This window comes from Setaria viridis, chromosome 4 (assembly GCF_005286985.2).
Source record: "Setaria viridis chromosome 4, Setaria_viridis_v4.0, whole genome shotgun sequence".
Classification (NCBI taxonomy): Eukaryota; Viridiplantae; Streptophyta; class Magnoliopsida; order Poales; family Poaceae; genus Setaria; species Setaria viridis.
This window is the reverse complement of record NC_048266.2, coordinates 39,274,775-39,390,704: the sequence shown is the minus strand read 5'-3', so window position 1 is coordinate 39,390,704 and position 115,930 is coordinate 39,274,775. Positions and strand designations below refer to the sequence as shown.

Sequence of the window (115,930 nt, the reverse complement as noted above, 5' to 3'; positions counted from 1 at the left end):
GCGAAAAACTGCCTCCAACCTTTCAGTTTTTTGCTACTTCTTCCGATCATAAGTAAATAAACAACTATATTTATGTTTGTCCTAAGTCAGACATTTCTACTTTCGATCTTCAATATAAAAAACTCATATAGATTCACAAGATGTTGATATTAATATGATGCCCCACACTTCACAATATATGATTATTTTTATTCGATAATTATTGAAACAGATGTCTCCCTCGATCGCACATGTCTGCATCAAACAAAAGAAACGTTGTGAGTTTCATGACAGTGTCAACTTGTATAATAGTGTGGTAATTAATAGTCTTCATAAAATTTAGCTTACCAGACCGTTGCTTGTGAAACAGTAATCTCTCTCTCACACAAACCTCCTTTCTTGTCCACATCCTTAAAAATCTTATGTTGACCTATGAGAATAGTTGACATGTACCAATGTATTTTCCTTCATTCACCTTAAATTGAGAGGCACATTCAGTAAATACACGCATGAAAGACTAAACTACTCTATCCCGTCGACAGTAAGGATGGGGAAATACACACATTGAGAGGCAGCCATGGATGGGGAAATAGGCCCCCTTCTTTTCAAGTACGGGATCCACCACTAATTGTACCTCCTACCCACCTAGGATCAACTGCTATAGGTTTGTCACCTTGTGAGTGGTAGTAAACGATGGATGTCTTTAATGACGGCATCTATGACAATGCATCCTTGTGTAGTGTTCCTATGGGTATGGTGTGCTTTGTGTTGCGTTCGTAGGGGTGACCACCCATAGATACGAGCGCGCCTGCATTTTATTTTGAAAAAAACTCAGTATTTTTTCTAAGATCCTAGTAAAAAGATTTCCTATTAAATACTACCCAGCTAGACACATTCATAGTTTCACTTTCGTACATATATAAATTAAAAAACCAGAGATCGATTAGTCCCATTTCGTTCCGGGGGATGGCGATGGGTGCCGTAGCTGAGAGACCTGCCGTGCTGCTCCGGTTCCTTCAGCTGGGCGTGTTCTTGGTCCTTGGAGTTGCTGCACTTAGCCCGGCCGCGCACGGCTCCAGGGTTCGTCGCTACCATTTCCTCGTAAGTCCATCTAAGTTCCAAACCTACATTTCTGCTGGTGTTTTCGGCCGTCAGTTCCTGCTCCGTGTCCTCCTCGGAAATTATTCGATGGTTTCGGCAATTCGGCTGTTGTGTCTTAGATTATGAAAACCTCTATGAAATCCAACTAAATATTAGTCAAATTGTTTGCATTCTTATCGAGTTATTGTGCAAAAGTTATATCATAGCTTCGTATTGTGGGAGCGATGTCGATGTTCGAAATGCTGTTCATTTGTTCTCTCTCCATCTCGCTGTGCATAGTTTCATCATGCATGAACACCCTGTAATGCAAGCTAAGTCATTAATTAGGAAATAAAATGGTATTTAATCCGCTACATTTTCTGCCAAGGAAGACGCGTGCTTTTGCTGTACTGACAGTATACTTTTAGCTGTGGTGCAGTGTAGCAATGATGTCGTGGTGCTGTATTTTGTTTGGCAGGTAAAGAAGGTTGTCGTCACCAGGCTGTGCCGGCAGAAGAGCATCCTCACCGTGAACGGCCAGTTCCCCGGCCCGACCATCCGGGCGCGCAGCGGCGACGTCGTCGTCGTCAACGTCCGCAACCATGGCGACAAGAACATCACCATCCACTGGTATTACTTACATAGTTACACATATATATTATATATATAAAAGCAGTCGATAATCCTTCATGCACCTGGTCGATGCTCATGCAGGCACGGCGTGGACCAGCCGCGGAACCCGTGGTCCGACGGGCCGGAGTACATCACGCAGTGCCCCATCCAGCCCGGCGCCGCCTTCGCCTACCGCGTCATCCTCTCCCAGGAAGAGGGCACGCTCTGGTGGCACGCGCACACCGGCTTCGACCGCGCCACCGTGCACGGCGCCATCGTCATCCTCCCCAAGCACGGCGCCGCCTTCCCCTTCGATCATCCTCGGCGCGTCGAGGAGATGCCGCCGATCATCCTCAACGAATGGTGGCGGGACGACGACGCGAACCATCTCCTGGAGGAGGCCGTGCGGACGGGCCGCGACGTCAAGCCGTCGGACGCCGCCACCATCAACGGCGAGCCCGGCGACATGTTCCCGTGCTCCGAGGCCGGCACCTTCAGGGCGCGCGTGGAGCGCGGCGGGACGTACCTGCTCCGCGTGATCAACGCCGGGCTCACCAACGACGTGTTCTTTGCCGTCGCCGGCCACCGCCTCACCGTGGTCGCCACCGACGCCCGCTACACCAAGCCGTTCGCCGCCGACCACCTCATGGTCGCGTCGGGCCAGACCGTCGACGCGCTCCTCCACGCCAACTGTGCCGCCGGCGGTAGGTACTACATGGCCGCGCGGACGTTCGCTTCCAACACCAACGTCGTCGAGTTCAACAACAGCACCGCCACGGCCATCCTGGAGTACGCGGACGCCGCGCGGGGAAGGGCGGCGGCGCCGGTGTTCCCTGCTACCCTGCCCGCCGTCGAAGACATGGCAGCGGCTACGACGTACACGAAGCGGCTAAGGTCCCTGGCCAGCGAGGCCCACCCGGTGGACGTGCCGGCGCGCGCCGACGAGCGCCTGCTCGTGACGATGGCCGTGAACCTGATCCCCTGCGCGCCGGACGCGGCGTGCACCGGCCCCCGCGGCGACCGCCTCGCGGCGAGCCTCAACAACGTGAGCTTCCAGAACCCCGGAGCCGTCGATATCCTCAGCGCCTACTACTACCGCGACGGCAGCTCCGCCGGCGGCGTGTACGACGCGGGGTTCCCTGACGGCCCGCCGTCCCGGTTCAACTTCACCGACCCGGGGCTCCCGGAGGCGGGGCTCGTCGGCCCGTTCACGGTGCGGGGCACGAGGGTGAAGGTGCTGGAGCACGGCGCCGCCGTGGAGGTGGTGTTCCAGGACACGGCGGTGCTAGGCATGGAGAGCCACCCCATGCACCTGCACGGGTACAGCTTCTACGTGGTGGGGCGAGGGATCGGCAACTTCGACGATGGCAGGGACCCCGCCGGCTACAACCTGGTCGACCCGCCGCGGCAGAACACGGTGGCCGTGCCCAAAGGCGGGTGGGCGGCGATCCGCTTCCGCGCGACAAATCCCGGTGAGTAACCATTTCTCTGAACCGATATGGTCTCGTCGTCGGCTGTTATGGACTTACACTGTGAAACGGAGGAAGTGATTTCTGTGCTGTTTTTGCTTGCTCAGGGGTGTGGTTTATGCATTGTCACTTCGATCGCCATGTTGTGTGGGGAATGGACACTGTGTTCATTGTGAAAAATGGCAAGAACCCTGAGGCCAAAATGTTGCGGCCTCCTCCAAACATGCCAAAGTGCTGATGGAACAGGGGCGTGAATGACAGTGTTGTTTGCATGACAAGTTCCTCAATCTTTCAGTACAATCACAATAAAGCAAGATTGTTATTTTTTCATTTTAAAAAACACAGGTTTTGTGGTTCCAGTTGCAGACTAAACACATGTCAACTCTAACATGTCAGAGTGAATTTAGATCGCAGTATTCATGGATTCAGAGCATCATGATTCCTTGAACGGACAGGTTGTCTTTGAACCCTCCTCGATGCAGTTGGAACAGAACATCACAAGAAGATATCACCTATACGACCTATACGTTTATTTCAAGTATGAATATGAATGGCATGATCACGAAATGGCCCTCATCAGTCACCACCACCCAATTTCTTCTCCAATATAGTACAGTACAACATGTCAACCAGCAAAACAACGATCTCTACACCTCAACTCTGAATCGAAATCGAGCAGTATCTATGTACGTGTGTGCACAACCATACAGCTACACCAACAGGTCTGAAGTCTGAAGAAAACTGCATGCTGACGGGCGTCAGACAAGCGCTGCGCCCACCAGCAGAGGAAGCAGAAGCGAGAGGCCGCCTCCCAGCGCGCGTGCAGCGTCGAGCGAGCCGGCCGACCTCGGCACCGGCGCCGCGCCGGGGTTCCTGTTGCTGGCGTCGCTCTGCTGCGGCGTGAGCTTCGTCGGGTTCGGGCCCCCCGGGGCCGGGCTGGGGCTCGCGTCCGGGGCGTCTGCCACTACCGCGTTCTTGTAACCTGCAGGCAGGACAGAGGTTGCTGCGTCAGGTCGCTTGCATCATCAGATCAGACATTCAGAAGATGCAGCTAAGAACAGTTGGTGATTCTGTTTGGAACGCAAGGATTTTTTCTTACAGTCGAACTTCTGCCAGCCCAGGACGGATCTCTCCCGGTTGAAGACGACCTTGAGCCCAGTCATGAAGTTCTCTGCAAATGCATATCGATCCATCAGGTCGATCATTCACTGACAGTCCACTCCACATACTGAAATGGCAGGGGAGCTGCTTACGGCCGATGATGTTGATGGTGATGTCGTTCTTGAGGATCGCCAGGCAGTAACTGCTGGGACGACGGGTGATCCTGTCGTACAAGACGATGATCGGGTTGGTGACCGGGAACTGGGCTCCCCCCGCGGTCGTCAGGCTCACGATCGGGATCAGCACCTCCGTCTGGTTAGGGCTCAGCTTATAGCAGTAGTCGAAGAGGGAACGGCCTGAAGAGCCGCTGCTGAAGTTGGTTCTCCTCTCGCGAATCTGGGAGTTAAACTGCACAAAGATGCCATGCTCTTCCAGTGATGCCAATCGAAAAACATTCGATGAACAGAATGGACTCTGAAAAAATCAACTTACGCTGGTGGCGAGCGCCGTGTACTCCGGGTCGTTGAGGTACGTGAAGGACGTGCCGGAGTCCATGACGGCGGCGAACTCCACCGCCACCGACTCGCTGCCGACGTTCGCCGACGTGAAGCTCACGTTGTACGTCGGGCTGCGCAACATTTTAGTTCCACGGATCAATCAGCAAGTAATGGATGATCGTTGAGCTAGAGCTAGACATGGACGTCGACGACAGAGCGTCTTAGTTACTTTGTGCTCCTGGGGATAAAGCGCGTCTCGGACTGGCCGGGGCTGCCGGCGTCGCCGAAGTTGATCCGGCCGACGCCGTCGTCGCTGAAGCACATGGAGAAGCTGTTGGACGCGACGAGGCCGCGGGCGGCGAGCACGCTGGGCACGGACACCCGGTCCATGCCCAGGCCCAGCAGACCGTCGAAGCCGGCGCCGTCCAGGAACGCGCCCGTCTGCACCTGCCCGCACCCGAACACGATGGGCGCCTGCAGGGCCTCCGTGGCGGCGCCGGGGCCGGGGCCCTCCCTGGTGAGGTGGAGGACGTCCTGGACGAGCACGCCGGAGGAGGAGGTGTTGGCGGACACGTAGCGGACGCCGTACGGGCAGCTGCCGTTGGTGGCGGCGCTGCAGGCGTTGGGCCGGTCGCAGAACGCGCTGTCGCAGGTCACCTGCTTGCTCGTCGACGACAGCCGCGGGCTGTAGGGGCGGAGCTCCGCCGTGGCGTTGCCGCCGCCGGAGAGCGGCGCGCACTGCTTGCAGTCGCAGGGCACCCAGAAGAGGTCGCTGCCGGTGTCCAGCGCCACCAGGAACGTCGCGTTCGGAGTGCCCAGCGCCACCTGCGCGTAGTACAACCTGCAAATCGATCGATCGATTGGTTCATGCATGTTCTTGATTTCCACTCTCTCTGTGATGAACTGTGGCATTCGATTCAGAAGAAACTCACAATCCGAGGCTTTGGATGGTCGCGTTGCCTTCCGCGAAGGTCAGGAAGCCATCGGCGCCGGCGGCGCCGGCGAGATTACGGCGGGCGAGGAGGCCGCGGTCATGGCGTGAGAGCTCAAAGTAGTACTCCGGCGAGCCTTTAGCTGGCCACTCCGCGGCGAGGGCGGGGTGGCCCCGCGCCTCCGCCCACCGCCGGACCACCGGGGAGGACCGGTGGTGGAGGTCGAAGCCGACGCAGGACGCCTCCCCGACGGCCACAAGCGCCGCGACGGCGACGGCGACGGCGACGAAGAGTTCCTGGCGGTAGTGGTTGGACTGAGCCATGAGGTGGAGGACGCGGAGACGTGCGGAGGCGGCAAGATGGTGAGGTGGTGGAGAGGTTGGTGGGTTGAAGCATACCACCCAACATCTTGTTTAGATCGGGCGGGAAGAGGCCGGCGGAGGAGGACCGGAGGGAGGGCGAAGTCAAAGTCTCCCCTCCCCCCTGCCGTGTGTTGCTTTCGTCAACGGTGAGGAGAGCGGAGATGGAGAGAAGCGGTGGTCTGTGGCCGGCGTGTGGAGGAGGAGGACGACGAATAGAGGGTGTGGCAAGGAGAGAATGACTGGTCGTGGCCGCGTATATGACTCCGTCGTGCTAGTCATAGTCAGTGGTAAATGTTTTATTGTTAGGTCCTTACCTGTTTCTATAATTCCACGACACGCTCTTCTTTGCTTTTTTTCTTTGGTTGTTTTTTATTTCTCTTCCAATTTTTTGGACGTAAACTTTTCTCTTCCACTTTTGTTTTGTTGCTTCTAGCGTTGGTGGCCAAAATTTGCGTCAACACACCTAAAATAAACTTTGATCGATCAGCGCACATCAAAGGAAATGAATTGATTTCAAACGTATGAACTGAAATATAGTTTTTCTTAAAGAAGAAATGAAATATAATAACACACTTTTATTTTCGCTAACCATGTTTCAATCGCCGCCATGCATTTACAACTGCAGGAACGGGGAGATCGTACATGGGCGGCAAACCTGTTGTAAATGAAGGGACCTTTTATGCTTCTCTTCTGTACATCCGGTACAATTTTGCTAGGAGTGAGGGTGACATGTTTGCAAGCAGCTTCAGTACAAGATAATTTGAAATGGGAAGGGCTTGTATGCGAACTTGGGAATTGGACTTTTCACTCTTTCGTCAGTTCGCATCTTTAGATCATTCGTGGTCGTTGGGAGCGGCCCTACGCACATCAGCACATGTGACAGTCCTCAACAGCTCAAATCCTGAAATCCAATCCAAATATCCAATCCAATCCATAGGTTGTTCAACGAACCATTTGGCCTTATAGATTGCTCTCCATGCACAATAAACAAATGAATTGTTTTGTTTTGTTCGTCTGCACTAAGGATACATGCAATCTAGCATAGTTCGGAAAGAATATAAGTACGGAATAGTATACTACTAGTTGAACTTGGCACTTGATAACTTTGTCAACTCTTTTATTAATCTCTGTCCCAGCGATCGCTAGGTGCCGATGATGATCTATCGCTCTGTTGCAACTACTGCATCCTGGTCGCCTCAACAAAGCAAAAGAAGAAATCGTCTCACTATCCATCATTTGAGAAAAAATTGTCTCAACAAAGCCCAAAGCGATAGACGATTAAGAAGAATATGCAATAATTCACTCTAACCGTCTCAAGACAATTATTTCACTTAAATTTAATAACATGGTTCTCTCACAAAATCTCTGAAGAAAATAAACAAAATAACTATAACAATAACTCCCTCCGTTCTTGAATATATGACACCGTTCACTTTTTACTCCAACTTTGACCACCAATATTTATTGAACGAGTTAGTTAACTAAAGGAAAATGTGTATCATTATGTCTATTGTCAAATGTACTTTAGATTTTACTTGTAAGTTTATCTATTTGCAAAAATATTTGTAGAAAAATGAATAGTCCAATAATGGAAAAAATCAATGGCGTCGTATATCTAAGAACGGAGGGAGTACCACCCTCTTCTCCATGGTGAAAGGACGCGGAAGATGGAGAAAGCTTGGCACATCTCACGACCATGACCATACGAGCTCGAGTCATGCATGATGTTAACATGTATTGGTACGTATTTGGACTATGTGTAAATGTTTCTTGGGTCCAAAACAAAAGTGAACATGCAAGGTATCTCTTCCCCTAAGCAGAAAATATCTTTTTTGGCATCTCTTAATTGTGCTAGTTATATGTAAATACTAGTCAATCAAATGATTTCAAAATTCAGACTTGCGCTATTTTTTTTATTTATTTTGGGATTGTTTCTAAAAAGATGAATATGATTGTACTGCAACTACTGGACTCTTTTTTTTTGGAATTCCTAACGTCGTCAATCGATTTTTTTTGTGGATGTGGTGGCCACGCTCCTACAGCCTTGCTGCCCGGGCCTGCTAGTGCTGCTGGGCTCCTGGCCTGACCAAGAAAGCCGAGCTCGAGCGGCCCGTAGGCCGTAGCTAGTTGATGGTTTCAGAGAATTTTTTAGTCCGGCCCAGCAGAGCGTGCGCTCCTCGAGCACGAGTGGCGGCACGTCTGGATTCGTTTCTGATTACATAAAAGGATCATACCATTTTTGTGCGCCTAGTTTTAGATGAAATACCTATATTTTTTAAAAGAACAAACTCATCACCAAGCAAAATCTCTTGGGGGCGCCTGCGTTTCCTGGCGAGCACAGTATTAATTATTTTCCAGTTCAAAATCAAATTAGTGGAAGAATTTGTAATGTTTTGTAAATCCAGGTTATGTTTGATTTTCTTTGTTTTCTGCGTTTGCGTGTGCATGTGCGTGCGTGCGTGTGTCATGTATTTCATGTGGTGTCTCTTAATTTTTTAGGGTGCATGCTCTTCTATTTTTTTTGTCATGTATGTTGTCCTTAATTTTTTTTTGTTCATACCATTCTAGTTTTCCAACCAAATTTCATGTGGCCTTCATTAATATTTTTTTCCCTGCTCAATCAGTTTTTGTTATTTGGCAGATGCTATAGGGTTTGATTGTATTTGTAAAATTAGCTGACCGAATATGTTATTTTGATTAGGATTTTTGCTACCTACCCAAGCGTACAAAGTATGCGTGGTCCCATTCTCCTAGATTTATTCTAGAAAATAACAGTTCTACTTGTATTTGTGGTAGGTGATGTGTCATGTGTTTGTCAACATGTGGCGGCCTAGTATCTCAGACATATACATACTAGGATGATCGGCGCGCTAATGCTAAGTCAATTGACGACATGGCCAAACTTCTAAGTGCGCGGGAGAGACTGAAGAAAGATGTGTCGATTAAGTAAGGGATCATAGGATTTGCAAAGCATGTACATAGACACAAAACGTAGTACAGAAAATGAAACAGTAGCACGCAAGAGGTTTTAACATTTTACAGCACTTTCTTTCGGTACAGTTCCTGCATAATGAAAAGATGACATCTTTAACCTCTTAAAAATCTACTCATATGAATAAGGTAGATATGAATAAGTTTCAGTGGACAATTGTTTCATGCTGCTTTTGGAGGTGCCTTCATACTCTTGTAACTACCCAGCAAATACCCTTTACGAAAAACAGTACACAATCTCGTAAATGAGATACGTGCACATAGACAACATCGATTCCATGGTTAGGGTAATTACGGCTTTCTGTCATTCTGGACAGCATTGTAATAGGTGAAGTTACTACAGGTGGCAGTTTTCACTTCTCAGTATTTGCTTGGCATTACCTACTGCTGTCTGACAAACCACATATCAACCATGCTTAGGCATAATTTGCTGGAGCAATGGCAGTATATTGCCGGCCCCTGATGTAGCATGCTTGCATAATCAGCAGGTAGCCCAACAGAAGCCCATTACTGTTATGAAACGTGGAATTAGCAAATGTCACATGATATGCGGCATTGTTCAGATTGAAGGAGCAATTGGCCAGTCCCTGAAACACTTGAATTAGACCAAGAAAGGTGCTTTCTGCCTGTGTTGGGATCAATGTGATACACAGACTGTTAAGGTGTACCTGTGGCCATAACACCTTGCTATTTGTGATAGAATGTAAGCTTGAGCGCTCCTGTCGCCTGAATCAACAAAATTAGCTCTTTGATGACATAACCAAAGAGGATAAAGTTAACTGTAGCATCTTTTCCCAAAACCCTGGGACCTGGTTCTTAGACAGTCATGTGATATTTGTAAAGAGGAGCCATATGAATACATTAGGCATGGAAACTAAATCAGCAAAGTCTTGTGAGAAGTGTTATCAATTTATTATGAATGCCAAGGTACCCTGGCTCAGCAGCTTATGCAGGACATGAAGCATCTGTAGTCGTCGTACCTCCTTGTAAAGCAGTATCTGAAAATTAAGTTACCTATTCAATTTTTTTACATTTCAGCACATTACGGTTCATTTAGATTCATACATTAACCCTGAAAACTGAATTTCGTCATAATTCTGCTCTTTGGAATACCAATCCATGGAGGAAGATGCAGTAGCATATGCTCGAAGAGAAGAAAAACTGTAACTGGTAGGTAGATTTATACCATGGTGGGAATAATGTTGTAATAATAATGCATAAAAGAATTAATTTTAGGTGGTGACCCCTTAGCACAAATGGTTGAGAAAAATGTAACCACCTATAGCGCTAAATGTGGTGGTGAGTTCAGAACACTAACTCCTCATGAACACAGGTCACATAATCAGCATCAATGAACATAAATCTTAATAAAAAATGAAATCAAGGAGCAGATGCAGGAAAATCGGTGGCACCTTTCTTAATGCTGAATAATCCACCCAAATTAAATAATTGATCAAACAATGTGAACCTGTGCTTACCTGCTGGAACTCTCATCACAGCAGCTAGGGGAAAGCACAGGAGAGCAGAAGCTGAAGAAGACATCAGGCACCTGCTGAGGTGGATCGTGTGCTTTAGGAACAGCATTGGTGTTTTGCTCTTGTGGAAATGGTTTACTGCTCCTTGGATGTACTGGAAGTTATCTTGGATGCTGCGCCCCTTGATGAATGCACTTAGACTGTGTGACACTAGTGTACTTAGGTGAGGTTGCAGTCTATTTGCTAGGATTTCGCCCATCAATTTAGCCACGCTATGCATCAGACTTATTGGCCTATATTCATTTGCCATGTTTGCCACCTCTTTTTTTGGTAGTAACATTATATTGGCACTGTTTAATAAATTCCAGTGTGCCCCTCGCAGATTATAGAGTTGCTGTATTGCTGCCACCAGGTCAACTTTGATGATCTCCCAACACTGCTTGTAGAACAAACCAATGAAACCATCGGGCCCTGGTGCTTTTTCTGCAGGTGTGTCAAGGACTGCCCTTTTGATTTCTTCCTCACCGATCGGATTCTCCAACTGGCCCAGCTCATGTGTTTGTGTGTTTAAGTAGTCCCAGTTCAGAGTTTGACTCCTTGGTGTGTTTGTGCCCAAGAGAGCGCGAAAATGACGGAGGAGCTCCTGTGCCTTGTCACTGTGAGCAGTCACTGTTGTTGTCGGTGTTTGCAGAGAAGGTATGGAGTTCTTTCGCCTTCTAGCATTTGCTCTCAGGTGGAAAAGTTTTGTATTTGCATCACCAAGCTTGATCCAAGTTAGGCGCGATCGCTGGCGAATCTTTATTCTTCGTACTGCTGCAAGTCCTAATACCTTCAGTTTTGCTCTTTTGCGTAGTGCTATCTCCACTGTAGGTAGCTGACGCAACTCTTGTGGCTGGTCCAGGAGCAAGATGATCTCATTTGCAATGTCAGCTTGCAATTTTAAAGCTCCAGTCTGCTGTCTTCCCCATCTTTTCAGTGTTTTTCCAAGTCTAGAGAGTTTGATGTGCAAGGTTCTGATGCTATCGCTGGATTGAATTGGTTTGCTCCAGCTGCGTTGAACTGTCTCCATGAAGCCAGGCAATCTGACCCAGAAGGATTCAAACCGAAATCCTCTATGTGTTGTCGGGAGCGGTGGACAAGTGAGCAGCATGGGACAATGGTCTGATACTGAACTCGAGATTGCTTGCAAGTGGCATGTTGGATGAGCCAATTCCCATTCCTGTGTGCAAAATATGTGGTCGATCTTTGTGAGTGTCGGGTTTTCTGTTTCACTGGAGCATGTGAACTGCCTCCCATGAAGATGGAGCTCTCTCCCATGAAGATGGAGCTCTTTCAGATCAAGGGCATCCAAGGTGGTTCTGAAGCTGTTCAGCATTCTTCTATTGATTCGGCCATTGTTCTTGTCGGCAGCTCGATAGATTAAATTGAAATCTCCCATTATTGTCCACTTGGGAAACATTCTAGTATGGATAAGCTGCATTTCAGTTAGGAAATCTAGCTTTTCAGGGTCTGCTTGCGGGCCATAAACTCCTGTTAGGCTCCATTCCATATTGTTGGCTCTGCATTGTACTGTTGCTGAGACTGAAAATCTTTGCACTTCTATGTCTTTCATGTAGTAGATACAGGGAGCTGGCTATAATAATCTGTATCTGCTTTGTCTTACTTCAGTACTAGCTCAACTTCAGTCTGAAAGGATAAAACGAGCCAATAGGTAGAGAGGATGGTGTGATAGAGAGATTTTGGTTGGTAGGGCGCTTCAGTTTGCTCTGTTAAGGTTGGGTAGAAGTGTAGCACATGCACTCCAAGCATGCACATCATATGCATGCACCTGGCTTACTTCCTGTGCGTGGTATGCAATGCAAGTGGGCCGCTCAAAGATTGTGCAGGGGACATGCGGTCATCCCCATCCCATCACCAATCTGTCTATTCTAATCCATCTCTGCATCCGTACATCGCCGTGCGCAGCGAACCTGCCTACTGAATGCTCGCTCTACCACACATGTCTGGTGCTGAATGGCTACGAGTCAGCTTCCACAACTTTTGTGTACCTTCCACAGCTTTCGAAAAGGAAAAAAGAAATAATCAGCGAGAAACAAATTAAAATAACCCAGTATGCATACGTGTTTCGGATAACTTAGCTCATCTCTAGTACTACGAATTGAATTATTACTTGTCATTTCGCCAGTAACTAATGCACACAGGACGAGCTGAGATGGTGACAGAGATTCACTGACTGCAACGGTGTTGGCTTAACGAAAGCTTTGTTCGTAATCACTCAATTTTTTTCTTACTTGATATCACGACTTTGATGACAAGATTGATCGATGGTGTTCCTCATGCCTATGCCAAAATGGTGACGTTTTCACCGATCGATACCATGCGTAAACAAGTTCCAGGGCACCAATTTTCTGTACTTGGAGAGATTCAACAAGCCAAACTAATTAGCTTGTCCTAAACATCTATCGTAGCTCACAAGCTTCCACTTTTAACATAGGCATGCATGATGTTCCTCAATTAAGGGGTGTACCACAAGTACGTACACACTCCAAGCAGAAAACAGTTTGGTACAGTGATGTGTGTTAATTTTCTTCTCCTTTCCCTTCAATGCTGATGACCATTCACCTTGAAATTTCGCCAGAGTGACAACTTGGACTGGATCGTAAAAAGGCTGGTCTCCCAACAGGAAGAGATGCCACATGGTTACTCCCCTTAAATTTTACCTAACACTTGTTTATGTAAAACGCTCACATTATAGATTGGCCATAAAAATCTTGCATACTTTTTTAAGGGGTGCAAAATCACATGAACGAAGGCAGCAAAGCACGACCTTTTATGAACAAAGACACCACACAAGAGGCCCTGATGAAACCACCAAGGAGGAGCTGAAGCTGAGTGTGAAAAGGATATGCAGATGCAGGCAGAGCTACCTAATCCTATTGACCTCTAGCCAAAGCAGAGGTGAAGGCAAGTGACTCAGCAACGATCGGACAAAGATCAGATGATCTTTAACTCCCAAGTTCATCACAACCATGTTCATCTGCATATTAATCGGACATGTACTAGGCCATTATTAATCGTACTAACAACACCCTCTCCCACTAATTAATCGGTCAATGTTCATCTGCATTTGACATGATGCAGTCATGGTCAGTGTGAACGCCCGCCTGAATCAAAGCCATGCAGTGCAGTGAAGAACTGTCTATTATGCATCATGGCTACAGTGGATGCAGAGGCCAAAGGTACCGGGTTGGTGTCATCCGATTGGGCGTTTGCTGGTGCAGGCTCTCACCACATTTGATGATCTTGTTGTTATCTACGCTTAACACCGGCTTAAAAACATTGGATGTGGACGTGCTTGTGTTTGGTATGGCGGATAAAGAGACGAAATCCACACTGTGCTGCTGATGCCGGTCGTCGTCTTCCCATTCCAGCTGCTGAATATTCAGAGTTCAGACGCAAAGATTCAGAATTCTAGCCGGTTGAGAACTGAACAATTGATTTTTTTTTTCAGTTGGATTAGGAGTCGGAAAGTTGAGGCCTGATTAGATTTTGTCAAAAATAGGGCTGCGATCCCGTAAAGTTTGTGGCTTTTCGATTGAGCCGTAGAAGCCGGTGATGACCTTGGACGACAGGTAGGTGAAGCTGCCAGGCCGAGTCATCGTCGACATGTGAACGCATTTACAAATCAGATCAGATGGCCAGATAACAAATTTCTTTTTCCTCTTTTGTAATTGAAGAAGAGATAACACCGAGACTTTGAGAGAGGAATCTTCTGGATTCGACACCGAGTCTAACGAATTTTGTGTTGTTTTGAGAGAGAAGAAAATCCAAGCTGAATGAAGAACAGTCAGGCCCCGTTTGGGTCCTTTCATTTTGAAGGAATTGGAATCTATTTAATAGAGTAAGCTAATTTATGTTGGAATGTGGCATTCCACAACTTTCCAAAGTTTAGAAATAAGCCTATCTTAAATTCATGAGGTGGGAGATGGAAATTGATTCTATAGATTATGGTTATTAGAATGGAATTCAATTCTTATAGCACGCTCTTAGACTCGCTTCTCTATAGTAGAAGTGCAGCATATAAGTATCTCTCCCATATCCCCAACTATAATATACAACTATATTCCACATACAATTATATTAGCTTAATTAATTTATGTCTAAATTATGATTATTAGGATGGAATTCAATTCCAATGATCCAAACGGGGCCTCAGTGAATTCGGTCAGATATTTTCAGTAGGTAGGTTTCCGTAGTAGGGACTAATCCGCAATTAGAATTTCACCAGGGTTGTTAGCCTCAAATCCATCTCCACTTTTCTTTTTTATCTGCTCATCATCACACGTCATCTAGTCTAGCGTGTCTGTTGCAACGGGCCACACATCGCACCACGCCTTCGCGCCACTCCCCCACCGCTCCGCCGCCACCTCCTCCTGCATCGATCGCCCGCCGCCGCCGCCGCCGCCGCCAGTGATCCGCGGCTGCGCCGTCCGGTAGCCCTCGCCGCCCGTCGTCCCCGGCTCCGGTCGGCCGCGCTGCGGAGGCGGCAACCCCAACCACACCCCCGCGTGGGCGTGGCCTCGTGAGTCGGGTCGGGTTGGAGCCACCCGAGACCCGTTTGGGCGGCTGCTCCAGTTCCTTTTCCCCTTTTGTCTCTCGCGACTGCTATTTTCTCTCTCCCCTTCGTCCAGACCGAGAGGAGGGTGAGAAGACAGGGAGGAGGGGCGACGAGCAGCAGCGTGGCCACGCCCAAATCCAGCCATTCGATCGAGGCCCCTCGCCCCCTACTCGCTGAATCACAGCCCGAGCCCGCCAATTGGGCGCGCCGCCCACGCTGAGGTGCGGATTTTTTCCCTCCCGGTCACCTTTTTTTTTTTTTCCTTCCCCGCGCCCCCTCTTGGCCCGTCGGGTGCCCCTGGATTGGGGAGCTTGCTTGATCCGCATCAGCGAGTTTAGCCTGTTAGTTTTCTGTGTTGGAGTGTTGTGGTGTCGTTCGATTCTTGTATTTCTCTCTCCGGGCTAGGAAATTGCGCTTGGTTCCTCGAATTGACGGGCTGCCTGCCATATGTGGGAAGCGCCTGCGCGATTGAACGGAGGGGGATAGAGGATTTTCGGGGGAATTAATGTGTGAATTATGGTGTCTCCGTTACCTCCCTGTTTGATGGTACCGTTGATCTGCGTGTTGGTATAAATGAGGCCCGAGGGAGCTTTGCAATTTACCCGAGGGGATGGGGCTTTGTACAATTACATTTACTGGGTATTGGTTTTGATTGCCATTTACATGCCTATCATTTGTTTGGTTTTATCCGATAGAAGAAATACTTCAAAGTTCTGCATTTGTTGTTAGATTTTCAGTATTTATAAGCCAAATATTAGCTTTGAACAGTCGTTCAAAGGGCATGTGTTGTTTATTCCCACTTCTAGTCTAGTCATACGAAGGAGATTTCAAGCCTAAGAGTTGTAGTTGAGCAGCTTTGCCAACATTGATATGATACCTGTAACGTTATTGCTAACTGACATGAAAGAAAGAAAATAATGACCGAAAGGCGTTGTTATCATTGAACATACGGAGAGGTTTCGAATCAATGGGCTTCTGAGAATTGTCCATAAGCTGTAGCTATGTTTGGCTCATTTCTATCTGATTTTGTTTCAGGACAAAGGAAGAAAAACATTGGCGTGCTGAGAAGCCCAGCCGCGCTTTTCTTGGACCACAGATGAAGCGAACTCGAAGGCGTACGTGGGAGAGGGATGACTGATGAGGGATGCTAGTGACATTGATGAACTTGTTACGGGCGTGCTGGCGACCGTCATCGAACCGGCATGCCCGAACAGGCTCAGACGTTGCTGGTAGGCAGGATGGACTTTTATGGTACAAGGATACCGGACAGCATGTCAATGGGGAATTCTCCATGGCTGTTGTCCAGGCCAATAACTTACTTGAGGACCAGTGTCAGATTGAGTCAGGCCCATTGAGCTTCCTAGATTCTGGACCATATGGCACTTTCGTTGGTGTTTACGATGGACATGGTGGTCCAGAGACGGCTTGCTACATCAACGATCATCTCTTCCAGAATCTGAAAAGTAACTTGCTAACCTTGTAGTACCATGATTTAGCATTATTTTCATTCAGTTCCACTTAAAGGGAGAAAATCCAGTGGTTTAATCCATTATTTCATGGATCGTAGGGTTTGCATCTGAGCAGAATTCAATGTCTGCTGATGTACTGAAGAAAGCGTATGAAGCTACAGAAGATGGATTCTTCTCTGTTGTTACCAAACAGTGGCCTGTAAAGCCTCAGATAGCGGCTGTTGGCTCATGCTGCCTGGTCGGTGTAATCTGCGGTGGCATGCTTTATGTTGCCAATGTTGGGGATTCCCGTGTTGTTTTAGGAAGGCATGTTAAGGCCACTGGAGAAGTTTTGGCTGTCCAACTGTCAGCAGAGCATAACGTAAGTATTGAGTCAGTGAGAAAGGAACTGCAGTCAATGCACCCGGAAGATAGGCATATTGTTGTTCTCAAGCACAATGTTTGGCGTGTAAAAGGACTAATTCAGGTGTGTCTTCTGTAACTGAGAAACATTCATAGCTTTCAGGTTTTGTTAGGCTATCATCTTATATTGCTCATTTCCATACTGGCAATAGATGCACCTGTTTTGTTGCATAGTGAATGAGTGTTAGCTTGTTTGGTCAGTGCACTAGCTGTGCCCACTCCAACCAGCCGCGGCAGAGCCCAGCTCAGACTCAGTGCAGGCTCACACCCCCTTCCCTCTTAATTGATTATATGGCTTCGGTGCCATATATCTAGAGTTACATTGCCTTGAACTATTGTTATTCTCCTTATCAGTTAATGCTGTTTACTAAATGACACCATTCATGTATGCCTTTGGATGACAAAACCAAGTAGTTGTAGGTGGCAACAACTAAAATAACCTTATATTCATTTATGCAAGATACTCCTTTGTGTTGTGAATGATTATGGCACCCGTCCTATTCTCTTATGCAGGGAGCTTAGGAATTGGATTGTTATGCATTGTTAGTGCCTGAAGTATGTAGTAGCATTAACATCATTAAGTTCTTCCTCATTAGTTACTACTACTATGGAAGTTTTTGGTGAACATGTTCATTTAGGTTTATTCATTGGTTAATGTAATTTTTTATTAGTGTAAAAATATTTTGATCTTTAGTCCTCCTTAACCTCTGCTCTCCGTGCTTGTTTGGATTTGCGTTTAATGTCTTGCCAATCTGCTCCATGGAGGGATCGAATCTAATCCCCACCTATCCTGTGACATGCCCATATTATGATAACATGCTCAGATATGTGATAAGCTTTTCTTGTATGTTTAACAACTAACAGATTTGAAAATATCAGTATTATAAAAAACAGATTTGAAAATACCTCCTAAACTGCCATATTCTTTAATTGTTGAGTTTCTCTTGTATGTTACAGGTTTGCAGATCAATCGGTGATGCTTACCTGAAAAAGCAAGAGTTCAACAAGGAACCTCTATATGCAAAATTTCGCCTCCGTGAACCTTTTAGCAAGCCTATACTAAGTTCAGAGCCATCAATCAGTGTGCAACCACTACAACCACATGATCAGTTTCTCATATTTGCATCTGATGGACTTTGGGAGCACTTAACCAACCAAGAGGCTGTTGATATTGTTCAAAGTAGCCCTCGCAATGTAAGTTACTCTTTGCATGTGTGTATTAAGCTAACATGATAACATACAATACTTGACATTCTACTGCTATCTTGTGCAACCTCATGGGTCTGCTATTTCAGATTAGTTCTTCTGTTCATGAATAAAAAAAATATAAACCTGTCTTCAAATTATTGTATTCATATTCCAACAAACTCAAGAATTAACTTGCTACTACCTTGTGTTGTTGGGACATGGACTACGTGCTCAAGATACATGGGGAATTTGCCAAGTGCAGAATTGGCTTACACTAGTATGACTTGCATCCTTGAAGAATAATGAGGAAATAACTTGCAGATATCATTGATTGGTTTACAATAGTAAAAAGGAACATGGTTCTTGGGCACTTAGCATTTGTTTAGAAATGTGTATAAACAAAACATAGGGATTGCATTACTGGCAAAATAATGATCGACTACCTTTGCATGCAAGGTAGAAAATAGAAACAGTGGTTTGAAGTTCTGGTTCCTATCCTGGAAGCATAGCATCATTTTTTCCCTTCACCTTGATTACCCAATGGAAAATGTATGTGTGCTGAAATCTTCGTAGAAAGGCTCTGCAAATCCTGATGCAGCAAATTCTGTTTTTCCTTAACTCCTTAGTGAATAAATCCAACTTATGAGAGGTTCTTTAGGAAGGTTTTTGTAAGAAAGTTTGAGTGCATTACGGTTGTTCTTAGCTAACAGAAGATATAATTGCAGCACCTGATGATTCATTTGATCTTTCATCTTTCAGGGCTGCGCTAGGAAGCTGATAAGAGCGGCACTGCAAGAAGCAGCCAAGAAAAGAGAGATGAGGTACTCGGACCTCAAGAAGATCGAGCGGGGTGTCCGCCGCCACTTCCACGATGACATAACAGTCATAGTAGTGTTCCTTGACTCGAGCCTCGTAAGTAGGGCGAGCACTCACCGAGGTCCCGCTCTTTCCCTGCGAGGTGGCGGCGCCAGCATGCGCAGCAACACGCTCACACCAACGTGACTAGAGGAGTGCCTGCCTCACCGAGACGACACGCCTGACTGAAGGAGGTTATTTTTCCTTGTGTCTAATGTGTTATATAATGATGTGTCGGCCAAGACCACCCCACCCATCCACTCAACGCTGTAAAGAAATAGGAGAGGCAGAGAAGCTCCTCTCCCGTTCCGGTGTCCTTTAATCCCATCACAGTAATGTACGTGTCAAGGTTGGCTCGAGTCAATAGGTTGGTTCTCTGTTGTCTAAATTGATGATGCTCCGCGGTCACCTGGAAAGGCAAGCATGTGTCCGTTCCGATTGCTGGAATTAACCCTAGTGCATATATATATTATGTATATGGAATAATAATAAGCAGCCAAAAGGAGGAGTAACTTATTTAACTGATGGTGTCAAGTGTATGTATAATGTTTTGACTCGGTACTGCATCTAAAGCTGTTGTTTTATTGACCACTGGCGAAGTGGAATTGCTGTTCCTGGTAAATGCTGTTTGGACTGGTACATCTGAAGGTTACTTACTGCTAGTGTGCGCGCGCGCTTCTGCTAGTAAAGTAAAACTGAAACTGGATCCTATTGGTTACTTACTGCAAGTACACAGTTTATTTGGTTCACATGTATATATCTTTATGTAGGCAAAGGATGCAATCATATATCTGTATGCATGTGATATGTGAGCTTGAACAAAGAACTTGCGAAACTGAAAGCTGGATCTCATTGGTGGCGTGCATAGTGTATTGATCTTTTAACAGCGTGTTTGGCCCATTCAGGCATCGCGTTGTACATGTACATAGTGCGGCAGCGTCACCTAATACTGAGATGATGAAATAGCCGGTTCGCTCCAACCAACGATGGCGCGGCAAAGCCCGCTCTCCCTGACGCCTCCCCTCGCCTGGCTCCCGGCGTCCACCCACATCGATCCAATCGCTCATAGGAAGCGAGGAGAGGTATACACGGGAGAGGATCAAGGAAGCGGGAAGAGGACCAAGCGGGAGAGTATCAAGCGGGGGTGTTTGGGAGACAGGGGCTAAACTTTAGTCCTATCATATCGGATGTTGGGATGCTAATTAGGACGACTAAATATGAGCTAATTACAAAACTAATAGCAGAACTCCTAGGCTAAATCGCGAGACGAATCTATTAAGCTTAATTAATCCATCATTAGCGAATGGTTACTGTAGCACCACATTGTCAAATCATGGACTAATTAGGCTTAATAGATTCGTCTCGCGATTTAATCTAGGGGTTGTGCAATTAGTTTTGTAATTAACCCATGTTTAATACTCCTAATTAGTATCAAACATCCGATGTGATAGGGACTAAATTTTAACCCCCGCGTGCCAATACACCGGAGTGGGTCGGAGTAGCCCAGCCCTTTTAATAGTACTGAATTACTGATCAATTCATTGCCCGCTGCTTGTGGATGGATAAGCAAATTAATCATGTCACGTTTGCACCTGTTTATGTGCAATAAAATGCATGGTCTCTGCAACTGCAGACAGACATCATGTACCCACGGTCTCCAAGATACTAGCGATCGATATCTTTTATTTCCATCCTATTTTGCTATTAATTACTTGCTTTAATTCTGCACAAGATCATCTGCTATTGTTGGTGCTGCCCACCATATGACGATAGCTTTAATTCTGGAATGGTCAGAATTACTAATGTTTAAATAAATGTAACATTCACCTGCTTCCGACTTGGGGTGCTCCATTTACTAACCACAATAAGGTGCTACATGATGTAATATTCATGCCTCCACTTTTTTGTCCCATACAGATTTGAGTTTGAGGATGCTAACTGCTTAGGTTCCAGTACCACGTCAATCTCAGGAACCAACCCCTGTTCAGAAAAAAGGGGTTGGAACCAATATAGTCTTACTGAAAAATTCTCAATGCAATTTGAAATTACTGGGTACTAAATGTTAGCCTTCAAGCAACATCGTAGCAACAATTTCACTGTACAAAAAGTTCTGATTTTGCAGCAAAAGAATCAGCAGTACTAGGGAATTGTTGCTAAACACTTGGTGAACCTATTTATAAGCCTGTGGGACGAACTGTGAATTGCATTTGCTTATAAGCAAAGGAGAGTACAACTCTGCTGTGCTAAAATCTAGGCTACACCATTTTGACAACATCAGTATGAATTGAGTAGTCCATTACGGCCAGTATTGTTTGTTGTTGCTATAGGACTAACAGTTAGTTCTTTTTGGATGTTTTGCTGGCATGCCGCTTGTATCAAGTCCAGGATTGGTAAAGCAACTTTCCCCTGACCTTTCTTGACGCCTTTTTTCATTACCAGGGTGGAAGAAGGATCAACAAGATGATATTGTGTCGCTGTTTGGTGATAAGGTGAAATTGCTACAAAGGGCTCTTGCTGTAGATGAGATTGCCAATGTGCAGTCCTTGCCAAAGCAATTCACTGGTGAACAAGAAGGAAAATATATTTTCAAGGGGTAAGCTTTCTTGCTTCCATATCACTATCGTTTGCTTGCAAAAGGCAAGTTGAAGCTCAGAACACATACATACATTCACTACCATTCACCTCACATTTCTTTTCCTGTTCATCTTTGAATTCGCAAAACTTAACCCTGACGAGTGACAAAGCTGAAACGACGAGACGAGATTTCAAGAAGACAATAAGCACGGCAAGATGATAAGCATGTCCAAGTGCCATGATGTGACTACAAGTCGGTAATATATTACACCAGATCACAGTCCAGAGACGATGGATCGAAGCACAAGCCGACCGGTCGTCCAAGGGTTTTCAGAAGCAGAAGCAGCAGCAGTAGTATATTACATGATCAGGAGAGAACGAACGAGCGAGGAAGATATTATAGATCAAAAAAGATGCAAAAAGAAAAGTAGAAGAAGAACACGTACAAGCAGCAGCAGCAAAAAAAAGAAAAAGAAGCAAAAAATCTATAAATTAAGGGTTCTATAGATGTCAGTCTCTTCCTCCTCCTCCAGCTCCTCTCCTCATCCTAGGAAGCAGTGTGGCACAGGGCACATCGATCAACTCGCAGCGAGCAAGCAAGCATGCATCCATGGCGTCGGGGGGCGTCTAGAGCTTCCTCCTGCAGAGCGGGCAGGACCCGTGCTTGATCAGCCAGCCGTCGATGCACGGCACGTGGAACACGTGCCAGCAGTCTGGCAAGCTCCGCACCTTCTCCCCGACCTGGAAATCCTGCACGAATGAATGGCAACATCCAAGACGGATGGAAGAAATTTTCAGCACACTTGCATATCAAATCCATGCAGCATTCTTTTGTCTGAATGTGATCGATCTTAAGGCAATGAGGAATGAGCTAGAGCAGAGATGTTCAGAGTTTCTCCGGACCTGGAGGCAGACCGAGCAGCCGGAGAGGTCGCCGACGCCGTCGCGCTTGTACTCCTCGGTGATCCAGGACTCGGGGAGCTTGTCGATGGAGGCCCGCGGCATGCCGTTGGTGGCCTCCACCTCGAACAGGTCCGGCGGCTCCCTGAACGGCGACGAGTCCACCGCGTTCATCTGCAATGCCAGCCACTGTCAGGGATGGAACACGAAGCATTGCACAATCGCATTGATTCAGAGAAGCACATGATCTATGGACCAACAGACCTGGCTCCGGACCACTCGCTGCACCGCCGGGTCGACCTTCTCGCGGACGAGCCTGCCGGTCAGGAGGCTGTAGATCACGTTCAGCTGCATCGCGCATTTGCACGTGTTAGGCTCGTCAGAGAAAATTAAGGCAGGATACCAATTCAATGGCACAAGAGATGTTCAGTTCAGAGATGCTGCATCAAGACCACGTTCATGCAATAATATATAGAGTGCCCTTTTCATGAGCTACTGCAAATCACATAAGGCTATTGCCATGATCAAGATGAGTATAGATCATGTGTTGTGTAGGCTACAAATATCCTACTAGCTGGTAAGGTAGGAAAAACTCAGTCTGACTGTGAGTAGCAAGCCAGCAACACAGTAGTAATTCCACAAGAATTGTGCAGGCAGGAATTGTTCAGAAAGAAAAAAAAAATCCAGCTGGATCTTGAGCTGCAGTCTTGAAGACGTCATTAGCCACCTAAAGAAACACCGGCAATACAATCCATGCATATAAACTAACAACAAATCAGCAACGCATGCCGACATGCACACAGGAACAAGCAAGCGCACGCAAGCAAGCAGGTATGCAGTTACGAGTTGCTGTCCTACTCCCAGCTACTACATGCTTCTTGTGCTTGGCTAGCTACCTGCTTGCTAGTGCCTTCAGATCAGACTGTCGTCAACTAACTAATCATCCATCCATACTATCCATCCTGAGTGATTAGCAAGTGATGAGTGCTTACCACATAGAGGATGCTCCAGATCCCGGAGCGGCGGGCCTGCCAGAGGCGGATGGAGGAGTCGACGACCTCGATGGAGACGAGGGCGCCGGTGATGGCGCCGATGCCGGTGCCGCGGAACAGCCCGCTCTCGGTGGCCAGCCCGATGAGGCCGCCGGTCACCGCGCCCAGGAACAGACCAGCTGCATGCACGCATCGAATGAGTTAGATTACTTACTTCTTCAGTGCTTTCAGATGAATCAATTCGCAGCGTCAACGTGCAGGCATAGACTTGTGCAGCAAAAAAAAAAGTAGATAAAAGATTGTATCCTAGAATCACTGCGCCAAATTAAGCTGAAACCAAAGCCATCGATCCTTATGCTGTAACAATGTAACCTAAAAATCTGCTAGTTTCAGTGGTGGGGAAGAAGTAATAGTTTGTTGTTTCAGGGATCAGAGATTCTATGCGCAGTGGTGCGAGGAAAAGGACGGTGGTTTACAAGTTTGGGCAATTTTTAACAAATCCTAGTATGATCTAGTTTTGAAACCGAGTTAATAATATCATGAAGAAGAGATTTGGGTGAAATCGGCCACCGAATTTGGCTGGCAAGATATATCAGAGGAGGGCCGGCGTGAAATCGAGCAGAATTTGTTCAGGAAGGAGTAATTAACGGAGTGAAGAGGAGGGGAAGGGAAGAGAGGAGGAGCAAGTTGCAAGTAGTAGGAAGGAAAGCGCGTGGGAGGGGGGCCGTACCGATGGCAAAGATGAAGGTGATGACGCCGCGGCAGACCCTGCGCATCATCCTCCTGCCCCTGGTGGCGCCCCTCCCGCGGGCGGCGCTCCCGCCGCCGCTGCCGGTCCTGGCGAGCGACGACAGCGACACGTTGCTGGAGCTCCGCTGCGGCTGGTGCTGCAGGAACGCGGCCGACGAATCCATGCCTGCTTGCGCCTGGAGAGAGAGCACGCGGCAGCTCAAACCTCCAGCCGGCCCTGAATCCTTGCGATCGCGGGTGCGGCGGTGCGGTTGGGGAGGCCGGTGACGAGGAGCGAATTAATTGGCGGCGACGCAGGGGGTGGTGAGAGGAGAAGCGGTAGCAATGCTGCAATGCAAAGGGGATGGATGGGCTGGACTAGTAGGTAGAGGAGAGGGTGGAGGAGTAGAGGAGGGGGGTGGTGGCTTTTATGGCGCCAACCAACCCGTCGCCGCTGCATTTATGCCGCGACGAGACGGGACGCGAGAGCGGCAGCCAAGCCAACGCTGCCTGCGTTGCGCTCCCCTGATCTGATCCCTTCCCTTCCGATGTCCTCCTCCTGGGCTCCCGGCCGTCGCCTACCTCTCGTCTGATCTGATTGATCTCCGCCGATCGCCGGCCGGCTACTGCAGCAGCTGACACAGCTGCTGTGCTGTGCGGCGAAGCAGACTCTCGCTCGCTCATGCTACGTACGGTCTGGTCCGGTCCGGTCGGTGGACCTCAGGCCTCAGCTCGCCTGCCGCGTGCGTCGCCGCCGTGTAGGCCGTAGCGCGGCGGCGGGGCTCTGCCGCCTGCTACGTAGAGTACGTGCGCGCGGCGAGGGAGATATTTTTGGCCGGGCGCGTGCACATGCATGCGTGTGCCGTGCAGCGTGCGCGGGGCCCACCCGCAGTTACCTCTTCGTCTTGCCAGCTAGGCAGGCTGTTCCTCACCGGGGGCCCCACCTCAGCTGCATTTGCATACGAGATACGGTAATCCAATCTGAATCCGTCAATTGCGCTCTGCTGCTGCTACACATCCGCGTGCGAGATGATGATGATGCACCAATTTATGGCGCCAACCAGCCTGAGTTTCCTGACTTCCCACCTTTGGACAAATTTGAATTCGACGACTGTTCAGCTGGACGAATCGCGAATTGTCGAGGCCGGTTGTTTTCCTTAATTAAAAAAAAAATCAGCTGGACGAAGCTGCCACTGATGGATGGATACACAAAAACAGATGATAGGCTATTCTTTCGAGAGAGAAAAAATGATCAACCTAGTGTATCCGCGTGTGAGAAAGGCAGACGGGAATCTCATACACGTTACTATGTTCGACAAGAAGAACAACAATAACTACCCGGCGTAACCTTTACATATGAACAAAGCCAAACTCAATTTTCAGCATGTTAACCTTAACGAACCGAGCTGAACTAGCTCGATATCAAACAAGCTATAATGAACCAAAACCGGCTCATCATCCACCCTTACGTAATAACTCGAGCCAAAATAGTCGAGTGGAACCACAAAATTGCGCATTTTTCTAAATTTATCTGAGGATTTCACCAGCGCTATCTTTTCAACGGTAGGAGACATGCTCGTTGATAGTAAGACGCTAGCAATGACTTCATCAATCTAGAGTATTTATTATCGACTCAGTCTTTCGAATGTGCTCGTAAAAGTAGAGTTGTGTGCAAATGTTCGCAGGGACGAATGTATGTACACTGCGTCTGTAACGTGTGATTCGAAAAAAAAAATGACGTAAGTTGGCTCGAAAAAGGGAAAGGGCGGGTCCGGGTCAAAGATGGATCCATGGATGGGTACCCGTAACTGAAAGTTAGCACGGCGCCAATTGAATTTCAATTTTCGTTACCAAGAGGCTAATCCCAATCAATTTTCTGAAAGTTAGCCGTGACGCCTCTACGATTTCACGCCGATCGACGAACTCCGTATCGCCAGCCTGCTTCGAAAACGACGTGGCCAAGATTCCAAATAAATTCAGGTATTCGGCGGCGAATTATTACAAACACCAAAAAGAAAAGAAAAAGAAAAAGAGAGAAGAAATGCAGTACGTATTTGGTTGAGGATGTGTCGCTGTCGTCGCCCTAGCCCCTAGCTAGCTGTGACCAGGGATTAGCCAGTTAATCGGCGAGAACGATGCCTCATCGCCAACTGCTGCGATCAGTAACCAATGGATGACCCAGAGGGAACACGTGTAATCGTGTACGCAAAAAGGGGCACGTACGGGCATCTGCACATTGCGGATAGGTACCTGTGGGCCAGTGAGGTGATGACTTGTACGTCCAAGGTCCTCTTTGAAAGAACAACTTGTGTTAAATCAACTAAGACCAAAATAGGAAAACAGCGTTGCAGACGCGACAGAGCGAGTAACACCAAGGGCTTAAACGCAAACAACCACGCGTCCTGCGTCGTAGTATTTCATGGACCGGAATTTTACAAGAGGAAGGTGATGAAAATAGGAATAAGGGTGCACACGTACGGATGTTAGCTTGCGAGCAATCCGTACGTGTGCATCAAGATGTCATGAACAAATCCTATAATAACCAAAATGTATGACTTTGCCTAATAATGTAATCAATATATTTTAACTTTTATAATACATTAGATATCTTATGTTTATAACCACAAATAATATAATAAGATAAACGAATAGTTAAAATGTAAGTTGGAAGATCTTATTCTAGCTCATTTTTTTCTCTGGCTTCTTCACGTAAAACAGTTCCGGCTCCTCTCTAATGCTCCAGGCGTGGAGTTATTTTTGACCAAACTGTTTGACAGAGCTTCAGCTGGAGCCGCATGAGAAGCGAGAGGTGTAGCCCTGGGCCCTAATACTGCTCCACATTGATAGAAATGATAAATTAATTTATATATCCTGGGTTTCTGGATGGAAAGAAAATAAAATAGAAAGAGCAGATGGTATTGGAAACTGTCTGAGCAGTGTGCACGAGTCGTGGAGGTCCAGGAGACACGAGTACGTGAAGTCCATGCAAAATGCACACCTGCAGAGCGCTGGATCTACCACACCCCACAGGCCACAGGGTCGTGGTGTGTGGGCCTTTCAAGATTTTCTTTCGCATGGCTGGCTCGTCAGTCGTCAGAGCTACCATGCCATGCATTATTATTCCGGTTAATTCATTCACTGCTCCAGCGTCAATGGCCATGCACGGATGCACCTAACAAGTCAGTACTCCCAAGATCACACAGTACACATGCAATGCATGCACATGCCGTCTACTATTCACCATGCTTTGCTTATCTCTAGTTATAAGAAAACTCTAGAAACATCTGGCAGCTAGTAGAAGCCAGAGCCCAATAACAAGTTGTCTCATTAGCACGCAAAGTCCTCAAATCATAGATCATTTTAATTATTATAGATACGTATATTTTAGTATGTATTTTGAAAAATAAGTGTATATCTAGATGCGTAGCAGAAGTTATGAATTTAGAAATACCAAAACGATCTATAATTTAGGATGGAAGGAGTACATGGTATGAGATCATAATAGTTAGAGAGAGGACCACGCCTACCTCGATCTCACTTGTTTGTCCTTACAATAGGGGAGGCAAAAGGGAAAAAAAAACCGAAAGATTTCTACTCCTCCTGAAAATATCTCCATAGCCAATTACTCTCCGCTGGCGGGGAAGCTCATATAATAATTACATGGCTAGCATTGCAGTTCAAACTCACTTATTGTAAATGTATTTAGGGTAGTACAAAACAAACTTACATATGCAAATTATATCGCCCTTTTTATCTTTTTAGGCTCTTTAACAATGGCAGTGGTAAGTAATTTATCAATATGTATACGTGCACTTTGTTTTTTTCCCCTCTAATGAATGTATTAATTTCTATACATGGGTTTAATTTGCTGGACAATTACTAAAGATAATATAATAGATGTTCGCAACGAATACTAACTCCAGTGTCAAATATCTAAGTTAATTTCAGCTTCGCGATAATTAAGAAAAACATTGTAGATTGATAGTACTCCCGGGACACCCAAAGCAACTCTATACGTTCTCTATTTTTAAGAATTTTTTGTGGCATTCAAAAAGAAATGTAATGAAGTCACCTAACACATGTCTGTCCTTTGATAAGCCTACCTGACTTTATGAATAAATGCTTCTCTTTTGTTGGATCAATGAGAAGCTTGACTACAACAGCCCATCCACCCGTGAGCCGAAATAAAGAACTCGAGTGTACGAGTGATGCGTGAGCAGGTCACGTAGACGTAGGAAAGAAAATCACATGCTATCTGCTCGTGCAAAAGATAGAAACAAGAAATATCACGTGCGATCTTTTTTTCACCTGGAGACCATCTTTAAAATAAAAAAAAGCAGATGATTTTTTTAGAAGAATATCTCCATCTCAAAAATTATTATAACGTTTGTTAACGAATTAAGTTGCTCAATTGACTCCCAAGGATTAATTTTTTTTTTACCGTTTTCTCGTGGGACACAGTAGGAAAGAAGGCAAAAAAAAAACACAGAAACGGAGAGGTCAAAATGGGGGAGGGAGGAGAAGATCTTTTGTTTGGGCGACATGTTCACTGTTGTCTGTGGGAAAAGGAAGAAAAAAGCGCGGGCCAGGCCACAGTGCCAAATCCAAAATTTTCCAAGTACAAACTGCGGCAGCGAGTTAATGGTGATGGGCCGCGGTCGTGACGCCGGAGGGCCCACCGCATTCAATCGGGCCTTTCAAGATTGGCTGCCCCCCGGCGAGGGAGATGGGGACGACCGATCCCTCCCTACCATCGCAACCGAATTGAATGCCTCCCCGTGATCGATCATGAGATCGGCTGTCTGCCCTGCAAACTTTCAATTCCTAGCCCGATGATCGCCGTGGAAATCGGAGTCAGGCCTCGTGTTTTGATCGCTTCCACGATGCTTGCGTTTCAACAGTTTTGGTCGGCATTTTGATGAGATGCTAAAACTACGTTTAAAAATAAGCCAAATCCAGCACGAAATTGAGCAAATGCCCTCCCCCAACTTTTGCGAAAGAAACGGGTGCTGCTTGGAGCCATCATCCACCAACACGAGATTACACGTGTTGGGGCCTTGGGGGTGGCGGAAGGACGTGGCGAGTGACGTGGCGGATCTGGAAATTCTGATGATCTTTTTTTTTTTTGACAATTAATTGTGATGATCTTCATCTGCAGTTAACAATGTTTTTTTTTTAAGGGATGCGCATCAATATTGGTATGCCATGCTCGCTTTTCCATGTAACTTCGGCCCATCTGCGATCATTGTCAGCCCAATTATAGGCCCAGCTACCCAAACGTTATCCCTTCTTTCTCCAGTGCTCACCGATTCACCTCTCCACGCCAGCCCAATGGCAGCTGCGACGGCGCCGCCGCCGGCGGCAGCGATCGCCGCCACCTTCTCGGCGCTCCTACGCCGCCGTACCGTCCGTCCTTGCTACGCGAGATGCGTCTCCTCCAACGCGAGAGCCGAGGCGGCGGAGCCAGAGAGGCGGAGTGGAGGCCTCACTGGGACGCGCCTGGAGGAGGCCGTTCCCGCGGGGGAGGGGCGCTCGCGGGTCGACGCCTGGATATCGGCGCGGTTGGGCGGCGGGGGCGTCAGCCGTGCCCGCGTGCAGGCCAGTATCCGCGCGGGACTCGTCGCCGTCAATGGCCGCCCGGTCTCCAAGGTGTCATGGTTCTCCTCTCTCTGACCTTGCTAAATTCCTGCAAAGTTTGATCGTTGTGTTAGTACAACAATGAGATAATACTGCTAATTAAACAGTGGATGTGTAGCTTAAAGTAGAATTTCTTTCTCTTTTGTGTGGACGAAAAGTATATAACTTCTTATTTTGAGAGAAGATTGGCATGCTGAAAAATTCAAAAGTCATATGAGTTCGTGCAGCACCAGCTGTATTAGCTTACACTTGTTAGTTTGTTATATGGGTCTTTGTTTGTCTATCTCTATCGTACTTTAGTGTTTTAGCTGTGCCTTACGTTGTTGTGCTTCTCTTTGTGCATAGTAGGTTTCGCATATGGTGAAGGGAGGGGATCTGGTCAGTTGCACAGTGTCCGAGCTACAGCCGCTGAGGGCAGAGGCGGAGGATATCCCGCTAGACATTGTTTATGAAGATGACCATGTTCTTGTTGTGAACAAACCAGCTCATATGGTTGTTCACCCAGCGCCTGGAAATGCAAATGGCACCTTGGTCAATGCTATACTTCACCACTGCAGGATTTCTACATTTACATGTTTGGCGCGCAATTCAACTGGCGATGAATGCCCGGATTCTTCAGATGACGATGTTGATGTATTTGATGTCGATCAATTTACTACTGAAGACGTTAGTTCGGAAGTGCGGAATGCTCTTGTGCGCCCTGGTATTGTGCACAGACTTGATAAGGGGACAAGTGGACTTCTTGTTGTTGCCAAGGTATTGAATCATCAATCCTGACAGCAAAATGAGGGAAAAAAATAACCTGGCACTTCAAAAAGTTTGACGAAATTTGCACATGCTCGTAATTGCTACATGTTACTATGTTAGATTATTGTTTTTCGTTATGGATATAGTCCAGACTTATACTGAACTCTTCCCTTTTTTGGACAGGATGAGCATTCCCATGCTCAATTAGCTGAACAGTTCAAGCTGCACACAATTCGTAGAGTATACATCAGTCTTACTTGTGGGGTACCTCATCCAAATTCTGGCAGGATTGAAGCGTCTATCGCACGTGATCCTAACAATAGGATTCGTATGATTGCTATAGCTGGATCAGGCCAGAGATATGCACGGCATGCTGCTAGTAGGTGATTCATGCTTGTTACTTGTGCCCTTTTATTTTGGTTCCATATATGATGTTGCCTCCCCAATGTTATTTCACTTGGGTAAAAATAAATCCCACTCTGGTATAATGATACTTTTGTACCATAAAGCTATTTGCTTCTTAGGATATGCGCAATCACTGCAACCAGTCTGTTTCAACTTCTTAATGATGACCGCTATGCAGTTACTGCTAGCAGGCAACAATGATGGCCTGGAAGTGCCCAGATCAAAATAGTCAAAGGCTCTACTAGTTAGTTGAATCCAATCATGACAAATGAATTTACATTTGCGCTGGTTGGTTCTCATGGCTGTGTGAAAGTTAATAAAAACCTTCATCTGCACAAATCAATATGTTAAGCAAAAAACCACAAATATAAAGTATTTTTCCAGAACTTTCTACCTGTTTAAGGTTCATGGCTTCATATAATTTGGCTCACTTGGGAATGTCAAAAAATCCTACAGGTACAAAGTAAGAGAGGTCTTTGCTGGTGGTGGATTCGCACTAGTAGAATGGAGACTGGAGACAGGACGCACTCACCAGGTAATAATGTGTGGATATCATTTGGATGGGCAAATAACAGCTAGGGAATACTCTCTTAAACATGGGGGTTTCACTTATTTTCATTGCTGATCTTGCACCTGCTGATTATCAGATCCGTGCGCATGCGAAGTATCTAGGGATCCCACTTCTTGGTGATGAAACATATGGAGGTACCAAAAGCATGGCACTGTCTCTTTTGAGACCAAGAACTCCTTCAAAATATCATAGTGGGCTTTCGGGTCTGATATCTAAAGTAGACAGGCCATGTCTTCATGCTGCATTGCTTGGGTAGGTATTCTACAATATGTTTCTTGTCTTTTGCACAGTTTCGAATGTGATTGTTGTTGTTTCCCCAGATTCAAGCATCCGCACTCAGGAAAGATCCTTGAATTCTCATGCCCCCCGCCAGATGATTTTACTGAGGTACTTGATGAATTGCGACGTGTTACATCAGCTGATGGACAAAATGGTGATGATGTTGTCCAATAACAATTTTGTGCCAAGGCAAAGTGAGCCAGGCAGTGATGTTTAGCGTATAGTGTGTCTGGTCCAAGGTCTGTCTTCAGGGCTATGTGGGCAGTGAGGCTGTCAATGGAAAGTAATTGATACGAACAACATCGTTGACAAAGCTACGCAGCAAGTTGCAACAATAATCTGGTCATAAGCAGTGCAAGTGCAGACACAAAAGACGACATACAACAGCATTTTCTATCTTCAGCAGCGCAAGTGTGCGATTGCAGATAGACTACAAGAAGCACGCACGGTAAATCTGATCAAATCAGGATGGTCACATCTGCTTCATAGATTTCAAGTCTCAACAGACTCATCAGAGACAGACATTCACATCATTTGGAGCATTCTGCTTGCAGCAGGTCTTGCATTCACCCTAGGAATAGGATTAAGTTTCATGGACAGTCTATATGCAGTTTGGTTTGCTGGTCTTATCTTGAGTTGTACTTTTACACATCATACAGCAGTTCCCCAAACATAAGTGCATACATGAAGGGGTGGGGGTATAGAGACTAGGCATAGAAGCAAAGTGGCAAGGCCAGCACAATGAGTTTGGATGGGACTAGGAGGTGTCATGAAATTTAGGTGGACGCGATGAGAGTGATTGCAATCCACCCCAAAACACGATCGATCTGTTGGCGATCCTGTTGTCCCAAGCAAGATGATCGAGTCATCTACCGCGCTGGGGTGTGTGCGGGCGACAGGGAGGGAGGCGGCTGCAGCGTCCGTGGGCGGCCGTGCTGACCGCATCGCCCGGCGGTGAGCAGACTCTTGGGATTGGGCGGCAATGGGAATAGCTTCCTGCAGCGAAGGAGACAATGTCGTGTCAAGTTTTGGTAAGGTCGCGCTGGGATCCAGACTCTGCTTGTGCATCTGCGATCAAGGTCGATGTCGGTCGTCCCAGGCCGTCGCGTGTCGAGCAAATCATAGCTTGTTATTATTCATCCATTTATTTGCTCTCGATCAATGAAAAAGGTTGCAGCACCACTGTTTTCGCGTTGCGTTTGATGAATTCGTGGCCAAATTTAACTTGAGATGATGATGCCAAATGACGACGACGACACACAGAGCGTTGCAGGTGATGAGGTTACTTCTAAAATGGGCAATAAATCGGTTGATGTCGCAGCTTAATCTGCTAGATGAAGTATCGGTCGATGAGCGTATCTTGGGTTGTTGCAGTGCGTGATGCAACTGTTACTCACGTTAACGCAACGCTTAGGATGGGTGTACATGGAACAGCATGCATGCAGGATAGTAAGCAGCTTCGATTGCATAGAGTCCGTACGCATGGACACGACTCTACCCCCTGGTTTGTTGCGTGTTTTGATCGGTGTACCATGTGACAGGCAGGGACGGCAGTGTACCATATTACTTGCAGGCAGTTTGTGATTTTGTTCTTTTCCAGCACAATGATGAGGCCTTACAAATACAACGCCGTAGCGGCCTTATAGTGATGCATGGTTGAATGGATCCAAAGAATATGGGGGCTGCACTACTGATATATGCATCATGATCGAATTGATCGATTTAATAAGTAGATACTCCCTCCGTTCCTTTTTATAATAAGTAGATACTCCCTCCGTTCCTTTTTATCCGTCGTCCACAGAGGACGCTTCCCAAGCGACACATGTTAAGGGGCAGAGGCATCACTCGTGACTATGGAAATCAAGAATGTGCTTGGATGGGCTTGGGATTAGGAGTCGTCGGAAATTCTAGTTGGATGGACGAAGCAGCTATGATTACCAAGCGCCATCCAACTAGCACCGTTCGGCCTCCCTGTGCTGTTCGTCGCGTGGAAGATGATGAGAGCTCCGTCGCCACACAAGGGACGAGTGAGATCACTGGATCCAGCACTTTGCTGTGCTGATGTCAAGAACACAAATGTGGAATGGGCGAATCCAGTACTTTGCAGTGTTGAATGCTGATTAGCTTTCCGTTTTCTTTTTGAGCAGTTCAGCAAACTCATCGCCTTATATATATACTGCTGATCATTCATTGCCAGCTTTTGAGTTTCTTTGTTTTCCTTGAGAAAGTTTAGCTGTTTCAGTGAGTATTCTTGGCTAGTCAATTTTCGTGACATGAATCAGAAAACAAGTTTCAGTTTCTAGCAAGAAATAAGAGAGGTATGGATTAGCTTACTGTTTCAGTTCATATGAGCTTCATCAAGCTGTTGTAAATGCAACCATACATTTGGCGGTTACAATCAGGCATGGGCTGGAGTCTGGGCAGGGGGAAAAAAAGTAAATTTTAGTACCTAGTACCTAGGACTAGGAGCTATTCTTACAAGCCCAAAGTAAAGTTTTCATTACGTCCATTGCAAATTTCAATTGTCCCTCTGTATGCTGTCCTCTGCTGTATCACCATTGCTGTGGGTGGCGTTTGTTTCAGTTCCTCCATTATTTTCGAATCGATTCCGATTCTAGTTCCATGATCAGAAACCTCGTGATCAGAAATCTCATCACCTATATGGAACATCAGAAATCTCATCACCTATATGGAACATTACATTTTCTTTAGAAGTATATGTAGTTGATTAGGAGGTCTCGGGAACCTGCCGCGGTTTTGTTTTGGAAATGCTCAATGAAGCAAGCATACTGCTGTTCTGAAAAGTGCAGGTAGGCTACAACTGACGAATCTTCCAGAATATAATCGGGATAATTTGCCGCGGCGCATCGATGTATGGACATATACTCCACATGGATAGCGAAAACATCTCAAAGTTGTTCAATTCCTTGTTGCCACGCATCAAGCAAATGAACAAATGGAACGAAAATAATTGACATTAGCAACATTATTGGCAAAGCTGCAGCATGTATCTAACTCCCAGTTGGATGTGCCTCACAATAGTTTTTTTTTTACGAACCAGACAGGGAACTGCCGAAAAAGAAAAATAAACCTTGACTAGACAAACAACAGAAAACAACACCGGTCGGTTGGATTGGAACATCAACCTACATCATACTACGCCAACGCACAACTCAAACTCAACTCAACCACACAACATCGGCCGGTTGGATTGAGACACCAACCGAATCTCTCTCAACTCTGCCCGATCGGATTGGGACATCGACACGAGCCACGACGAAAAACTCCACTCGATCGGATTGGGACATCATCCCGAGCCTCCACGAACTCTGCCCGGTCGGATTGGGACGTCGACGGGAGCCACCACACAACCAACGCCACATACTGAATCCTCTTTTGTTTTTAAGGAAAGAGAAGGAAAGGAAAAGAAAGAAAGCACCCGCTTGGAAGCAACCATCGCCGAAGCAAGTCACCTTGCCGGAATTGCCTGACATCGCGTTGAAGAAGGTCATGACGTTGAAGATGTCGCCGATGGCAGTCCAAACTGGTTTGAGTTTTCACCCGCCTCATCTGACAGCCTGGTCAAATTGGGACGTCGACAGGAGCCACCACACAACTAACGCCACGTACTGGATCCTCATTTTTTTAAGGAAGAGAAAGAAAGAAAAAGAAAGAAAGCTCCCGACTTGGAAGCAACCATCGCTGAAGCAAGCCACCTTGTCGGAATTGCCTGACATCGCGTTCAAGAAGGTCATGACGCTGAAGACGTCGTCGATGGCAGCCCAAACTGGTTTGGGTTTTCACCCGCCTCATCCGACAGGGAAGACCGACATCCTGGTCGTTTAGCCCTGGCCCTAGACAGGAGCCAAGGTCTGCGCTAGAGATACCTGACGTCGCCTTCAGGAAAGACATGACGCCAATGGCACCATCGACGCCGTCCCAAAGACAGATGGGTTTTCACTTGCATCATCACCGTAGTGCAAAGAGACAGCCGGCGCCACCAGCCCCACCACCATAGTACTGTTGGTGAGCCTCCGCACAGCCGCAGCCAACAACACCACCACAGCGACGCTGGCATACGCCCGAGCAAACCGTTGTCGGCCACGCCACCGTGGTGCCGCTGACTCATCACTGCACAGCACCTTGGAGCCCACCCGCCGCGCTAGATAGAACAGACGTCGGCACCTAGGAGCCCGTCCGTCGCAGGGGCAAGCCGCGACGCCATTGGAGCGACTAGCTGCCGCAGGGCCTGGTCGCAGCGCTAGCCGCATCGCCATGAAGCCGCTGGGTGATGCCGCGTGCGTGCCGGCCGCGAACACCGCCGCAGCCGAGGCACCTCGCACCGGTTGCCGTAGCCGAGCCACACCACCCGAGCTGCAGTCGCTGCCGTAGCCGAGCCAAGCGTGCACCCGACACACACGCCGCCGAAGTTGGGCCACGCCTTCGCCGCCACAAGAAGCAGCCGCCACCGTAAATCCCGACACGCCAAGGCCTCGGGGAAGCAGATCTAGTGGCCAAGGGTGCGGATCCGGCCAGACCCTCTGGGCGGATCCGGTTGCGGACGGCCAGCGGCAACCACCGCAGCCATGGACGCCGCCGCCATGGTCACCACCAAAGAGAGCGCGAGGGGGAGGAAAGGAGATGGGGAGGGTGGTGGAGGAGCGGGCTTCCGGCGGCCACTCGGGCGCCGGTGAGGAGGGGAGGCAGCGCTTGAAGGGGCGGCGGCGCCGGGCGTTGGCGTTCCGTCCGAGCCACCCCGAGGAGGAGCGACGTGGGGACAAAACTAGGTGCGGAAGGAATTCACAATAGTCTTCTGATTTTTCACCATAATCGTGATCAATAATCGTGATCCAAAATAAAGGGTTTTATGAAAAAATTATTTTCATACAACCTCTAATTTGGACCGTGATCGACAGTCGCGATCCAGGGAGTTTTATGTAAAACATTTTTCAAAGTGCCCTCCTGATTTAGATCCGATATTTTGCAAATAAGCCCAGCGCCATGAGATCTCTGCTCCTCCCCTCCTCCGACCACCCCGCCGGCGTCGACGACCGCCGCACCTCCCATTCGGCGCAATCGCAAGGCCCGTCCAACTGTTCAGCTTCCCTCCGCCAACCCTAGCACCAGCTTTTGGCTCTTCCCGTCCGGTGCAAAGGAGATTCGCCGGCTACGATGTACGGCTCCGTCGCCAACCCGCTCTCCCGGCGGAATGAAGATGGAATTGCGTCGAGCTGGTGCCAAGGCAATTGGAGATATGGGAAGCAGAAGCATGGAGTGCCCACGACAATTGCATCTGATATTAGGTGCCGCTGCCGTCGACGGTGCTCGTCTGCTCGAAGATGCTACCAGTCCGGCGAGAAGGTCGTCAGGCAGCAGCTCTGATGAAAAGAAGCAGTAGCAGCAGCATGTTCAAAAAAGAAGATGAAGAGGCAGAACAAGCTAGTCGAGAAGAAATATACGCTCCTTTTTATAGTGATCAGCTTGAATTTTTAACGGGGTGAAAACAAACGCTGCAAAAGAAAAAAAAGCTTTAGTTGGCAGGGCTTTCTAAAAACATCGAGTCTGCGTCTGGATGTCGGCACATTCCTGAGTCGAGACTATACAGACAGTCAGAAATCTGCTACTCCTATATCCTGTCTTAGAACTTTGAAGAGTTCACACCCTAAAAATGCAGATGTCATAGTTATGCTTGTGACTGAATTCACACTTCAAAGTTGAGAATAGTAGGGAGCTTTTAGTGACACAACATTCTTGTGCTTCAGTTGTGGCACATCTATGCAGCACACGGACAAAGGAGAAGGTGGTACTGTCGCCATTGTCCAGAGCAAGAAAATATGAAAAGATAACAGAACGAGGCAGAACTGCTGTAGAATTGCATGACACGAGCACCAAGTTCTTACACCTGCAGGTTGTGCTGTGGCTCACAACTATCTAGTCTTAATGCGACTGACAAATATCTAGTCTTACAATTTTACACAAGCAAGATGTGCCAAACAGTGATCTGGTCTTTCTGTGTCAAAAGCATAGCTGAGGATACAGTAGCCGTGCCTAGCAATGAATCAGATGAATTCAGGATGGTCACTTCTGCTTCTTCGATTTCTTCGGTGGGTTCTTGACTAATGCTTCACCCTCGTCATCAGACACACCCTCAATTGACTCGTCAGGGACATCGTTTGGAGCATTGTGCTTGGTGATGTATTCCTTGAGAATCACCATGCTCTTCTCCTTCATCGTGGCCAGCTGCTCGGATAGGATACCGCACTCGGAGCTGATGGCAAACGATTCTGCTCCAAGAACCAGGTTAGCCTTCACTCTTGGACCAAGACTAGCCTGCGCAGCGTTTGCTTGGCCTTCCATCACTGCAGTTCTGCAGGCAAAAATTGGACAGCAAAGAGGTCAAAAAACAATGTTGGCTATGCCAATGAACCATTAATGACAGGAGTCGTCATATGAAGCAGGAACAAAGCATAAAAGTATCCTGCTGCATAAATTAGATGTCTTAACGAGTAAACAGGAACTATACACTAAGGTGAAATTAAATCATCAAGGCCAAATAGTAGTGCTTGGAGACTTCTCCAGGTTCTCTGCGTAGATGAAACTTAACAATTGTATATGCTCGCCTTATTGATAACTGAACACTGCTGATGCAGATAAATAAATTACTATCCTTTTTTTTAAGCAGCCAGCAGCATTACACTGCTCAGCATTTATTGATAGAGAATGCAATCAAAATTGTACAAACGAGACAAAGAAATAAATAAACTACTACATCCACTGAATTGGTTAAAACGTGGCAGATATTTCATATTTGCAGCTACAGCTAAATCTCCTCACTATCCGTTTAAAACTGCACGGAATCATGAACCTCAGCACAATCCCAGCTATTAGTTTGATGCCATGTTCATCTAAAGCATGATTCCGAATTCCCATCACCGTCCACATGGCACCATCTAGCAGACGGAGGATGGATACTACTCTTACAAGGCAAATGAACCTTGCATCAAGAGCCAAGCACTGCACAGTGCACACAGGTAAAGCTTCGGTCGCCAAACTTTCCCTTGTAGCTAAAGACATCTATCCGAAATTTCACTACCATCTACCAAAAATCCAAGCAAAAACCGCACCATCCAATCGGTTACTCGTGCAGAATCTCAGCCTAATTTTTACTGCACGAAGGAGGACCACTGTTGGGAGCAGGAGTTACAAACCGTGGGCGCCGGGCGCCGGCAGTTGCAGGAGGGGGATCCACGGAGGGTCAAGCCACCGGAGCGCCCGCGACGGAGGCACGGGCCGAGCGGGCGCCAGCGGCCGGCGTCTCGGCGGGAGCCGGGAGTTACTGGCGGCCGGCGGTGGGGAGGAGGGTTTGGGGGAACGGGGAGGAGAGGAGCCAAGCAGACAGCTGCGGTGGAACGTGGAGGAGAGCAGGGTGGATGGGCCTTCCAATTATTTGGGCCGAGTGCTGTTAACAGGCCGACAATTACTGGATGGGCTATCTACTGTAGACGAATGGGCCTAATCCTTCCTTCACACAACAACCCTTTTCTTCTAGAGAATAACGATGGGCCGAAAAAGCTCGCTAAGGTAGGTATTCTCTGTTCTGTCTAGTTCAGTTTCTTTTTTCTTCCTTTTGCTGTTGTATAAAAATGGTTTCCAGAAGATTTGAAAAGAAGCCGAGTTGACAATGAGACGACCGCACTTGCTTATTTTACCCTCCCGCCATGATTCGGTCCTCCGCTTGCTTTGGAACATGTTCAGAGCACTGCACAAACGCACTCCTGAGACCTGATCAGTCTTAGCTAGCTCCCACAATGGATTCAGAGGCTGCCTTTTTTTTATTTCTTTGTTCTGAAAGAACATTCAGGAGCAGCCTAACAAAAGTGAAAGTGGTGACCAGCCACTGCCTGCTCAATCACTCGTCACTTCACTGAGTTTTAGCTGCATCTATTCTCTCTCAGCTCACTCATGGACTTTCCCCTGCTCTGTGCCTCTGGCAGCACTGCACTGCTAATCTGCTAATGCAACGGATGGACACCATTTTCCTGGGATTGTTAAGTAGGCTTTGAGGCCATTAGTGCGATTCGATTCTACCAGAACTGCACTTGTTTAGTGATTGACTTGTCCGGCTTACTGGCTGATCCAAGAGGCTTTATCAGCTGCAAACAAAGCTGCCTTTGCCCCTGCAGGCAGCAGCACATGGATAGGATAGGGGTAGCAACGCAATGAGCAGCAGGGAGATAGCCTTTCTCTCCATCGATCGATCGTGCGCACCATCGACACATGCGTTCATTAGATGCTACGGAAAGAACAGGAACTGGTTGTTAATTGGAGTACTGACAAATTAAAGGAGAGAGGTAATGGAGAACAGGAAGCAGTGGTAGAGGAATGTTCTCCAGAAAGAGAGAATTTTCTATTTGACACTCATAATTAAAAAATTTTCCTTCCTTATTGACCCTGACTTGAACTTTAGTTCCTCATTTGACACTCCCATTTATTTCGTCAATGAACTCGGGTGACCAGTAACCAAAACAACATCCAAATCACCTCTAAAATTCATGACATTTTTTGCAGTGATATAAAAAATATAAAGATACATATCATTTAAAATCTTTAAACTAAAATTCACCAAAATATATTACTTTTAAAGATTATGTGAATTTTTAGAGCATAAAAATACTTTATAAAAACACTAGAGTCATCAGTGTCGCAGGTTACTGATACACGCAGTAGCACACTTGTGTTCGGCTGCCAGGTCAGGTCAACCGGCGCAAAAGCGATGCCCCGGCCTTACCTGCTTTGCTTTGGCTTTACGCGACGACCAAGCAGAGAGGAGAGCAGTTGATGAGGCCGGCCACGCCTTCAGTTCAGGCCTTCAGGGCCAACGCAGCTAGGGCCATGGGCCATAGCAGGCTGCTGCCTCAGGTCAGGCAGGCCAGGCCAGGCCTAGAGATGGTGTAGGGCCAGCGGCAGTAGAGCCCTGCCGCCCGTAGCACACATGCATGCAACACCAACGCAACAAGCATTGCAGGCAGCCAGGCAGCAGTGCCCTCTGGCCTGCAGGAAGATCGGAAAAGAAAACTTTTTCAAACTTTCCTTCCACCCGGGCCGGGCACGGCTATCTGCGGAGATCTGGATGGAGCATGGAAGCGATGGGGCAATGGAAGGCAGGGACCGAGAGAGAAAGGGCTACAGCTCCGGCATCCTCTGCGTGGGCGAGCTCTGCAGACACACCTGTGTGTGTGGGTAACGAATGTCCTTGGCAACAACGGAACGGAGCACAATCCTGCATTCTGCAGCGTTGCGCTTTTCTTCATCAGTCTGAAGGTGAAGCATGCCGGATGTGTTGCTGAACTCGTGAGCCTGAATGTGCAGATCAAATGTTTTTGGGTTTAATTCATGAGCTGAATTTGGACGATCCATCACCGATGCTGCAGCACTACTACAGCAGAGATGGACAAACCATGTGTTGTTCAGTCTGAAGCTGAAGCATACCTGGACAGCCAAATCAAATGTTTTTGCATTTTTGAGCTGAATTTGGATCCACTCCATCACAGATCTCCACTGCATGATGAGGAGGGAGTGCATGCACATGCTGACATGCAGGTGCAGCATCACTGCATCAGGAGGTCAGGGAGGAGCTTGGTCACCGTGAGTTCAGACTCGAAGAGGAGCAGAGCAGATGTACTGTCAGGGAGCGGGACCAGGAGGATCGTCCTTGCTGGCTCGCAAGCCACAAAACACACACACACACACACAGCTTTCTGTCCTACTCCACGCGACACAACAGAAAGGAGGAGGAGGCCTCGCAAAGTAGCCGAATCCAAAAGGCCCCGTTGAAACTTCCCCGGCTTCCCATGGGCCTACAGGAGCCCAGATCCTTTCTGAAAATGCCCAGAAATGCTAAAAAGCTCTTCTGGGAATGAGCCTTTTGCCAATATAGGAAGCTCTTCTGGGCGAAGCAAAAGCTGGAGCCTGCGATAGGCTGCCGCAGCTGCTAGCCAAGCTGAGGCTCGGTTGGGCGTCGCCACGTCCAGCATCGCGAGTGTCAGCGGGCAAAGGAAGAGGCCGACTTAGGTGGAGAAGAAGAATCTGACAGGTGGGACCAGGGGTAAAACAGTCGCCGTGGTTGGTATAGCGAAGTAGCAGCGTTTCAAATGGCAAATAGGCGAAGGCAATCTTTGGAGTGGTAAATGAACGAAGCCAGTTCTTTGACTGGCAAATCGGCAAAAAGCTATCTGGGAATTCACCTTCTTCTATTTCCAGACGTGAACCGCTGTTCGCGTCGTAAACATGCTTTGGATACGAATTCTTGTGCAAATCCTGTTCACGAAAATGCAAAGGATGCGGAATGGCGCGTGTTGAAACTGCCTGGCAGCCTCTGCAATCTGATGATCCAGTGGAGCCAGAGCACAGAGCACAGAGCCCAGAGCCCAGAGCCCAGAGCCGGAGCCTCTGGATCTACTGCGCTACGACGTTGATGCAGCAGAGAGCGGCAGCAATGGCGAATTGATGCGGCGCGTCCCGTCACGTCCCCTCCGGCTCCGGCTCCGGCCCCGTCCCGTCCCGTCCGCCCACAAAACCAGAAGCCGTCACCCTCGGACACCGCACACCGTCAGCCTTCCTCTCCCTCCTGTCCCGGCCTTTGACCCGGCATCGGCAACGTATCCTGAACAGAACAGGCCGGCCTTGCCAACATTTTGGTAGGCAACCAGGGAAGCCAACCCAAGAGCAAGAGATCACTTGCCATTGCCTAAACCCATAGAGCATGGCCGCTGGATTCGCCGGCTGAGCTCGGCCGCCGGTGGAGACAGTGGAGAGGGGATTCCATATGCTCATTCCCTCCTCCACCACCGCCTCCCACCTTTTATCCCCACGTCCCGCTCGCCACCGCGCCGCACCCGCAGCCACGATGCCTCCCCCACTCCCGCTTCCCGTCCTCCTCCTCTTCCTCCTCCTTCCCGCCTCCGCCTCCGCCTCGCCGGAGCGGGACGCCTACGCGCTAGCCAGGCTCAAGGCGGCGCTCGTCCCTTCCACCACCTCATCTCTCCCAACCCCCCGCGCGCTCGCCGACTGGGACCCGGCCGCGTCCCCGCCCGCGCACTGCGCCTTCTCGGGCGTCACCTGCGACCCCGCCACGTCCCGCGTCGTCGCCATCAACCTCACCGCCGTCCCGCTCCACGGCGGCACGCTCCCGCCCGAGGTCGCGCTGCTCGACGCGCTCGCCAACCTCACCGTCGCCGCATGCTCCCTCCCCGGCCGCGTCCCGCCGTCGCTCGCCTCCATGCCCGCGCTCCGCCACCTCAACCTCTCAAACAACAACCTCACCGGCACGTTCCCGGCGCCTGCTGCCCCCTCCTCCTCCGACGAGCAGCCCTACTTCCCCGTCCTCGAGCTCATCGACATGTACAACAACAACCTCTCCGGCCCGCTCCCACCGTTCGGCCCGCGCCACGCCGGACTCCGCTACCTCCACCTCGGCGGCAACTACTTCAACGGCTCCATCCCGGACTCATTCGGCGACCTCGCCGCGCTCCAGTACCTGGGTCTCAACGGCAACTGGCTCACCGGCCGGGTGCCCCCCTCGCTCGGCCGCCTGACGCGGCTCCGGGAGATGTACATCGGCTACTACAACCAGTACACCGGCGGCGTCCCGCCCGAGTTCGGTGACCTCCGCTCGCTCGTACGCCTCGACATCAGCAGCTGCAACCTCACGGGCCCCGTCCCGCCGGAGCTCGCGCGGCTCACCCAGCTCGACACGCTCTTCCTCTCCATCAACCAGCTCACCGGCGAGATACCGCCGGAGCTCGGCGACCTCACCAGCCTCCAGTCGCTAGACCTCTCCATCAACGAGCTGTCCGGTGAGATACCCAGCAGCTTCGCCAACCTCGCCGGCAGCCTCAAGCTCCTCAACCTCTTCCGGAACCACCTCCGCGGCGAGATACCGGAGTTCCTCGGCGGCTTCCTGCATCTCGAGGTGCTGCAGGTGTGGGACAACAACCTCACCGGACACCTCCCGGCCGCGCTCGGCAGGAACGGCCGCCTCAAGAACCTCGACGTCACCGGCAACCACCTCACCGGCACCATACCGCCGGACCTCTGCGCGGGGCGGAAGCTCGAGATGCTCGTGCTCATGGAGAACGGCTTCTTCGGCAACATCCCCGACTCCCTCGGCGACTGCAAGACGCTCAAGCGCGTTCGCCTGGGCAAGAACTTCCTCACCGGCCCCGTGCCGGCTGGGCTCTTCTACCTCCCCAAGGCGGACATGGTGGAGCTCACCGATAACCTGCTCACCGGCGAGCTCCCGGACCTGATCGGCGGCGACAAGATGACCATGCTGATGCTAGGGAACAACGGGATCGGCGGCCGCATTCCGCCGTCTATCGGCAACCTCCCTGCGCTGCAGACGCTGTCCCTCGAGTCGAACAACTTCTCCGGGCCCTTGCCGCCGGAGATCGGCAAGCTCAGGAACCTCACCAGGCTCAACGTCAGCGGCAACGCGCTCACCGGAGGCATCCCGCTGGAGCTCATGGGGTGCGGCTCCATCGGCGCCATCGACCTCAGCCGGAACGACCTCACCGGCGAGATACCGGACGCCATCACGTCGCTCAAGATCCTGTGCACGCTGAACGTGTCCAGGAACAGGCTGTCCGGCGAGCTCCCGCCGGCGATGCCCAACATGACGAGCCTCACCACGCTGGACGTCTCCTACAACCTGCTGTCGGGCCCCGTGCCGATGCAGGGCCAGTTCTTGGTGTTCAACGAGAGCTCGTTCGCCGGCAACCCCGGCCTGTGCGGCGCCCCCTTCGCCGACGCCTGCCCTCCTTCCGCCGGCGGCTCGGGCTCGCCGTTCTCCCTGCGGCGGTGGGACTCGAAGAAGATGCTGGTGTGGCTCGTCGTCGTGTTCGCCTTCCTGATCATGGCGTTCCTCGGCGCGAGGAAGGGGTGCGAGGCGTGGCGGGAGGCGGCGCGGCGGCGGTCGGGGGCCTGGAAGATGACCGCGTTTCAGAAGCTGGACTTCTCGGCGGACGACGTGGTGGAGTGCCTTCGGGAGGACAACATCATCGGCAAGGGTGGCGCCGGGATCGTGTACCACGGCGTGACGCACGGCGGGACGGAGCTGGCGATCAAGCGGCTCGTCGGGCGGGGCTGCGGCGACCACGACCGCGGGTTCACGGCGGAGGTGACGACGCTGGGGCGCATCCGGCACCGCAACATCGTGCGGCTGCTGGGCTTCGTCTCCAACAGGGAGGCCAACCTGCTGCTCTACGAGTACATGCCCAACGGGTCCCTCGGCGAGATGCTGCACGGCGGCAAGGGCGGCCACCTCGGGTGGGAGGCCAGGGCGCGCGTCGCAGCGGAGGCGGCGTGCGGGCTCTGCTACCTCCACCACGACTGCGCGCCCAGGATCATCCACCGCGATGTCAAGTCCAACAACATCCTGCTCGACTCCGCCTTCGAGGCGCACGTCGCCGACTTCGGCCTAGCCAAGTTCCTCGGCGGCGGAGGCGGCGGCGCAACCTCCGAGTGCATGTCTGCCATCGCCGGATCCTACGGCTACATCGCGCCAGGTGAACCAGCCTTCTCTGGAACTTGCTGCAGAGCCATGCACTTGCACTGCACAAAGGGATACAAAAACACTAAAAAATCAATCTTTGATGTTCGATAGTCTGCTTTACCCGATGAAAAATTGCAATCTTTTCTGTGCTCGAGTAGTGAATGGGACAAATTTTAGGAGTACGTAATAAAAACTGCAACTCTTGCTTTACCACTGGAGGGGCCTGTACTGCTTGCACGCTGTTTGTACTAGCATTCTGGCATTCTGCATAGTCAACTGGAGAGATGACAAAAGCTGCGTGCCTCGGATCAAAAATGAAACGGAAACTTTTCCAGAGTCACATCATAGTACACTGTACACTACCACATCTTGCTGTTGCACCTTGCATTCTTGCAATACATGACTGTAGTAGACTGTAGCACTGCTGATAAACAGACAGCGATTAATATAATCAGTGTCATGTTCCACCTCTGTTTCTTGGATTCTAGCGTGGATTTGGCATGTCCTAGAAGCAGATCTTGTTGCCATCTGAGAGGTCAATGGGGGGACACTAGCTGTAAGACAAACCCTGCCTTTGGATTAGAGGATTCAGGATTGGGCATTCTGGTGCAGTGCTTGTGCTGTTCATTTGTTTTGTTGTTTATAGCCTTGTGGGCCTTTGGGCAAATTGATCCGACAGAGATGAAGAGCTTCTCTCCATTGCTGCTCCATGCCTGGAGCAGATCTGCCCATGTCTTGACTTTGTCAGATCCCCTCATAAATCTGTCGGCTTTTGTTCATTGTTGCTCCTGCAGTAATTTTGTTCCCTTATCTTTGGAGTGATTCAGTCTGATCTCCATGGATGGGTAGGGAGATTTGGAGTGTTGGACAATAGTAAATTGAAATCAGCACCTGCTCATAGGAATTTGTACTAATTTCTTCAGATGATGAAGTGTTATTGATCCATCACCCTTATCCTCCTCTTGCTTTGCAGAGTATGCCTACACCCTCCGCGTGGACGAGAAGAGCGACGTGTACAGCTTCGGCGTGGTGCTGCTGGAGCTCATCACGGGTCGGCGCCCCGTCGGCAGCTTCGGCGACGGCGTGGACATCGTGCACTGGGTCCGGAAGGTGACGGCGGAGCTCCCGGACACGTCGGACGCGGCGGCGGTGCTGGCGGTGGCCGACCGCCGGCTGGCCCCGGAGCCGGTGGCGCTGATCGTGGACCTGTACAAGGTGGCCATGGCGTGCGTGGAGGAGGCCAGCACGGCCCGGCCCACCATGCGCGAGGTCGTGCACATGCTCTCCAACTCCACCGCGGCCCAGCTACAGCCCGGCGACGAGCTCCACGCCTTCTGACTGCTGAACCCGGCTTTAGCCCTCCGATCAACGAACGGTATGGATGGTTTGGGGTTGGTTAATGTACGCGCTTAGCCGCTAATTTTGGGTTTTTGCCTGGTGCTTGCGATGGATTATGTGTAGAATAACAACCAGCAGGTGGATGATGGCTACTCCTAGGCCTGGAAGGTGCAGGTTAGCTAGCGTTCTTGTCGCAACAATGCCATTGGCTATCCTATCCCAATGGCTGAATTGGATGAATATGTGCATATAGTAAAGTTGAAGTTGAAATATCTCCATGATCATTTAAAGCAATCACAATTTCTTGTCATGTTCTATCTTTTCGTTTCGAAACTTGAGGACGGAATCCCAAAAGACAAACGAATCGAATTTTTGTACCAAAGGTGGTGGTCAGTATCGTGGCGCGCATGCATCCATCAGTGGATGGCTGCAGAACCGCATCTGAGCCTGAGCTACCAAAGTCTTTTTCGATCGTCTTTATTCTGCTTTCGCTTATCTGACCTGACTCGGGCCTGTAATGGATGATCTGTTTCGGTGCGTCGTTGCTCATTGCCCATGCAACTGAGACGGCATATATTCCCTGCCTGCCGCCGCTTTGGTTATTCGAGATGGCTTCTTGTAAAAGTTCTTCCGTTTTCTTCAGTTTTTGAGACAGATGTTTGATTTTCTTTTTCTTTTTTTCCAAGCGAAAGGAGGTGATGTTGTGATGAAAGTTTAAAGGCATGATAGATGCAAGGTGTAAAAGAAGTAGGAATCAGAATGTTATCGTGGGAGACGAAATGGGCTGGGCATCTCCATGGCCTGCCGAAAATAAGTCCAGATCATAGTAAAATACAGTAACTTTGTAGACAAGCTGACCTGACAGTAGACCAACGAAAAAGAAAGAAAAACAAATACTATAACCCTGTTTGGCATGGCTTCAACTCCGGGTGGAGCTGTTCCACTCCAGAACTCCACATGGAGCTCAGCTTTAGGCGTCAACGTGCGACAAGCGTGGTAAATATTTTTTATTAGGATATATATTTTTGCAACACTAAAATAAAAAATAAAAAAATAAAAAAATTCCTAGGGAGGACACTTCCGCTTGGGCTTTGGCCTCGCGCAAGGAAAAGAAAGATGCTATCGGCCTCTTGGGCCTTGGCCTCAAAGTTGCTTCCTCCAGGAGGAAAAAACCTCCATGACCTGGCGCCGACCAGAGTCACGCTCACGCGTACGTTAGACTGCATCCATGGCCCACTCGTCAGAAAGATAGAAACAGTCCACTGCTGCTATTGGAGATCGAGTCTCCACGTGGGGCGGTCCTGCCTTGCACGCCTCCCAACCCTCAACGAAACTTACCGGTAACCACTCACCGACAGGTAGGCCCACAGCAAGGCTGGAACCCCAGGGACAAGCACATTCGGCCCCACAAGTCATCGACAGCGGAGCGCGTCCCCTTCAAGTAGCTAACCACCCCAACCGCAGCACGGGGGCCCACCCTCCTCAACCGCGTGGACCCCACCCTTCCCTTCCATCGACCCCGTCGCCACGTACGCGGCCGGAGCGCCCCTATACAAGCGCCACGTCGCCGGAGCGCCGTCGCCGCGTTCCCCACGGCTCTTCCTCCTCCGGCGAGCTATAAATCCCTCCCGCCGACGCAATCCCCATGGCATCACCGCACGGTTACTCATGTTCCTCCTCCTCCGCGAACCCTAACAACCCTTGGCCCGCCCCCTCCGCGCCGCCGCTGTACCCGACACTCACCATGGCCGACCTCGCGCCCGTCGAGATAGGGCCCGTCTCGTCGCCGACCGCGGGCGAGGACACCGGGCCCCCGCCGTCCGAGGACGTCCTCCTCCGGATCCCCGGCGCGCAGCTCCACCTCATCGACCGCAGCCGGAGTCACCCGCTCGCCGCCGGCGACCTCTCCCTCCTCCGCATCCGCTCCGGCGACACCAATCTCGCCGCCATCGCGCTCCTGGACCCGGTACAGTGGCCGCTCGCGCGGGACGTCGCCGCGGTCAAGCTCGACCCCTGCCACTACTCATTCTCTCTCACCGTGCCGGTCTCCGCCGACGACCCCAACCCTGACCCGCTCCACTACGGCCTCACGCTCTCCCACCCCGACGCGCGCCTCGACGGCCTCCTCGCCACGTACACCAGCTTCTCCGTCCACTCCGTGGTTGGGACCAAGGAGTTGGAGAGCAGGGTGCGCGACGAGGTCGAGGCCGCGGCGTACTGGACGGCGGTGGCGCCAAATGTGGAGGAGTACGGCGGGAAGGTGGCGAGGGCCATCGCCACGGGCGCCGAGCACCTGGCCAAGGGGATACTCTGGTGCGGGGAGGTGACGGTGGACAGGCTCCGTTGGGGAAATGAGGTCCTCAGGAAGAGGATGCAGCCTGGCGACGCCAACGCCGAGGTCAGCCCCGAGATGCTCAGGCGGATCAAAAGGTAATGCCTGTCCCTGTTGTTTCCATATCAAATGTCCTTCTGCTATATCTGTGCAGTATTCATGATGCGGGCGTGCTTGGTTGCTGGCCATGAAAAGCCACGCCACAGATTGTGGCGGATGTGGCGGTCTTTTTTGCCGCCACAGATTGTGGCGTGGCTTTTGGTGGCCACCAACCAAGCTCTTGATTAAGCATTTCGGTATGGTGTATTCTAGATATAGCTTGATTCCTTGTTTTTGTCATATAGATAGAAAAGGTTGTTAATTCCATAAAATTTCTGCAGTGATACCCAATGAAATTGGCATAGCAATTTGTATTTTGGAGGGGGTTTTGCAAATGGACTAAACCGCTGGCCATCAATATGATGTTCAAATGGAAATGTTGTTTCTGAACTTGTAATGGCTTGGCAGAGTAGTGTAGTGTCCGAGACAAAATGTTAGCATGATACTGTATAAGTGTATAGCCTATTAATATAGGAGTTAAACTTGTATCGTGAGCATTTTCAAAATGAAAAGTCACCAGTATCAGCATATCAGTAGTGTATTATCTCATTTCTGGATATCTTTACAGGTTTGGATAATTTTACATTTCTTTTTAAAAATTGGACACCAATAGTTTGGGCATATTATGTGAGAATTCTCTCTCTGAGCTCTAAGATTTAAGACAGATTTTAAGCTGCTTGCTTCTTTTAAAAAAAGATTCATGCTTACAATTGCTTGCAGGGCCAAGAAGGTGACCCAAATGTCTGAGAAAGTGGCAACTGGAATTTTATCCGGAGTTGTGAAGGTCACTGGCTATTTCACAAGCTCATTTGCCAACTCGAAAGCTGGCAAGAAGTTTTTCAACCTATTGCCTGGAGAAATTGTTCTTGCTTCACTTGATGGATTTGGTACGTGTTGTTTACTGTGTCAGTTTTATCTGTATCAACATTTGCGGTAAGATCAGGTGTCTGTGTGGCACTATTGATCTATTCCATGTAGGGATGCGAGTGGTAACATCAATGGGTACTTCTGGGTCACTTTTAAAATCTGGATTAGTTCAATTAAATGAGTCCTGGGAGAAAGCAAAACTTGCATCCCTAATTCCATGGCAATTTTATATTGATGCAAAGACGATACCCGCCTAGCATAAGTTAAACAAACTATCATTGTTCTGAACTTTGCTTATTTTACCTAGAAAGCATTTGTCTCATATGACAGCATAAATTATTTTTTTGTTGAGCTATCTCTAGTCTGGATGTGTGGGTAAAGCCTTACTACTTTGTCTCTCAATAAGTAGCGAACAGAAGGATGCCTTGTGTGCCCCTTAGTGGTCTTATCTAGGTCACAAATTCACAATGTGGTTTTATGGACAGAAATCTCACTGGTATGAAGTGCAGTAGTGTAAGGATAACTTGATTTCGGAAGTCAAGTGGCCATTGTTGCTGTCCGTGTATTTCAACCATTTTTTCATCCACACAGCAGTAGTCATTTTGCAGTTCTCTACTTCAAATGGTGAATCAGCTGATGCTTGTTCATATTTGGTGATACTGATCAGCTGCTAAAATCTTGTGTTAATGGACTCACAGCAAGTGTGTGTTGGTTTCAATACAGCCATACACTGGTGATGTTCTGTAGTCAACATCATCATTCCCTTCGCAGATGGAATTTGGCTATTTTTACTCTGAATGCTCTGAATTCTCTCCTTGTCACCATGCTTCATGATAGGATAATAATAAGTTCAAATTCAGGAAAAAGTTGTTAATTTCAACTGATCTTTGTGTCCCATGCAGCTAAAAATTAGTTTTGGTTGTAGCACAAGAAGTTTCAGCCATGTAGTCCTGACTGAACCGTGACTTTGACGTGCTTTGTTACATATTCGTTTTGTTCTTCATCTGCTCTGTTTCGCTGACATTTCTTGTGCTGGTGTTGTACAGGGAAGATCTGTGACGCCGTAGAAGTGTCTGGGAAGAATGTTCTGTCCACATCATCAACTGTGACGACCGGGCTCGTATCTCACAAGTACTGTGCTATTCTCTACCGCAAATTCATTTCCTACAATCAAGAATAGCAAGCACTTCCAACCTTATCGACTCTGAATCTGTGTTGTGCAGGTACGGTGACAAAGCTGCCGCTGCAACCAACGAAGGGCTGGACGCCGCCGGCCACGCCATCGGGACGGCGTGGGCCGTGTTCAAGATCCGGCAGGCCTTGAATCCGAAGAGCGTTCTGAAACCCACGGCGCTGGCCAAGTCGACCATCAAGGCCAATGTTGCTGAAGTTCGTGCCAAGCGCAGCAAGTAGTTCACCTTTGTAGCTGTACTGATCATGAGAAGCATGTTCGCCGAGAGGCGAAAGATGTTTCAGGCCCAAAGCAAGCTTTTTATGAATGCTTCCGTTTTGCCACGACTGTCGGACGCACTGCTGCTGTCAGTAGCAGCAGCGTTTGCTTGTAAATTTGTATGCTGAAAACAAGAGCTTGCTGCCTTACAAGTGATGGTGTGCTTTTCATGGCAATGTGCTAAAAGCTTACTGAATCCTGGACTGTCGGAGACACTTGCAAAGTTGTTTGTCAGCTCTGGTTTGAAATGTCATGTGAAAACTCGAGTGAAGGCTGCAATCAGCACAAACTAAAAAAACACCGGCTGATTGGAAGGAGTCAGGCAAAAATAGATGGTTTCGTATGGAAAGACAAAACAAAATCCCAAAAGAGCTTAAATTAGCGTGGCTGGATGCATTGACTGATACACGGCAAAATCTCGTAATAAACACCACGAAATTCCTAAGATCTACTCATTGTGCTTGTTCAACGAGGGAGCTCGAGAGGAATCGCGACTTGGCTTTGTAACAATCATGATGATTTGCATACAGTCACTTTCCAAGAAAAAAAAGATTTGCATACAGTACATGGTGAAAGTGAGCCTACGGTCCACGTTCACCAACCGAGTCCACCACTCATTTTGGGCTCCATGGGCCCCCAGCACTTGTAGGCTCGGGGGATTCCTCTTCCTCTCCCCGCCGCCCAACGCGCCGAACACGTCCCCGTCCAGATCCATCCATCCTTCCCAAATCCCAACTCCGTCCTCCCTCCCCCCCACGCCCTACCCCACGACTCCACCTCTCTTCCACTCACCTCTCTCGTCGTTGCTGCCGCCCGCCGCCCTCCTCGCCCCGCCGGACTGGCGCGCGGCGGAGACCCTCCGGTGCCTGGATTGACTTCTCCCGTCGCTGCTAGGTAAGGAATCCCTACCTCGCTTGTTCCTTCCGTTCGTCGTTGATAGAATCCGTTCGTCGCTGCGATGAGCCCTTCGGTCCGAAATTTCTACTCTCAACATGCTCCAATGTGCCAGAAATTTATATGCTGTGCGCTCTTGAGCCCGAAATTTCTACACTCGCAGCTTGAGTATCCACTTTGTTGTGAATTGATATGCTGCGCCTGTGTAGTATGTACTGTATTTTTTTTTTCTAACTGAACCACCATGCAACATTTTATATTCGCCCCAAGTTTAAGTTAGTACTGATTTGACCCCACTGTAATATTCTAGTATTCGTTTAGTGCTAAAGCATCTGATTCTGCTGTTACCAGGCGTGTTCTCGACTGCTAGCTGCAGCAATGGACGACGGGGACCTTGATTTCTCGAACCCTGACACCTTCCTTTGCCCGGCCATCGGCAACGATCCCCCAAGCAGCTGCTCCATGGACAGCTACTTTGATGACATCCTGAAGGATACCGAGCACCATGCCTGCACCCACACCCACACCTGCAACCCGCCGGTCCACGACCATTCGCACACCCACACCTGCGTCCATGTCCACACCAAGATCGTTGCAGCTTCACCCGATGCCGCAGAGACCGCGGAGTCGCCGTCCGAGAACAACGCCTCCAAGAAGCGCCCGTCCGGTAACCGGGCCGCGGTGAGGAAGTACCGGGAAAAGAAGAAGGCTCACACGGCGTCGTTGGAGGAAGAGGTGGTCCATTTGAGGGCTTTGAACCAGCAGCTCATGAAGAAGCTCCAGAATCACGCCGCGCTTGAGGCGGAGGTAGCCAGGCTTCGCTGCCTTCTCGTTGATATCAGAGGGAGGATTGAAGGGGAGATTGGTGCTTTCCCTTATCAGAGGCCAGTCAAGAACATCGATTTGGTGTCTAGTGTTGACCAGGGAAGCTTCCTTGGTGGTGCCCAGGTTACCAACTCCTGTGATTTCAGATGCAATGATCAGATGTATTGCAATCCTGGAATGCAGGGGGCTATGAATGCTCAGGTATTGGGTCAAGGTGCCTGCGATATTGCGAATATCCAATGCATGGGAAGTGCGAAGTCTGGATCCACAAAACTACCTGTCTGTGGGGGTATGGACACAGTACCTGCTGGGTGTTTGCCAAATGTTGAAAAGAAGTGAAGGTAACTCACTAGCCTCCATAAATCACCTGCAGCTGGTTAATACTATTTCATGCTAGCTTTCTGTTATCTTTTGTACTCAGTTCAGTAATTGTTCCAAGTGCCAAAACTACTCAAATAATTAAACAAGCACACATATTATATTTTCCCGTTTCCTTTTTTCCTTGCACATGTTTATGGTGGGGGTGTTGGGAGTGGTTATTGTGTTCCCTGTTTTCTTTTGGTTGACAAATTGCAGTTTGACTGTTAAAAGGCGATTACCAGTGCATATTTTGTTGATCCATACATAGGATTAGCTATCATAAATGGGGTATAGTAGGTTAGACATTTTTTTTTCAATGCATTTTTTGATAGTTTCATATTTGGTGAATTGCGTGATACCAAACAGCATTGAACAACCAAAGAATTATATATAGATCTGTACTTGTTGGTGCTTATAAATTTAGTATCTGTGTTTGCTCGTTTCAAATGTTTCATCTTGCTAGATATGCTTCCTGCTACAATTCTAATACCCTCGTTGTAGACATCCCACCTGCCACCTGTGAACCATGTTATGTGCGAATTGTGTTGCCAGGACATAGTAGTGAAATTTGCTGGTATAATTTGTCATTGAATGTAGTTCCATTTGGGTCCATTGCTTTCTGTGGTAGGTCCATTTGATTCTTCAGTGGCAGGGCTGTAGTGAAATTGTAGGTATAATTTGATTCGTCTCTCACCATGGAACTTGTTCATTTAAAACCAAGAGACTGATTCTTTGCTACCATTCCTGCTGCTAGGACTTTTTCATGTTGCACAAACTCGAGTAACACATGTCCTATTGATCTTTCTCAGGACTCCTGGGTCATGGTGGTATGGTCTCTCCTTTTGAGAGACTACTGGGTCTTGGCGTTCTGCATCCAAGAAACGCTGTATAAACACTCCTGGTGGTGTTTATGACCTCGCCTTTCCAGAGACTACTGGGTCTTGGCGTTCTGCATCAAGAAATCTGTATAAACTGCTAGCTTCTATATTTAGGACCGCATCTGGTTCAAAATGTTATGTGTGTGTTTGTTGCCGATGATGCTTCCATGGTGCAACTTCAAGTTCGTTAGCTCAAAAGCTGACAGGACATCATCGTTTATTTTGCTAGTATCAGATGCTCTCTGATGAAGTTCAGAACTGAACTGGATCTGAAGGAGTTGAACTAGCTAAAATCCGCCATCTGTGCTTGACCTCAAGTTTGGTGTGAATCCTTATCTTATGTAGACGCATCGTGCGCGAAATCTAAAGTGTAGTGTAGTGTAGGTGTCACGTCTCTTTGTTGCTATGTCCGTAATTCAAAGTACATGGATTCGATTATTATTTAAATGTTTTACTATTTCATTCGTTAGGCAAATTTAGTCTTTCAACGTCAAATTCATCCTTGTGATAATGTAGTTCTCTATGTTTGCATAAGACTAATGCAAAAAGTTCCTGTCAAACATGTATGTGCTCATACTCCCTTAATACATGCACACAATATGTTTTTTGAACTAACACAAGATGTGGTTTATAAAAAATGTATCTACTTGCACTCTTTAAAATTCTTCATGTGCTCATACAATGATAGGCAAAATATATGTACTTAAACAAATATTTACTGATATTTGTTTGGTATATATACAACTTAATGTGTGCATGCATGCTCTAAAGTCAACATATGCTCACATACTCGTGGTACGCTATACCATATTCTGTCGACAAATATATGTATCCTCATATTTATTTTGGATCATACGTTGTTGTAATTCTAAAGCTGAAAAATGAAGAGAGAAAAGAGCCAAGGGTAAAAAGAACTTTTCGTATTAGTTTGGAGTTATGTATTAGGACAAGGACGAGTTTGATAACAAACAAAAGTTGATGGACTAAATTGGTCAATCCAAAAGTTGAAGGATGAAGTTGACCCTCAATGAGTAACCCATAAAAAATGTGAAAGGGAACTAGCGCAGATGGCTATGATCATTATAGTAGATTTTTTACACATGCTAACTTGTTTTGATATCAAATCTTGGTAATGGAATTGTGTAACAAGTTGATTTCTCTTTGTGCAAATCTTTATTCAAGCTTAAATATTGCATGCTATCTATAAATATACTACCTCTAGATAAGGCGCGGCAGAAATGTGAAGAAAAGCAGTAGAGACCGAAATTGATATGAAAGTACTGAGTAGATAATAAAAGGAGATTTGAAGTAATGAAAAATAGTATTCATGTGTCTGAACCTTGATAAATGATTAAGGTGGGTTTCAGCTCCAGTTTATCTTAAATTTGCTTGGAACTAGAAGGCTTGGATGTTGTTGCATCTCTATTCTCTGATATAATATGCTCCATATTTTAATCGAAATTATCGTGCCAGTGGTTTATTTTTCACGCGAGCACTCCAATAAGTGTAACTAATGACACCTGATTCGTCAGAAAAAAATTAATGTCATCAGAAGACCGATGAACTAGCATCATGGTTGAATTGAATCAACGAAAGTCCCAGCAGGGGCCAGCACAATGGCGTTCTAAGCACGGCCATTGACCCGGTCACTCCCGTTGACTGACTTGTGGGCCTAACCCCCTAACCCACCCTCCACGCTCCTGCCCCACCACAATTCCCCTTCCTGAACCGATTATCCACTACACGTTCCGCTCCGAACTTTCTAGCACATCGACGTGGACGACTCGCCCCAGGACCAATCAGAACGCTCCACGTGTCCACCATTAAAGGCACGCACGAGATCCCAGCCCTTCGTGCACGTGGATCTCCCCATCGGACGGCCGAGGCCTCCCCTCGCGCGCGCTCCACGTCAAGTCCGCGGCATCGCCCAGTGACAGCCCGCCACGTGGAATCACTCCAATCGGCGCCGTCCGTTCGTCCACGTGGCCGGATCCCACCCGCGTGGACCGGGCGCACGGGTCGCCGGGTGCGGGCCGTTTAAAAGGGCTTCCGGCTCCGAGGCGCAGCGCAACGAACTCATCACTGGTTTGGCTTCGCAGAGTGAGGCGAAGATGCGGAAGTGGGCGCTCTCCTCCGCGCTGCTGCTCCTCTTCCTCCTCACGACCCTCCCCGATCCAGGCATGTACCCCGCCACTTGGAGTTTTGCGTCAGTTTGGTAGACTTAAGTAGCGATTTGTCGACCCCGCGGTTTTGGAGTCGATTGCTGACGGATTCCATCTCACCCGATCACCAATCAGCCCCTGAGATCACAGTTCTAAGATTTTTGTGTGCCGTTTGTCTGCATAAGCACCCGATGTGATGGATCGTCTGCTGATTCCGCCAGAAAAGAGTGGCTCGTATCTTCTAGATTCGTTGAAGCAGGCGATTGTGCCGCTAGATGCGATCTCTGTTAGAAATTTCGATTGCGATTTGCTGCTAGATCTCGCGTTTAGACGTTTCGCTATGTGGCGAGGCGATCCCGTGGCCTCTTCGATCTAATGTAATGGCAGGGTTTGTTTGTAGTTGGAGATTGCTGGCTAGTTCTTAGATCCGTCACAGGGCCCTTCACATTTTCATGGTTAATAACGTGGTTTACTCCATCTTGGGGGTTTAATAGCCTAATAGGGTTTAGACCTTTAACTTTATCCATTTTTAGTTTTCACCTACCCGGTCCTTATTTTTGTTAAATCTACTGCTCACTGTGGCCGATCTAGTGTTCTATCATCTATTATTAGTAATTTTGAGGATTTTCTACACTTGTCTTTATGATGCTATTCTTGGTAAATTCAAAGGACAGTCTAGTCTATTCTCTGCTCTGGTTACCTTGTACTGTATAGTACCTGCATACGAAAAAATTACGTCAAATTTAAAGTTGTATGTTGGTCTGACCCTGCCTATTGTATCTTGGTCTGACCCTGCCTTTACTGCAGCTAAGAAGCTACAAGTGAATGCTGAGGAGAGCAGTGATGACTTGGCCAACCCACCGAAGGTAGAGGAGAAGCTTGGTGCTGTTCCTCATGGCCTGTCAACTGACGCCGAGGTTGCCCAGAGGTGTGCACAACCTTCTGACCAGTGCTGATCGTTACTGTCATGTTATCAACATTTTTATAAACAATGTGATTTTGATGTGTGCAGGGAAGCCGAGTCAATCTCTAGGAAGACTCTCAGGAGCTCGGCTGAAAAGTTTGAGTTCCAAGCTGAGGTGTCCAGACTCATGGACATCATCATCAACTCACTCTACAGCAACAAGGACATCTTCCTGAGGGAGCTCATATCCAATGCCTCTGATGTATGTATTGCATTTGGCCCGTGTTTATGCTTCATTGTGGATATTCGAAATTAACTTTGGTATCTGCATGTTTGTAGGCCTTGGATAAGATTAGATTCCTTTCCCTCACTGATAAGGAGGTTCTGGGTGAAGGTGACACTGCTAAGCTTGAAATCCAGGTACAGTATACTGCAACTTTGAAAGCCTATTTTTCTCTTGGGTCATGTCTTGCTGTAGAATTCATTATTAAGGCCTCTGGTCTGTGCACATGTAGATTAAGTTGGACAAAGAGAAGAAGATCCTCTCAATTCGGGATAGGGGTATTGGTATGACCAAGGAAGATCTGATTAAGAACCTTGGAACCATAGCTAAATCTGGGACTTCAGGTACTGCTTTTTTGTCTATTCTACTGATAACTGCACTCCAAGTCTTGACAAATATGCTTGGATTATCCTCTTGGAAAATGTTAATTCTTTCCCATAGGAAAAAGTGTTAATTGCTTGCAACGCTTGCAGCTTTTGTGGAAAAGATGCAGTCTGGAGGTGACCTCAATCTGATTGGGCAGTTTGGTGTTGGTTTCTATTCTGTGTACTTGGTTGCTGACTATGTTGAAGTGGTTAGCAAGCACAACGATGACAAACAGTAAGACATGCCGTTGTATATTGTTTTTGGTACATCTCTTGCTTTTTTTATGCAATTTTCTTAAAGCTGTTATGGTGTTGTACTTGTATAGGTATGTGTGGGAGTCAAAGGCTGATGGATCATTCGCTATATCCGAGGATACATGGAATGAACCCCTTGGCCGTGGAACTGAGATAAGACTCCATCTGCGAGATGAGGCCAAGGAGTACTTGGAAGAGGACAAGCTAAAGGTATTACAACTTTTGTTGGCGTTAATTGGCTTCTTCTGCAAATACATGATGTGAACCAAGTTTGTTGTGTAGTATGAATCAGCATCTTTTATTAGTTGGACATGAATGACATGCTACTCTTGTAATAGTTTGGTTGATATTATTTTGTATCAGATATTGATGTTGCTAACTAGGAATTTCAATCACACTTTTTGCAAAGTCATGGTTTCACAGTGGTCTGTTGTTTCATCTTTATAGCGCACTGATTCAATGAAGCACATTCACCAATCACAGGATACTTTTCGTGTTACTGTGTGAGGGCAAGTGAAATATATTTTTCTTTTTTCCCTGTTTACTAGCTGGGCTGCATGCATTATAAGATGAAGCAAATCTGTTCTAGACTTTATAAGGCAATTTTTCGATATGTTATTACAAGTGTTTAACTTGAATATTCTGTTTTGCAGGATTTGGTGAAGAGGTACTCTGAGTTCATCAACTTCCCCATTTATCTGTGGTCAACCAAGGAGGTTGATGTTGAAGTGCCAGCTGACGAGGAGGAAACAAGTGAAGACGAGGAGTCGAGTAAGTCTTTAGTTAATGTTTTTTCTCTTTGATGGTAGCCATGTTATGTGTAAGTGCTAATGCAGCATGTGTCTTAACAGCCCCAGAAACCACAGATGAGGAAGAGACAGAGGAAGGTGAAGAGAAGAAGCCCAAGACAAAGACAATAAAGGAGACTACTTCTGAGTGGGAGCTTCTGAATGATGTGAAGGCTGTATGGCTTCGTAGCCCCAAGGAGGTTACTGATGAAGAATACTCAAAGTTTTACCACTCACTGGCTAAGGTAAAGACTGTAACAATGAGTTGATTGGTTCAAACAAATTTCAAGAAAGCTTAGTGGTTGCGCCTTGTCGAGGAAACCCTGTATGAATTCACCATCTTATTTTTTTGTAGGACTTCGGTGATGACAAGCCTATGGCATGGAGCCACTTCACTGCTGAGGGAGATGTTGAGTTCAAAGCTTTGCTATTTGTTCCTCCGAAGGCTCCACATGATCTGTATGAGAGTTACTACAACAATAACAAGTCAAACCTCAAGTTGTATGTTAGAAGAGTTTTTATCTCTGATGAATTTGATGACCTCCTTCCGAAGTATCTCAACTTTTTGAAGGTATTGTATTACTGTATAGAAAAACCTGTCGTATTCAATTCATTGACATAGCAGACTAAATCTTATAGTGCTTTTCTCTCTAGGGTATTGTTGATTCAGACACACTGCCCCTAAATGTATCACGAGAAATGCTTCAACAACATAGCAGTCTGAAGACCATCAAGAAGAAACTGATCCGCAAAGCTCTTGACATGATTAGGAAAATTGCTGAAGAAGATCCTGATGAGTACAGCAACAAAGATAAGACAGGTAATGAGTCTTTGCTGTAATAAATGGCCATGTCACATACTCTGTATTTACTATTGTAGTACTCATAAAAATATTTCTGTAATCAGATGAAGAGAAAAGTGAAATGGAGGAGAAGAAGGGCCAGTATGCCAAGTTCTGGAATGAGTTTGGCAAATCGATCAAGCTGGGCATCATCGAAGATGCAACTAACAGGAACCGCCTTGCCAAGCTTCTTAGATTTGAAAGGTTCATCCTTCAGTGCTGTTTTCCATTCATTATGAGTTTAATTATATGTAGTAGGCAAAATAAAGCTGACCTTGTTTTTGTTTGTTTGTTTCAGTACCAAGTCAGATGGCAAACTTGCCTCTCTTGACGAGTACATTTCAAGGATGAAGTCAGGGCAGAAAGACATCTTCTACATCACGGGAAGCAGCAAAGAACAGCTGGAGAAGTCTCCGTTCCTTGAGAGGCTAACCAAGAAGAACTATGAGGTGTGATGCTGATCTGGATGTAAAATAGTTGTCCATCCGGGAACCAGATCACATGCTCTCTGTCGCCTTTAGTTGCTTTATAAGTCAACTTTAGTTTCGTACCTGGATACAGCTTGTGAATTAATACTGCAATTGTATTTGTTTCACAGGTTATCTTCTTCACTGACCCAGTGGACGAGTACCTGATGCAATACCTGATGGACTACGAGGACAAGAAGTTCCAGAACGTTTCCAAGGAGGGCCTGAAGCTGGGCAAGGACTCCAAGCTCAAGGACCTCAAGGAGTCTTTCAAGGAGCTGACCGACTGGTGGAAGAAGGCCCTGGAGAGCGAGAACGTGGACTCGGTGAAGATCAGCAACCGGCTGCACGACACCCCCTGCGTCGTCGTCACCTCCAAGTACGGGTGGAGCGCCAACATGGAGAAGATCATGCAGGCGCAGACCCTCTCCGACTCGAGCAAGCAGGCGTACATGCGCGGCAAGAGGGTGCTGGAGATCAACCCCAGGCACCCCATCATCAAGGAGCTCCGCGACAAGGTCGCCCAGGACACCGAGGTAACATAATCTCCTTCCAAAGGCCTTTTGCTGATCCCCAAAGAATGTCAGGAAAACCATGGTGGCTAACGTGTTTTACCTGATGGCAACAGAGCGAGGGCTTGAAGCAGACGGCGAGGCTGGTGTACCAGACCGCCCTGATGGAGAGCGGGTTCAACCTCCCCGACCCCAAGGAGTTCGCGTCCAGCATCTACAAGTCGGTGCAGAAGAGCCTGGACCTGAGCCCCGACGCGACCGTGGAGGAGGAGGACGAGGCCGAGGAGCAGCCGGAGGTGGAAGAGAAGGAGCCGACCAAGGAGGAGGAGTCGGAGCCGTCATACGACAAGGACGAGCTGTAGGCTGTGCTCGGAAGTGTTGCTTAAAGTCTGTTGTTAGCTGCCTGGTGTTAGGAAAACGTGTTGGTTCTCAGGGACGCCCATTTTTCCCATGCAACGTGATACGGGATTTTTGTCTGCCTGTGTTTGTACCTATACAAACTTTAGTTCAGTCTAATTAGTGGGTTAACATCTTCCAGAATAGCCCGTGTGCTTCGTGTCTTCTAGTGCGGGAGCAGGGACCGATTGACTGCCGGATCATACAGACTTTAGTTCAGTCTAATTAGTGGGTTAAAATTCTCTCCCCCAAGGAATCGGTTCTCTGATAAACATCAAATAAAAAAACAATAAGCTCTGAAAGCTACAACTATAATCCCGTTTCTTCTTCCGAAGAAAATAGTGTGCGAGCGCATGAAGCTGTCACTTGTCCTCTCTTGGAGACTCCGAATCACGCTAGGATAATGAGACCAGCAGCATAATCACACCGATGTCGCCGAAACGATGAGCACGAGGAGGGCAACTACCACGGCGTTCCTGCTCTTCACCAAGCCGCCTGCTGCTGCTGCTCCGGAGAACTGCATCGTTGGGCCTGCCGCCGCCTCGGGATTCCCGCCGGGTTTCAGGCTGCATCATCGATCAGGTTCTTCCAAGCATCAGCTAACGAATACTGTGATAATCAAATGAAAACTGAAACGATTGCTGCAGCTAAACTAGGACGAACAATTTCTCCCTAGCATCAGGATCATACGAGGCTAATGGCGTCTCTAAACCCATGCCGGCCCTCTCATCCTTCTTCAAACACCAATTAGATGAACAGGGTAACATCGCGCATTGTTTTTTTTTAAACGAGCTAGCAGAATAGCTGCTGCTATATTAATAAAGAGGAGGAAGGCCCGACAAACAAAGTACAAAATAACATCACGCATTGTTGAATCATAGCATCTCGCATACAAACTAGTGACAAGGCCAAATGGACGTGGCAACGACGTGCCGATCGCCCAACCCCAAACCGAGCAAGAAACGGAACGTGCCGAGCCCGTACGAACCGGGAAGGAAAAAAAAATACGTGCATGCACAGACGTGCGAAGAAAACCAGCCCGCCGCGCCGTGCTTACCTGGACGTGCCGGGGCAGAAGACGACGTCGTAGCCGCCGCCGGCCGCGGCGCAGGTGAACGTCGACGTCGCGTCGTCGTACGCGTAGCTGTAGGCGGCCGGGCACGCGGCCTTGAAGAGCCGCGAGTACGCCGTCGGCGCGCACGCCGCCGGGGACCCGTACGCGCCGCTGCAGCAGTACACGGCCTCGGCGAACGCCTCGCACGCGCTCCGGCACGCCACCGTCTGCGCCCCCGCGCCGCCGGCGACGCGTAGCTCAGCGGGGCACGCCCTGTTCAGGTCCGCGGGGCACCCCGTGGCCTGGCAGCTCCCGTTGGCCGCCGCCGGCGCCTGCGGGGCGACGAGCATGGGCACGTTGAAGCCGTCGACGAGGCTGACGTCGTAGAAGTCGTCCCCGCCGGTGCCGCCGGCGAGAGTGAACTCGGCCAGGGTGGCCGGCGGCGCGGCGCCGCGGCCGGAGCACTCGACGGCGCCCGAGCCGCAGTCGGCGGTGGCGCAGGCGAAGGCGCCGGAGGAGGAGTCCGTGGCGCAGAGCGTTCGGCCCCAGATGCGGCCGGACCACGCGGAGGCGACGGTGGCCGCGAGCGTCTGGCCCGGGGGCAGCGCGAAGCCGGTCGTGGACGGCGGCGGGGCGCCGGCGTTGGAGAGGATGCCTGGCCACACCGTGTACTCGCAGCTGTTGGTTATGGTGAACGTCGCGGGCGCTGCTCCTGGTGATTACAGCACACCGTGCATTGGTTAACAGCAACAACACACTAGCTCTGAATGACTGAATCCCAAAAGTAAGCAGCAGCAACTCCGAAACATGTATTATACACTAAACACATTTTTAACACAAATTTTGAGAAGACGAGAAAAGATTGATCAACGGCACAGAAAAAAAGGGATCAATTGATTTGGCATGAGAATGAAACAAATTGGATGTTATGCAGATGAACTCAACAGTATATGCTAGTGCTATGCAAAATTACAAATTAATGCAAGCTCGATTTTGCACCAATGTGAAGCTTATTGGTCACCTTGGAGGAGAAATGTGAGGCAGCAGAGAAGAGAGAGGAGAGAGAGAGGTCCTCCCATGGAGGAGAAGAACAAAGGGGTGAAGCAGACAGATGCAAAATTTTGGTTTGTTGATGCATCGCATGACGACGAGGTAAGGTAACTAAGATACTCCTAACCGGATCTATTAATTATTAAGAAAAAATATTAGGAAGGTTCCAAGAGGGCAAGAATCATTCAAGGAAGGTCCATGCTCCAATTTGCTGCACATGGAGATTTTTATTGCCGATACGGCTGCTTGCATCGCAGGAGCTGATCGAGGAGGACAAACAGACAGACATGGCAGTCTGGCTGGCCTCTGGGAAACTGGGGAGTTGCAAGTAGGTGAGCGAATCATCAGGCTTGCTCTTGTTCTTTTTTTAAGCATGTTGGATCGAGATGGCGATGTTAAAATTGTGTTCAGGTGGAGAGCCATTGATCGGACTTCACTTCACCAATCATCTTTCAGCAGCTGAACCATCATACTGTAATGCTCCAGAGAAAGAAACCTATGCTTCTTCTCGCAGGCTCATGGTTCTGCTTCAGTGCCTGGTTGTAGGTTCCAAGTTGCAGAAGCTTGACGATAATGTCCCGATCCTAGACACGGAGGTGCAGGGACGACAGCAAAGCGAACAAGAGCTCCCGATCCAGGACAGACGACGACGACCACTTCGTTCCATTGGGATGAAAGCTGATAGCCACACATGTATATTATGCTATAGGGCAAAAAGCCCAAAGAGGAATATAACATGTATGCTCTTGAAAAAAGAGATTGTATTAAGCAACCTGTGCTCTTTGATGCCGAGGCAAGTGCTTAACAAAAAAAATTGCAAAAATTAAAAGCACGCTTCATGATTTATATTAGTTTACACACAAGTCGTATTCCTTTTTGGGGGGCCGTACACGCATTGGGCGGTTTGGGATGACTTGGTTTCACATCATGTTCACTCATTTTCCCTTGTTTTACATTCAGTTTTTGCGTAACCCGTTTGATTATCATCAACTTATCAATTAATTGATAAGATTATCGCGCATTATTTCTTCATCCCTTACTTAACATGGCAGTACATGGCTTGGCTCCACATATGTGTACATCAAAATGATGTGTTGTTGCAGGACGCACATGGAAAATTCACGGCGCCAAATTAAACTATGCTTCTCGATCGCATTTTGACAAGTAATAGATGAAATAAATGCTTTTGTTTTAAAAGGTTCTCACAAATTAATGTATTCTAATTAAAATATGTTAAAATATTATTCAATCGTGCTAGCGCTAGCTACCATAGAGCTAAATATAAGTGATTATATATATTTCCACAACTTTTTTTTGGAAATTCTATAAAAGCCACACAAAAATTGCTATTTAAAAAGTCCCGCGAATATACGGTGATTTTCTTTCCTTTCCTTCTCGCGATTGAAAAGTTGAAAGGGAGTAAAATAAAGCCGAATGAGACTCACCCTGAGCCACTAGTTGCACTAGGACGAGCTTGTTTTCATCTTGGTCGAGAGCAAGGCAATGATAGCATCACCAATTCGCCATTGACTTGCTCATTTACAATACAACCACTAGTTGCTAGGAATTGTTGCTAGCTGTTGGATTGGATTTGGTTGGGGAAACCTAGCCCTCTGGATGAGGGAATGTGCATTCCTAGCTAGCTAAACTTGGCGACCATGACGATGTGTTATTACTTGGTTACTAGTATAGCCACTAGGAGAAAACTTTGGCGTATATTGCATGGATCAAGAGGCAGGTGTATGTTCTCCATCCACTGTGGTGTGCCTTACGGCTCGCGTGTGAAGCTACACTACAGGTGGATGCTCCTGATAAGATAAGAAGCTAAAACGATCCAATCTGCAATTTGAAACGGATGTAGTACTATTTCGGAACTGTACAATAGTCTAGCTAAGACAAGGCCTTTAGCAGCCAATCTTACTAATTTGTGCTCTTAAATCTGTAGTCATGGTTTGTGGAGATTTCTCGGCACAAATTATGAACGAATGCTTTTTAATATTTTTTCTGAGTTTTCTGGTGTTGCTAAACATGCATGTAGCAGCCAGTTTGACTCGAGAATTAAGTACCTTGAGTTCTATGGTTGTTTGCACAATTGCTTCAACTTTCGAAAGAAGGGGACAGTGAAGGGGATCTGATGGGCTCCGTTAACAATTGCTTTTGGTATTTCCGTTTCTTGGGCTGCCCAACCAGCCCACAAGCCGATAGCGCAGGCACAGCCCACGCGTGCGCTGGCACGCCGCACGCACATACCCCAAGTCCCCAAGTCCAAGTCCCAAAACCCTAGCCTCCCGCTTCTCTCTTGCCCTCCGTCGCCGTCCGCCCGCGTCCCCTCCTTCGCCGTCCGCTCGCGTCCCCTCCTTCGCCGTCGCCACCCGCCCGCGTCCCCTCCTTCGCCGCTCGCCCGCGTCCTCTCCGTCGCCGTAGGCTTCTCCCGCTCCTCAGCTCCGCATTGCCTCTTCCTCGCCCCGCGTCTTGGAGATGGCGCCGCGTCGGGCCCGCAGGCATGCCGGTGCGAAGGTCACGGCCCGTGTGCTTGCCGACTCTATGAAGGAGGTGCTGCTGCACGCACGACAGCGGTGTAGCCGCAAGAGGCGCCGGGGTGAGCAGATCCTGCTTAGCCAATCTGGGTTGCTCGCACGGCGGATGCTGCGGCAACTACGCCAGCGTCTCCGCAACATGCGTCAGAAGCTGCGGGAGCAACGGCAAGAACAGGTAAACGAATCATTTCACTCATGTAGATCCGATGATTCCGATCAAAGACAAAAGTAACTCCTTTGACACATGTTTTTTTTTCAGTGTCATTCTCCAATCATTAATGCACTTGGTCATCAGATTCCGGTAAGTGATGAAATGTTGTTTTGTTCAAGTGTTTTGTGTTTAAGAACCTCTGAAAATATTATTTGTGTTGGCTACTGTTTTTGGTCTTGGAGATTAGAATTACCTTAAGTAATGCCTGTTGATGCTCATGTGGTTGAGATAATAACATATAGGTGTAGTTTGTCTAAGATTATAATAGCATGTGGTTGAGATAATAACATGTGGTTGAGATAATAACTTTTATTTGGCATATGAATTATTTGACTAAGATTTCATTTGATTGAACATGTGATTGAGAATTACCTTAAGTAATGCCTGTTGATGCTCATGTGGTTGAGATAATAACTTTTATTTGGCATTGAATTATTTGACTAAGATTTCATTTGATTGAACTTTTGTAGGTACCTGTACTCGATCTGTTTTTCTCTAATGAAATGACACAATTGCGCCAGTCCATGGTGGCATATATTCAGTCAAGGGATCCGATTGTCCAAGTGGCTATACCAGGTGATCAAAGGATGCACAAAAAGTCATCTGACCACGCGAGAAATATGTTCAATGCCATTTTAGACTGGACAACTCTACTTGTTCACTTTGGTTTCTCAGTTGATGGTAATCTCCATCCTGATGATTTGGGAGTTACTCACTCTGGTTTTCTTAAAGGCACAAAGAACCTTCTGGACAAACTGGTGCCGGCAGATGCTCTGACAACATCAAGGGACATGTATGCGGTTGCGGATGTGGCTGAGAACAACATTTTTTGCGTAGCTGTATATGGTCCTGTACCTGCTGATGTTGCAGATCTTCTCTCGGTGCTGAAGAACTTCAACAACACTCTTTATCCACTTCTCCAGATTCATGTGGCGCGTGAGAATGGAACTAGAAAATGCACCCTCTTCACCAAATTATTTGATCGGCTTATAGTGATCAAGGGCAAAGACTACAGGATGTACACAAGGATTCTTCGAAGCATCACATTGAGCAATTGGATCCATAGCTCAATGAAGAATGTACATCTTCATGAGCTCCTGCGTTTCAAACAACCCTCCAAGAGTTTCACTGACAGAATTTCTGATTTTCTCAGCGGTAGAGTCCGTTATCTTCCAACTGTTGAGGGATTATTGGTTTTTCGGAGGAATGGAGGTGCTCACCTGATTAAGGACTATTCATTTGATATTGGGGGGGTACATGAAGCATTGAAAGCAGCTCATCAAGCAGCAGCACACAGCGTGCAATCTATAGCAGCGGCATTGGGTGGAGTGCCCCAGCCTATACCAGCAAGATGTGCCCGAGAGCTCCTGGAGCCTTTCCACATCTGGCATGCTAAATATATAGCATCATCCATCATAAAAGCATTACGAAAGCACAATGGCTCATTGGTGGAGGCCGCTGCCGCAGCAACAGCAGCAGCACTTGCAAGAGCCAGCCATCCAGATCCTACTTCATATGCGGCGGTGACGGCGGCAGGAAATGCAGCAAGAGCAGCAGCAAGAGCAGCAATTGCAGCGGCTGGGCCAGTTGGAGCTCAACAAGTTTCTCAAAGGCAAATGTTCGATGAGGAACAACTTTCAGACATGTTTGATCTTGTCGACCCTCATATGCTTTATAAGCTCCAGAGGGCCTTGTTTAACGAGGGAGAACTCGTAACTCTTAAGTGGCATGAGAACTTCACTGATGTGCGCCTTCTTCGTTAGGCTATGCCATGTAAGAGCTCTTGTCCTTCATTATTGCATTCGGCTCTAAGCTTTCCAAGTGTGACATATATTGCCTCCAATAACAACAGATCTGTGCAGTGAGAGAACCTCCAAAATACCACTATAACAACTGATTTCCATTGTAGTTGATTCTAAAAGTAGAATATGATACTGTTACAAAGCTACTTACTTGGTATACATATAGAATATATTAAAAGCTAAAAATTGAGAAGTTGAACAATCTGAATTGTTTTTGGGTCAAAAGATTCATTACGGCGGAGGGCAAGCTCCGGCATTTTGTAGTTCAACACTGACTATAAATGATTTTGTTCACAAACAGGGTTGGAAAGGCACCAAGCTGGTTCTGAGAAGTGGTTCGAAGCGTATTCTGATGTGGTTACCATTGCAGAACAAAGCAAAAGGGAAGCTTCATGAAGAAACGTTGAATCTGAAGATGGAGATGGGAATAAGAGGCTATGGCATCATGTCATGTTTTAGTTATAAAGTTGTGCTGCACTCTGTTCCTTTTGTATTGTGATTTGTTCCTTACTGCGTTCCTTTTATTGTGTGAGTGTGCTCCTTTTGTGTTGAGACTGAAACTTTTATGTTGAGACTGTCTTTTGTGTTGTGACTGACTTGAGAAGTGTGAACTCTATTTATGAATTTGTCTGTGCTCTCTCACCTGTCCATAAAATAATATTGTTTGTTGGAGCTAGGAGGTCATATTAGTTGTTTATTTGCTTCTGATATGTGATTTAAAATATGTTGTTTGGTGGGGCAAGGAGCACGCTAGCAGCCTTGGGTTCCTGTGGCGGTGAGCAGTTTCGATCATTGACGGTGTTGCTGTTATATGTGCGTGGTTTCAGGATTGTTCCTTTTCTGATATACGTTCATGATAATCTAAAGATGTGGTTTAGGCAGAACAGTATGTGCTGATTGTAGAATTTGACCTGGAGTTCACCATTTTCTAATTAAATGCTTTGAGTACATATGATGAGAGCAATCATTTTTCCATCTTTGAATGCTTTGAGTTCTTAATGCTTCTTTGTGCGCCATTTTTCCAATTAAATGCTAGGTAGATCATGAGAGCCATCTTCTCTGCAGAGTTGCTGCTGATTTTTGTGTTCTATTGTATTATTATATATGATTTACTTCAAATGTGCTGCTCTGCTGTTTTCCCTTAGTTTCTTTAGTTCCTTCTTTAGGCTATACTGCCTATACAGCTGTTTTCCCCTTCGTGCTGCTCATTTTTTATTTGTTTTTGGATTCACATTTAAACCAGGGAACTTTTATGGATCCACAATTCACAGCATATGGACAGATTTTTCTGAATACTGACAGGAAGATGTAGAAAGGCAGAAAACGCCATTTCTTAAAGTTTCCTATTTACTACTTTTTTTAAAAATCCTATTTTTTAGTCACGAACTAATAATTGCACATGGCAGGGAATCTTTCAGTTCAGCGGCAGCTACGCTCGCTTGAGAATTTCCACAAGCACAAATTCCGCTTTTTATGGGTCCAAAGATTCAATGATATTTTTCAGATAGCATAGCACAAGCATGATCTGTTGATTTGGCATCAACCATACAACCCACAAGATTGTTCAAGTCAAATTAGAACATTGACTGCAACAGATAGATGATATTGAGCATATTTGTAAACCTATCTTTCTCGCGAGTAAAAGTAGGTGTTTCAGTGTCCCCACAAAATACCATCCATCTTCTTTATAAAGTAGTTGAGTGTTCTTGTCAGTTGGAGAACGTAACGCTGCTCGACCAGTCCCCGCACTAGCTCGAGAAGTCCTACCAGCAAGAGGCGCTCAAGGGGGTCACCATCATGGAGGGCGATGCCGAGGACCTGCCCATCCCCACTGACACCTTCGACCGACACATCTTCGCCAGCAGGTCACTGACGCTCTTGCTTGATCCACTTCACTTCTCTTCACTACTGTACATATTGTGAATCAGTTGCAAGTAATTGGTATTGTGATGATTGCACATTCTGTTCTTAACTAGTCAAGTAGAGATTGCTGATTTTCGTGATCTGTCACATACATTGCAGCATTGAGTATTGGGCTGAGCTGCGGAGAGGAATCAAGGAAGCGTACAGGGTCCTGAGGTTTGGTGGGCTAGCTTGTGAGATTGGCCCCATGTACCCAACCTTCTGGCTGTCCTGCTGCTTCGTTGATATGTGGTTGCTCTTCCCCAAGGAAGGTACATCGAGTGGTTCAAGAAGGCTGGGTTCAAGGATGTCACTATGTCAGGCTGAAAAGAATTGGATCAAAGTGGTACCATGGTTGCCGAAGGCATGGCCTCATTATGGGATGCTCTGTCACAGGTGAAGAGAGAATGTGGACACTCTCCTTTGGAGGTATACTTCTCATTTTTGCTAATGGATTCACTGTTACATATCTCAGTGAATATTTGGCGTACCTCATTTGATTTTTTAGATTGTTCATTTCATCGAGGGTTTCTAGCATAAGTTTTCCATTCTAATTTTTATGCAGCTTGGTTCAAAGGCTGAGGATGTCAGCAAACCGGTGAATCCGAGCACCGTCCTCCTTCGCATCCTCATTGGAACGATAAATGCTGCGTACTGTGTTCTGTGCCTATTTACATGTTGTTAAAGAACCAGATTTTCCCAAAGGCATGCCAATCTGAGTGAAGGGGACTGAGCTCAACTGCTCGAGGAAGAGAGGATAGCCAATATCTGAATTATCCTTCTCTATATTCTGTGCTTCCTGTCTGTTTTGTATTTACCTTTTGTTCTTGTTGCTGTTATGTACTTCACTACTGTTATTCATGTTTGTGTGAAGCAACGATATTATGGTCTGGATTATTCTCAACAGTATATATTACGTGCATATATAACTTAATTAACAGTGTCTGATGATATAACATGAAGCTCCCCTTACCTGTCTCCAATATCATTTTCTGTGCAGCCCAGAGGCTAAGGATATCGGCAAGCCTGTGAGAGTGTGAGTCCAATTACCTTCATATTCCACTTTCTTGTAGGGACGATATCAGCTAAGGATATGTTGATGTCTATTTACATATGGTGAATGACCAGATTGTACCTTAAGACATGCCAATGTTAGTAAATGGGACTGTGTTGTAAGTAAGAGGGGTCTGAACCAATCTTTTCTATTAGACGATTTTTGGCTGTTTTATACTTAGCTTTTTTCCTGATGCTTTTGCTATCAATCCTGTTTGTGTGAAGCAATAATATTAAGACCTTGCTTTCTCAACACTCTTGTGCATGAAATGGAGCCTGTGTCAGGTTTATTGATTCTAAATTGCGATGAATGTGTAATCTACTTAGTATCTAACTCTGGAAAAAATTTTCTTCATCAGTTTGCTAATGGTACATAGACATGTTATCTGATGGCTTCTGCTAAGAGAGATTTTTTTTGTGATGAAGGTATATAAATGGATTCCTTTTCTGTTCTTCATGTACTTGATCTTCTCTTATTGCATGATATATGTGCACAACAAACTGATTTCTCTTGCTATGTGATAATATTTCTCTTGCTATGTGATAATATTCGTTGTTAACAAACGGCATTGTCCAGTTTTGTTTTTCAACTATAGTTTGTCAGGTAGGCATGTGGTTGGGAAGAAATTGGTACCATGAGATGTTCTTGTTGGTGAAGAAATCATGTTGAGATACTCCTGGTACTTTTGGTGCTAAACTTTCTTTCGATAATGTTTCATTCTAATTTTGTTTGGTGCAGGGAATTGTACGTTGAATACCACAAGAAGCAGGTCGCCAAGGTGGACGATGCAAGAGTAACGTTTGAACTAAGTACAGTTCTCTCTAAGGAGGTAACACATTTCCACACTTGCCGATTAAGTGGCATTGAGATTTTAGATTAATACGCCACATATCTAAAAGTAAGGTCTAGATTTTATTCTTAAACCCGCCTTCATATGGTATGGTTCAGTAGTGAGTGAGAAACAGAAAGGATCTTAAGTATGTGCTGAAGTTTAAGCAGCTTTACTAACTTATTACTAACTGCTCTTCCAACTAGCACAATTTTATTATTGAATAAGTTCGATGAATAATGACTTGTTGAAACTCTATAATTGAACAGGGTATTGAAGTCTGCATGGTACCTTCTGCCGATAGGGTAAGTTTACCAGTTTCCACAACCTCTTTTTTCAATGAAAATTGATATCTACTCTCAACCTGTATTTCTTGTATTTTGTAGCCAGATGAGGTGAAATTTGCTGTACCACTTCTGGACGCAGACTTCGACTTTACCAAACTGGTGCAAGGATGTCCTTGGAGAGTACCTCAAAAGATCCATCTACAGGTTAATCTCTAAAGCCACTGGTTCCATGGATGCAGAAATGAACATTTTGTAATAGTGGTAGCATTGATAATTATTATACCAGAAAAGTCTCAGCTAGCCAGGCCCTGTTGAAATGTGATTTTATGAGTAAATTTTGCAATGCCAGAGAAGGCCTCTAGACCATATTTTATCTGGCAGTAGGTACTTGCTACATCTTAATCTGCATGCTCTCCAACCAAGATGTGCACAGAGTAGGATCCTGAGGATTATTCTATTATTGTTACTGGCAGATTCAGAATATTTTTGGTGGACTGTTGTTGTATGTTACACTGAATTTTCCACCTTTTGCATGTAAGATTGACTAGAGCACCATAGCATTAACCACAACACACTACAAACTGAGAAAAACAGGATTTCACACATAACAATTTCATGGCTGCATTTTTGTATTCTCTTTAGATAGTTGAGATTTCAGTCATATGTTTATTTAGAAGTATTTATTTGATTTTTGCATGCAAACAAACTGAGAAACCTCTAGCAGAACTTTCCAGATAGTGGCAGACATCTGATGCATTTATATAGCCATCTCTTTTCATTTGTCTGTCTATAGTTTGGGCAACCGAATAGAACATACGAGCTTCATTGTGCACTTGAAAAATACATTGCCTGTTTCTTGTGCAGGTCATTTTTCCAATCAGTAGAAGTTCAAGTTACTCTTCTGTTCCTTCTGCTCCACGACTCAAACTAATCTCAACACCAGATTTGAAATCACTTTTCTCAGTTGAGGATGTGAAACTCCCTCCATGGTCAAACGGGATGTAAGTCAACTTGCCACACCGCTAAATGAAGATTATCCTGCCTTCTGTGTTATCTTGTCGCATACCATGTTTTGATGCATAACACGCTTGTTATGTCCTTGGTCCTCATTTATTACACCGTTTCTCGAAAAGAAGTAAAAATGACTTTTAACTGATTAGCTCTCCTTGGTCTATCATATGCAGGTGTTTAGCGGAGTATCTTCCTGCCTTAGAAGAAAGTCTTAACCTGCTGGTAAGCCATGTTGCTGTTGTTGTTTTGGAGTTTTTTGTGCAATTTTCATGTCAATTCCATGCATATAAGATATGGCATGGGGGGATGGGGATTGCAGAATGTCTGTGGGTTTACTGTTTCAGTTGCGCTAAAAATCTGTGTCTTCAAGTTTGGATCTGACTCTAGTCTTTCGAAAAGTGAGGGAAACTGAAACAGAAGAAAAAATGAAGCAGGAAAAAACAATAGGTCTTGTACTACTATTTTCCTTTCTGTCCACTTGCATCTCAACCCTTTGTAATGCTTCAAGTGCTTGGTTGTACAAAACCTATGGACTTTTCATTTAGCAAAGCATCTATTAGTTAGTTAAACAGAGAGGGAGGGACAGTGACAGTGGCCTGGTGATATGCCTAAGCTTCTCTCCCCCTCCCACCCTCTCATGGTTTGGCACCTAGTTGTTAATTAGCTGATGGCTATGCGATATCATGAAAACCCATGAAGTAGGGGATTATCTTTGCATAATTTTAATGGTTCTTTTTGTTCCTTACATTAACTTTGTTAATTATACTGAAGGTTGTTGAAGCATCAGCTTCAATTGGTGCCAGAAGACGTTTTATTGAGGCACTGGCTCCTACCTTTGGGAGACCGATAGAGGCTGATCCGGTATATTATATGGCATTGTTTTTTCCTTACATAATTGTGCATTTAGTCAAGTTTCCTAACGATACATCTGCGCATCAGATTTTTTGCAAGAGAGCTACAGTACTGTCCATTTCAGGAATTTTCACATTTCTGGTATGTCAGAGAATACACGAACCTATGCCCTCTTGTTCTTTTCTATTCCATGGCGTTAGTCAGAAAAAAGGAAAATGCATTTATTATGTTCTCCCATCTGCTTTGCACATAGTGAATACAAATTGTGTTAAATTTGTGAGCACATTAAGCCAACCAGATTAGTGCAGAAACAATCAAAGAATACAAAACCTGGCATCTGAGAGAAAAACAGGTCACACATCTGGGAACAATGTTTATTCTCATGGAACACCACCACAATGCTGTATGAGGTGGTGCTGATGCATTTCCCGCAATTATTATGATGAAACAATTAAAAAGCTGTATGTTTGTGGAGCATGTTTCCTTCATTTCCACTTGGCTCTGCATATTATGAACTGTTTGATGTCACACTTTGTATAAATTTTTTTAATGATTTGCATCATCCATTTTTATTCTTTCATTTAGCCTTATAATTGTGAATCAATTCATTAACAAGTGACAAGGAACACATTGTGATGCTGCAGGTTCACTTTGCTATCCCCCTTCAATTCCCAAAGCAGCAACCTGTCCTCACATTGCAGAGTTCTCAGGTCACTATTTGACTCCTCACCAGTTAGGCGTATTTGTAATTTACATGGTTGATCATAGGTCCCATTTTTGTAAGTTGTAGTGCTTTCTGCATATAGGATTGAGCAGTAGAATTGAATTTTGATACAATTGCCTAGTGAAGCTAGCACCTTTTACTTTATTGTGGGAAAATATTTAGTGCAAACCAACTTCTCGGTGGAATTGCAACCATTCCCCACTCCCACCCCCCAAAAAAGGAGAGGGTGACATACATGCATATAAAATTTTAAAACCAAACTCAAGTTTGTTATATGAATGGAATCTACAAACTGCGAAACAAAAAAACAAAAACAGAGCACATACACTGTCTGTCTTTTTCTTCACACTTTCTTTGTAGATCTATCAATTTCATATCTCATAAAAAGAAGTTGAGTTTGGTCTTGAAAATTTTTATGCATGTATTTCACCCTCTCCTCTACTTCTGATTTTTCTCAGAATTTTTCAAAACTTCTAGATACTGTTTTTTTAACATTTCCCCTTTTATTGTAACTGTAGTCATTATCTGTTTCAGGCTTTATTCTATTCCATGTCACCCCCGTTGTGGTTATGTTTGATTGTTGTTCTGAAAATGAACTCAAGAAGTAAAAATGTAGTTTTGACATATCATGGAAAATTCTCTGCACATGCTATTCAGGCCTTGAAAATTGAAACCCTTTTTCGTCACATAATTTGCTTGGGTGTTTGGAATAGTTTTATCTGATTGCCAGTAGCCTAAGTAGTAATCTGGTGATAAGAGCCACGGAGCCACATAGGTATACTACTTAGATGCTACTAAGAAAATAATGGGGTTTTTTCGTCGTATAGTCCTTTTCTATAATGGTTACAAAGTATGCTCTCTAAATTCCGTGTTTTGAACCTGTGGAATGACGGCTGCCTTCCTGATTCACCTGCAGCACTGTAATGCTGACGGGACACCTATTACGTCGCCCCCGATAAATGACTATCCCTGGAGTCCTAGATGGGATCAGGCAGAAATGGTGGAACGTATCTAGTAAGTCTATGGTCTACATGTAGTCAATCTATGTTTGCCTTTGGAGAATCCAGTTTTAAGATCCTGTCGCATTTTGCAGTGACTTCCTGACCGATGAGTGCCAAAATTTCAAGAAGTTCTGCAGTGATGCTATCACCCAGCAGAAATAGCTGCCATCACTCAGCAGCGGAAGCTTTGAACAAGCTTCCTTATTCTTAGCAACTGGAACCCTCGTGTCCATTTCTGTATCGCAACAGGCAACAGGCAACAGGCGATGGACCGGTGCCCATTCACTGCTGTATCAGGATTTCCTGTCATGTGATGCGGGAAGTTGGGAGGCAATCTCAGGCGGTAGAACCCCATAGGATCGCTTCTGTTTTGCAGCCTTGTTGATTGTTTGGGATGTGTGCAATCCATTTCTTTGGACCTTGTAAATATGGTTAGAATGGCAGGCATCTCTACCTCCATCGCACCCTCCCTTGTAAAGTACGCTGGCAAAGATTTTTACTCTCGCTGCTGTTAGGGAAATTGTATTGGTTTTCTGCGCATACCTGATAATCCATACAAACTTGTGTATATTGGCTCAATTGTCCGAGAAGCGGTGCGTTTGGTTGGGTGCGATTTTACTCCATGCAAACTTGTTGGGAGGGAATGCGAGTTTAGAGATAAGAGTCTATAAATATCTTTTTATCAGATGAGAATGGGAATTTTGTGGGGCGAAGAATATGAATTTAGGGTTCAACTAACTAGCACCAATCTGGTTGGGAATTGAAGGATAATAAATCTTAACTGTTTCGCACGCCCCAAACCACCAACCAAACAAGGATAACAATTCTCTATCGAATTCCCGTTCTCAAACAAGGAATATTATATACAATTCTCTATCGAATTCCCGTTCTCAAACAAGGAATATTATATTATGACTAAAAGTCCTAACTCCAACGCAAATTTACTCTGAGTAGCTGCATTTGGAGTCTTCTCAACATCTGTAGTCGCTCTGCCACTACATTTATTGTTGGCTTGTCATCTCCTTTTGGGCTCAGACAGTGCATAACAAGTTCCCCTAGTTTCTCAAGCACTACCAGAACTTCACCATCTATTATTTCACTGTCCAATATATCCTGGAGATTATTCTGGTTGAACATAAATATGAAAGCATCTCATCCTAAAAAAATTGTCACAACTTAAACATAGGAAGGCAATACATTAACAGAACTGCAGTTGAGTGTACACATCATTAAAACATATAAGGCAAAAGAGTCACAACCGAGTTAAATTCAAAGATACTAACTCCTTATCACGACCTGATTGTAGCATCTTACAGCCAAAATGCCACAGGGTCCACATTGAGGAATCTCTCGGTGGTTTGTTTAGGCACCTTGTAGCATTGCACCTTGCAAGTCCCGCCGGTCGTCAGGTCTCCATTGTTGTCATAGCTGACAGAGAACGTTGTCAAACGATAAAGATAGCGACTTCCACCCTCCTTGAGCTCCTGATCATCGTCGCCATGTTCAATAGGCACCTCCTCTCCACCCTCCTTGAGCTCCTGATCATCGTTGCCATGTTCAACAGAGACGCACTGGACAAGGCAAAACTCATTCCCATCTCCATTCCCATCTTGCATATGGAGGAGTGTAGCACCTACATGGGTCTCAGCTGGGTCCTGGCTGAACAACTTCTCCTTGCAAAGCTTCAGCTTACCGCCGTCGGTGGCGCCCACCAGGTGGCCGAGGGTGGCCGGATCTTTGGAGAGCCCTACATTGGTTCCCAGGCAGCTGACAAAGTACCCGCGGCCGGTGAATGGCAGCGTCCACTGGTTGCAAGATGGCATCCAAACAAGCTCCTCCGTGTCGATCTTCACGATGTCCGAGGTGAAGGTGCCCTCGTTGGTGCTGACCATGATCGTCTCATCAGGGCTCACAATGTAGGCAGTGACATCCAGCCTGTCGAATGGCGGCTCCGGGAGTTCGCGCCACGACCACCCATCGTTGCTACTGCGACGAATTTCCAGCCGCGGGGGCCAGAGCGGCTCGAAGGAGAGCATCGAGACGGCGCAGTTGTCCAAAGCGAACAACCCATTGTGGACAGGGAGGTAGATGGGAATATCGAGATGCGTCTGGCTAGGGCCAAAGGTGACGCCCCGCGAGCGGACGTCGACGATGGGCATGAAGTCACCGGACACCGAGTCATCGTCCCAGGGATCTCTGGGATGCGTCGCCACGATCCTGGTGCCAACGGCGGCGAAGAACAAGGGTAACCCCCGCGGTGCCTCCAAGCAGATGATAGGCTGAGGCAAGTGCCGGTCAGCGCCTTCGCTGGAGGCGGCGGCGGCGCCGTTGCCTGAGGCGGCGGCGCCGTTCTGTGATGACTTCTGACTGGTGGAGACGCGCAAGTCTATCTCGCGGATGCTGTATCCCCACGGCCAGTCATCAAAGATGAGGTAGAGGCGGCGCTCCTCCAGACGCTTTGCCGCGTGGAGGCTGTCACCATCACCGCGCCGGCGCTTTAGCGATTGCATCTCGTTCTTGTTCCTTGCTCGATCGTCGCCTTCTTGTCCTCTCCTCACCAACCGGCGCAAACTAGATCTGACAGAGGTTGGCGTTGAGATTGATCCCTGCGATTTTGAATCGTAACAATCGATTACCAAACAGAACTCTATCAGGCACAATCTTTTATTGCAACCCAAACCGACAAATCCAAGTATCCAAATCCGAATCGAGGACAACAAAGGGCAACAGAGAAGAAGGAACCGCAGGTACGCACCTATTGGTCGAAGATGGTGCGGCGGTGACTCTCCATAGGAGTGAGTTGGGCGTGGGCGTGGGCGTGGGCGGTGGCCGTGGCGGCGGCGGCGGCAGACGCCGAGGCGGGGGGATTGATTGGAGGCGGCGGGGATTGATTGGAGGCGGCGGCGAAGGCAGACGCCGAGGCAGGGGGATCGATTGGAGGCTGTGCAGCGTCTTTTTGCAGGCTGTGCGTGCCTCCCGCCGGGCCGGGCCTCCACACGACATGGTGCTGGACTTCTTCTGGGCTCAGGCGCTCACCTCACCAGAAACAACCGCACACACGCGGGACCGGATTGGTTACTGGACCCGGCCCGTACAACAGTTAGTGCTGGTGGTGGGCTGCAGTGCCAACCGGCGGGAGAGCCCAAAAGAAGAAAGGTGTTAGAGGTGGGCCGTAATGAGTTTTGGCCCGACTCAGGAATTGTGCTCTGGGCCGGTGCGGACGATTCCGATTCCGAGTAGGAAACGCATCACGAAGACGCTGCACAGCCTCCAATCGATCCCCCTGCCTCGGCGTCTGCCTTCGCCGCCGCCTCTAGGAAGACTATCAGGAGCTCGGCTGAAAAGTTTGAGTTCCAAGCTGAGGTGTCCAGACTCATGGACATCATCATCAACTCACTCTACAGCAACAAGGACATCTTCCTGAGGGAGCTCATATCCAATGCCTCTGATGTATGTATTGCATTTGGCCCGTGTTTATGCTTCATTGTGGATATTCGAAATTAACTTTAGTATCTGCATGTTTGTAGGCCTTGGATAAGATTAGATTCCTTTCCCTCACTGATAAGGAGGTTCTGGGTGAAGGTGCCACTGCTAAGCTTGAAATCCAGGTACAGTATACTGCAACTTTGAAAGCCTATTTTTCTCTTGGGTCATGTCTTGCTGTAGAATTCATTATTAAGGCCTCTGGTCTGTGCACATGTAGATTAAGGTCCCGTTTGGTAGGGCTTCTCAAAGTGCTTCTCCACTGGCTTTTGGTGAAGCCCTACCAAAGGGTCAATTTCAAAACGGCTTCACCACCAAAGCTGGGGAGAAGCCGCAAAACGGCTTACACTAGAGAGGAGAAGCCGAAAAAAGTGGCTTCACCGGCTTCTCCTCCCTCTCCAAGCATTAAGTGATCATAAAATTACATATATTGCCATTGAGAAGCCGTTTTACCAAATGTTTTGCAAAACGGCTTCAGCTTCACTAAAAAAGCCACTCCACCGAAAAAGCCGAAGCCGAAGCCGTTTTATGAGAAGCCGAAGCTCTACCAAACGGGGCCTAAGTTGGACAAAGAGAAGAAGATCCTCTCAATTCGGGATAGGGGTATTGGTATGACCAAGGAAGATCTGATTAAGAACCTTGGAACCATAGCTAAATCTGGGACTTCAGGTACTGCTTTTTTGTCTATTCTACTGATAACTGCACTCCAAGTCTTGACAAATATGCTTGGATTATCCTCTTGGAAAATGTTAATTCTTTCCCATAGGAAAAAGTGTTAATTGCTTGCAACGCTTGCAGCTTTTGTGGAAAAGATGCAGTCTGGAGGTGACCTCAATCTGATTGGGCAGTTTGGTGTTGGTTTCTATTCTGTGTACTTGGTTGCTGACTATGTTGAAGTGGTTAGCAAGCACAACGATGACAAACAGTAAGACATGCCGTTGTATATTGTTTTTGGTACATCTCTTGCTTTTTTTATGCAATTTTCTTAAAGCTGTTATGGTGTTGTACTTGTATAGGTATGTGTGGGAGTCAAAGGCTGATGGATCATTCGCTATATCCGAGGATACATGGAATGAACCCCTTGGCCGTGGAACTGAGATAAGACTCCATCTGCGAGATGAGGCCAAGGAGTACTTGGAAGAGGACAAGCTAAAGGTATTACAACTTTTGTTGGCGTTAATTGGCTTCTTCTGCAAATACATGATGTGAACCAAGTTTGTTGTGTAGTATGAATCAGCATCTTTTATTAGTTGGACATGAATGACATGCTACTCTTGTAATAGTTTGGTTGATATTATTTTGTATCAGATATTGATGTTGCTAACTAGGAATTTCAATCACACTTTTTGCAAAGTCATGGTTTCACAGTGGTCTGTTGTTTCATCTTTATAGCGCACTGATTCAATGAAGCACATTCACCAATCACAGGATACTTTTCGTGTTACTGTGTGAGGGCAAGTGAAATATATTTTTCTTTTTTCCCTGTTTACTAGCTGGGCTGCATGCATTATAAGATGAAGCAAATCTGTTCTAGACTTTATAAGGCAATTTTTCGATATGTTATTACAAGTGTTTAACTTGAATATTCTGTTTTGCAGGATTTGGTGAAGAGGTACTCTGAGTTCATCAACTTCCCCATTTATCTGTGGTCAACCAAGGAGGTTGATGTTGAAGTGCCAGCTGACGAGGAGGAAACAAGTGAAGACGAGGAGTCGAGTAAGTCTTTAGTTAATGTTTTTTCTCTTTGATGGTAGCCATGTTATGTGTAAGTGCTAATGCAGCATGTGTCTTAACAGCCCCAGAAACCACAGATGAGGAAGAGACAGAGGAAGGTGAAGAGAAGAAGCCCAAGACAAAGACAATAAAGGAGACTACTTCTGAGTGGGAGCTTCTGAATGATGTGAAGGCTGTATGGCTTCGTAGCCCCAAGGAGGTTACTGATGAAGAATACTCAAAGTTTTACCACTCACTGGCTAAGGTAAAGACTGTAACAATGAGTTGATTGGTTCAAACAAATTTCAAGAAAGCTTAGTGGTTGCGCCTTGTCGAGGAAACCCTGTATGAATTCACCATCTTATTTTTTTGTAGGACTTCGGTGATGACAAGCCTATGGCATGGAGCCACTTCACTGCTGAGGGAGATGTTGAGTTCAAAGCTTTGCTATTTGTTCCTCCGAAGGCTCCACATGATCTGTATGAGAGTTACTACAACAATAACAAGTCAAACCTCAAGTTGTATGTTAGAAGAGTTTTTATCTCTGATGAATTTGATGACCTCCTTCCGAAGTATCTCAACTTTTTGAAGGTATTGTATTACTGTATAGAAAAACCTGTCGTATTCAATTCATTGACATAGCAGACTAAATCTTATAGTGCTTTTCTCTCTAGGGTATTGTTGATTCAGACACACTGCCCCTAAATGTATCACGAGAAATGCTTCAACAACATAGCAGTCTGAAGACCATCAAGAAGAAACTGATCCGCAAAGCTCTTGACATGATTAGGAAAATTGCTGAAGAAGATCCTGATGAGTACAGCAACAAAGATAAGACAGGTAATGAGTCTTTGCTGTAATAAATGGCCATGTCACATACTCTGTATTTACTATTGTAGTACTCATAAAAATATTTCTGTAATCAGATGAAGAGAAAAGTGAAATGGAGGAGAAGAAGGGCCAGTATGCCAAGTTCTGGAATGAGTTTGGCAAATCGATCAAGCTGGGCATCATCGAAGATGCAACTAACAGGAACCGCCTTGCCAAGCTTCTTAGATTTGAAAGGTTCATCCTTCAGTGCTGTTTTCCATTCATTATGAGTTTAATTATATGTAGTAGGCAAAATAAAGCTGACCTTGTTTTTGTTTGTTTGTTTCAGTACCAAGTCAGATGGCAAACTTGCCTCTCTTGACGAGTACATTTCAAGGATGAAGTCAGGGCAGAAAGACATCTTCTACATCACGGGAAGCAGCAAAGAACAGCTGGAGAAGTCTCCGTTCCTTGAGAGGCTAACCAAGAAGAACTATGAGGTGTGATGCTGATCTGGATGTAAAATAGTTGTCCATCCGGGAACCAGATCACATGCTCTCTGTCGCCTTTAGTTGCTTTATAAGTCAACTTTAGTTTCGTACCTGGATACAGCTTGTGAATTAATACTGCAATTGTATTTGTTTCACAGGTTATCTTCTTCACTGACCCAGTGGACGAGTACCTGATGCAATACCTGATGGACTACGAGGACAAGAAGTTCCAGATTGGTGCTTATTATCCTTATTATCCTTCAATTCCCAACCAGATTGGTGCTAGTTAGTTGAACCCTAAATTCATATTCTTCACCCCACAAAATTCCCATTCTCATCTGATAAAAAGATATTTATAGACTCTTATCTCTAAACTCGCATTCCCTCCCAACAAGTTTGCATGGAGTAAAATCGCACCCAACCAAACGCACCGCTTCTCGGACAATTGAGCCAATATACACAAGTTTGTATGGATTATCAGGTATGCGCAGAAAACCAATACAATTTCCCTAACAGCAGCGAGAGTAAAAATCTTTGCCAGCGTACTTTACAAGGGAGGGTGCGATGGAGGTAGAGATGCCTGCCATTCTAACCATATTTACAAGGTCCAAAGAAATGGATTGCACACATCCCAAACAATCAACAAGGCTGCAAAACAGAAGCGATCCTATGGGGTTCTACCGCCTGAGATTGCCTCCCAACTTCCCGCATCACATGACAGGAAATCCTGATACAGCAGTGAATGGGCACCGGTCCATCGCCTGTTGCCTGTTGCCTGTTGCGATACAGAAATGGACACGAGGGTTCCAGTTGCTAAGAATAAGGAAGCTTGTTCAAAGCTTCCGCTGCTGAGTGATGGCAGCTATTTCTGCTGGGTGATAGCATCACTGCAGAACTTCTTGAAATTTTGGCACTCATCGGTCAGGAAGTCACTGCAAAATGCGACAGGATCTTAAAACTGGATTCTCCAAAGGCAAACATAGATTGACTACATGTAGACCATAGACTTACTAGATACGTTCCACCATTTCTGCCTGATCCCATCTAGGACTCCAGGGATAGTCATTTATCGGGGGCGACGTAATAGGTGTCCCGTCAGCATTACAGTGCTGCAGGTGAATCAGGAAGGCAGCCGTCATTCCACAGGTTCAAAACACGGAATTTAGAGAGCATACTTTGTAACCATTATAGAAAAGGACTATACGACGAAAAAACCCCATTATTTTCTTAGTAGCATCTAAGTAGTATACCTATGTGGCTCCGTGGCTCTTATCACCAGATTACTACTTAGGCTACTGGCAATCAGATAAAACTATTCCAAACACCCAAGCAAATTATGTGACGAAAAAGGGTTTCAATTTTCAAGGCCTGAATAGCATGTGCAGAGAATTTTCCATGATATGTCAAAACTACATTTTTACTTCTTGAGTTCATTTTCAGAACAACAATCAAACATAACCACAACGGGGGTGACATGGAATAGAATAAAGCCTGAAACAGATAATGACTACAGTTACAATAAAAGGGGAAATGTTAAAAAAACAGTATCTAGAAGTTTTGAAAAATTCTGAGAAAAATCAGAAGTAGAGGAGAGGGTGAAATACATGCATAAAAATTTTCAAGACCAAACTCAACTTCTTTTTATGAGATATGAAATTGATAGATCTACAAAGAAAGTGTGAAGAAAAAGACAGACAGTGTATGTGCTCTGTTTTTGTTTTTTTGTTTCGCAGTTTGTAGATTCCATTCATATAACAAACTTGAGTTTGGTTTTAAAATTTTATATGCATGTATGTCACCCTCTCCTTTTTTGGGGGGTGGGAGTGGGGAATGGTTGCAATTCCACCGAGAAGTTGGTTTGCACTAAATATTTTCCCACAATAAAGTAAAAGGTGCTAGCTTCACTAGGCAATTGTATCAAAATTCAATTCTACTGCTCAATCCTATATGCAGAAAGCACTACAACTTACAAAAATGGGACCTATGATCAACCATGTAAATTACAAATACGCCTAACTGGTGAGGAGTCAAATAGTGACCTGAGAACTCTGCAATGTGAGGACAGGTTGCTGCTTTGGGAATTGAAGGGGGATAGCAAAGTGAACCTGCAGCATCACAATGTGTTCCTTGTCACTTGTTAATGAATTGATTCACAATTATAAGGCTAAATGAAAGAATAAAAATGGATGATGCAAATCATTAAAAAAATTTATACAAAGTGTGACATCAAACAGTTCATAATATGCAGAGCCAAGTGGAAATGAAGGAAACATGCTCCACAAACATACAGCTTTTTAATTGTTTCATCATAATAATTGCGGGAAATGCATCAGCACCACCTCATACAGCATTGTGGTGGTGTTCCATGAGAATAAACATTGTTCCCAGATGTGTGACCTGTTTTTCTCTCAGATGCCAGGTTTTGTATTCTTTGATTGTTTCTGCACTAATCTGGTTGGCTTAATGTGCTCACAAATTTAACACAATTTGTATTCACTATGTGCAAAGCAGATGGGAGAACATAATAAATGCATTTTCCTTTTTTCTGACTAACGCCATGGAATAGAAAAGAACAAGAGGGCATAGGTTCGTGTATTCTCTGACATACCAGAAATGTGAAAATTCCTGAAATGGACAGTACTGTAGCTCTCTTGCAAAAAATCTGATGCGCAGATGTATCGTTAGGAAACTTGACTAAATGCACAATTATGTAAGGAAAAAACAATGCCATATAATATACCGGATCAGCCTCTATCGGTCTCCCAAAGGTAGGAGCCAGTGCCTCAATAAAACGTCTTCTGGCACCAATTGAAGCTGATGCTTCAACAACCTTCAGTATAATTAACAAAGTTAATGTAAGGAACAAAAAGAACCATTAAAATTATGCAAAGATAATCCCCTACTTCATGGGTTTTCATGATATCGCATAGCCATCAGCTAATTAACAACTAGGTGCCAAACCATGAGAGGGTGGGAGGGGGAGAGAAGCTTAGGCATATCACCAGGCCACTGTCACTGTCCCTCCCTCTCTGTTTAACTAACTAATAGATGCTTTGCTAAATGAAAAGTCCATAGGTTTTGTACAACCAAGCACTTGAAGCATTACAAAGGGTTGAGATGCAAGTGGACAGAAAGGAAAATAGTAGTACAAGACCTATTGTTTTTTCCTGCTTCATTTTTTCTTCTGTTTCAGTTTCCCTCACTTTTCGAAAGACTAGAGTCAGATCCAAACTTGAAGACACAGATTTTTAGCGCAACTGAAACAGTAAACCCACAGACATTCTGCAATCCCCATCCCCCCATGCCATATCTTATATGCATGGAATTGACATGAAAATTGCACAAAAAACTCCAAAACAACAACAGCAACATGGCTTACCAGCAGGTTAAGACTTTCTTCTAAGGCAGGAAGATACTCCGCTAAACACCTGCATATGATAGACCAAGGAGAGCTAATCAGTTAAAAGTCATTTTTACTTCTTTTCGAGAAACGGTGTAATAAATGAGGACCAAGGACATAACAAGCGTGTTATGCATCAAAACATGGTATGCGACAAGATAACACAGAAGGCAGGATAATCTTCATTTAGCGGTGTGGCAAGTTGACTTACATCCCGTTTGACCATGGAGGGAGTTTCACATCCTCAACTGAGAAAAGTGATTTCAAATCTGGTGTTGAGATTAGTTTGAGTCGTGGAGCAGAAGGAACAGAAGAGTAACTTGAACTTCTACTGATTGGAAAAATGACCTGCACAAGAAACAGGCAATGTATTTTTCAAGTGCACAATGAAGCTCGTATGTTCTATTCGGTTGCCCAAACTATAGACAGACAAATGAAAAGAGATGGCTATATAAATGCATCAGATGTCTGCCACTATCTGGAAAGTTCTGCTAGAGGTTTCTCAGTTTGTTTGCATGCAAAAATCAAATAAATACTTCTAAATAAACATATGACTGAAATCTCAACTATCTAAAGAGAATACAAAAATGCAGCCATGAAATTGTTATGTGTGAAATCCTGTTTTTCTCAGTTTGTAGTGTGTTGTGGTTAATGCTATGGTGCTCTAGTCAATCTTACATGCAAAAGGTGGAAAATTCAGTGTAACATACAACAACAGTCCACCAAAAATATTCTGAATCTGCCAGTAACAATAATAGAATAATCCTCAGGATCCTACTCTGTGCACATCTTGGTTGGAGAGCATGCAGATTAAGATGTAGCAAGTACCTACTGCCAGATAAAATATGGTCTAGAGGCCTTCTCTGGCATTGCAAAATTTACTCATAAAATCACATTTCAACAGGGCCTGGCTAGCTGAGACTTTTCTGGTATAATAATTATCAATGCTACCACTATTACAAAATGTTCATTTCTGCATCCATGGAACCAGTGGCTTTAGAGATTAACCTGTAGATGGATCTTTTGAGGTACTCTCCAAGGACATCCTTGCACCAGTTTGGTAAAGTCGAAGTCTGCGTCCAGAAGTGGTACAGCAAATTTCACCTCATCTGGCTACAAAATACAAGAAATACAGGTTGAGAGTAGATATCAATTTTCATTGAAAAAAGAGGTTGTGGAAACTGGTAAACTTACCCTATCGGCAGAAGGTACCATGCAGACTTCAATACCCTGTTCAATTATAGAGTTTCAACAAGTCATTATTCATCGAACTTATTCAATAATAAAATTGTGCTAGTTGGAAGAGCAGTTAGTAATAAGTTAGTAAAGCTGCTTAAACTTCAGCACATACTTAAGATCCTTTCTGTTTCTCACTCACTACTGAACCATACCATATGAAGGCGGGTTTAAGAATAAAATCTAGACCTTACTTTTAGATATGTGGCGTATTAATCTAAAATCTCAATGCCACTTAATCGGCAAGTGTGGAAATGTGTTACCTCCTTAGAGAGAACTGTACTTAGTTCAAACGTTACTCTTGCATCGTCCACCTTGGCGACCTGCTTCTTGTGGTATTCAACGTACAATTCCCTGCACCAAACAAAATTAGAATGAAACATTATCGAAAGAAAGTTTAGCACCAAAAGTACCAGGAGTATCTCAACATGATTTCTTCACCAACAAGAACATCTCATGGTACCAATTTCTTCCCAACCACATGCCTACCTGACAAACTATAGTTGAAAAACAAAACTGGACAATGCATACATTCATTCAATCCGAACGCAGACAGAAAGCAAAGACACCAACATTGATCCCTAACCCATCTTCATAAACCTAGTTAAACCATCTTCCTATGTTTGGGATCCTCAGTACATAGTGCTACTAACCCCCAGCAAGAAACTATGTAATGATGATGACTGATGAGACCATAAACAAAGACAGCTGGAGAAGCAAGAAGAACCTCACCGGAGCTCCTGTACGAGAGCAAGGAGTCCCCTGGGGTCGCGGCAGTCCCAGCATGCCAAGGAGCTCTTATCGCCATTTCCAGCCTCGGCATAATCGACCAGCGGGTGGAACCCCTCGTCGTCCGGCCCGAACACCACGTCGGGCGCCACCTTGGGAGACAGCGCATTGTACACGACATCCCCTGCGGTAGCAGAAATCAGAGCCGTGGAATCCGAGCCCGAACCCTAGAACCATCAACCATCAGAGGCTTCGAGCGAGGGAGGGAGCCTTACAGTGGACGTAGTCGAGGCAGAAGGGGATGGAGAGCGTGAACCGATCGGAGTGGCGGCCGTTGCGGCAGCCGGACCAGATCTGCCCCACCTGCAAGCGAGCGAGAAATGAGACGGGGAGCGGCGAGGCGAGGCGGAGACGAGGGAGAGCTGGGATGGAGAGGATACCCTGATTGGAGGCTTGGAGTGCGAGATGAGGTAGTTGAGCTGCGCGGCGATGAGGGGCGCGAGCGGGGGCGCCGAGGTGGAGGCCGGCGCGGCGGCGGCGGCGGACGGAGACATCGCCGGCGGCTGATGTGGGCGGCGATGAATTCCGGAGGCCTACTCTGACGCAAGCAAACTAAACGCTGGCCTGTCTTTGGGGTTTGGAAGAGGAAAATGGTCAAACAGCTTGCAGGGCTGCATTTTGGGCCTCCATTTTGTTTCAAGAAAATGTACCACTTCATTAGGATTTAGAAAAATAATGCTTTGGCTTCAGCTGGTTTCGACAAACAGAGACATTGTAGCGCAAAGAATGTATTGAAAATTGGGTGAAGCAATTGATATAACGCGCAAATGAAATTGCAACTCCAACAGATTGAGAAAATCAATCCGCTTATCCTATATTCCTGGTTAAAGGGGATTAAGGGGAAAATCCTCCAACAGAATGAGAAAAGAGTCATCTTTCACTATAATCTACAACGGTTTTCCATGTAATCGGCCAACTTAAACCCAGTAATGGATGGTACCAGGTAGGCTTCAATCCCCCGTTCACATGCTGACTCTCAAAATCATTTCTCAACCAACAAATTCCGTAAGACATTTTTCTTTACGCCTCTCTGGGTACAGCTGTAGTATCTGTTCATAACTCCGTAAGACAATTGAGCTAACTGGGATAGCAGTACGTGGCTAAGAAATCAAGTGCATGGATTCGATGCCTCGATGCCACGGAATGGGCGTAATGCAGCAAGGCATCGCATCACTTCTAAGCTTAACACCGAAACCATTCAGTTTGAAGTTGAATGCGTATTTGATACTATACACACGACAGCTGGATACATCAATCTTCACTACTGAGCTTAAGTTCAAGAAGAAACATTTGTACAAACTACAACATGCCGGCGGCCATGCAACTTGCCTTTTGGACGAACAAGGGATTAACAAGTCTCATCTTGTCCTGGGTATAAACAAAATCACAAATTTACAGATTCCTATGTACAATCTGAAAAAATGGCAGATGAAATCTCCTCGACCAAAACTGCCAGAAATGTTGGCACTGTTAACATCTCCTCCGCAATTCGCTTACTTTTTACAAACTCTATCGGGGTTCTTCTACAGCCAAAGTAGAACAAATGTATCGTCATACTGGAGCAGGTTAATTTTGCAGAGCTGCGAAGTAGTCCTCTTCAACATTCTTCAGTAGATTGTCGCTGCTTAAGCTGATACACCAAGATATGGATCCCTTATCCAAAGGCCAAGGCAACAAAGCTGAAATCAAGGGGAAAGTTTTGCTCAGTTCAAACCATGTCATCTCAAAAATATATTGCTGCCAAAGTATGCCAGCTCTAACAGCTTATGCAAGTTGTTTCTCATAAAGAAGCCATCAGTGCAAATAAGCTTCTGGTCAGCAAAGTAAACGAAACATGTTTATCTAATAAAAATTTCAAGAAAATGGACACTAAATTAGGGCTGTCATTGATTAAGCAATGATTTTTATAACTTTATTAACTGATAAAACACAGAGCTTAGCAAACTTTTTGGTGGCATAAAGTTTTGAGTCCTCGTATAATTTTTTTTACTGTTTGTTTCATGAAAAGGACGCATTAGCAGTCCTCAACAAAAAAGGGACGTACCGACTCAGAGCATGATATATTTTGCAAGAAAATAAAATGAACTAAATGACTAACCTGCAGAATTGTTGGCTCCCTCTTCTGCTGCGTGCAACAAAATTGTCCCAGAAAGAATTGTTATTAGGCCACATAATTCAGAAGCAATACTACTTAAGCTTTGACCAGCCCAGTCCTGCATTTCATAGTTTCATAATAAGCCCAGTAAGTTGCAAACACAGCCTAGCTCAGCTTAATTAACTAAGCAATTAGGATTAGTTTCTACCTTGAACATAATTCCACTAGCCACTATTGTAAGGGTCGTAAACATCACATAATAAATAGGAGAAACGATGGCTAAATTAAATGTATCCAATGCCTGCAAAAGTAGAAGCAAGTCAATATAATCAGAAACATACTAGACCAAGTAAAAACATACAAGCTTTCTTGATAACTGTCATGAAGACTTAAATAAGCTTGTAGCTTGTTGCCAATAACAAATCTTTTAAATTGTCAATACACTGAAGTGCAAGCTTTAGATGTAATCAAGCAAAATACATTCACAGGTGAAGTAACAGCAATAAGATGCACGCACCTTGTTGAGATAATTTATTTGAGAAACCCCACAGGTAACTGCAACCATAAGAAAAAACCACGTGTATGGATAAGCAGCCTGATTCACTCCATCCAATGTAAGCTTTATGGCAACACCAATGGCTTTGATGCTAACAACCTACAAAGGAAGTAAGGAAAGTTCAGTATCTACATATTCCTGCAGTTAGACATGTGCTCTGGTACTCAAAGCACACTTACCGTTAGTGATCCCATTGAAGAGCAGATACCCAGATATATTAGGATATTAGTCTGACCATATCGACGTTCAAAGAAGAGAACTAGTGTTCCCACGACTAACAATGTAGTCACTGCATATGCTACAAAACCTGCCCATGGTTGACACGACAGTATGAACCATGGAGTAAGTCTTTAAGAAATGCAGCTGCAACTAACAATTATGTGTACAATTAGGTGCAATTACCCACCTGGTTGAGTAGCTAGGTTCCAGATTTCTTCAACAGAGTTAGGCATATGCTCTTCCGGAGCATGCACAACAACAACAACTGAACCTACTATGCATGATACACAGCCAAGGACCCCGAGCTTCTCAAGCCGCTCCTTCAGCACAAAGTGTGCCAACACTGAACTGCCCGATTTCAGAAGGAAAAAAAAAATAAAACTGTATGTCAAGCTCAAGCATAGAACATTGTAAGGCAGCATAGACTGTACCAGCTCTGGTATAAAAATTCACCTCACTATTATGCTTAATGCTCCGAGAGGAGTCACGAGTACAGCTGGCGCAAATATGTAAGCAACAAAGTTTGCAACCTCCCCAAGCAGCACTTGCCAAGGTCAACACTAAGGAAATTCAGTTGGATGGTAAAGTTTAAATTCACAGTAAATTTTATGTGGAACGTGCGTACTTGTGGTCATCCCAGCCCACCACAGTGGCTCGGAAAGGTAAGTGTATCCTCCACCACCTGTAACACAGAACAGATGAGCCTGGTAAGCTTAAATTGCAGGACATTTGGCCATGAAAGAAAGAAATCTTTCTGGTAGTAGATTGAAAGAGACTACACGACTCAGCAGAACTCATACTGGCTATATTTCCATAAGGATAGATTGAAACAGGTAAAAAAAACCCAGAGATAATTAACGACCATTCGGCAAAGCAATAGAGGAAATATCGGAGGCAGGAGTATCAAATTAACTCCATCCTGGAAACTCAATAGGCGCCACCTTTGATCACTTCTAGAAGACAGCGACAACCCGACGGCCAAATCGCTCATCGTGCGCACAGCTCTCTGACTTGACTAGGGAAGGCGCACCCTGTCAAGATCTAGAAGCACAGCAGCCGCCCCAACCGCGCTGACATTTTATTTTAAGGTCAAATCAGGCACCGAATTTTCAGGTGGCAATGTAATCGCCCGGATCCAACCTCCATCGCGTCAAACCAGTCCGCTGGAGCTGGATTGACGAGAGCAGCAGGCGGTACAGTTGAATCGTATCGGATGAGGCCGCTGGATTGGGGAAATCAGCCGGTTCAGCCGAGTTGGCTCGAATCAAATCAGAGGAATGGAATGTATGCAGGATCGCAGGTTCAGAACGACAGGGTGGGCTAGGAACGAATTGGTCAATCAGAGGATTCAAGAGGCCTCGGATCCTAGGAAGCGCGGGCAGCAACGCACAGGCTGACAGGCATCGCGCGTAAGAAAGAACAAGAGCATTCTGAAGAAGATTAATAATCTGTGGGGGGGTACCTGCGCGGGCGCCGCACTTGGCGGCGCGAAGGAGGCCGATCTTCTTGAGGATGAAGCTGACGCCGATGAAGGCGCTGGAGGCGACGGCGAGCGCCAGGCCCTTGGCGTTGTCCGACACCTCCGCCATCATCCGCCAGGAGGATGGGGGGGAGCAAACGAATTCCCTCCGTCCCGCCTCCAAAATTTGAAGGGAAGAACAAGGAGGGTTGGCCGGCGCCTGCTGTGGCTTGGTTTTGTCCCCGCCTGGCCGCCGGCTCCCCTCTTCTGTTTCGGCCTTGCCTCCTGGCGAGCGGTCGTGGCCCTTGCTATTCTCCGCGGCCGCCGGCCGGTCGTTTGGTTGGCTGGCGCTGGCTCCTTCCGGGAACCCAACCAGCCAGCCAACCAGGACGAGGGAGGCCAGGCCAGGAAAGCGCACGGGTGTCTCGTTTTCGAATGACGCGCGGGCCAGGATCGCTGGTGGGACCGGGATGTCAGCTGGCGGACCACACCACCGGCACGACGAAGCTGGATGCCTGGATCCGCGGTGGCGGGGCGTGCATGTGGAGTGGCGACGACGACGCAGGGATGAAAGCGGCCCGGAAAGTGTCTTAACCATTTCCGCTTCTATATTTTTTTTGTCAGAAACAGGAGCAGGAACAGGAAGGCTGGATGGAAAAACGAATTCGATATTACGGAATATCGAGAATGGAATATTTCGATCAGGAACGTGTCGATTACGATCGGGAATCGGTAACAAAACGGGAACATCAATATATGTAACCACTCCAAACAGTTAGCTCAATGCAACAATAGCAACCATGCATAATCCATATACAAACAAATGAATAATACACAACACTCAACAGATGAACATGCATAATCACAACTCACAAATCGTAATCAGACAGATCCGGCAACCACCGAGCAAGGCATAATCCGGCAAACCCTAAACAGGCAAGTAGATGAACAGAACAGTCAACACTCAACATGCATAATCCGGCAGCCAGCCCACCAGGCAAGCCAACAGGCAACAGATCACAAGTTCACAACTCACAAAGTCCAAATTTAAAAAAAACATGCCACATCAGCAACAGGCAAGCCAACAGATCACAAGTTCACAACTCCAGTGCGGTGCCTCCTTTCTCCGACCGGTGTTTAGATCTGCCAGAGTTGACTGCCGTAGCCGCCTGGCTGCCGAGTGTCTATCCGGCTGGGGGAGGAGGGCGCGCGATGGGGCGGGGTGGAGGCGGGGCGCCGGGGGTCCGGCCGGCTGGGGGGCGGCAGGAACGTGGCAGCGGGAAGCGCCACCGCGCGCCGGGGTGTGAGCAGGAGGACGGGCAGCAGCAACGCAGAGGACCGAGGGGGTGTCTGGTTCCACGGACTAAAGTGTAATCCGTGTCACATTAAATGTTTGGATACTAATTACAAAAACAATTGCACATATAGAGGCTAATTTGTATTTAGGATTAATAGATTCATCTCGCAAATTAGTCTCCATATGTACATTTAATTTTGTAATTAGTCTATATTTAATACTCCTAATTAGTATCTAAACATTCAATGTGACAGTGACTAAACTTTAGTCCGTGAAACCAAATACCCCCTGACAAGGAGTGGTCGAGTGGAGCTTGGAGGTGGCAGCGGAAATGGGGATAGGGATGGGGGTTAGGGTTTGACGCCGGTTTAGTTCAAGGCGCAGCTGCGTGGGGTGGGCAGCGTGGGCTATTGCCTACTGGGCTGGGCCTGTGGAGCGGCCCCGCGAGAGGTTTTTTGGGCTACATGTTGATGTGGGCGAATACGGTAATATTCCCGGCTGAATACAAGAACCATGAATACGGTCGGAAAAAACCCTCCCCTGATTCCGTTCCTGTTACTGCCGAGAATTTTCAGATTTTTTTTCCATTTCCTGTTTTTCCTAAAAAACTGTATGCGATCGGACGGTATTCTATGGGGGCGGGAATTTCCCGTCCCGTTTTCATCCCTAGACATCCCTAGACGCAGGGATCACACGCAACTCAAGCGTCATGCATGATCAGTGAGAACGCCGGCGGTCCTCCCGGCGGCGACCCCGAGCAGACCGGAGATGCTCGGAAGCAACAGCGACGCGCTTGTCCACCTCTACCTGCTGCTTGACCCGACCACATCCTATCCCGGCGGCCGTTCCAACTTTCACACTTGGATTTTGATCCACAACATGACAACAGCGGGTGTTGCCGTGTGTATGGAATCATCTTCCGGAAGGCTGCTCGATCGCCAACTAGAATTTCTTCTTTTCTTTTTCTTTTTTGGGTGCATGAAGGTCCCGGTTGGCGGCAATAATTTAGTTTCCCAAACAAAGATTATGGAGTGAACTAACTGCGAAACAATATTGTTTTTTCTTGACTTAGCTTGTTGTAAAAATGGAGAAAAAATTGACATGTCTCTGATGAAATCCGGAAGCATTTTTTTTAGAAACCAACGGGACACTTGAACTGACTTTGCATTCCATCAGAGGTGAACACACTTTCTTGAGCAGGCGCTACGCTCGGAGGCAGAAGTAAGTGCATTGCTACACCTCATCAGTTTCATAGGTCGTTTCATGCAGTATTATATAGGATATTTTTCTGATATGGAGGAGAGAGGGTGAGAGAAAAAAAGATGCGCGAAACAACCATCTCATAAACTCTACTCCATCATTGTATGAGTTGTGGTTGCTATGCAACTCATAATATTTCTTTTTTTTTCTATGCACAAATTAAGGAACACATTGTACAAATTGTGTGTTAAGTCGTCTCAAGATTACGTGTCAGTGTATGAGATCGCCTATTAGACAAACTGTATTGTATTGGGGGAGAGGAATGTGAGAGAGCAACAGATTGACACTAGAATTTTAGGGGCACGGCACGCCAAGAGGGAAACATTTGGTATGCTTCTTTCTTTTCTCTGGAAAATCATTTTCATTTTGGCACGGCACGCAATGCTTGACCGGCCGGATTTTAAATGAAACAAAGACACGATCGATTTTGAATTTGATGGATCAATTACTAGGGGGTTCGTACGTGTGGTGCGTGCCAGTACTACACGGGCGGCGGGTCAATTATCCAAGCTAGCTCATCTCTTTTTTATTTTATCTGTTTGTTTCTTCAAATGTTTTCTTTTTCCTTTTAAATAAATTTGTTTGTTCAAGTGTTGAATTCATCCTCTCTTTTCCCGTCAGACTAGCAGCGAGGTACGGCACTGTCCAGATTTTGACGCTGTACCGTTTCGGTTTACTTTGAAACAGAGGGCTTGTTTAGTTGCCTGATTTTGGACAACCAAAATGACTGCGACAGCACTGTAGCATACTGTAGCGTTCCGTTTGTATTTATAAATTATTGTCCAAATATTGACTAATTAGGCTCAAAAGATTCGTCTCGCAAAGTACAACCAAATTGTGCAATTAGTTTTTGATTTCATCTATATTCAGTACTCCATGCATATACCGTAAATTTGATGGGATGGAAATCTTCTTTTTGCATAGTGTCAAAGTTGGAATTTTAGGGTAGCTAAACAAGGTCAGAGAAAGGATATGGAGTCTATTACAACCAGCATCCATGACCATAAACCTTTGGGACACTTGAAACTGCAGAGTGCGTGTACGTCTTTAATCACACCGTCCAAATCGCACAAACTCAAATGCACTGCGCTACTTAACGTTAGGATGACAACATAGACTTGTTATCTATTCCCTTCTTCTTCCCAAATTATAGCGGTTTAGCTTCCAGATTCATAACTTCCCATCATCAAATTTTGATTTTGCACATTTCAAATTTATGTCTAGTGAAAGATCAAGTAAGAAGTTGGACGATGAATTGATGCGGTTGTGTTTCTTATTCACAAATGATGAAATAACCTAATTTGACTCGTGCGGCTCAACAGTATTATTGTTTTTATGCAGAAGATGTGCCCGTCAAAAGCGAAATACCGATGTTGCCCAATATTATAGCAACGCTCATAGGGATAGTGTTTGCCTGTGTATACTCATGAGGGCACATATACAGTACATCATAATCTATATGTACTTACTTTTTAAAAATGCTTTTAATGACTTAGGCCCCGTTTGGTAGGGCTTCTCAAAGTGCTTCTCCACCGGCTTTTGATGAAGCCCTACCAAAGGGTCAATTTCAAAACGGCTTCACCACCAAAGCCGAGGAGAAGCCGCAAAACGGCTTACACTAGAGAGGAGAAGCCGAAAAAAGTGGCTTCACCGGCTTCTCCCCTCTCTTCAAGCATTAAGTGATCATAAAATTACATATATTGCCATTGAGAAGCCGTTTTACCAAACGTTTTGCAAAACGGCTTCAGCTTCACTAAAAAAGCCACTTCACCGAAGAAGCCGAAGCCGAAGCCGTTTTATGAGAAGCCGAAGCTCTACCGGCCTTAGAGTTGTTTGCTATGCTTTGCGCCGGAATAACGAGGATGGAGTCCTGTGCTATTAGCCTATGGAGAAAAGCGTAGGGTGGCACGCCAAACACCGGACGCACGTGTGCTTTTGATCGAAAAAAAAGGCACGCTGTAGGAGGTCAAAGTTTACGGTTTTTAATTTTAGCGAGCCAAATCCAATTCCAGCAGTGCTACTCCCTCCATTCTTAAATATATATTAAATATATAATGTTGTTGACTTTTTACTTCAATTTTGACCACCAAAATCGAGTTACTTAAGTAAAATATGTATCATTATGTCTATTATCAAACGTACTTTAGATTTAATCCGTAAATTTATCTATTTGAAAAATATTTGAAGAAAAGATGAATAATCAGACGAATAAAAAAGTTAACGGTATCATATATCTAAGAACGGAGGAAGGAAGTAACATTTTTTATGAAGAGGACTGCCGGTCAAACCTGCCATTACAATTTACAAAAGCCACAGTAAAAAAAATGCCCATCCTACGTAGCACACGGAAAAGGCTTCGAACTCAGAACTCAGAAGTCCCCTAAAAAATGTTTTTGTACAAGGGAATGGAGAGAAGAGAAAGATACTAGGGAGGACAAGGGAAAAGAGATCGGTGGACGGAGGACGACGAGACGAGATGAGGAGAAATTGACAAGGAGAGAGGAGGACGACGACAGGCTGACAAGGGAACGCGACGAACGAGTCAAAGGTTGCCTACGGCGACGACCACCATGGAGAGGGAGATGAGACGGGACGGACAGACAGGAGGGGACGGGGGCACACCACACGCCACGCCACCACGGGCGCGCCATGGAACAAAAGCAACCCGGCCGGCGAGGACCAGACGACCAACCCAACCCCAAACCCGAACCAACCCCGCCGTCTCCATTTCACTCCTCCTCCCTCTCCTCCGTTCCAATTCGGTTGCGACTTCAAACCTGCGACCCCACCAACCAACTCTCCCCTGCCGTGCCGTGCCTGCCCGCGCACGCCCCCGCCGCCGAGCTTGCCCCGCCGACCCCGACGACGAGGAGCTGAGCGAGCGAGTTGCACGCCGCTTCTGGTCTGGGATACCTATCTGTCTGCCTGACTGATTACCCGGCCGCCCGGCGGTGAGTTCGGCTTCAGCCATATCATATGGGGTGCGTCTGCTCGAGGCGGTTCCCCGAGGAACCGGCGCCGCCGCGGACGCTCGCCGGCGCCTACACCGCGCGCCGCGGCCGGTACGGGCCCGGGGACTTCGACTCCGGCGAGCTCGCCATCCCGCCACCCAAGCCGCCCCCGTCCCACAAGGTATATACTTCGATTATTGCTTACTACTCTGCCCTCCTCCTCTCACGAGTCATGCATGCCGGTCGCCTATCTATCTCTCTCTCTCCCTGTACCTCCATCCTCTTCCCCGCCGCTTCACGGTGCACCACCCGCCCGCCGTTGATCTCGCGCGCGCCTGGGATCCAGCTGTGCTACTACCGCTTCGAATTCCGTCAACCTCGCGGGGAAGAGCATGACGTCACGCCGGGGGTTGCTTGCGCGGAGTGTTCTGATCTTGTTGGCTGACCAGTTCTTCGTCTGAGTTCTCAACCAACCAACTGACGCGAAACACGCGTTACTTCCCGGAAACAAGGCTCTCCCTCGAAATTAGCGGAAGCACAAGTCTGCTTAACAAGTTGCTGCCTTCGTCGTCTTAGTTGCCGTGATCAGAGGGTACGTGATTGATTGGTACTCGTCGCTGCGGAGCTGAAGCTGTTTCCTGCTCTACCCAGCCATGGCCGCTGCGCAAGTTCTATCTGCCGGTGGAGCTCTTCACTACGGTTGCTTTTTTTCATCAAAGCAGAACACCGTTCGGAGATTGCTTGAGGCGAGGCGCCGGATGTATCAGGCTATTTTTCAGTATCTGATGATGCAAAGTCTGCATGTGCTCGTTTAGGCAGGGCAGGGAAAGGAGAGGGAAACAGATACAGCAACGGAAGCCAACAAAAAAAAGTGCACAAATCTGCATGTCGGCATACAATGTGAAGTCAAGCTTGGCGGCCTGCCTTTTGCATTTTTTTAAGCTTTCTCCTAGGATGATTCTCCGACTCCCTGCTGATGAGTGAAGGACAGCCGTGCTTAACCTTACATTCAGGTTGCTGTCACCAAAGTCTACCCTCTGGACCGGTCAAGCCTATGACCCGAAATGGAGCTTGTATCTTCATGGCTGCTGACCGCGTTGTTCTTCGCGCTACTTATGGAATCTGACAAGTTATACCTCTTACTGTTGCGAAGGCATGAACTTGGCAGCTTTGATTCGCAGTTAGGAGAAAGGTCTGCATGTGCAAGGAATTTGTCAAACTGCAGACTGTGTGACAAGGGAAAACAGTCTTTACTGCATGTTACTGTCAGGATATTGAGAGGGAGATTTTGATAAGCAATGACCAGGCGAATGAGCTTGACTAAAATCTCATAGTTGGAGATGTCAAAAACCAGAGCAGCCAGCTAAGGGAATTCACTGTTATTGGTTGTCTGTGGACACATTTCTGTTATCTGCTAGCATTCCCTGTCTACTACTCTACTCTGGTCTGCCCGGTTACCATCAAAAGGATAATTAATCTTCTATTCCACATTAAACTCAGAATAGTAATGGAATAGCTTTGAATGAGTGGAATCTCCTCTTATATCTTGATATACCCGGCTCATTCAATACTTCATGTTTCCATTGAGTTGCATTTGATAAGTAGTGTTATTTCATAGTTTTGAACATTTCAGACCAAAACTAAGAGATTATTACATGAGAACATAGCAGTAGGTTTTTCACATGAACTCTGACATACTAAGTTCTGCCAGGTATCAGAAACAGGTACATTCTTGGGAAGAGCTAGCATTGCTGGTCTGGAAAAGGCTGTTGAGGTGTTAGATACCCTCGGGAGCAGCATGACAAGTTTGAATCATGGCAGTGGCTTTCTCTCTGGGGGAACGAATCGTGGAAATAAAGTCTGTATTTTAGCATTTGAAGTCGCAAATACAATAGCTAAAGCTTCTGGTTTGTGGAGGTCATGCTCTGATGAGAGTATTAAAGAGCTCAAGGGAGAAATTTTGCACTCAGATGGAGTGCGAATATTGGTTTCCTCAAATACCAGTGAGCTGTTGCATATAGCTGCTATTGATAAAAGGTATGACTATGATTTGAAGTTGCTTTGAAAAATTTTGGTTGATATAGTCAAAATTGTGGCTGACATGAACTTGAAAAATGGAATCCAACAGGGAAGAACTTGCTGTCTTTTCAAGAGAAGTCATACGGTTTGGCGACCTCTGTAAAGATCCTATCTGGCATAACTTGGGACGGTATTTCAACAAGTATGCCCCTGAAAAGTATGCTTGCCATTTGAGATGTCGCTGTCTACAATCATATTAGCACTTTATGTTCTCTGAATTACTTTGACATGCAGGTTAACAACAGATAATACGCATCAGGATCATTCAAAGGAGAGTATGGAGGCTACTGTCCAGTATTTGATTAATTTGGCGCAAAACACTTCTGTATGTATGCTGTAAAGAATTCTTATATTTTTGCTTTCAGCGTCGTGATTTGTGTACTTGGAGGTGCTTGAACTTTAATAATTCTTCTTATTTTTATAGAGTCAAAGGGTTATACTGTTGTTTTAGATATCCACCATTTGATTTATTGATTAACTTAATCTTCCCTGGGTCCTCAAACTCAACCTAGAAATACAGTTTTGAGAGTGGTGGTACCATCATGCTATTTTTGTCAACGATACACTGTCTGTGAAACTTATGCTTATCAAACAAATAACTGCAGGAGCTCTACCATGAATTGCACGCTCTTGACAGGTTTGAGCAGGATTTTAGAAGGAAATTTCATGAAGAGGAGTCTGTGCCAGCGGCTAGACGAGGTACAATCAGATTGATGCCTTTTCTGAACAGTACCAATAGACGCTACAATGCAAGCTCTAGGCTTTTTCTCATTAACTTGTCTAGAGATAGTGATTTTTACACTTTGTGAACAAAGGCTTGAGTGAAGACATCATAATATTACTAAGTGACCAAGCTAATTATCACTGTTTTGCATTAAAACTAAAGGGAAATGAAGCTTATGTTCGTTGAAGTGCAAACATTTTTCCTGGGCCTCTCTTTGATAAAACAATGTGTGTTCTCTGCTATTCCCTCACCTTTTCTGTTCTAAGTGAACCAGCTTGTGGCAGCCACTGATAAATAGACTGGTTAACAAGCATTGTCTGGCAGAAAGGGTTTACATGGGAAACCATGGAATAAAATCCACATTTTTTGGAGAACAAACTACAAGGAATGTATATGACACTCCTAACTTTTTTTTTTTGAGTGAGATTCTGAAAGGTCCTTAAAATGTGTAAAAAGATATAAGCATTCTTTCACAGTATCAGTTGTTATACACTCATGTAGGGATCTACAGAAAAAAACTTCTATCGTGAGTTGTAATTGGCATTTTCCTCCTTTATATTCCAGAGAGCATTATGATATTGCATAGTGAACTAAAGCGCCAGAGGAAGATTGTGAAAAATCTGAAGAAGAAATCCTTGTGGTCTAAGACTTTGGAAGAGGTAAAATTTCAACCATATTTTGCTTACTTATTTTATTGTTTCTACTATAACGTTGTGTCCCTTAGTCTATATTTGTTAACATTGATAAGCTAATGAAACATTGATATGCTAATGAAAAATTTCCTTGCCTTCAAGCCTCTTATGAAGAATGCTAACAATGAATTCTCCCGACTGCAGATTGTGGAGAAACTTGTGGATATTGTAATCTTTTTGCATAAACAAATCCGAGATTCATTTAATGAAGCTGGTAAGTAGTACTACAATTATGTTGGTTTTTGTTTATGAAAAATGTATCTAATAATATCCTAACACCTCTGTGAATGAAAAGTTCCTGCAGGAACCGACTTCGATTCCAAGAATACTCAGAACAAAAGGCTAGGTTCCTGTGGTCTGGCTCTACATTATGCTAATATTATCAATCAAATTGAAAATATAGTAAGTTGTTCTGATAAGACATGCAATGTCTATTTGTTTCTTTTTGATGTTCCACTTTCAGTCTTTCACCGTACGTTCTCCTGTTCACCTAGAATATGTTTCCATTACATCGACAAACCGTGATCTAGCCATTTTTCTTTCCATACCATGAACTACAGTTGTGGACTGTAATGAATATTTTATGGTCTCCTAGCATAATTATATGTCTGTCTCTTAGCAGCAAAGTAATAGTACCAACATCATCGCGCATATGCTGTATCACCAAAGCCTACATTTTCAAACTGGGCCTTCTATTGATTATTCTTCGTTTGTAAAAGCGGAATTACATTCTCAAGCTATTCGTGCGTACACCTATGCAGGTTTCTCGGCCCCTTTCTCTTCCTCCTAGTTCTAGAGACAATTTGTACCATGGTCTGCCAATAACAGTAAAGTCAGCTCTGCGATCACGACTGCAATCATATAACACAGAAGAAGAGGTTTGTCTTGTCATGCAACCTTTCGTAGCTTGAATGTTTTATTACCTTAGTATCCTCCATTGTCCTGCTAATTTTGTTTTAGCCGTTGTTGCGCACTAATAAATTTGCTCCATTGCTGCAGCGTACGGTAGCTCAAATCAAAGCTGAAATGCAGAAAACTCTTCGCTGGCTTCTGCCGATAGCAGAAAATACACTAAGGTGGGTTGAGCTTGTTTCCAATTATTCTGACAAACCAACTTGAATGTAAATTCGTCCTAACAATTCGATCTTTTGATTTATTTGACCAGAGCACACCAAGGGTTTGGATGGGTCGGCGAATGGGCAAACCTTGGGTTAGTATCAAATCGACAATTATCACCGTTCATAAACCATTTGAAATTTCCATCGACAAAATAGCATAACATAATTTGATCACACCACCACATATGACATAACATATACCCTTGTCACAGGAGCGACATGGGCAAGAAATCAGGTTCCCAGCACAGCATCACCCGGATCCAGACGCTGCACCACGCCGACAAGGCCACGACGGAGCACTACATCCTGGAGCTGGTGGTGCTCCTCCACCACCTGGTGGTCCAGGTGAAGAACCGCGGCTACGGGAACAGCAAGTCGACCAAGCACGAGCGTTCCCGATCCAAGGGTGGGCCGACGGACCTGCGGCCGCCGGAGACCCGGCACAACACGTCGCCGGTGAGCGCCGCCAGCGTGGCGTCGAGCCCGCTGTCGGACTGCGAGCGCGCGGCGCTGGCCCGGCTGAGCTTCAGGAGGGCGAGCTACGGTCGGAGCCAGAGCTGCGAGCCCCCACCCGATAGGGCCAGGGGGAGCAGCAAGGCGCACCGGAGCTGGGACTCGTGCCGGAGCCAGGGCAGCTCGCCGGCGAGGGAGCGCGGCAGGGACATGGCCGTGGACCGTGACGCGGCGAGGGACCTTGATGTAATCGATGGCTTGGATTTGGATAGACTGACTTCCTCCTACTCGCACCCGTCATCCCCAACGTTTTGCTAGAGAGATGATGATCATCGTAGGTTCTCCTGATTCTTTTGCTGTCATCATCGTATATGTTGTATATGTGTGATTTGTCTATATTTAATTGTCGTAGTTTACGTACATATATACATGATTCCGTGTTGTTGGCTTGTTGCCTGCGATCGAGTGGGAATTATATGTAAAAGCGAGATCACAGGTGATGTTTGAATTCTTTGAATTTAACGACAATTGTTTTGAACTGTGCAAGACTTTTTTTTTCCTTCAAAGACGATTGCAAGCAAAGACGGTTGCCAATAGTAACCGAGAGACAAAGACGATTGCTTCTGAAGCTACAAGTATTTGCCGTGCCGGACCTGAAATATCCATCGCTCGTTGCTTGTTCAGACACAACGAAGGGTGGGCCCGAGTTTATATCCACAAACATCCTTCTAGATGGGGGAAAAAAAAGAAGACTTCATATCCACAAATATCCTTCTAGAGGAGGGAAAGAAAAAATTTTATATCCACAGAAATAGAGTATCTTCACAGATCTCTGCGATCCTATCCCAATCCAATCCAGCACTGTTGGTTTCCCGGCGCGGCTCCGTCCGCGGCGAAAGGGACCCGCATGCGCGCGGTGCACCGCACCGGCTTCCAGCCCGCCGTCGCCGTCGCCGCCGTCGCGGCCGCGAGTGGTCGCCATATTTAATTCGCCCGCAGCATGGGTTCCTCTGAATAATACACTGCGGGGGGGGGGGGGGGGGGGGGGGGGGGGGGGGGGGGGGGAGCCGTGATCTAAGCGTCACACACAGGGGTGTGAAACGAAGGTAGAATGAGATGAGACCTCAGAGTTGAGAGAGCAACGTCTCGCCTACCTGTTTCTTTTCTTCCATGTCTTGAGAATCTTGTCGGTGTAGTTCAGAGTTGGACACTTGCACTGTCCCATGTGTGCTTTGCTTGTGCATATGTACACCAAACTCAAGCTGGAATGAAATGCCCTGAACCGTGCACACCGATGTGTGAAAACTTACAATTACGAATGGATCAACAGAACAACAGAGTACACAATGTAAGAAGCACTATCAACTACAGTATCATCAAGAAAAAGTCAAGGTTCTTTTTTTGGAGAGGGGGGGGGGGGGGGGGGGGGGGGGGTTGGGGTGGGGTCAGAAGACCAACTCACCGGTAACATCAAAACAGCCGTCGTTTTCAAACAGTTTTTACCAGTGGAAAGGGCCGACTCATACAAGCCATCCAGAAGATCTGCCTCCCAGCCCTCCAACACGAGAGATTTCAGCATCTAGGGCTCAGTTCTATTTAGGTCTCAGTTCGTAGGTTTTTCAGAATTTGACATCCAATTTGTGTACCTTCCAAAATTTGACATCAGGCACGCGAATTATTTCAGTCTGAAAGACACGTGAATTGGATATCAAATTCTGAAAGGTGTGCGAATTAAAACCCAAATATTGAAATCTCTCCTGCAACGTGACAGTGATTCATAGCCGTTCGCCGATTCACCGATCACCATTCACTTCGCTCTTGCTGGACTGCTGGAGGAAGTTGGCAACTGCTTGCAATTGCGAAAGCAACAGCAGCCAGAAGAAGCGGAGGAGGACAGACTACGGGGACCTGGATCAGGTGAGTCAGCACGGACTCCTCACACCATCATCATCCTCCGATAGAATCTCCCGCGGATAAGATCAAGAGCTGGACGCGCAAGCGCCACCACAAGCTCCCCGCCGCTTCCCCCCAACGCCCTATAAATCTGACGAGACACCACGCAGCTCCGGCACCGTGCTCTCTCCATCATCTCCTCGACGACGACGAAACACTTCGCACTTCAAGAAGAAAGCAACCAAGAACAGCACACGGGAGGCGAAACTATGGCGGCTTCGTTCGCATCGACGGCATCCGTTGTTCCGAGCTGCGGCGCCGCCGGGGCACGGCGCGGCGGCCGGTTCGTGGCCCGCGCGTCCGCGGTGGCGATGGCGCCGGCGCTGGGGACAACGGCGAGGACGCACTACGAGGTGCTCGGGGTCGGGACCGCCGCGAGCAGGGGCGAGGTCAAGGCGGCGTACCGGCGCCTCGCGAGGGAAGTGCACCCGGACGCCGGCGGCCGCGGCGACGAGGGATTCATCCGGCTGCACGCCGCGTACGCCACGCTCGCTGACCCCGACGAGCGCGCGCGCTACGACCGCTCCGTCGCGCGCCCCGCGCCGGCCCGGGCCGTGGGGTTCCGGCCGCGGAGGTGGGAGACGGACCAGTGCTGGTAGGAGGACATACCAAGCGTGGCCGGCGGTGAGGTTGCCGGAGCAGCAGGCTCTGCGCACCGGGCGGCCCACCTCGAAAACGGGATCGCGACTATTTCTCCGCGACCCATCGGGGCCCACCTGCAACTGACCCTCCCGGGCTCCCGGCCCATGAGTTGGATCGTGGACGTCACCGGCATGCCCAGCGCCGGCGGCTTCGCCGGGCTTCCCGCGGCGACCTCGGAGGTCGCTGACCATGGTGGAGGATGGATCGAGGGAGCAGGGACGCCTCTCTCTTCGTACCTTGTCCAAAGTTGCACGAAGAGAGGCATTTTTAACATCTCTTGTGTACTTAATCACCTTGTAAATATGGGTAATCTATGTGAATATAAAATTCTCGTCTTGGACGGTAAATTACATTGTCTAAGAAAAAGGTAATTTTCAAGGATTGCACAAGTGAATGTGATGGCCGTGACAATTTGGAAGCGCTGGCAAAATGGATCCGGATCCAGCTCCTGCTCTCTGGATTTCTTTCTCTGGAGCATTACAGTATGATGGTTCAGCTGCTGAAAGATGATTGGTGAAGTCCGATCAATGGCTCTCCACGAGCAGCTGACCTCACCTGAACACAATTTTAACATCGCCATCTCGATCCAACATGCTTAAAAAAAAGTACAAGAGCAAGCCTGCTGATGATTCGCTCACCGACTTGCAACTCCCCAGTTTCCCAGAGGCCAGCCAGACTGCCATGTCTGTTTGTTTGTCCTCCTCGATCAGCTCCTGCGATGCAAGCAGCCGTATCGGCAATAAAAATCTCCATGTGCAGCAAATTGGAGCATGAACCTTCCTTGAATGATTCTTGCCTTCTTGGAACCTTCCTAATATTTTTTCTTAATAATTAATAGCTCCGGTTAGGAGTATCTTAGGCCCTGTTTGGCACGACTCCAACTCTGGGTGGAGTTGCTTCACTCCAGAACTTCAGGTGGAGCCAGCTCTGGGTGGAGTTGGAGCTGTCTGGTGAGGGTGTTCCTAGCTCCAGAAAAGAGGAGTTTGAGGGTAGATTACCTTTCTTGCCCCTGGTTCGACTTGAACTACTTATCACAAATATAAAATGAAAGTACATGCATTGAAGTCCAAAATAATAATAAATTACATGTTCCAAAAATTTAAAATTTCAAAATAAATTCATAGTTCCAAAATAAGGTCGTTACAATAATCATTGCACTAATTCCATGTTAGGGCAATTGATGTAGCCATACTATCACGAAAGGTGTCCATAGTCACAAAGCTTGATTCCGAAGTTGATCCATCGGAGGCATGTTGAGACACGACATACTTGTTGTATCTTTCCGGAATAGTAGGCATGTAGGTAGGATCTCTATCAAAATTAGCAAAGTCCACATCAACGCTAGCATGTTCACGTATGAAATTGTGTAGAACCATAGTAGCAGCAACAATCTTCTTTTGTGTGACCGTTGAATAACCGGGCATCTTGTAAAGGATTTGCCATTTCATTTTTAATACTCCAAATGACCGCTCAATAACATTACGAACAGATGAGTGTATACGGTTGAACTTCTCTTTTGGAGTATTTGGTTCCATACCTCAATGCCACTCGGGTAAGTGGTACCTTTCACCCTTGTATGGAGCCAGATACCCCGGACGATTAGGATAGCCCGCATCTACAACATAGTACTTGCCTACACATATGTAAAATAAGATAAGTTTGTGCATACAAATATGAAAAGGAACATAAGGAAAAATCTTTACCTTGAGGAGGATGTGGGAAGACATTTACATCTGCTTCCAATGCATGGTACAATACACTAGTGTCATGCAAAGAACCCGGTTGACCCGCAGCCACATAGGTGAAGCGCATATCAAAATCACAAACGGCAAGCACATTTTGAGTTGCAATTCCAGTCTTACCAATATATCTCACTTGTTCTTCAGGTGATAAATACACACGAATATGGGTTCCATCAAGTGCACCAATGCAATCCTTAAATTGTGGGTATGCTCTCTTATCATTCCTAATCCTCTTGTGCACATTGCGAAAATTAGGATCTGTTGGTCTCAAGAAATCTTGTGCCATGGCAACCACACAATTTAGAACTTCATGAAATTTTCTACTAATAGTTTCACCTGAGTGTTTGAACTTATTTTGTCCTCTTCTATTTGACTCACACCCACCACATGTGAATAGGAAAATGGCCAACATTTCATAAGTATTCACGTACTTCGATGGTTTTAATCCGTACCTCTCAACCAACACATCATGAAGATCTTGAAAAATAACCTCATTCATCCGAAGCATTCGATGGCACTCCCCTGGAGTGTTTACCGTCTCCATCAGCCATCCCATTCCACTTTGTTGTGAAAACATAAATCTTGGCGGTGCCTTATCCATATATGAGTCATGATAACTTTGTGCTAGCTTACCACAGCTCTCAACCATTTTAAAAAAATATTCACCATCAGAATCACTAGATTCATCAGACTCACTTGAAGACATCTGTGAACATTGACATAAATGAAATGTAAGATACAACTGTCATACATAAATAAAATGCAATAAAATAAAATATACCACACATGCGACAAAAATAAAATAGTAGTGTTGGGGGGAAATATTAACGATCTCCTAAACACCAACAATCGTGAAGGCCCAGACCCATCCGGGATAACGAAATCGCCGTCAAGCCCAACATGAGTCGGACTCCGCCTCGCCCGACCGCGGTCCCGGGGTCGGGAGCGTCCGACCCCTCGCCGCTAGGCTCCGCCTCGTCCGACCGCGGTCTCGGGGTCGGGAGCGTCCGACCCCTCGCCGCAAGGTTCCGCCTCGCCCGACCCTGGGCACGGGGGTCGGACTCACTGGGGTCCACGAGACGGATATTCCCCTCGGGCGTGGACCAGATGATCAGGGTAGCGATCCCGTGGGTCCCCCTCTTCGACCTCGTCATAAATGCGCCGCAGGTCTGGCAGGAAGAAGGATGATCGCGCTCCTCACGCAACCCGCTGCAAGTACCCATGCACGACCACACTGTACAAGCTACAGTACCGACGGCTTCCTTCCATTCGCTGCAGGGTACTCATGGCCTGCGCCGTCCGGAGCAGAGGGAAGACTCGCCCGTTCTCGGGCCCCGCGCGCCCGGCAGCAGGGATGTGACGCCCGCTCTTCGCAAGCCATCAGTAGGACGGCGGCATCCGCCGTCCCTCCCAACGGATACCAGAGTGGCGACGAAACGCCCTCATCATGACCCGGCGGCTACGGACATCGGAGAGGCTATCTGTAGGGCGCGACGACAGTTGGCGCACGGCCACCCTCCTCCTCCAGCATACGCGCCGGCAGACGCCGAAGGCCGGCGAGGACGCTGGGCACCTAGGAACTTGATCCCTCCCTTCGTGTTGTATTTTTACCATACTACGTTTAAACTCTTTACTGCTCTCATCACCCGGTCTCACCTGTAACCCCGGCAGCCCCCTTACGATATAAAAGGGGTATCGGGGGCCAGAGATGGGGATTGGATTCTTCTCCCTCCAGACAAGAGTACACTCTCACATTCCCTTCACGAGTATCTTCAAGAGACCTGGGATCAGTCCCTCTCTCGCCGATCTGTAACCCCTGCTACAGAACCCCGCGTGGGCAACACGAGCAGCCTCGATACTGGACGTAGGGCTTCCCTTGCCCGAACCAGTCTAACCCCGTGTCTCCCATGCCACCATCCGAAGCCTTACGCGCATAAAAGAAATTTACTAGTCTAAGTCTCGATCCGCAAATCTTGACAACGATAAGTAGCATACACAAATGACATCACTCTCACTAAGCCAATTTCTACTTTTCATATTCATCATTGTACTTCCTCCTAAGCCAATTGAACCTAATCTCATTAGTAGGCAAGGTCATGAACATCTCCCTTTGCTCCTTCTTCACAAACAGTTCAAACGCCATGTAATGTTCATTGCTATCATAGTCGACCCCACAAGCAATTACAACCTCCATCACTTCCTCAATAGAATATTTTCCATGTCTCTTCGAAACATATTCGTAGGCTAAACTTGCCATACTTGTTACTGCTTCTTGAATTAGGAGTGCATTTCCAGACTTCACTTTTTTACCACTCCTGTCAACAGGCCTTGCCAGTCTCTTGCCACTCGTAGGTGAAGGAGAAATACCAATATCCTCATCTTGTATTTTAGGAATGAAATCATCACCTTCTGGCTCAAAATTGGTTGCCTCATCTTGTGTCACATCAACATTTTTGGTTGCTTCAACATTCACAACATGAGGAGACCAATGATCAATACCAATAGTAGTAATATCAGCAAAACACTTGGCTAATTCATCTTCATTCTCAAGGCCCTTCTTTTTGAACTTGCCACAACCCAGAATATCCTGAAATAAGCACATAATATTATTATAAGTATTATGAACAGGTTTGACGTATGGAAAAAATATAGCAAATTTTTTTAACCAACTTACAGCTCTAGCTTTTTTCCACCATTCATCATCCATAGCAATAGTCTTCTTTATAGAATCCCAACCAGTCCCTGTTTGCCTTAGCATTAGTTTCTTCCATGCCTTGAAATCTTCCTTCAACTTGTCCCATTTGTTCTTATCTGAACCTTGGTAGCCACAATTCCAGTCCTTTCCTTGAACCCTTTCTCAACCTCAGCATAACCAAGTGCATTCAAGTGTGTGTTTGGCCAATTTCCTTTTTCAACTTGTTCAGCAAACAACACACACAGCACTCGAGTGTTCTCCGAATTCCAATCAATTTCAGGCATCTATCGAACTCACAAATTTCATATTAGAAGGCCTTGAGTATATCAATTTCATACACACACAACACTAGAGTATATCAATTTCATACACACACAACACTCGAGTATATCATTGAACCAACTTGGACTGATTGCAGCTATCAATTATTACAGCTAGATTGATGACCACTTGGACTAGCATGAAGGAGACAGAGATCACCATTACCTCCAGTGAAGTTTTTGTCTTTTTTTCTAGTGTTTCAGTTACAGGGTTCAACATTTACTGGCCTAGAAAGGATAGGATAGCTACATATCAAGCCTTATTTATCAGTTATCAGTGAACATCGACTCATATTGTGGACCTTATGGTCTCTGCACAAGGTCGGGCTCTTGTATATGCCCTGTAGGTTTTGATCCACCATGTACCCAAGAATGGAATATCAAAGAAGGGAACCTCTGAATTGTGAAAAAAGCATTGATACGCATCCAGAAGTGACACTATTGACAAAATCGATCTGAATCAAGGTAATGCAGTGACAACCATCCTTTTCAGTTAACGCAATTACAATCAACCTCAAAGGCACAATCGATCTGAATCAAGGTAATCTCTTATCAGATTGATTTGAAGCAAAGGCAGCTAACTCAATTACAATCAACCTCAAAGGCACAATCAAAGGTGTACTCCTCCTGATGCATTTCAGTTAATGAAAAAAAAGTTTTTGCCATACCTTGTGGCCGGCGGAACTCCTCGAGATGGCAGGGACGACGGGGGATCTCCTCCTGATGTGGAAGACGGCGGGGCGTAGGCGGATCCCGTTGATGGCGGTGGGGTTACAGCAGCAGACAGCGGTCCTCGTCGATCTGTTTTGACGGCGGCGGCGGATCCCTTTTTTCGGCGGGGCTCGGCGGGAGGGCAGGGAAAGGGGGCCGACGAAGGATGTAGGGCGGGCGGCGACGGGGCTCCTGCCGCCGGCGGGGGGTAGGGCGGCGGCAGGGCTGGGCCGTCGGAGGGGGGTAGGGCGGCGGCAGCAACAGGCCGCCGGCGGTGGGTAGGGTGGCGGTAGGGCTGGGCTGCCGGCGGGGGGTAGGGCGGCGGCAGCAACAGGCGGCGTAGCAACACACGGGCTTGGAGGAGAAACAGAGGAGTCGCACTCGGGGGGGGGGGGGGGAGAAAAGAAAGAACGAATCGTTTTTTCCCTTAATCAATGGCATTGGTGGGTAATTATTTACTAACTCCATGAGGAGGTTCAAAAGTGGGGGTTTTGGAGCAGCAAAAGAGGTGCTCCAAAACTCCACCCCCATTTGCACTACAGCTCCATGGAGTTGGCAGCTCTATGAAGTTTTGAAGTTGAGATGTTTGGCTATTTTTTTTGCTGGAGTCGCTGAAGTTGTGGTGTGGAGCTATGCCAAACAGGGCCTTAGTTACCTTACCTCGTCGTCATGCGATGCATCAACAAACCAAAATTTTGCATCTGTCTGCTTCACCCCTTTGTTCTTCTCCTCCATGGGAGGACCTCTCTCTCTCCTCTCTCTGCTCTGCTGCCTCACATTTCTCCTCCAAGGTGACCAATAAGCTTCACATTGGTGTAAAATCGAGCTTGCATTAATTTGTAATTTTGCATAGCAATAGCATATACTGTTGAGTTCATCTGCATAACATCCAATTTGTTTCATTCTCATGCCAAATCAATTGATCCTTTTTTTCTGTGCCGTTGATCAGTCTTTTCTCGTCTTCTCAAAATTTGATGCTAAGAATGTATTTAGTGCATAATACATGTTTCGGAGTTGCTGCTGCTTACTTTTAGGATTCAGTCATTCAGAGCTAGTGTGTTGTTGCTGTTGACCAATGCACGGTGCGCAGTAATCACCAGGAGCAGCGCCCGCGACGTTCACCATAACCAACAGCTGCGAGTACACGGTGTAAGAGGATTCATGGCTCTGCTTCAGTGCCTGGTGGTGAGCTGCAGTAAAATATTAGTACCAGGTAAGAGGGGCCGTGATGAGTTGATGAGTTTTGATCGCCTATTAGTACCAGGTAGAGCCTAGAAAATAAGATTTTATATTTTTACTACAAATTAATAAGCTGTTTTGTTTCACTCATATAGGTCCACCCGGTACTATGTGTCTGAGGGTTTTTAGTATTGGGTGGAGGCTCCACCCGGTACTAATGGGTGGCCCCAACCGATACTAACTTTCCTCCTATAAATCAGGAGTCTTCTTCCTCCTGCCCGAGTGTCAGTGATTTATACCGACGGTCTACCAAGGGGTACCCGAGGTAGTAGAATGTGTAGCGGGGGATCGCTGGATCTGAAACTTGAAGGTAAAAGCGAGGACATGAGATACGGATTTAGACAGGTTCGGGCCACCGGAGCAGCGTAATACCCTACGTCCTGTTTAGGGGTGTTTGTATATTGCGCCCTACGCTTAGGTGTTGAGGTGTGACCTACTGAGCTAGGTACCCTGCCCTCCTTTATATACTCCAGCGGGCAGAGTACTAGTCGGATTACGAGGACTCCTAGTAGGATTACACGGGATGAGTCCTAGTAGGATTAAGGGGAATCCTAGTAGGAGTCCGACTTCTTCCTTCCTTGTAGGTACTGGGGATCTATCCCCGACACAAAGCTATTTCCTCCAGCTCAGGCTTCACCCATTCATGGCGAAATAGGAGAGATGTTGCCAGATTTTTTACGATTTCATGGGAATTTCACTCATTCAAATTTTCTAAAGGTTAGAAACTTCATCCTCCCTTGATACATGGTTAGTACACTAAGTTTTATGCTTTATAGCTAGAGTAATTTGTGATTTTTAGAATAAGGTACAATGGAGAAATTTTTCATTTATATGCATGTGTTATTTAGAGCTTATATTTGTGATTTTTAGAATAAGCTACAATTTTTTGGATGCTATATTTCGTATTAGTCAAAGAAATTGATGGTTAGATGATATGAACCCGCTAGGATTGATTCCCGATCTTTCGATGAGAGGCGTGGGATAACTCGATTGGTCGATGGAGACGACGTTGATGACCCGACTACAGCTTTCCAAGCTGCGCCTTAGCAACCGATACACCACCTCCAATGGTTGCCGCGATCTTGTGGAGCGCGTCACAAGCAACTCAATTGCAAATATAGAGATGGAAACCAATCTGAACTCACAAAGTTGGGGTTCTGAATCGAGTAGAATGAATGGTCTAGTCGACACACGCGTCTACAAGGAAGTAGCAATGGCTAAACTTTCAACAAAACAAAACCCAATCTGTTCGTAGCGGCTCTAATCCTTATTAATACCTAGGAGGATGACCAAGGGGTGTTGGGGTCGTGCTCCAACCGTAGGACATATCCCTAATGGACCCAACATGATACACGGCCCATTGGGCCAAAATAAGGCGACGCAGCACCTCTGGACAGAAAACCTCTCGGTAGTGTTTCGGTGATTGCGTCCGGCTCAGAGTAGATATGGATATGAGTCCAGATCCATATGAAAATAGACTTCATAAGGATTCCAAGGAGTACTTGAATGTATAAAACGGAGTCTGGATGAGGTCATGGAGGCCGTTGCAAGTTGGGCTAGAGCTGCAGTCTGAATCCAGCACCAAAACGTGTTGGATTGGATCTCTTTCTTTCCTTAAGCCAAAAGTGACGTGGTGGCCTGGTGGAGGACGTTAGGAATACTTGGACTTGGCCCCCAATCTACTTCTTTGGTCCTCCATGCCTTCGATGTGTGTTTAACACTATTTTTGATCCATGTATGTATTTTGTGAAATTGATAACGAATACACATCATGGTGCAGCATCAATTCATCAAATGTATCACATATAATTTTGATAAAGAATTGTTTCACCTCGGAGTCAAAAGATGCCAATATGGTTGTATCCGAGCACATCATCATTAGAGAAATAATTTCATAGTTTAGTCCTTTACAAATATGAGCTAAATAAATTATAGGAAAAATATAATTGATAGTAATGAAATATTTTTTCACCTTCCTTCCAAAAACTAGTTATTGTAGTGTTTATTAGACACTCTTGGAGATGATCTTAAATAGAAAAAAAAGCTTGAGAAACAGGAATACCCAACTCTTATATCCTGGTTCCGCCACTGACGGATATGCCTGGCGATGTTAGTAACGGTGGAAACCTTGCATAGAGGTGACTAGATAATAGCACTACACGATCCGATACGCATAGCCTCTCGAGAAGCAGCGTCTTAAGGTCCATCATGTGATAATGCCAATTACAGTGGGAACAAGGACCAGAACCCAGGAACTCACATCCAATCATGAGTAAATAGACCTCGGCAGCGCCAACACTGAACCATTTATAGGTTTTCCCCATTGGAGCTTCTGGAAAAGGGGCGGTCTTGTAAGGCTGCCACTCTTCTTCACCAACACCATTGTTTCGCCAAGTTCTTTGGGAGAGGCGTATTGTGCTATCATCAAAAGTCAACAGCCCAAGCATCCCTTCCCCTGCCTCCACAATGGTGTGGAGGCGTGAACGATGCTTCGATGGGAGCGGGAGGTCAATGGTTGTGAATTTCACCTCACGTGTGTCAAGCATGAGCGAGTAGGAGTAGCCCAACATTGAATCAACAATCCAGTGGAAGCAACCGTGCGCATAGGAGCGCTGATAATCACAACTAAACAGCATCTGGGGCAATGACAATGAGCATGATGAGGTATGGTATCCGGTGCCCTGCCACTTGCCGTTGCCGGAGCAGAAGAAGGCCACGACCTTATTTTCGCTCTCAAGGGTGGTGGAGATCACCGAGAATAACGGTGATCCCATATCCCCTATGTCATCATCATCAACGTCCTCGCATGGTGGAGCTAGGAAGGAGGTTAATCTCGACCAGTAACGTTGCGAGACGGAGGCCGCCAGGTCTTCGGGGATCGGGGGAGCAAGGACGTACCGCCGGTACAAGGGGTCGCAGACGACGAGTTCGGCGAAGCCATTGGTGCCGGTGATCCGCCGGGAGAGGAGGATGAGGCCATCGCGAGCGTCGAGGACGGCCCAACACCACGGCTCGGGGAGGAAGAAGAAGGCGAGGTCGGTGTGCCGGCGAGGGCGCAGGAGGCAGGGGTGTAGCGGTGGGGCGGTGCAGCAGGGTGGAAGCTGTGGAAGTCAAGGAACCCTAGCACAGGCGGCGTGTGGAGGGACCTGAAGTGGTAGAGGAACGCGTGCGCAGAGACGGCGCGGCGGAAGGACGTGCAGGTAGCGGAAGCGCGGGTGAGGTCGGCCACATCGTCGAGCCGGAGGAAGATCTCCTCCAATAGCTCGTCGGGGAAGGGTGGATGCGCCGCTGGCGCAGTGGCGATCCGGCGCACCGGCGAGGCCACCATCTCGTGGTTTGACGACTCATTGAACGGGGCCACGAAAGATGGCCGATCTCGTTGCCATATAATGAAGGCCCATCTCTGTCTACATGGTAGTTAGCGGGCTGGGCTGCGATATATGGGCCGAGCAAAAACTATGAATCTTATCGGAAGAAAGAAGTGAAGTAGAGGTGGCACTATCACCCGTCGCCAGGCTCGCCGCACCACTGCTTTGGCATCCTTGCTCCTGATTTCTCCGTCGCCGTCCGCCTAGCTTTCTTGGTCAATCTTTATCTATACTTAGTGGATCCCTTGGAATTGAAGATCTCGGTGTACGAGTGTGTCGGGGGGCAATATTAACGGCCTCCTAAATACCGCTTAAAACAACAGTCATGAAGGCCTAGGCCTATCTAAGGTGGCGAAATAGCCATCGGCCCAGCACAGAAAGAAGAGGCCACGCTCCGCCTCACTCGACTGAAGACCCGGGGTCGGACGCTCCCGACCTCTTGTAGACTGCACTCAGCCTCGCCCGACCCCGAGTTCCGGGGTCGGGCGTTCCCGACCCCCGGAAGATCAAGCTCCGCCTCGCTCAACCGCAGATCTGGGGTTGGGCAGATCCGGGCCCGCCCGACAAGGATCCGCCTCGGGCGGGGATCTCGTGGGTCCCCCTGTCAATCTCACCATAAATGCGCCGTAGGTATGTCAGGAAGAAGGATGATCGCGCTCCTCATGCAACCTACTGCAAGTACCCATGCA

The 115,930-nt window shown here is 46.9% G+C and overlaps 18 protein-coding genes across 24 annotated transcripts; 12 read left to right on the top strand and 6 right to left on the bottom strand.

Moving 5' to 3' along the window:
* Positions 1–951: 951 nt before the first annotated feature.
* LOC117853716 (putative laccase-9) lies at positions 952–3,509 on the top strand. Its single transcript, XM_072293367.1, has 4 exons — positions 952–1,080; positions 1,538–1,689; positions 1,774–3,143; positions 3,248–3,509. Exons 1-4 carry the CDS (start codon positions 952–954, stop codon positions 3,376–3,378), a joined length of 1,782 nt encoding a protein of 593 aa, XP_072149468.1. The 3' UTR covers positions 3,379–3,509.
* A 139-nt stretch (positions 3,510–3,648) lies between these two features.
* On the bottom strand, positions 3,649–6,267 carry LOC117851591 (aspartyl protease family protein 1). Its single transcript, XM_034733430.2, has 6 exons — positions 5,671–6,267; positions 4,968–5,579; positions 4,734–4,869; positions 4,394–4,649; positions 4,240–4,311; positions 3,649–4,122 (listed from the first exon to the last, which is right to left on the bottom strand). The coding sequence occupies exons 1-6, from the start codon at positions 5,991–5,993 to the stop codon at positions 3,899–3,901; spliced, it is 1,623 nt and encodes a 540-aa protein (XP_034589321.1). The 5' UTR covers positions 5,994–6,267; the 3' UTR covers positions 3,649–3,898.
* An 8,668-nt stretch (positions 6,268–14,935) lies between these two features.
* Positions 14,936–19,652, top strand: LOC117852326 (probable protein phosphatase 2C 60). Its single transcript, XM_034734368.2, has 5 exons — positions 14,936–15,337; positions 16,152–16,579; positions 16,684–17,051; positions 17,945–18,181; positions 18,935–19,652. The coding sequence occupies exons 2-5, from the start codon at positions 16,261–16,263 to the stop codon at positions 19,175–19,177; spliced, it is 1,167 nt and encodes a 388-aa protein (XP_034590259.1). The 5' UTR covers positions 14,936–15,337; positions 16,152–16,260; the 3' UTR covers positions 19,178–19,652.
* A 2,196-nt stretch (positions 19,653–21,848) lies between these two features.
* On the bottom strand, positions 21,849–24,664 carry LOC117852327 (NEP1-interacting protein-like 1). The gene is made up of 5 exons (XM_034734369.2): positions 24,227–24,664; positions 23,497–23,675; positions 22,769–22,852; positions 22,508–22,678; positions 21,849–22,354 (listed from the first exon to the last, which is right to left on the bottom strand). The coding sequence occupies exons 1-5, from the start codon at positions 24,408–24,410 to the stop codon at positions 22,232–22,234; spliced, it is 741 nt and encodes a 246-aa protein (XP_034590260.1). The 5' UTR covers positions 24,411–24,664; the 3' UTR covers positions 21,849–22,231.
* Positions 24,665–29,532: 4,868 nt separating this feature from the next.
* On the top strand, positions 29,533–32,574 carry LOC117854232 (RNA pseudouridine synthase 2, chloroplastic). Its single transcript, XM_034736533.2, has 6 exons — positions 29,533–29,874; positions 30,211–30,618; positions 30,793–30,992; positions 31,471–31,549; positions 31,662–31,837; positions 31,906–32,574. Exons 1-6 carry the CDS (start codon positions 29,557–29,559, stop codon positions 32,036–32,038), a joined length of 1,314 nt encoding a protein of 437 aa, XP_034592424.1. The 5' UTR covers positions 29,533–29,556; the 3' UTR covers positions 32,039–32,574.
* A 9,905-nt stretch (positions 32,575–42,479) lies between these two features.
* On the top strand, positions 42,480–47,048 carry LOC117851318 (leucine-rich repeat receptor-like kinase protein THICK TASSEL DWARF1). The gene is made up of 2 exons (XM_034733112.2): positions 42,480–45,429; positions 46,390–47,048. The coding sequence occupies exons 1-2, from the start codon at positions 42,690–42,692 to the stop codon at positions 46,752–46,754; spliced, it is 3,105 nt and encodes a 1,034-aa protein (XP_034589003.1). The 5' UTR covers positions 42,480–42,689; the 3' UTR covers positions 46,755–47,048.
* Positions 47,049–48,294: 1,246 nt separating this feature from the next.
* Positions 48,295–51,698, top strand: LOC117851323 (protein EARLY-RESPONSIVE TO DEHYDRATION 7, chloroplastic). Its single transcript, XM_034733119.2, has 4 exons — positions 48,295–49,184; positions 49,906–50,072; positions 51,099–51,183; positions 51,276–51,698. Exons 1-4 carry the CDS (start codon positions 48,400–48,402, stop codon positions 51,463–51,465), a joined length of 1,227 nt encoding a protein of 408 aa, XP_034589010.1. The 5' UTR covers positions 48,295–48,399; the 3' UTR covers positions 51,466–51,698.
* Positions 51,699–52,177: 479 nt separating this feature from the next.
* On the top strand, positions 52,178–54,934 carry LOC117851329 (basic leucine zipper 23). The gene is made up of 3 exons (XM_034733127.2): positions 52,178–52,396; positions 52,748–53,562; positions 54,391–54,934. The coding sequence occupies exon 2, from the start codon at positions 52,775–52,777 to the stop codon at positions 53,558–53,560; it is 786 nt and encodes a 261-aa protein (XP_034589018.1). The 5' UTR covers positions 52,178–52,396; positions 52,748–52,774; the 3' UTR covers positions 53,561–53,562; positions 54,391–54,934.
* Positions 54,935–56,483: 1,549 nt separating this feature from the next.
* On the top strand, positions 56,484–61,576 carry LOC117851319 (endoplasmin homolog). The gene is made up of 15 exons (XM_034733113.2): positions 56,484–56,637; positions 57,429–57,549; positions 57,634–57,787; positions 57,865–57,945; positions 58,041–58,152; positions 58,282–58,408; positions 58,500–58,638; positions 59,082–59,199; positions 59,280–59,461; positions 59,572–59,787; positions 59,871–60,036; positions 60,123–60,261; positions 60,356–60,506; positions 60,656–61,060; positions 61,153–61,576. Exons 1-15 carry the CDS (start codon positions 56,571–56,573, stop codon positions 61,396–61,398), a joined length of 2,424 nt encoding a protein of 807 aa, XP_034589004.1. The 5' UTR covers positions 56,484–56,570; the 3' UTR covers positions 61,399–61,576.
* Positions 60,510–63,921, bottom strand: LOC117851326 (thaumatin-like protein 1b). Its single transcript, XM_034733122.2, has 3 exons — positions 63,508–63,921; positions 62,490–63,198; positions 60,510–61,998 (listed from the first exon to the last, which is right to left on the bottom strand). The coding sequence occupies exons 1-3, from the start codon at positions 63,563–63,565 to the stop codon at positions 61,854–61,856; spliced, it is 912 nt and encodes a 303-aa protein (XP_034589013.1). The 5' UTR covers positions 63,566–63,921; the 3' UTR covers positions 60,510–61,853.
* Positions 63,922–65,827: 1,906 nt separating this feature from the next.
* On the top strand, positions 65,828–68,710 carry LOC117851321 (uncharacterized). Of its 2 annotated transcripts, XM_034733117.2 has the most exons (5): positions 65,828–66,248; positions 66,333–66,374; positions 66,755–66,860; positions 67,017–68,057; positions 68,388–68,710. In XM_034733117.2, the coding sequence occupies exons 1-4, from the start codon at positions 66,015–66,017 to the stop codon at positions 68,045–68,047; spliced, it is 1,413 nt and encodes a 470-aa protein (XP_034589008.1). In that variant the 5' UTR covers positions 65,828–66,014; the 3' UTR covers positions 68,048–68,057; positions 68,388–68,710. The 2 variants fall into 2 exon arrangements, with proteins under 2 accessions (XP_034589008.1, XP_034589007.1); XM_034733116.2 differs by having other exon boundaries at positions 65,829–66,248; positions 66,755–68,057.
* Positions 68,711–69,433: 723 nt separating this feature from the next.
* On the top strand, positions 69,434–76,314 carry LOC117851328 (uncharacterized). 2 transcript variants are annotated; one of them, XM_034733126.2, is made up of 13 exons: positions 69,434–69,951; positions 70,109–70,417; positions 70,554–71,024; positions 71,781–71,871; positions 72,141–72,176; positions 72,258–72,362; positions 73,023–73,159; positions 73,343–73,391; positions 73,941–74,030; positions 74,109–74,162; positions 74,666–74,731; positions 75,662–75,759; positions 75,839–76,314. In XM_034733126.2, the coding sequence occupies exons 5-13, from the start codon at positions 72,156–72,158 to the stop codon at positions 75,906–75,908; spliced, it is 690 nt and encodes a 229-aa protein (XP_034589017.1). In that variant the 5' UTR covers positions 69,434–69,951; positions 70,109–70,417; positions 70,554–71,024; positions 71,781–71,871; positions 72,141–72,155; the 3' UTR covers positions 75,909–76,314. The 2 variants fall into 2 exon arrangements, with proteins under 2 accessions (XP_034589017.1, XP_034589016.1); XM_034733125.2 differs by lacking the exons at positions 69,434–69,951; positions 70,109–70,417; positions 70,554–71,024 and having other exon boundaries at positions 71,540–71,871.
* A 608-nt stretch (positions 76,315–76,922) lies between these two features.
* Positions 76,923–78,682, bottom strand: LOC117851324 (uncharacterized). Its single transcript, XM_034733120.2, has 2 exons — positions 78,502–78,682; positions 76,923–78,352 (listed from the first exon to the last, which is right to left on the bottom strand). Exon 2 carries the CDS (start codon positions 78,254–78,256, stop codon positions 77,057–77,059), a length of 1,200 nt encoding a protein of 399 aa, XP_034589011.1. The 5' UTR covers positions 78,257–78,352; positions 78,502–78,682; the 3' UTR covers positions 76,923–77,056.
* Positions 78,683–79,049: 367 nt separating this feature from the next.
* LOC117851320 (endoplasmin homolog) lies at positions 79,050–82,558 on the top strand. Of its 2 annotated transcripts, XM_034733114.2 has the most exons (13): positions 79,107–79,196; positions 79,274–79,354; positions 79,450–79,455; positions 79,793–79,898; positions 80,028–80,154; positions 80,246–80,384; positions 80,828–80,945; positions 81,026–81,207; positions 81,318–81,533; positions 81,617–81,782; positions 81,869–82,007; positions 82,102–82,252; positions 82,402–82,558. In XM_034733114.2, the coding sequence occupies exons 1-13, from the start codon at positions 79,122–79,124 to the stop codon at positions 82,531–82,533; spliced, it is 1,638 nt and encodes a 545-aa protein (XP_034589005.1). In that variant the 5' UTR covers positions 79,107–79,121; the 3' UTR covers positions 82,534–82,558. The 2 variants fall into 2 exon arrangements, with proteins under 2 accessions (XP_072149467.1, XP_034589005.1); XM_072293366.1 differs by lacking the exon at positions 79,450–79,455 and having other exon boundaries at positions 79,050–79,196; positions 79,708–79,898.
* A 141-nt stretch (positions 82,559–82,699) lies between these two features.
* Positions 82,700–88,245, bottom strand: LOC117851325 (uncharacterized). Its single transcript, XM_034733121.2, has 13 exons — positions 88,049–88,245; positions 87,884–87,971; positions 87,612–87,792; positions 87,143–87,233; positions 86,838–86,873; positions 86,652–86,756; positions 85,855–85,991; positions 85,623–85,671; positions 84,984–85,073; positions 84,852–84,905; positions 84,283–84,348; positions 83,255–83,352; positions 82,700–83,175 (listed from the first exon to the last, which is right to left on the bottom strand). The coding sequence occupies exons 1-13, from the start codon at positions 88,160–88,162 to the stop codon at positions 83,106–83,108; spliced, it is 1,179 nt and encodes a 392-aa protein (XP_034589012.1). The 5' UTR covers positions 88,163–88,245; the 3' UTR covers positions 82,700–83,105.
* A 666-nt stretch (positions 88,246–88,911) lies between these two features.
* On the bottom strand, positions 88,912–92,610 carry LOC117851322 (probable magnesium transporter NIPA6). Its single transcript, XM_034733118.2, has 9 exons — positions 92,001–92,610; positions 91,164–91,220; positions 90,992–91,082; positions 90,726–90,886; positions 90,499–90,626; positions 90,281–90,418; positions 89,972–90,064; positions 89,767–89,881; positions 88,912–89,347 (listed from the first exon to the last, which is right to left on the bottom strand). Exons 1-9 carry the CDS (start codon positions 92,593–92,595, stop codon positions 89,235–89,237), a joined length of 1,491 nt encoding a protein of 496 aa, XP_034589009.1. The 5' UTR covers positions 92,596–92,610; the 3' UTR covers positions 88,912–89,234.
* Positions 92,611–97,153: 4,543 nt separating this feature from the next.
* On the top strand, positions 97,154–103,117 carry LOC117853180 (protein PSK SIMULATOR 2). 4 transcript variants are annotated; one of them, XM_034735553.2, is made up of 12 exons: positions 97,154–97,686; positions 99,217–99,542; positions 99,634–99,726; positions 99,819–99,909; positions 100,190–100,283; positions 100,873–100,967; positions 101,145–101,214; positions 101,305–101,402; positions 101,762–101,878; positions 102,000–102,076; positions 102,166–102,210; positions 102,331–103,117. In XM_034735553.2, exons 1-12 carry the CDS (start codon positions 97,531–97,533, stop codon positions 102,887–102,889), a joined length of 1,821 nt encoding a protein of 606 aa, XP_034591444.1. In that variant the 5' UTR covers positions 97,154–97,530; the 3' UTR covers positions 102,890–103,117. The 4 variants fall into 4 exon arrangements, with proteins under 4 accessions (XP_034591444.1, XP_034591442.1, XP_034591443.1 ...); XM_034735551.2 differs by having other exon boundaries at positions 99,634–99,741; XM_034735552.2 differs by having other exon boundaries at positions 97,155–97,686; positions 101,296–101,402.
* A 1,421-nt stretch (positions 103,118–104,538) lies between these two features.
* LOC117851432 (chaperone protein dnaJ 11, chloroplastic) lies at positions 104,539–105,513 on the top strand. Its single transcript, XM_034733251.2, has one exon. It carries the CDS (start codon positions 104,734–104,736, stop codon positions 105,121–105,123), a length of 390 nt encoding a protein of 129 aa, XP_034589142.1. The 5' UTR covers positions 104,539–104,733; the 3' UTR covers positions 105,124–105,513.
* Positions 105,514–115,930: the final 10,417 nt, after the last annotated feature.

Excerpts from the sequence above, each read along its gene's own strand:
- LOC117853716 (XM_072293367.1), top strand. The coding sequence starts at position 952 with ATGGGTGCCGTAGCTGAGAGACCTGCCGTGCTGCTCCGGTTCCTTCAG. Across the intron at positions 1,081-1,537 it reads TTCGTCGCTACCATTTCCTC|GTAAAGAAGGTTGTCGTCAC; the intron begins GTAAGTCCATCT and ends TTTGTTTGGCAG. Across the intron at positions 3,144-3,247 it reads CTTCCGCGCGACAAATCCCG|GGGTGTGGTTTATGCATTGT; the intron begins GTGAGTAACCAT and ends TTGCTTGCTCAG.
- LOC117851591 (XM_034733430.2), bottom strand. The coding sequence starts at position 5,993 with ATGGCTCAGTCCAACCACTACCGCCAGGAACTCTTCGTCGCCGTCGCC. Across the intron at positions 4,870-4,967 it reads TTTATCCCCAGGAGCACAAA|CCCGACGTACAACGTGAGCT; the intron begins GTAACTAAGACG and ends AATGTTGCGCAG. Across the intron at positions 4,650-4,733 it reads ACACGGCGCTCGCCACCAGC|TTTAACTCCCAGATTCGCGA; the intron begins GTAAGTTGATTT and ends ATCTTTGTGCAG.
- LOC117852326 (XM_034734368.2), top strand. The coding sequence starts at position 16,261 with ATGCTAGTGACATTGATGAACTTGTTACGGGCGTGCTGGCGACCGTCA. Across the intron at positions 16,580-16,683 it reads TCTCTTCCAGAATCTGAAAA|GGTTTGCATCTGAGCAGAAT; the intron begins GTAACTTGCTAA and ends CATGGATCGTAG. Across the intron at positions 18,182-18,934 it reads TTCAAAGTAGCCCTCGCAAT|GGCTGCGCTAGGAAGCTGAT; the intron begins GTAAGTTACTCT and ends TTCATCTTTCAG.
- LOC117852327 (XM_034734369.2), bottom strand. The coding sequence starts at position 24,410 with ATGGATTCGTCGGCCGCGTTCCTGCAGCACCAGCCGCAGCGGAGCTCC. Across the intron at positions 23,676-24,226 it reads CACCTTCATCTTTGCCATCG|CTGGTCTGTTCCTGGGCGCG; the intron begins GTACGGCCCCCC and ends GCGTGCATGCAG. Across the intron at positions 22,355-22,507 it reads GCTGCTCGGTCTGCCTCCAG|GATTTCCAGGTCGGGGAGAA; the intron begins GTCCGGAGAAAC and ends TCATTCGTGCAG.
- LOC117854232 (XM_034736533.2), top strand. The coding sequence starts at position 29,557 with ATGGCAGCTGCGACGGCGCCGCCGCCGGCGGCAGCGATCGCCGCCACC. Across the intron at positions 29,875-30,210 it reads ATGGCCGCCCGGTCTCCAAG|GTTTCGCATATGGTGAAGGG; the intron begins GTGTCATGGTTC and ends TGTGCATAGTAG. Across the intron at positions 31,550-31,661 it reads AGACAGGACGCACTCACCAG|ATCCGTGCGCATGCGAAGTA; the intron begins GTAATAATGTGT and ends GCTGATTATCAG.
- LOC117851318 (XM_034733112.2), top strand. The coding sequence starts at position 42,690 with ATGCTCATTCCCTCCTCCACCACCGCCTCCCACCTTTTATCCCCACGT. Across the intron at positions 45,430-46,389 it reads CTACGGCTACATCGCGCCAG|AGTATGCCTACACCCTCCGC; the intron begins GTGAACCAGCCT and ends CTTGCTTTGCAG.
- LOC117851323 (XM_034733119.2), top strand. The coding sequence starts at position 48,400 with ATGGCATCACCGCACGGTTACTCATGTTCCTCCTCCTCCGCGAACCCT. Across the intron at positions 50,073-51,098 it reads TGCTTCACTTGATGGATTTG|GGAAGATCTGTGACGCCGTA; the intron begins GTACGTGTTGTT and ends GGTGTTGTACAG. Across the intron at positions 51,184-51,275 it reads ACCGGGCTCGTATCTCACAA|GTACGGTGACAAAGCTGCCG; the intron begins GTACTGTGCTAT and ends TGTGTTGTGCAG.
- LOC117851329 (XM_034733127.2), top strand. The coding sequence starts at position 52,775 with ATGGACGACGGGGACCTTGATTTCTCGAACCCTGACACCTTCCTTTGC.
- LOC117851319 (XM_034733113.2), top strand. The coding sequence starts at position 56,571 with ATGCGGAAGTGGGCGCTCTCCTCCGCGCTGCTGCTCCTCTTCCTCCTC. Across the intron at positions 58,639-59,081 it reads TGGAAGAGGACAAGCTAAAG|GATTTGGTGAAGAGGTACTC; the intron begins GTATTACAACTT and ends TCTGTTTTGCAG. Across the intron at positions 59,788-59,870 it reads AGTATCTCAACTTTTTGAAG|GGTATTGTTGATTCAGACAC; the intron begins GTATTGTATTAC and ends TTTTCTCTCTAG.
- LOC117851326 (XM_034733122.2), bottom strand. The coding sequence starts at position 63,565 with ATGGGAGGACCTCTCTCTCTCCTCTCTCTTCTCTGCTGCCTCACATTT. Across the intron at positions 63,199-63,507 it reads CCTCACATTTCTCCTCCAAG|GAGCAGCGCCCGCGACGTTC; the intron begins GTGACCAATAAG and ends TGTAATCACCAG. Across the intron at positions 61,999-62,489 it reads TTCTGCCCCGGCACGTCCAG|CCTGAAACCCGGCGGGAATC; the intron begins GTAAGCACGGCG and ends TCGATGATGCAG.
- LOC117851321 (XM_034733116.2), top strand. The coding sequence starts at position 66,015 with ATGGCGCCGCGTCGGGCCCGCAGGCATGCCGGTGCGAAGGTCACGGCC. Across the intron at positions 66,249-66,332 it reads GGGAGCAACGGCAAGAACAG|TGTCATTCTCCAATCATTAA; the intron begins GTAAACGAATCA and ends TTTTTTTTTCAG. Across the intron at positions 66,375-66,754 it reads CACTTGGTCATCAGATTCCG|GTACCTGTACTCGATCTGTT; the intron begins GTAAGTGATGAA and ends GAACTTTTGTAG.
- LOC117851328 (XM_034733125.2), top strand. The coding sequence starts at position 71,752 with ATGTTTCATTCTAATTTTGTTTGGTGCAGGGAATTGTACGTTGAATAC. Across the intron at positions 74,031-74,108 it reads GACCGATAGAGGCTGATCCG|ATTTTTTGCAAGAGAGCTAC; the intron begins GTATATTATATG and ends TCTGCGCATCAG. Across the intron at positions 74,732-75,661 it reads TCACATTGCAGAGTTCTCAG|CACTGTAATGCTGACGGGAC; the intron begins GTCACTATTTGA and ends ATTCACCTGCAG.
- LOC117851324 (XM_034733120.2), bottom strand. The coding sequence starts at position 78,256 with ATGCAATCGCTAAAGCGCCGGCGCGGTGATGGTGACAGCCTCCACGCG.
- LOC117851320 (XM_072293366.1), top strand. Across the intron at positions 79,899-80,027 it reads AGCTAAATCTGGGACTTCAG|CTTTTGTGGAAAAGATGCAG; the intron begins GTACTGCTTTTT and ends CAACGCTTGCAG. Across the intron at positions 80,946-81,025 it reads AAGTGAAGACGAGGAGTCGA|CCCCAGAAACCACAGATGAG; the intron begins GTAAGTCTTTAG and ends GTGTCTTAACAG.
- LOC117851325 (XM_034733121.2), bottom strand. The coding sequence starts at position 88,162 with ATGTCTCCGTCCGCCGCCGCCGCCGCGCCGGCCTCCACCTCGGCGCCC. Across the intron at positions 87,793-87,883 it reads CTGCCTCGACTACGTCCACT|GGGATGTCGTGTACAATGCG; the intron begins GTAAGGCTCCCT and ends CTGCTACCGCAG. Across the intron at positions 85,992-86,651 it reads CTCAAAAGATCCATCTACAG|GTCATTTTTCCAATCAGTAG; the intron begins GTTAATCTCTAA and ends TTTCTTGTGCAG.
- LOC117851322 (XM_034733118.2), bottom strand. The coding sequence starts at position 92,595 with ATGGTTAAGACACTTTCCGGGCCGCTTTCATCCCTGCGTCGTCGTCGC. Across the intron at positions 91,083-91,163 it reads GTGGGCTGGGATGACCACAA|TGCTGCTTGGGGAGGTTGCA; the intron begins GTACGCACGTTC and ends GACCTTGGCAAG. Across the intron at positions 90,065-90,280 it reads AAATAAATTATCTCAACAAG|GCATTGGATACATTTAATTT; the intron begins GTGCGTGCATCT and ends CTACTTTTGCAG.
- LOC117853180 (XM_034735550.2), top strand. The coding sequence starts at position 97,531 with ATGGGGTGCGTCTGCTCGAGGCGGTTCCCCGAGGAACCGGCGCCGCCG. Across the intron at positions 99,543-99,633 it reads ATAGCTGCTATTGATAAAAG|GGAAGAACTTGCTGTCTTTT; the intron begins GTATGACTATGA and ends GGAATCCAACAG. Across the intron at positions 99,742-99,818 it reads AACAAGTATGCCCCTGAAAA|GTTAACAACAGATAATACGC; the intron begins GTATGCTTGCCA and ends TTTGACATGCAG.
- LOC117851432 (XM_034733251.2), top strand. The coding sequence starts at position 104,734 with ATGGCGGCTTCGTTCGCATCGACGGCATCCGTTGTTCCGAGCTGCGGC.